This window comes from Spea bombifrons, chromosome 3 (assembly GCF_027358695.1).
Source record: "Spea bombifrons isolate aSpeBom1 chromosome 3, aSpeBom1.2.pri, whole genome shotgun sequence".
Lineage (NCBI taxonomy): Eukaryota > Metazoa > Chordata > Amphibia > Anura > Pelobatidae > Spea > Spea bombifrons.
The window spans coordinates 36,532,227-36,676,405 of NC_071089.1; the positions used below are offsets into that span (position 1 = coordinate 36,532,227).

The following is a 144,179-nucleotide window of genomic DNA, read 5'->3' on the forward strand; positions in this document are numbered from 1 at the left end:
CCTACCCAAAAAGACTGATTGCTGTAATAAAATCAAAAGGTGACTCAACAAAGTATTAGTTTAACCCCTTCAATCCCCTATAGACGTACCGGGACGTCCAAAAAACATCTATTAAGAAACCCCTATGGACGTCCCGGTACGTCCAGCCCTTCGTGCAGCGTCAAGGACACATCCCTGCCGCTTCACGGGAGATCAGGCTGTCGTTTGACAGCCTGGACTCCCCACTGACAGCTTTCTGCTGTCCGATCTCCTGTAACAGCTTCCGGCATGAAAGCCGGTAAGCTGTTACATTGCAAACTGCCCGATCGCGCAGTTTCAAACGCGCGATGGGGCATTCCCTTACAGGTTGCGTCACTGCTGACGTAACCCGTAAGGTCATCGAAGGACAGGATATCCCCTGCAGGGATATCCTGCCCTCCGATGAGGCACAGAGACGCTGCGATCTCTATGCAGGTCTGTGAGGACCTGCACAGAGATCACAGTGTGATCAGTGTAGGGGGATCGCAGGGAGGGGAGTGAGAAACCATGTCTCTCACTCCCCCTCCCGTCCTGAAACAGAAAAGCTGAAAAAAAAGTTAATTCATTTAAAAAATAATATTAAAAAAATCATTATAAAATAATAATATAAATAATACTAAAAAAAATTATAATGTGAGCTGTGATGTCATTGTGACATCACTGGCATGTTCAGGAGGTCTCTAGGAGGACCTCTAACCATTTGTGTGTAAAAGAAATATATAAAAAATACAAAAAAAATGTAAAAAAATTAAAAGAAAAAAAAAATATAAAAAAAGATAATAAAAAAAATTATTCAAAAACCTTACTTCTCATTGCCCTAGCATAACATCTAGCCAGTATAACCCTCCTGCCCCCGTTCACAACCCCCATACCCGTTAAGCCATAGGCATAAAAATTATACAAAATTGTACACCTTATAGTATGCTCCCTGGTGCTGGGAAAGTCTGGAAAATCTATATAAATTAGGTATTTCTGAAATCAGGACACCTGAATTGATAAACTTGGAGGGGATTTTCCATCACTTGACCTAATTTTGTGAGGATTCAGAGGGAAAATGTAAAAAAAAATAGGTTTTTTTTCTAATCTTCGCTAGTTTTTACTAAATTTCTCATTCAAAATTTTCAGCTAATCATCCAACTATGGTATCAAAAGAAAGCTCTATCTCTCCTTGAAAAAACAATATATAGTTTACATGGATACACTATTCACAGGAAAGGAGAATCTTGATCTTTAGGCGGAAGTGCCATGATTGTTCAAATCGATTTAATAAACCTCCGAGGAGATGCTACAGACAGCTCGTGCATTCATACCCCTTGACGTTCTAGATGTCCAAGTCTGCACCCCGAAGTTGAGGTGCATAGATCACCTCCTTACCTTACCCTAAGAGCCATCTTGGGGCACTCAGCAGTAGGACATTGTGAGGTGGAGCTGCAATGGAGGTCTGTGCTGTAACAAAAAAGACCTCCATTGATTTTTCAGCTTACTGGGCCACTCAGGGAAGGTCAGAGGATCTTCCCAACCGGCCCATGATCCTCTGCCTGAAAATCGTGGATTGAAAACTTTTCTCCTTTCCTATTTTATTTACACAGTGCTTATAAACATTAAATCGTTTACCATCGTTATGCATGTCCAATTTTATACTTTCATCATTTAATCATTTGAGGGTCCAATTATTCATCAGTCATGTAAAACCTAGGGACATACTTCACACATGTTCACTTGATGTAGCTCTATTATAGTGTGTTTGCTTTTTGCAATTCTACTACTTTCTTTACCCTGCTTTGAAACCAGATCTGTAAGCACCCTGTTGTGAGGGAGCATCTGTTAATTTAATGCGATTTGGATTGACCCTTCCTGCTTCTCTTACTTGGGCTTTAGTGGTTGCCAGGATACCTGTGCTGTGGAAAAGGCTTCCTGTCACAGCAGTACAGTTACAGAACAGGTAGGTGAAACAGCAAATAAAAAGGTGCTAGCCTTCTCCAGCGTCCCCGGTGCCTCTCTTTAAGTGGGGCAGTCCCTCATTTCCCTCTGATATGTTGACTAGTATTAAATCTTAATGCACAGAAAAGGAATATGATTTGATTAAACTAAGCATATTTAAAAACTACCATACCTATTGATAGCTCTTTCTGTAATTGAGGAAGAAAAGTGTATTTTAGCTACACATGTTTTATAAACAAATGTCTGCTCTTTCTGCACACATCATATCATAGGGCTTCAAAACACTTATATACTGATACATTAAAAAACAAGAGAGAGGCACACGTGACTTGATGCCCCAAGCAGGGATACCTACCAAGCAGGTGCCTCTTTTGCAATTGCAATCTTACACGACCCCACTGTAAATGCGAGGCTACTTGCACAGTGCAGGAGCAGCCAGAACGAAAGCTGTTGGTGAGGGGAGTGAGTGAGTGAGAGGGTAAGGGAGGGAGGGTGTATGTATGTAAGGGCATAGCAATACTGATGTTCAGCAGGTTTGGAGTCCAGCAACCAGGTCAGCAAGTTCTTCTGAAAGAATTAGCCACTCACCCAAGTGGTTGAGCCCCTGAGGTCTGGTCTTAGGTACGACAGCAGAGCTGAGTGGTTGGAACAGAAGGGTAGTAAGGGTAGTCAGGCATGCTGAGGTCTGTAGGTAGGAGAAGGCAGCAAAGTCAGACGGTCAAGGATCAATAACAGGTAAATAGATAACAACAGCAGGCTTTATTAAAGTGGCCCGCTTCCACCTCATATTCATCTTCACCATCTGCCAGGACTGTAAGGAACTGGAACTCCTACAAAACTAATCTCTGGTATGATAGTAGTTTCTTATTTAATATTGAGAAGATCAGGTATCATGAACAAGGCTTGCCATTTCTGGAACCAGGCTGATGAAATAAATCAGAAAATGTAATGAAATTGTTGCTACAGATTTTACCAAGCTTCCTCCACAATATCAGGATTTTGCAGATGTATGTGCCAAAGGCTTTATTCGTCCGTCTACTTCTCCAGCAGGCGCTCTTACATTCTTTGTAAAAAAAAAAAAGAAAGATGGCTGTTAATCGATTACAGTGAATTTGATAACATCACCGATAAAATTGGCTGACCCTTGCCTCTTATTCCTAAGTTTTTTTTAATGAAACTTGGTTCACTAAGGGGCCTAAAATCTGGTTTGCATTAGACCGGGTGATCTTTTAGAACCAGGTACGGACATTATGAATATCTAGTAGCTGGTTGGGCTTTGTAATGCTCCTGCAACCATTTCAGCATCTAATGTAGGATCAGTTTGTTGTGGCATATTTGGATGATATACTGATATTTCATGGGACTCCGTACCCATCAAATATAAATTAAACTGGAAAAAAGCTTTTCTGGCAGAAGCAAGGTGATGACTTGAGCAGGGATAGCAGTAGCCACTGCAACATCATGTCCTCTGTAGTTGATTAATTCACTACGCATGGTATGGATTTAAGCTACCTGATCTTTCAGCACTTGAAGGGTTTCTACCTGAGTCTCCACAGTTCTTGCATTAAATGCTGGGCTAATTCAGAATTTGTAGAACAAGGGGGCGCTGAGGCTTCTTGGCTTTACCTGCCGCCTGCCAGAAGGCACCAGCCCTCCCCTACTCCCAATTGTCTCTTTTTAGGAAGAACAGTCCCTCATTTTGGATCCAAATCCCTCTACCCCTCCTTCTTCCTTTAATAATGCTTAGAGGAAAAGAGGATTTTATTCTTACCATCTCTAAACAACAGCAAAGGAGGCAACAGCAGATAACTGTCTTTAGGAGACATTTGTAATATATATATATATATATATATATATATAGATATATATATATATATATATATAATATTTGTAATATATTGTCTGACATTTTTAAAGGGGAACTCCAACCATTTTTATTACCAGTATCACATTGAAATAAGTTTTGAAAAAATATGTTATTGTATTCTGTTTTAAAACCGTTCTAGTTTTAGATAATCAGTGTTTTAAGACAGATTATCAAATAACAGAATTTTGCATTACAAATAAAAATGCAATTACACTGTATACCCAAAAGATGACACTGTGAGTTAAAAAATACAAAACGTTATACAAACCTCCTGCCCCAGTGTATTCACACCTATTGTAAATGTCTGTATATGATTATTACATGACTACAGTTAGTGTATGAGTCCATTTATTGTACACACTATTCTATTATAATATAAACTATAACGCGCTAAGTACATCTGATCTGTATTGTCGTTATTCACACATTCAAAGTTACAGTTTCACAGCTAGCTCAGGTTCACTAATCAGCTTCTTTGTTTACATTGGTCTGGGGGCGGTTAGTTTACTTGAGTCACCATGGCAACACAAGACTTTTCTGGTTTGGGATTTCCAGTTTACTAGGACTAGAGAGCTCAGTCACTGTCTGGTAGAGGGTATGTTCACTTTTATATTTTCTATAAATACTTTGTTTCAACAGGACCCTCCTTACCTATTGTTTCTGAAAGTCAAGTTGGTATGTTAAATACTACTTGTAATGTCCTGTTTTTCCATTGTACAGAACTGTGGAATATGCTGGCGCTATGTAAAACATTTATTAATAATAATGTTATTGTTATGAATATATGTTTGATTACTTTGAGTACTTTGTTTTGTAGATATACCAAATGAAAATGAGGATGAACAGTCTTAATTTGCAAAACACTTCTCCACAATCTGTTGTTTCTGAGAAACAATTCACAGTATCAACTACTTCTGTGTCCCACGTGCAGCTTGCTTGCAGCCAGCAGTACTGTGCCTTCCCACTAAATGGAAATGACCTTTGCATCTGGAACACAAAAAATTCTGATGAACACGTAAGATATATGTTTACAAAAGTAATATTAGATGACTGAACTAAAAGAAACCATATAATTACGCTTATCACATGCAGTAGGTATAATCAGAGCTCAGAAAGATAATGTCTCCATACATACATATCACAATTGCAGATGTATCAATTCGGTGTGTTCAGAGCCGGCCTTAAGTGTTCTGGTGCCCTGTGCAGACTACACCTCTGGTGCCCCCCCTTCTCACTGCCCCCCTGCCCCTTCTCACTGCCCCCCTGCCCCTTCTGCCCCTTCTAACTGCCACTGACTATACCTATAAAAGCAGTACAGATGGTGAGGTGTGTTTCCTGTACATTCATCTTAGTACGAAAGGGGATGCATATGTGACTAGTTAGGCAATAGAGTCTTCAAGCACAATGCAATGGAAAATGAAGCTAGTCTGACCAAATATTGATGATGCCATACGATAAGGACCAGTTAGCATCTCCCATTGAGGTTCAATTTTTACTTGCTCACTTGTGCTGTTGCATCTCACACACAGCACATCAGACATTCTACAGATAATAACAGTGCAGACAAGAAATATGGGCAAATTGTTATTGAAACTCTACATGTATGCCTTAATGCCATCATCCTTGAAGCTGGAAGCTGGCCCACTTCCATATCTTTGTGTTGCACACTACAGACAGACCCAATTAACATGCCTCCACCCCTTAGTGAGAAGACCAGACAGAAGGGCTTTGGTGTTTGGGGAGAGCTTCTTCACATTGAGCATTCAGGAAGCCCCTGTCCCAGTCTTCTCTAGTCAAGAGGGTTGGTGATTCACGTTTGGGTCTTCTGCTGCCTGTACCCCACAGATGTATTCAAGGGGAGTAGATTAACTGAAAAATGTGGTAAACTTCATGGTGAATTGACAAAAATAATTAATGTATAATAAATGGTGAATAAAAATAAATGACCCAAGCTGGTAGTGAAACCTTTGAAAGAAATCCTTAACTATATTGATACAGATGAACAAAAATGTCCTCTTAAGCTTATACGAGTTTGCTCAAAAATAGAGAAAGATAATGAATAATGACTCTTAGTTCAGTCAGATTAATACCAATCAATTATTACTTAAATTAAAATGCAAAGTGTTGTGAGCTCAAAGTCCCTCTTTAAGTCATTGAGGCTCCTTCCATCGACAGCAAGACTGCCATGTTCTCACTGTAGTGCATTACTGGTTTATAGGGTAAAGGAACCATATGGCATCACCACAATTGGCACCACAAATGTTACAAAACTGTATTTTTGAATTGTGAGGATGTGTAGGACAGAATATCTTTTACATATTATTATTGAGAATTTTTTTTATTTTACATGTAGTTTCATGTAACTGACTGAGCCTGCTCGTTCTTCAAATGTGAACACATAGGGACATTGTTTACATATTAGTTATATTACAGTGTTTCTTATCTAAGTTGTTTTTATTGAGTTTCAGGACAAGTTCATCAAATAGTTTTCCAGAGTTCCACTAAAAGTGCTGAACTTCCTGCCATATCTTTTTGTCTCCCTAGACTTGCCTGACTACGATTCCACCGACATAGCGATAGACTTAAATGCGAGAAAAATACACTTTACCTCATGCATTTTCAGTCATGCGTATTTTAGCATAAACATTTACACCCATTGAAACGTGCATTTACTTTGGTATATTTTCTAATGACTTCCATGCAGCATTGTTATTTTGCTATTATTAACAACAAATATATATGTTTTTAACAGGCAATTGTGTTAAAAGGGCACCACCAACTAATCACTGCAGTTACACTTAGATATGGCACGGATTCATGCCTTGTTTGCTCTGCGTCACGTGACTATGTTATACTGTGGAACATAGATGAATGTAAGAAAAGCATACAAAGAGGTGAGTCATTTTGACAATTATGGTATATTTTTTAGTTGCGTATGTCTAGATGATCAGGATTTGACTCTGAAACCCTGTTCCTACTTCAAGACACCAATCTTTTGTGCATTATCCCACAAGACAGAGCATTGGGAGGCTGCAGGGATTTCAGTTTTGAAAATGAAGGCACACGCATGTCAAATTGACAAGACTACTCCTTTAATCATCACCTTCAATATAATTGCGTCATCGCACTTTTACTGTGCTATGAGAAATGGGAGGGTTGTATTCATCAGGCCACCCTAATAAAGAATGACACAAAAATTTATTTTATTTCCATTTGTTTCAGTTTACTTTTAATACACTGAACCACAATGATCCAGATGATCCTTGAGTGATAAAGAAACAAGAATTTTGCTTTTTGTCTTAAAAAGATTTTATATTTAAAATAAAACATTTTTTAAAGTGATCAGCAAAGTGATAAACGATGACCTGAGTATTTAAAGTGAGGATTTAATTTTGAAATCACATTTATTTCATTTTCTTTTAAGGTTTTATTTCTTTTGTGGAGGTTTTAAGGTTTTGGTGAGGTTTATGAATATAAACCCTATTCAGAGGAAATCAAGAAAACTTGTGTTTAAAGTGGAAGCGAACAAAACCCTGATTTAAGGGCAATTCCGATATTAGCATTCTAATAATCTGCAAAAAACACTCAAGGTTTTGTTGGTGATATAGTTAGTAGCTTGTCTAGTGTTACAGGCTGCTGTCTTTTCAGTCTTCATTGCCAGACCAAACCTTGCGCAGATCTGTCTGTTGTTCGAAATAAGGCCTTTTTAGCAATACGCGTCCTTCATACTTATGCGATGACCTTACACGTAATGTGTAATCGCTGGAATGTTCCAAGTTCCAGGATGCTTCCATTTCGCAAGTATAGCTTCCGAAGAGTGCCAGAGGATCATGAGTAGGTGAATATTCCTGTTACAGCTCCAAGTATGTTAAAAAAATTTTTTACTGGACTGCGACAGGTTGACCAATTTATCACCTTCAAAATATAATACACTTTGACATCCAGATAAGGTTTGTGTCTTTAAATCGGTCATCCAACAAATAAACAAAATAGAATAATTTGATCAACTAAAACAGCAACGTGCCAAACATTGGTATGAGTATTTTTCCTTATTATTCATAGTCTTTGGCGTTTTTACATGAGCAGCTCCAAAGTAAAGTAACTATAAATGCATTGAAACCTCTGCTTTGCACTTGGTTAGTCTTTTGACATCATGCACTTGCCCTCTCTGTATACGTTTATTTTCTCAAGTATGTCATAATACATGATAACATATATGAAAAAGAGGCATTGATAGAAAAAAAGAATGGCATTTATTAACACCTTTATTAACTCTTCTTATCATTCCGTTTCTAGCTCTTTAGCCCTTGTCTGTAGGCCACTGCTAGATGGCACTGTTGAACTGTTTAATGTAAACCAACAGCATGTTTATGATGCATCTGATTTTACAGGGAAATAGCGAATTCCTAATGATTACTTTAGTTTACATTTGGTTGTAAATGTTAAATCTGTAAATCGGAATTTATTTTGCTTTTGCTTGTTATAAGAAGCTTTATTTGTTTCTGTGGTATATCACCCACCAACGCTCTTCACTTGAGTCATGTGACTACAGTCCAAATTTAAGCCTGAAAAAATATAATTGGGGTATAACTGAATTTAGGACGCACCCCTACTCTTAAGAGGGAGCAAGAGAGGTAAGATCTATGTCAGCTTATGTCATTAAAAATGATACATATAACTTAGTTATTGTTTGCTTTACCTATCCATGTAAAAAGAATGTGTTTTAACATAAATTTAATTATTATTGAATTAAAGTGGCTTTTTACCAGCGTCTAAACCTTTTTTTTTTTCAATCAATATATTTAATAGGAGGGGTTCCTCGAGGCCTTGTCATCGGAACTGTTCTAGGCGAAGTGTCCTATTTGGGATTCCAACATGATAGGATGATGGTTGCGGCTTGCGCAGGAAACAAGATATTCATTCTTAATGCAGAGGTGAACTAATTTATATGCTGCTGGCTTTCTTTTGTTTTATTAAATGGTTTAAAGCTGTAAAACTTGGCTGAGAAATATTATCTACGTAGATGTGTGCTCTTAATTAATTCTCTGTTTATTGTAAAACTAGGGAAACATGTCGTACGACAATTGTACATCGCCAAAGCAGCAAAAAAATATGCATCACAGAAAGAGATTAGTTTTGTTACAGTGTAATAATCTTGGCAGATGTCACAATATTAAGTTTCCCAGAAAATATCATATAAAGGTAACCAATGACAGAGATATGAGTAAAATAAAGAACATTGAAAACAGGAAAAACACGTGGTGCCACTATCCAATACAATGATAAGCAATAATAAGTTAAGTACCATGTGTCCTGACAATCAAAGCCCATTAAATGCTTGGTGTATTTTTATTTAGGACTTTTGTCTCACTCCATGTGTAGAACGTGCAGCAAATGACTACTAACCATTCATAGAATCGCCAATAAAAAATAGAAATGGTATTGGCGCAATAAATGTGTGATTTTAGGAAGCACAAAAATTAGAAAACTGTTTTGTTGTCATTTTATCCTAAATTAATAATGCATTTTTTCCATATGTACTGTATGCTGTGATTTAAGGGGCAGTGTACCATACAGTGACATACAGTCCCACCAGCAACGTCTCATATTGAATTATGTGACTATATTATTATTATTTACCTGCAGAAAAAACACCTAACATAACTATATGTGCGTTATAAATGCTTAATTTAACAGCACGAAGAGATACTGGCAGAATTAACAGGGCACTTGGGCTCAGTGACGGCAGCAGAATTTTTGGAAGACAATCTCATTGTGTCCATCTCTGAAGACAGAACATTTAAGGTACCATTGGTATACTAGCACTTAGAATTGTGTAATTGTAGAAAAAGTCCAAATATATTTTGAAGGCAGTCGGGTTAGCGTTTTTTTTTATATCAGTCAAGGGAGGAATCTTAATCATATCCATCTGAAGTGTCAAAAGGTTTTACAGAGAGGGTGGTAGACAACTGCAACAGCCTCCCATCAGAAGTGGTAGAGGCGAATACAGTGAAGGAATTTAAATATACATGGGACAGGCATAAGGCTATCCTGAATCTAACACAAGGCTAAAGACTGATTAAGGTCTGAGTCTTTACTTCAACAAAAGTGGGCAGACTAGGTGGTTGCTTCAGTATGTCTACATTAAGTTTTTTCTGGAAAAAAATTCTAGAAGTAGGCAAAAGTCTGATATTTAGAGATTCAAAATATATTTAGTCTTCGGTTACTCTTTTGAAATGAAGGCTTTTAAGTAGTCATTTTAGATGTTAAGTCTGTTCTGTTCAACTACTTTATAATGTCATTATTTAATGTGCTGTAACCAATGTGATCACGGTTACCATCTTGGTTCAGATACAATACCATGATGTTTAGGTAATGCCAGTCAGTGGTCAGAGGAGGGAGGTAAGAAATACAGAATTACAATTTGGTAAACTTTTATCAATAAAGATAAAGTTGTTATAAAATCATTTTTCCAAAGAGGTGGAAGACAAGCTGCGCAATAAGTTATATTATCATACGATCCATCTTATTAAATTGAATGAAGGCTTAGTATGCTTAGTAGCCACGACAATAGTATGCAGAAATAAACTTTCTGTGTTTTATTACAGGTATGGGACTATCACAAGGAATCCTTGATGTATCAGTCATCAGTGCTATCAGGTGGTTCACATATTCGTTATCTCTATGAATATATTTGCCTATAAATGGAAGACTGGCTCCATTCATTGAGGATAAAATTGATGTTACATTGCTTTTTTTAACCTTCACTCATAGCTGATAATATTTTTTAAATCAGGGATGTCTCTAGGTTTTTAGGGGACCTATGCATATACCACATATGAAACAAATAACCCATGACATAAATATCATTTTTGTCACCAGGTCATGGTCATTGCTTTGCGATTCCTAAAATGCTTGTCATTTTTTTTCCCTCACAGCTTTTCCTCTTTTGAGTCTCTACATTGATGTAGAAAATAAACAGATGATTACTGGATGTGCAGATGGACAGGTGAGATTCCTAAAGCATGGCCCATGTCCTTGCCATAGACAATATTTAAATGTTTCAGGAGAGAATCTGTATTGAGCTAATTCCTAAGCAAAATGCCCTGTATTCACGAATTGTTGTTTAAACTATGGAATGTGATATATTACATGTCATTTGGGAGAAGTTTGATAGTTTTACATTTGATCGGTCTAGATATAAGCATTACTTTATTACTAAAGTACTTTATTAGAGCGATCATATTACTATTATCATGTATTGCTATATTGGATATATAGTCAATGGGAGCACTTTTCTGTCAATAATGGGCTGTTTCTAGCAGCCAATACTGGCAAAAATCTTGGACCAAAGGGGCAGAGGCAGTGTCTTCAGCTAGTTAGTAGGGAACAAATGCATATTAAAGTATTTATTAAGTACTTTAATATGCTTTCATCATTGGTGAGATTGGGACAGCAGACGCTTCCTTTTATTAAACTGAACTGTAAAAGGTATAATTAGACAAAGTGAAAAGTTCACTTTAATATAAATTTTGTGCAATAAAAAGAAAAATCTAGTGATGTCAAATATTATACTGATTCCAATGTGGCCATTTTTGTTTTGGTACAGCAAACAACAAAATTTGGAAACAGCTATCTGCGATCTTGACTATCCATTTTGTGATATGTTTGTGTAAGAATATATTTTTGCCCTCACTGTTTTGGACTTTTAAAAGAGCCAAAAGAATCTATTTCTTAAATATTCTCTTTTTTTTTTTTAGCTGCGGGTCTTTAGTTTGTTAAAGGAACACCAGTTTCGATGTGTTTGCCAAACCGATCTACAGAAGGAGAAAATCAGATTCTCCAGGAAGATTGGAGATGCTCACAGATATGAAAAATTAGGTGAGCAGCACACTCTGTAAGAGGAATGACATAGCACATATCTATTCTTATATGACTATTATTCACAAAGAAATAATAAATGCATAAAATACTCTCTTAAATTAACAATAAAATAATGATTTTAGCGTTAATAGTAAATGATCTTTCAAAAGTTTTAACAAGCTATTTAAAATGCATTGGGTTTTGGGACCACCCATTGTCCTTAAGGGGTTAATGTTAACTACAATGTTAGACGAGTAGTAACCCAGTGTGTGTGTTTTCCCAAAGATGCTTTAGGACCAAAAAGGCTATCCCCATGTAACTGGAGGCTTCACTTGGCTGAACAACATATAGTGGAAATTCTGGGGGGAAAGGCAAAACATTGTTTTCTTTGGTTTCACTAAACTGTATTTTTTGTCATATAGACAGAGCTTAAAAGACTCTTATACTGTTTTAATAACAACAGAAAAAAGAGGTTTCAAAAAAGCCATTTTTGGTAATATGCTGTTCATTTACACAGATGAATTGAAATATGAATCATCTAAGACTTCTGTCAGCGAAAGGAAAGCAGATGATACGATGGATTCAAGCCTTCCTGTGCTTTCCATGCAGAAATGGGAACCATCACCAGAAGAGAATGAAAAGTAAGGCTTTTCAAATACTGTTTATATATTTTCTTCATCCTTGTGTATGCATAGTACAAGCGTGCCAAATGTGTGTTAAAAGCGTGCAATTCCTAGTTACCAACTTTCAGAGCTCTTCTGACCGGTTACATCTGCACGTTATGACATGACATGGCTCTGTTCAGATTTTGTCAGTGACACAACATTGTTATATAATCCGCTTAACAAAAGGATATGTCCCACATACATCATGTGGGGTGTTGTTACTTACTCATGTGCCGTCCACGTGTCCCCTCGGCACCATTCTAATGGCACAGTATTGATTTAGACATTGATCATGGCTAGTTGGCAGATATTCCAGCAATCAGAACACAGACAGCCAGCAGTTGGGACACTTGAGACTCTTGTCAACTATCCAATTTTGGGATGCGACTTTACTTTGCATCTTATTATAAAACCATACAATCTGTATAGTTTAAAGGATATAGGTCTGGTTAATGAACTATTGATCTGGAAGGATAATATTGATTCTGTAGAGATTTATGAGTAAATAACTGCGATGGTGCTATTAGTGATAGACTACTTTGTTCTGCTCAGTAACAAAGACGTATACTTATAATAAAAGGAAGAAACTAATCAATATTCTACTGATTTGTCTGTTATCTATGTAACTCATTGTTGTACACCTGGAGGTCGTGATTCTACATTGAGCACTCCAAGGTTCCTGTATGATGCCAGATTGCATTAAAACCCCAGGCCCTGTTGCATTACTTGTCTGCAGTGTTATTTGTAATATTAAAAGTGTTTGTCAGCAGTTTCTTTATATTTTACACTAATATCTCTAGAGCTTTAGCTATAACCAATTCAATTTTTACGATATTGAGTATTTATATGTCTCTGTTTGCATCTAATTATTTTTTTCTGATTTAAAGCTCCTTGTCTGGGATATCGAGACGTTTGTGGATTGGAAGTTCTACTGGTTTGCTTTTAATAAATATTGCCAACCTCGAAATTGAAGCTGTTTTAAATTTTAAAGGTAAAACAAAGTTATCCCATTTTTAGTTTGGTTTTTATTTTTTAATCATGGAATCATCACATTCATCAGATATTTATTTTTCTTAGTAAAATTGAATCTGCCTGTGAAAAAAGAAACACTGATTGATTTCAAGTATATTTAGTGTGTCCTGTTTCAGTGACCCTAATTTTATTTTTTGCTTTAGCTATCTGCATTGCAGTTTACATTCAAACCTATAAACATCTCATTATGATGTGTGATTTTGTACAAAGTTTAAAAAGTGGTTAAGGCAATATTCCATTGGTTGCTATGGTGATGGGACAACTTTTTAATCTTTACATCAGAATCACTTTCTATACATAACCCCCATGATCTACTGTAGTGATAATCTCCTACCTATTGTCACAAAATCTGTGTTATGTCTTGTTGCTAGAACTGAATTGCTCCTTAGGCCCTTCAAAGCCTAAAATATACTGTTTTTGATTTATTCACCATCTGTAGACCTCATCATGGTGAGTATGCTCGGTAGAATGGAAATCGTTAGACTGCAATGATCTCACTTGAGTCATTACCTAAAATGCTTCTGATTTCTGGCATGTTGTATTTGCATATGGTGCTGTCACTCAGCTAGGTTGTCATATAACGTGTAAAAGCATATATCCTTTCCTCACAATCATACTTTCCCCCACCCCAATGCAAAATGTTAGGGCTCTGTGGCAAAAATGGCCATGTTTGGGTATATGGTTTGCTGGTACTACTAGGGAAGAAAAAGCTGTAGACCACATAGCCATTGTTTAGAAAATGAAAGAAAAAAACATATTTCCGGATTTGTTATATGCCTTTGATGTAATATAAGGAAGTTTTACTTCATTGAGACAGAAGATCTGGTAGAGGTTGATACTGAGGGAACTGAAACATACACAGTAGAGGAAAAAGGCTGCCCTGGATCTAAGATAAGACCAAAAGCCAAAGTAGGATTCATATTTTTACAGAAGGGGAAAATGGCAAGCAAGGACACGTTAATGCATATCAGAGCTGCATGGTCCCTTTTCGTGGTGTTTTTTTTGAATGTATTGGGGATACTGCAGAATCCCCCCATATGTATTTTCCCCTTCCCTGCCCCCCAGCTATTAAGTCTGCTTCAGCACAGATCCCTGTGTTCATGTGTGGAAAGCACTACATTTTGATCCATGAGAAGATGGAGTCTTTTATGGGGTCAACATAGAAAAAGATATAGTCACATAAGCTTTTAGGTTTAGTTCTGAGTTCTCTTCTTCTTTGTACAAAATATTGTAATCAAAGTTGATAAACTGTTTGTTTGGGGGCAGGGAGACCAATCTGTTAAATTATTGATTATTTTTGGTTTATTAGACGGGAAGAGGATCATAGAAAACCTTAGAAAAAGGGGCAAACACAGTCAGTAGGCCTCCAGTAGCATAGCAAAATTTAATTATATAGCTTTGTGCATTAGTCCAGTAAATGTAACACGGTCGCATACATATATAACTGCTTTATGTATACATTTTGTTTTTCTTTTTTAAAGACTATGAAGGCCTCAACATACAGTTGGCTGGATCATGTTCATTGTCAAGCAGTATGGGCTATAAGGTGAGTAACATACTGAATATGTTTAATTATTATCTGTATTATGTTTAATCAGCATAATTTATGTAATTATCATGTAATAAAGCACATACTGTTTCATAGCATAATGCAATAGATTACGTACCACGGTAAAAAATGTTTGTGGCCCTGTAACACTGGAGTGAGGCATGTCTGATACAGATTAATACTAATAACCCAATTAGAATTCACTCCCCAACTAGCTTTTCTGTAGTATGACATATACACAAATACAAAAACCTCAACTCCCCAAGTTAACCCTGTGTGGACCAATGATGTACTAGGTACAACACAAACATTTTAACTTTTTTTATATATATATATATATATATATATATATACATATTCTATTACTGTGTTTTTCTTTTTTTTTGCAGACTTTCTGTTTGCTTTCTTCAATGTTTGGAAATCAGATTTCACTTCTAGAGATTGACAACCATGGTTTGAGGAAATCCCAGCAGTGTGAATTATCGTTTAGTAGATCACACCATAATTTATCCATTGTGTCTAGGTAATAGAATATGTGCTTCATGTAATAAAGCTATTTTCATCCAGTCCTTTGTCAAGTATTGTATATGCTGTTGTTGTTGTTTATTATTATTATTTAGTTAGGATATTATGTTCTATACAATGAGGTTATGCATACATTTGATATAAGTAGAGACAAAAAGATACTGTGGAATGAAAACAAGCGACAACATAAATATCAATCTAATATGTGACTTATTTGCCCCAGTGCACTCCCTCCATACCCATTAATTTAAGGGTTGGCAAAAGATAGCTGTCAGGTCCAGATAAATGTACAATTGTTTTGTTATATCTATATGCTCCGATGTAATAATAGTAAGCTCCATCAATGGTGGACGTCTTCAGTTGGTGCATAGATTGACTCGTGTCAATAAATATCCTCCTATAGGGTCAACCCTCTGACATGGGATTATGTCTGGTAGATATCAGGGAGCATACAGCTTTAACAATGCTCAAACTTTATCCTGATTACCTACTGTAAGGTCACCCATTCCATGAGTCACTTAGGTCCTTTACTTAGTTAAGAATCTTGCCCATTTATTTTGTGTGTGTAAATTTTTTTGGTACATGTGCAACACAATTAAAAGTTTCATGACTATATGTAACAGTAGACCTTTTACCAAAAGCATCAGAAATATCATATTTTTTTTGTTTGTTTTCTCTTTAGTGGTCCTTTGCTCACATCCTCTCCCCTGTGCGCCAAAGACTGCAAAAAGCCAGCCAGTCAAAAGGCAAAAGGTTAGTACAAACTGAAAGAAATACTATAGTTTTGCTGATTTTATTCATTATGTCATTATAAATGTAGCGCTTCGTTATGCAGTGTATAGTTGTTTATACTAATATTTAAATAGAGGTATTCTTTAAAAAGAGTGAGGACATCAGTTGCTGTAGTGGAAGACATACACTATAATTCTCTCAATCCGTAGGCAACATAATCAAAAGAGGGGCTGCTTGTGCATTCCTGTAAAATGTTTAAAATTCATTAAAATTTGATTTACAGATGCTTGCAGTCAGTAATTTTAAGCTTGTGCTGGGCTCATTGTCACTGGCCAACAGTACTTTAACAGTTCATTAATATTCATACCCATTAATTATTATTATTGTATTATTAGTTATTGTTTTATATAGCAACTTTATATTATGCAGCTCTGCACAATAGGTAAAGGGATCAGGGAAGAGCAGTGAGGCCCTTTTCAAATAGGTCTAGCAATGGAACTGCAGCCTTGACAGAATCCCCTTTACAGCCCCCGGACAAGGAAGATTTTCAGGGCATCCCCATTATGCTATGTCCAGGTTTAAGTGCGAGTTAGTGCATTTATATGTATATGTGTTCTGACACCTTTTAACTTTTGAAATGAAATACTGAAATTGAACATTTTCCCTTGCCTTGTATTCTAAAACAATTTTCAGTCACATATCATTGTTCTAAAATCCCCCACACCAAGAATTAAAATATTTAATAAAAAAGGAGGAACTGGGATTGGAAGTCAGACCTGGAAACTGATATATATATATATATACTAAATGAGCTACAGCAATGTTTAAATTGTTTTCTTAGTGGGGGGTAAGCTGTATATGAATGAATAACATGTGATGGCTATAGGAAGTAGTATTTGTACTGAAACTAATGTAATGGAACATCCCGTAAGTGATTTTCAAGCAATGCTGAGAATCAAGGAAAGGGATCTATCAAACTCTTAGGATTACAGCCAAGCAGTCCTTACTGAGATATTGGAGTATATTCTCTAATATAATCAAGCAGTAGCAAGTGTGTTAGCCCAAATTAGTCAGTGTTTTTGTGGAACATTTTACTATCATTTAAGGCATGAACTAATAGTGGATTTATCCACTAACTAACAGAATGAAGATACTGCGGTAGGTATGATTTTTTTAGTCACAAACATTCTTCAGTGTTGATTTTGTATATAATGTACAATTAAAAGTGCACGTGATATGCTGGCTAAAAAAATCTACATTTTTGTGTATAACTAAAACAGTGGATTATATATTGCTCTGTTTCCCCATTAAGAAGACTACTAGACTAGCTGTATTTTAGGTACTCCATGGAAGCAAAAAAAGAGGGGATGAATAGTATGAAAATTCTCACATGGTCCATCAATTTTATTCAAATATCCACCCCCTCTGTTCTTATAAATTACAATCAGGCGTTTGCGAGGTTTGGGTTGTCACAATTTGTGGTGAATGTCATCCTGTTGGCGTCCTCCACTGGTGGCCTTAACTGAGCACTGCTGGTAGAACATTGATTTCCTTCTAACTGGCCCAAAATTAAGGGAACATGAGGGCTGTTCCTACAGGGAGTAAAAGAAGAGTAATGGAAAAAGAAGAGAGTAATAGAAAAGGATAGTGTCTATCACTGAATCCAGTAACTTTGAAAATGTCTGCCATGAACCATGTTTACACCTATCCCTGTTTATGACATTATGTTAATTCCCTCATCTCTCTTCCTTTATATTCATGGTGTATGTATTTGGGAACCCCAGACCTCTGAGGCCCAGAAAGCTTATGGAAATGTTTCTAGGTTGGCCCAATAAAAGCTGCCAACTTTCAGCTAATGACTCCATTTTCTTTTGAGCTAATGCGGCAGTATCCATTCTTCTTACTTATAACCATCCCTCAAAGTATTTACTTTTTTCTGTGAAATGCACAGAATAAATCATTAAACTGAAGTTTTAACATGCAGAAAAGATTTCACCAACATTTACCTGAAAGTAGTAAATTAAATGTAGTTAATGTTACGTGCTTGTATTATAATTTATACATCTGATATATCAGTCTTTAAATCACTCCTTGAACGTTTTACTTATTTTTGAAAGCTGTGATGATAAATGACTTTTAGAAAGTAATTACTTCACAGCGCGATTTTTTCCGCCTCATTCATCATTTGATTAAACAAATATGCAACTTTGCCCTGTGGAAGAGATTAAACTAGAAGCTATAAAATGTAAGGAGCAGGATACTTTGAGCAGCGTGTGTTGGACACCTAACGTTCCGAAGTGTTTGGCAGCATTTTGGCTTTAAAGATTTTCACAGTCATGCACTGTTTAATTCATCAGCGAAGTGAAGACGGCGGCTTCTGTTTTAGTTCTTGTATGTAAGGTACAGTACTATCAGTGTTATCTGTCTCTCTCTTCACACATGTTGATTTACAAGCATATCAAATCTTTTCGACTTGAACGTGAACATAGGTAATAAGATCAGTAATTTATTTTACATGCGTCCAGTTCGGTCATTGTCATCTGGACTAAAAGAAAGGAATGAATCTACTAAAACAGTCCTGCTAAAGCAGTAACCAAAGTTACTTTTACCATTATTATAATCTTCTTGTAACAGATAAGATACCATGAAATATCCAGGTTGTATGTCTTTCTATATTCAAACCTTCCCCAGCTTCTCCTTTAAGAAACCATATTTCCACCATAGAAACATAGAATTAGACAGCAAATAAGAACCACTTGGCCCACCAAGGCCATTTTCACTAATATATTAACCTCTCCACCACTTATGCTGGGAGGCTGTTCCATAGATCTTCAATCCTCTCAGTAAAGTTAAACTACCTTACATTACATCTAAGCCTCTAAACCTTTTTAGTTTTAGATTATGATCCTGTTCTAACATTTTTCCTCCTTTGAACCTGGCAGACCCTCCTACAGATCAGTAATACATATGGGGGTGTAGGGTGCCTTTGGAAACTCTGATCATGAGCCTTTTGACTTTTTTTTATTTGAAATTTACATGTCAAAAATAAACGTTTTAGAAAATAACTATGTATGAAGCTATACATTATCTTTAAAGTCTTAGAACATCTACCAGCTGTTCAAAATAATTTTCTTGCCCTAAGGGAGAGTAGGGAAGACACACACTTTCAATCAATATTTTATTAACAATACAATAAAGTGAAATAATGACTTGTTTATTTGACCAAAGATTGCCTTTCACTTCCTTTGGAAAATATTAAGGCTTGCACCACTGCATTACAGACCAAGATCCAGTCATATTACGATTAGGTAGTTAGTTATTAGTAACCTTCCACAGTACTAGAGATGTGTGTTTGATTGTGTGTATGTGACTGTGTTTGTCTGTTTGTCTGTATGTGAATTAGTGTGTATGTGATATATATATATATATATATATATATATATATATATTTAAATATAAAATGTACTGTATATGTGAATCAGTGTGTATATGAGATATATGTAATATAAAATGTATTTTATATGTATGTAATGTGTGTATATGTGAATCAGTGAGTATGTGAGAAATATATACATATTGTCACGTACAAGTAGTTTAGGAGACACCGTGGTCAGGTAGGACTCCAGGACAGAACAGGTCAAACAAGCCGAGGTCAGGTTTCCGGAGAGCAGGATAGTCAAATAACGTAGCCGAGGTCAGGATTCAGGAAAACAGGATAAACGTAAAACGTAGCCGAGGTCAGGAATCAGGAAATCAACGAAGTCAGACAAGCCGGGGTCATACACGAGAATACAGGATCAAACGCTATCTGGGTACTAGCACTAGGCATAGACAACCAACAGAAGGCAAAGTCAGACAGAACTGAGCAGGTTTAAATAGGAACCGCAGAGGAAGTTCAAATCTCCCGCCAAACCTATGACGTCACTTCCAATGTCCGGGAATCACCACCATCCTGGTTGTGGCGTAATCTCCCCTCATATATACCTGCAGTTTGGGAGTTCGCCACCAGAGGGCGCGCGAGCGCCGAAACCGGACGCCGTGTTCCAGGAGGTCTGCCCCTCCTGCGCGGCAGTCCAGCAGACGTCGATGGAAGCGGCACCGCGTTGGAGGGCGGCCTCCCTCTCCTGCAAGGAGGCTGCAGCGGTGATAGCCGTGCATTGGAGGGGGGTCTCCCTCTCCTCCGTGGCGGCTCCGGTGTCCGTGCGTTGGAGGGGGGTCTCCCTCTCCTGCGTGGCGGCTCCGGTGTCCGTGCGTTGGAGGGGGTCTCCCTCTCCTGCGTGGCGGCTCCGGGGGTTGTGCGTTGGAGAGGGGTCTCCCTCTCCTGCGTGGCGGCTCCGGTGGTCGTGCGTTGGAGGGGGGTCTCCCTCTCCTCCGTGGCGGCTCCGGTGGCCGTGCATTGGAGGGGGGTCTCCCTCTCCTCCGTGGCGGCAACGTGGGACCCAGGGGCAGGTAAGTAACACATATATAATATAAAATGTATTTTATTTGTATGTGACGGTGTGTATATGTGAATAAGTGTGTATGTGAGAAACAGATATATATATATAATAGAAAATGTATTTTATGTGTATGTGATACACATACATAAGTGTGTATAATATATATATATATATATATATATATATATATATATATATATATATAAATATAAGCCTGTATGTGTAATCTCATCCGCTTCAGAGTATGTCCTTGAATGGCAGAAATAAAATGTGGTCACCCAAGCCGTGGCACCATGTAAACCCTAATTTAGGAAGAAAAAAGCTTAAAAATATCATGGCTTCTTTTTGTAAAAATATGCGCTAGTCTATATTTCACTCCTTACATATGACTAAAAAAGGATGGAATTTGGAGACTTGTGCTCTAAAAATACAGTGTTAGTCTAAGGCATTAGGTAAAAACACATCAGTCAGGTTTCCACATAAAATGGAATGAGACCTACAAATGAGCATGTCTCTAGCTTACACCAGCAAACCACAAGAATTCAAACCAAGCCACCAGAACTGTTCCTTCATAAAATGAACAGCCATTGTGCCAGTGAAGTACACATGCATTAAAACACTTTCTAAATGATCGATGGTCACACTTAATTTAAATGAGACGCTAGATCAACTGTACTCAGAAATGGAAAATCAATCTGTTATCTTACCACAGAGCTATCCATGATTGCTTTTACGAACTTAGCTAGGAATTTGACCAAATAGCATTTAGGAAGCTGTTTCGCTGCAATAAGTTTTGTTATGAGTGTCTTTCCAGAATGCAGATTTCTCAACATCTCTACATCTGTAAAGTGTGTAAATTCAGATAATTAAGTACATTATAAATAACACTGTTTTAAAAAAAAAAAGTGACTGGAAAGATTAAGAATAGCGTTGTTAACAACGAAGGTATTACATTTTTGCTGTTCCTACCTTAATTTTCCATATGTTTTGAATGTTTTTCTTTAGCACTCAAGTTTTGAATATTACTATTTTAGTATATAACTCAGAACCATAATTAATAGATTTGATTCTACATCTTCTTATTACCATATATGGTTATACAATTTCATGAGGGCCCATAGTACCTTTAGGAGACTCTCAAGGCAACATTTATTTATTTATAGATGTCTTCAGAAAAATATTAGTTTGATCTTCCTTCACTGTGTCGTTGTCAACTTCTTGGTTTAGTAGTTGGGTGTTAACAGTTTTCACAGGGATATATGTAACTTACAGCAGTGCTTCTCCAACCTAGAGCGTTTGAAGACCACTTCTGTGGTGGTTTTCGAACCGCCCAAAAAGTGACCCACAATCATTCGCCCTACTCCCAGAGTGTTAAAGCATATAAAGCATGAACCCAAGGGTGCAAAAGGACCTTACAAGACAAATGCAACATTGAAAAAACTATATAATGTAGTAATTAAGACACTTGGTATCTGTCACGTAATAGTAAGATACACTCACAAGCAATTCACCAAGCCTTGAAAGTCAAGTGTGTGGATATTCTGTGGCAGCTCTCCCCCATACTCTTCTATTAGGAGGTTGTCATGACCTCTGATCTCCCCAACCAGAAGTGTCACCTGTGGTGTGTCCGTAATGTGGTTATAACCAGTAATATGATATAACTGTATAACCATATTACAGACATACTACTTTTTTTTTATTCCTGATGAAGCCGTAAATATAAGACCAGTAAAACAAGTGAAGATAGGACCTACAACTGAGATTGTATGAGACTCTTTTTGGGTTATCCAGGATGCTGAAAGATATTCATTTATGGTGGTCCAGGGAGACCCATTGTGTTATTTGAACATAAGTCTGTGCATCAGTAGCTGTAAGTGGCTTTGTTGTTTTAACTGTGCTACTCTGCCATTGGTGGTACTTCTTTATGCTTTTAGAATCAAATGGAAGTAAAGCTATTTTACAAATTAACTTGTTTTTATGACTGCACATAACTAGTTCAAGTGTTTTACACATTTTACACTTACCTCATTTTTTTTACTCTCCTTTTACCTCAATTTCTACTGTTTCTACTTTATTCAAGCATTGGAGAGTGAGTGCTCTTTTTAGACAGCAGCAGTGTTATTGTTTTATATGTGGTAATGATTATCATTGCTTTAGTCATCATTCTGTCTCTATGTATCGTTGTCCTATGAAGCATTATGCAACACTTGTCAGGATCGTTTCATACGTACACTACAAAAGTATTGTCTGGACGAATGGGTGAAAATTCCCACGGCAACACTCCAAAATCTTGTGGAAAGCCTTCCCAGAAGAGGGGAAACTGTTCTAACTACAGAGAGCTGACAGCTTCGTATTCATGTCTATGTATTTAGAATGTAATGTCATTAAAATCCTTATTGGTGTGATGGTCAGGAGTCCCAATACTTTTTTGTCCAGAGAGTGTATCTCTGCTGTATCTGTGGTCTCTGCCTAATAATAATGAAGTAGGTTAATTCTTATGCTCCTGTTTGGAGATGTATTGAATGATATACTCTCGTTGTATCACTTCCCAAGCTGGAAGAACAGAAACTACTGTGTTATTGAAGAAACAGACACAACTATATATCCAAATACCTCTTTTCTGAATACTTTTGCCACAGTGTAATATAAGAATGGAAATACAGCTGCCAGACATTAAAACAGGGAATTGGTTTAACCATAAATATAACTTTACAATGTAATGTTTTCCATTTGAGGTATTAACCCTTTCAGCGATGTTTCCTGAGAATTTCAAACCATAAACTGCAATTTAATTTCTAGGTTAAGTGATAGATAACACAAAGGGTAGCTTCATTAGAACATATTTGAGAACAGATATTTTTAGTGACCTACCACTAATTTTTTATTTGCTGTTATATGTATGAAGGAATATGCTATAATTACAGTAAACCTTTATCCAAAAAATACTCTGTTCTCGTGGATATTACACACAAAACACAAAAAGAAAACGGGTGAAATATATGTTTGGCACAGCTATCAGGACCCTTTTAGTCAATACTTGGTGGTACCTCACTTTGCCAAGATAACAGCTCCGAGTCTTCTAATGCCTGATGAGGTTGGAGAATACATGGCAGGGGTCCAGAATCTCTCCAGATCCTTTAAAATTTGAGGTTGACACTGGTTGACACTGGTGTTCACCCCACAGGTTTTTGGGATGTCCATGATAGGAGCTTGATTTTGTGGTCAGTAAACCCTTTCGATATGTGTTTTGGATCATTGTCTTGCTGGCAAATCCAACCGTGGCCAATTTTAAGCTTTTTGGCAAAGGCAGTCAGGTGTTCATTAATGTCTGTTGATGTTTAATAGGACACATGGCATCATGGACTCTAATAAAATGTCCAGGTCCTCTGGCAGAAAAACAGAGGTACTTTTCCATATGGCTACCTCTGTGTGTGCGCCAAACCCACCTGTGGTGTTTATTGCCATAAAGCTCTATTTTGGTTTCATCTGACATAGAACCCGATCCCATTTAAAGTTCCAGTAGTTTCTGAAGACAGTTGAGTTTGTTTTTGGATTAGAGTAGAGGCTTTTTTGTTGAAACCCTTCCAAACTACTTGTGGTGACGTAGGTAATGTGGTATTGTAGTTTTGGAGAATTTCTGACCACAAGATGCAACCTGTGCAATTCCCCAGTTGTGATCCTTGGAGATTTTTTGGCCACTTGAGCCATCCTTTTCACAGTGCGTTGAGACAATTTAGACAGATGTCCCCTTCCAGGTTGATTCATAATATTTCCAGTTGACTGGAACTTCTTAATTATTGCCCTAATGGTGGAAATGAGCATGACCATAATTTTGCTATTTTCTTATAGCCACTTCCCATTTTGTGAAGCTCAACAACCTTTTGCCTCAAACCACAGCTACATTCCTTGGTCGTACTCATTGTGATGAATAAAGAGAATTTGGTCTATGTGTTACCTAATATTTATACCCCTGTGAAATAGGAAATCATAGTAATAGTTGAACAATATCCTGTTCCTAGTCACCCAGGTGCACTAAAAATGTATAATGTCAATGGGAAAATGCTTCAAGTATGGTTTTCTCATATGAATTAACAGGGGTGCCAATAATTGTGCTACACATATAACCATTCTTTTTATTATTATTTATAAACCTGTGTTTGTGTTTGCAATTGTTTGATATCCATGAGAGAATATATTTTTTTTAAGAAAAGATCAAAGGGTTTAACAATAAAGACACAAAGGGTGCCAATATTAGTGGAGGGAACTGTATATCATATTTTTGATACTTAAAATAACTGGTATTTTTAACAGAGCCAGGGACTGCACTAGCTCAAAACAATGAGCAGCAATAAAAAATTCACAAGAAGAAAAATTCACAAGAAGAAAAGCATTCAACGCAAATATTTATTAAAATTAAATTAAAATGACATAAAAATCCACTGGCACACACTTATGTTGATTTGCACAAAATCATTATGCAACCACAAATGCCATTTTGTGTAATGATGATAAGCAGCTTAAAAACAAATGGAAATGTTGATGTATTGCAGTTTCCAGGACAAACTTATGTAGCTATTTAGAAACTGTCTTTATTTATCTTCACATCATATATCTGTATGGCCTACGTCCTGTAAAGGGACACACCAGCCATCATGCACTTTAATGCATATGATAGCTGCATGGTCCCTTTAAATTTTCATGGTGCCACCATTGCAAATTATCTGAGTTATTCTACAGAATCTTTCCATATGCATTTTTCTGTTTGCCTGCCCCCCCAGGACTGGAGGGAGACAAGATAAGAAGTTTTGTTTTGGAAAGATTGCATTTTAAGAATAGTTAGACATCCAGTTAGAAACAGAGGCAAGGCACTTAGGGACACTGAGTGAGTGTCAGCGACACACAAGAGGGTACTGAAAGCTAGACAAGTAAATTAGTTTGCCAAGGGAGATAGTGTAAAGTAAAAAGAAGTGGTCCTAGAACTGGGCCTTGAGGTCAACCAACTGAAAGGGGAAGGGTAGAAGAAAGAGTTAATAGAGACGGAGATGCTAAATGTGCAATTATAAAGGTAGTATGTGAACCAGGAAAGAAGAGACAATTGTGACTGCGAAGAGGAGGGAGGTCCACATTGTCATAGTAGTGCCCTTGGATCTAACAATCAGTAAATTATTGGTAACTTTAGCAAGAGCAATCTTTATAGAACATTAAAAGTCGTAAATCCAGATTAAGGCTTGGTTTCCATTTGGGTTTTTTTTGCTAAAAACGCCTATAAAAACGCCAATAGCGCCACCTGGCGTTTTTTTGTGAAAAACGGCTGCAGCCAGATGTTAGCTGTTCTTCAATAGGAAATCGCAAAATGCAATTTCCACTTGGCGTTTTTCTGTCTGGCGTTTTTTCAGTCCTCTTTGGCGTTTTTCTGCTTTTTTGGGCTCTGTGGCAGTTTTTCAAAACTGCAGCATGTTGACACTCTGGCGTTTTTTGCAAGAAATCTTGGCTTTTTTTCTCCAATAGAAGTCTATGGGAGAGAAAAAACGCCATGAAAAAGCCATGTGGGTTTATTGCCTTGGCGTTTTTTATGGCGTTTTTTCCACAGTTACAATGCAGAGGATGGACCCAGTATCTGTGTGTCCTACGAGAAATAGGCTGAAAACAAACAGTTTCACACAAAACAAAGTCCTGGACTGGTTCATATTGAATTTTACACCATTTGGAACAAACATGCCATTACAAACAAACATACGCGACCGGATTCTGCGTGCCAAAAGCAACAGCAAACAATTTGCACCATCATTTGGGGCCAATCTTCCCAGAGGAGCAGACATTCGAAATAAAGCATGCCTTACAAACCACAGAAAAGAGACAAAAGGGTCTACCAAGTAAATGACATCAGGAGAGGGCAGATACTTGCCATTTATCCTAATCCCTTTTAGCTGGGTGAAACTTCTAACTTGTAAAGGCTGGAAAAACTGCCTAAGGTCAAAAAAAGCAATTTCCACAGAAAGGCTAAAATGCCAGAAAAAACTGCAGAAAAAACGCCAAAACGCAGGTAAATGCAGTGGCAGTTTTCTTGGCAGTTTTCCTGGCGTTTTTCATCAAGAAAAAAACGCCGGACAAAAACCCAAGTGGAAACCTAGCCTAAAGAGGGTCAAATAGCAGTAGAATTTTGGAAGCCTCTTGGCTCCTGAGATTTTTCCAACATTGAAATATGTTGTAAGATGATCTCAAGTGTAACTTTGTCTTAAATGCCTTTTCCTTTTTCCTATAATATTATATATATATTTAATGCAGTATAGAATGATAACAGCATCATTATTTGTAAACCAGGCTCCAAGAACATGGTAAAGGACCAACCGCTTGTATTCCACAATAAGGTCAAGTCATCGGGGTATTCTACAGCACCGAGGTGAGCACATATGGACCACTGCTCATAATTTAGAAATATGTTATTTCAAAAACAATATTCTGTGTCAGAAAAAACACAGATCTTAATGATTTGTTCCACCAGTACTTTTGGGGCAGAACATGGCATCACATCCCTGTACCCTGCTCTATAAGTCATACGTTTTGGAGATACATGCCAAAAGAGGGACATATTTCCCATTCTTCTTCAAATAAAGGATTGGCTGTGTTACTCAAGGCCTTGTCAGCTTAGGCCCAAATATATAATAACACTTTAAATAGCTTTAAAATCACTTTATGGAGTCTTTTTTTTATTTATATCTGTTCTTACAAGATAAGTAATACGAACATTTATTTAATCTGGAGAAGGACCTACAAGGTCCCATAAGATAAGACGTCTACACGTTCCTCTATGTTGTCCGAATAAAAGGTTTGGACCTTTAGACAAAAGACTCCATCTCTTAACAATGAGGACTGTTTATGCTTTGGTTTATTGTGTGATTAGGGATGTAATATGACAGCACATAAAAGAGAAATATGTCTACTTTTAAACTTGTAGAATGAAAATGTTTTCTCCAAAAACTAACATCAAGAAAACAAGTGAACCTTCTAAGGTGAAGAAAAACTCCCTAAGGTGAGCATCACACTGTAATCATGTGTCAAACTGTACCAGGAATACTTTAAATAGGACATGCAAGACTAGTAGCTAGGCAAATGATCCATGATGAGACATGGAGCTATTACTGAAAACGTCAGACAGAGAACATAGACACATCATAGCCTGATAACTGAACATTAACAAATTAAAATAGGTTTTACAAGACAGGATAAAAACATAAAATGAAGCAAAAAATATTTTTTTTAATTGTTGTTTTCTATTTTTTTTAGTAATCTAGGAAAGGATTATCCTTTAAATGCACTTGCTCCCAGCATTCTTCACAAGCAGATTTCATTAGTTAACAAACCAACAGCTGTCTGCTGTATTCAGTACTCCGGTATGTATTTCATAAGGATGTATCATGTTCATTGTACCTTTTTATATTTTGTTCAACTATGTACGTACCCTAATAGGTTAAGTAAGGTTAGGTAGGTCATGCAGAGTGTGGCAGATGAACACAGAAGAAAATAAATTCTGATAGGCTTTTCTTTGTTTCCAGCAGACCTCTTAAATTAAAGTCATGGTCTTTGATCGGAAATTGCACAGAAATTAATCTTTGCCCTTGAGAGCAATAAATCTAAAAACCTAACATCCACATATATAAACACAACTAAGCTCAATCCCTTGAAATTCATGTTCTGGTCAGGAAGCCCATTGTTATGACACAGTGTGTCAGAACTTAATGTTTGGTCCCTTGTAGTTCCTGGAGACCTGTGTAATTCAGAAGCTGAACAGTAGCTGGTGCAGCTCAGTACGGCCCTGAGATACAGAGAGGTGAATGAGGAGGACTTTCTTGTGAAGATATGTGTCATAGTCGGCCCAGATTTCTGTAGCACTGATCCTGCCTTCTCTGATAGGGCCTTTAGATGACATCATATCCCCAATCTGTCCATTCTGATAATCCATTCAGTATAAGAGAGCAGTCCTACAGCAAACTGTGATTTTAGAAGTTCTCTCAGCAGGCCCACTAGCTAAGGTATCAACTATTGGATTAGAAAGACAAATTCCTGCCCTGGGGGGGACAGGAAGAGTGAGAAGTGTAAAATTTTTGTTTCAACTGACTTGAATATGTGCCTTCAAGGGTAATTACAGTTAGGGTATTCTAGTTTATTCATGTACCTCCTCCCCTAACATTCTATTTCTCCACTGCTCCAAACTGGGATTTTTTCCCCAAAATTTAGTGTACGTTTAGTGAAAGGGCATTTTAGACCTTGTTCAAAAAAAGCTATATTTTGACTTATTATGGTAAAAAAACAGATGGTAAAGTCAGCTCAATTTTTTCTCTTTAAGAATGCTCCTCTTAGAGCTAGTTCCATTAATGGGCAATGTAATATGTTCAGTCTTTTAGAAAAACATATTGCTATCATTTGAAGCATTCTATGATTGGTAAGGGTTTATCTGAGGTTAAAACTGCACTAGATGGTTGCATTGTGTTCTTTGTGGATATGCTCACATTCCATAGGAAGACATCCTGCTTGTCATTACATCTTACTCATATCCAGGTTACGAAAGTGTGCCCATTCATACTGTGCTGTATACATATATTAGTGTTTTATCCTCAGGTTCTCTTTGTGCTATAACTAGATCCATGAAATAAGGAAGTATTTAATTAAAGGCTTGAGATGTTTTACTAAATAAGTATTAGGCTGATGGATTTGTATGCTTTTCCCAGAGCTAATTTCATGAACGAGCAACTTAATCTGTTTAGTCTTTTTGAATAACATAGTGCTATCATTAGAAGCATTTCTTGATTGGTAAGAGATTATCTGAGGATAAAACGACACTAGATGGTTACATTGTGTTCTTGGTGGATATGCTCACATTCCATAGGAAGTCATTCTACAACAGTAGAATGTAGTATAGTATAATATAAAAGTATAATAGTATATATAGTATAACAGTATATAGTATATGATAGTATAATATGTATTAGTTTTACTAGATCCTTGAAATAAGATAAGTAAAGTACTCTTTGAATGAAATGCTTGAAATGTTTTACAGATCATGATGCTTATATACTTATTCTACTGGTAACAAAAAGTACTAGTAAATCACAAGCCGAAAAACAAAGGCTTTTGATCCACCATAGACGTACATACTTTTGTTAGTAACAGATTGTTACATTGGGTGCAGTTATTGGTTGGGCACAATTATTTATATCATATGTACTTGTTTATTTCTGTTTAAGGAGATGGACAGAAACTGGCATGTGGATTAGCTGACAAATCTTTAATGGTGTTCAGTTCCAGTCTAAATGGGGATCCGGTTGTTTTTACAGGTACTGTATGTTTCAGACTTATGAAGTCATGTATGAAGAAATATACTGATGTATATACATACTGTGTACAATAGTAAAGGACTATCTAAGTAGTAAAGGGTATCTAAGGACCCCAGTGAGTTCCTCCTATTATTTTACATTACATTTTATTTATAAAGTGCCAGTTGATTGTGTACCGCTAATACAATAGAGGAGACTGAAAATTCAAAACAACATTAAAATGAACTTAAGTTAAGACAAACTGGTACCTAAAGGGAAGAGGGCCCTACTCTTGCAAGCTAATGATCTATTAGGCTATTCACGGCACTACAAGAAAGGCTTGAGTATCCTTGCATAATACATATTTAATTTAGGAATATTTATTTTCTCACTGCTGAACTATGATTGTATTGTTCCATCATACACACATTGCAAGTCTGATCTGAGTTTTCTACCCAAACATAAAGGGTTAAACAGTCAGCATTGTCTAATGCCCATCACAGATAGACATTCTGGAAGTAAAAAGGTCACAGAGACTGTTTTTTTTAATCACAGTGCTAAAATGATGATTAAATGATTCAGTTATTGCAAAACATTTTATCACTTACATTCTTCACACATTGTGCCAAATAATTTGATTTCATTGCTATGGCACATCGACATAAACATTAAAATAATACAAGCCTAACAAACCAACAATTTACAGCTTTTTACAGAGAGATAATCTTTCAAGGTTCTGCTCTGAGGCAAGAACGGAAATATGAAAATGATTAAGCCCTTAATTAAAAAAGAGAACATTGGCGTTTAAATATTTTTAGTTTTGTTTTAGTTGATATTGTGATCTGATCACTGTATCAGAATTACTATATTATTAGTAACCTCTCTGGTTGCCTACACCTTTCAGCGAGAGTCTTGAGTATGTCAGTGATAAACTGTACCCTTTTAAATACAATAGTCAATTTGAGTTGCAAATCCTCCTGTGTTTCATCTTAGGGCTTTTTTGAGCCAACAGAAAGCCCTTGGTGAATAAACCTCAATGTCTTCTACGTGGACGTTAATATTGCAGATTAATATTTTATCTCTTTGTCATAGGTCATGATAGAGCAGTTAATGGATTGTCTTGGAGTCATGATAGGAACTTGCTGGTTTCTTCTTCTGAAGACAGAACAGTGAGGATCTGGAATGCTAGGAATGCTGACCCTGCATTAGTTTTGGTAAATAAATTGTATTTTACTGGCAACATTTTGCTTGATATCATATCTGTGTATTGCCTTTAGTTCTTGGTGGAGAAGCTGGCAGGGTTGCTTTCACGATATTGGTCCAATTCTCCGTAAAGAAAAATAAGCTGATTTATGGCTGGGATCTTTTTTTAATTCTTTAATCTTCTTCACATTCTCCTTGCAATAATTAAATGAACCTGATGTACCCAGTAATGCAGTCCTCGCCTGCTAATCAATGACACAATGTGTCAATGTTTCTTGTAAAAACGCTGGGCTTTGCTAGAGGAAAGGGTAGGTGGTCTTGAATAATTTAAAGAAACTAGAACAAGTAATATTTTAAATAAGTATAGCTGACTTGGTCTTTGACATCATACTCTTTTTGTTGCAGTAGGAAAAGTGGGCAGACTAGATATGCCCAGTGGTTCTTCTGTGCAGTCAAATTCTATGTTTCAAAGGCCAACAAAAAAGGGAATGGATATATAAATACGTATTGTATATGGGGAAGAGTTCCTTTAAGCTTTAACATTGTTCTCTTCTAATGTTATGGTGACTACCAACAATAAGGATGGAACAAAGTAAGGAAAATGATAAATAGTTTATTTAGATTTTTTTTCCTAAGGAGAGTTCAAATATTTATTAGTAATATGGGCAGTTCTGTAGTTAGTTACACAGATTGTGTATTAAATAAAGAAGGTAGAATGGAACCTTAAAATACTAATAGTAATTACAAGTTATATGAGAATGCACTATTGGTAGGTCCTGTTTTAAATATCTTGTTAACTAAATATTGAATAGATTTTATTCTTTAAAACAACTGCAAGCTGAAATACATCAGCAAGGGGCAAGAGGAGATATTTTAGATAAATACCGTATTTCCCCATGTATAAGACGCACCTTTTTTTCGAAAAATTTGGGGTGTAAAAACAGGGTGTCTCTTATACGGTGAATGTTTTTTTTCTCTCGCTTACCTCTGTGTTGCTCAACAGCGTCTCTTGTTCCGTCGAGGAGACACAGGAATCCAGTGGAGTCATGTGAATGTACATCACATCACATGACTCCGTTCCTGCTCCCCTGGGCAGAACAAGAGAAGTTCACTCAGAGTTTGAGCAACGCAGAGGGAAACAAAGTCTGTGAGCAGCACAGGAAGATCTGCAGTTCAGGTAAGGGTGGGGGAGGGTGTATGAATCTGCATGAATGGGGGAATGAATGAATATGTGTGTGATAGCATTGTTGTGTAAGGGCACAGTGTTGGCAAGTGTTGGCTGCTTATGCATGATAGGAATGTGATTGCTATATTAAATATACATGATTGCTAAGAGCAATAACACTCCTATCATGCCCAGACATACCCAGATTCCAGCACAGCTAACATCACACTCATCCTGGAACCTGGGCATGATAGAAGTGACATTTTTGGGCCCTCTTATACATGAGAGCGTCTTATACATGGGGAAATACGGTAGTTATAAAATGAAATATGGTTATTACAGACTAGTTTTGAAATCACGTGCCTACATTTGCAGACCAATGGGCGCCATCAGTATGATTCCAGTACATTTATTTTTCACCCAGTCTCAGTTTTTCCTGACGTTGGTTTATCTTTGGAATTTGCCTGATCACAAAACACTTGCAAATTTTAACATGCCCACACAATTATAACATTGATAGACAGAGTTAGGTTAGCGTTTGAATGCTAAAGCTTTGTTTAAACAATACTGATTTTCTGGATTAGTAAAATATGTATGTATCCAAGACTTTTGCCTTTCTACAGTGATTCTGCACCCAGGGTTTGACATCAGATACGAACAGTATATCATTACTGTAAAACACAATTGATGGCTACTGCTGCTTCGTTAACAGCGTTGATTTAGACATCATTGTATCTGTTAGATACATTGCCTAGTTTGCTCGATGCTTTATTGAATTTTGCACATTTTAGGTAGTGAGAAGCAGGATATGGAGCTTTTGGTCCGCCTGGACCTTTCTTCACTTGAACTAACAATTCCCTATGTAACGTATCCTGCTTTCTCTCTGTCTGATGTAGATGTCAGCCCGAGAGGAAGTACGGTAAGCTTTTTAGTTAGTTGGCATTGGCTAACTTTTGAAAAGGGGGTATCCCAGTGCCAGTAACAACACACCATTTTATCCCAATTAGAAGTGGCAGGTTACCAGGAAAAAACTATTAAAATTCAAATGGATTTAGCCAAGTAGTGCACACCAAATATATTTGCTTTGTAAAGCACTGCATATGAAATGTATTTGTGCATATATATTGGTTAATACTTTTAACCCCTTTGTGACCAGAGCTTTTTTGCCATTTTTACCTTATCTTTGTTCAACCATTAGTCCCCTTTTCTTTGTTTACTGTACTCACGCAAATTATGTTTTGTTTCTTCAAGGACAGATAAGGCTTTCTTTGCATACCACTTTCTTTTGTATAGTCTTTTATTTAGTATGAATTAAATGTAAAAAAAACCCCATATTTTTATAAACATCTTTATTCTTTTGACCAGAGATCCTTTTCAAGTCTATAGCCCCTTAAGCACTGGGTTAGATTTTTATTTTCTGTACACTTTGTGACAATGGTTTTAACATTTTTGCAGTGTTGCTGTAATTGTCTTCTCTCTCATTTGGTGCACCCACCAAATATATTGTTTTTTACTTCTAATTTACTAAAAAATAAATAAAATAAGATATGGTGGAAAATTGGAAGAAAAAACACTTTTTCTGACTTTATTTGAAAAATCTTTTACTCACAAAAAAACTGCTAACTAGATTCTAAAGTGGGCCCTGAGTTTTATTTGCAAGTTATAGGGCAATAAGTACAAGTAGCATATTGCTATTTCGAACCCATTTTTTTTTCCAACCCTTTTTTTCCTATTGCGCCCATGTCCTATTTGGGACATCTTTGAATCTGGTCAGTTCAATTTACCCCATCAAACCATACATTTTTGAAAACTAGACACCCTATGGGTATTTCAAATGCCAGTAGTTTAACTGAGCGGTATGCAAGTATTTTACAGTTGAGAAGTAATGCTTACTTTGCCCAGACTGGCAATCAGAAAAACTAGGAAAATGCTCAGTGGGCCAGTGCACCTTTTTAGCTGCTTGTTCACCGGATCCCATCCTTTAGTGAGCGTCCTCATCTGGATACACCCAGCTGCATCATTTTATTGGCCACAGGCCTTAAAGTACCAGGGCCAATTTTGATGTACAGTCCAGCTTGGATGCTTGACATTTTATTCCATGTCCGAGGTATGTTGAGGATGGTTTACAGAAGGGCAGGACTAGGGTTATAGTCTAATATGGGAAACATTCAGATGGCAGATAAGAACCATTTGGCCTATTCTGCCAATTTCTTCAGCTATAAAAATCCTAAACCTTATTCAGCACTTAGTCTTGTATTCAGGGTAGCCTTATACATATCCTGTGCATAGTCAAATTTGATCACTGTACCACATCTGATTGAAGGCTGTTCAACTTACCTACCATCCTCTTAGTCTGAGCCTCTGACACTCATATCAGAGATAACCTCATATCTTTACATTATTCTTCCTTAGAAAACATTCCTTCAGGTACTTTCTGATAAAAGTGAGAAAACCATTGGCTTTAAGGCAGTTGTTTGTAGGAGAGCATTGAAGATGCAAGAAAAATAGTTGGGAATTTTAAATTAAAAAAAGCATTCAAGATATTGACATCACTAAGCCAACTGTAAAATTCATAACAACAACAAAGAATCGTGCACAAAAAAATCCAAGTTACTTTTTTATGTGGCTGGAAATAAGCTCTTTCTTCAAAAAAAAAAAATTTCTGGTTCTTAACTATAAATTTGATTGTAAACTTGAAGTGGTCTGTTTCAATTGTGAGAGTTTTTTGTTTTATTAAGTTTTAACGGAAAAATGGTTGTTTATTTTTTAGACCAGAACGTTTTGGTTTGAATAACTTTCTTTTGCTCCTATTTCAGGGGAAGGAAATATTTTCTAAGCCTGTTCGCTTCCCCCAGTTTTACTACATGGATAAATTTATTTTGTTGTCGTCTGGAGCAGAGTTTCAACTTCTGAAGTATTCCCTGGATGACTGCAAGGATGAAATAAAACGGTATTTGACATTTCAAGTTTTATTGCATTTTTTTCATGTTTACAAATTATGAAAAAATAAATGCAATTCCATTGCAATTATGCAAATTTCCATGCAAAAGCAAACATGCACGCAGAATGCAAACAAAAAGACAAGAAGGAATAAAAGAAAGGAGGAGGAAACTCCATCCTAATCCTCTCTAACGGATGTATGAGGTTCCAGGGTTGCTGGGTAGACTTTCAATATAAATTAGTTGGCAGTAAGCATCCTGGCCATAACGCAGGTAAGGTATGTTGGTTAATGGTAGCAGTGGTTTAGACTGAATATTCTCAACATGTGGTACATGTACTTCATGGTCTAAATAAAAAAATGTGCCAAAGGGTAGTTTGATTGTGTTAATTGACATATAAGATTGTGCTGAAAAGTTTTCTATGCTTCATCTGTCTAAAAAAAAATAGAATTTTGCTTTTAACATTTGCCAGCCCTAGCATTTTTAATCAGCTGTGCTGTGTATATTAACAATCGCTAATATGTGCAAAGAAGGCTCGAAAACAATGGAGCTTTGTAACCTGATGAAGAGGAAAAGTAAGTTTGTGTATAGAAACACTTTCACATGGAGTGTTGTGGACAAAGAATAGTAAAAACCAACTGTCTTCACCAGATGTTGAAGAATTGTAAAGAGCATTGAGTAGAGTGGTGGGGAGAATGGGAATGGGGGACAGAAGAGGAGATGCTTTGTGTTGTAGAGATGGGTTTTTGTTTAGAAAAAATAACCCATGTGAACGCATGGGTAAAGAATATGTGTGTATGTGTAAAAAAGTCTCTTAACTCACAGTTTGTTAATTAACAGCAAACAAAAGAAAAAAAAACAATTCTCTTTACACATAGGCAGGTACCTAACTCACTTCCATACATGTTCTTAAGTGGCCTCCAGTTCCAACCTGGAAACTTCTCACACTGGCCTCCCCAGGATCAGTACTGCAGCACCTTTTAAACCCAAGTGGTTAGTTTCCCTGATACACATGTGCAGCCCTACCTGTGCACTGCAGACAGAATTGTAAATGCCTGACCCCCACTCTTGTTTGGAGACATTAAACCCTTGGTGCCTTGTTAGGGGGAAGGTTTTATACACCCCATCACAGTGACCAAAATAGTTTAAGCTCAGTTCTGGCTCACATTCCTCCATTTTAACTGTGCTGAGCCAAATGTTGAGTTCAAGCTCATAATGGTTATTTATATATATATATATATATATATATATATATATATATATACACACTGTATATACAGATATGCACTCACTGGCCACTTTATTAGGTACACCTTGCTAGTACCGGGTTGGACCCCCTTTTGCCTTCAGAACTGCCTTCATTCTTCATGGCATACTTTCTACAAGGTGCTGGAAACGTTCCTCAGAGATTTTGGTCCATATGGGCATGATGGCCTCACGCAGTTGCTGCAGATTTGTCGGCTGCACATCCATAATTTGAATCCCAAAGGTGCTCTATTGGATTGAGATCTTGGGACTGTGGAGGCCATTGAAGTACAGTGAACTCATTGTCATGTTCAAGAAACCAGTTTAAGATGTTGTGAGCTTTGTGACATGGTGTATTATTCTGCTGGAAGTAGCCATCAGAAGATGGCATTTTCATCAGCACAACTGCTGCTCATTGGATATTTTCTCTTTTTCTCACCATTCTCTGTAAACCCTAGAGATAGTTGTGCGTGGAAATCCCAGTAGATCAGCAGTTTCTGAAATACCAACAAGCATGCCACGTTCAAAATCACTTAAATCCCCTTTCTTCCCCATTCTGATGCTCGGTTTGAACTTCGGCAAATTGTCTTGACTACGTCTACATGCCTAAATACTGCCATGTGATTGGCTGATTAGCTATTTGTGTTAACAAGCAATAGAACAGTTGTACCTAATAAAATGGCCAGTGAGTGTAGATATAGATATTGTGTACAGAGAAAATCCATCATTCAATAATACCTGGCTGCTGGCCGATTTTAGAGAGAGGACACACACCAAAGGATGTGTCAAGATTAAGATACTCTTCCTGTACAATACTAAAATCCAATTTATTGACTGTAATGTTACGTTGTGTCATGTTCATGAAGTTTATTTCAGTCTTGCAGAAATCCCATGTGTCTTTCTCCTGTACTATATCATTGTGGATATATGTGGAAGACTGAATGCACACACACATATACCAGGAAACATCACAAGCTATATGCATATAAAACAATAAAATAATTCTTGGACATGCCGCTTTGGTATTCATTCCAACTAAAAATAAGAATGTTTTCAAAAGACCTGAATTCTACAGTACATGAGCCATAAGATATGTGTACTTTAATGGATCTTTTGTCATATTTGTCACAAAGTTATGCCAAGTACTCGTATATCAAATTTATTCTACCTGACTGAGCATGACAGTCTTCCATTAATAAATTAAATTGCTCTAGAGACAGGATCATTGTAAATGATGGTGATGGGGTGTAGCGGATAGAATAATATCAGATTACCAGTATGGCAAATTGAACTAGAGGATAATGCGAAAAACCACTTATCCACAATCTAAAACTGTTTCAGAATAGCTTTACATTTTCCTTTTACCCCAGTGAAAATAAACTTTTATTTCTTTGCCTTTTCTAAAATATTTTTATACATAAGGACTTTCTAAATGAGCAGACCCTAAACTGATTTGGATATTTTCTAGAATAGCCAAAATAGACTAAATGCAAGCATTCTTTGATTCAATTATATTAAATTTCTCTTTAGGAAAAGCATGGGCTGTCTTGGCTTATTATTATTATTTATTGTTTTATATGGTGCCATCATATTCCGCAACACTGTACAATCTTAAAATGTATACCAGGTTAATATTGGTTTGGATTTTTGAAATGTTTCAATGGAACTGCAAGCCCTACCTTATTTGAATGCAGTAGGGTCAGGGTGGGTCTTAGACAGAAGAAACCTCAGACAAGAATACTCTTTGACACCTCTGTTGTTATTTTTAGATAGCATTAGGTATTGACACAATTATTATCTGTTTGCACAAAACATTCCAATCATTTAGAAAGAAGGGAAGTTGGGACAAAAAGGGGCACAGTGGTTTTTGTTCCAATATGGTGAGCTTCCCCTAGTAAACCGTCCACATCGGACATCAGATTTGGATCCCAGCTGCTAAGACCGGCCTTGAATAGGGTTGTGCCTGGAGGGTATTTAGCATAAGTGACAACACTTAAAGTGTGTTTTCAAAATGAAAATATGGCTAAAAATAGGCCCCACATTCTTTCTTGTGAAGTTTACCCACAAATAAACCAACCAGAAAAAATAAATTTGCAAATACTGTTATTTTTGAAATTCCCGTAAAACATTTTTTTTCTAGTAGGAATTTTAATATTAGACTTTCAAAGCCATTTTTTCCATGCATACTTACGGAAATACGTGGTTTAATGGCGTTTTATGGTACAAATAATCACTTGTGGCTTATGTTATCTGTTACATGTAGAAATAAGAAACTTATGGCGAAATATGTATATCATCAACTGTGGTCAAACTTAGCGTAAATGCACTTATGCCAGTATGATCGATTATTTCAGTATTTTTAGGACTTAATTGTTGAACAAATGTTTTGTCTTTCTTGAATGTTTTCCTAGGACGTTTTGATGATATTTTATTTCCAGTGAACCCACTAAATGGCACATTTTGATTCATGTGGTATATTTTGTTGTTAAGCAATGCCTGGATACATTTCAAATATATCCATGTGTGATATCTCAGTTGCTAAGATTGCTAAATTTTGTGTGCAGTTTTGCTGTTGTGTAACAATAATGGCTTTATTTTAAATTTAGCACAAAATGGCGGACACAAGACTATTTTCTTGAGATGTGGCTTCTATATCAGACAAGAAGGACATAAGAAAAATAATACACTGCTCAAAATAATAAAGGGAACACTTAAACAACACAATGTAACTCGAAGTCAATCACACATCTGTGAAATCACACTGTCCACTCAGGAAGCAACACTGATGGACAATCAATTTCACAGGCTGTTGTGCAAATGGAACAGACAAAAGGTGGAAATTATAGGCAATTAGCAAGACACCCCCAATAAAGGAGTGGTTCTGCAGGTGGTGACCACAGACCACTTCTCAGTTCCTATGCTTCCTGGCTGATGTTTTGGTCACTTTTGAATGCTGGCGGTGCTTTCACTCTAGTGGTAGCATGAGACGGAGTCTACAACCCACACAAGTGGCTCAGGTAATGCAGCTCATCCAGGATGGCACATCAATGCGAGCTGTGGCAAGAAGGTTTGCTGTGTCTGTCAGTGTAGTGTCCAGAGCATGGAGGCGCTACCAGGAAACAGGCCAGTACATCAGGAGACGTGGGGGAGGCCGTAGGAGGGCAACAACCCATCAGCAGGACCGCTACCTCCGCCTTTGTGCAAGGAGGAGCCGAAGGAGCACTGCCAGAGCCCTGCAAAATGACCTCCAGCAGGCCACAAATGTGCATGTGTTCACTCAAACGGTCAGAAACAGACTCCATGAGGGTGGTATGAGGGCCCGACGTCCACAGGTGGGGGTTGTGCTTACAGCCCAACACCGTGCAGGGCGTTTGCCATTTGCCAGAGAACACCAGGATTGGCATATTCGCCACTGGCGCCCTGTGCTCTTCACAGATGAAAGCAGGTTCACACTGAGCACATGTGACAGACGTGACAGAGTCTGGAGACGCCGTGGAGAACGTTCTGCTGCCTCCAACATCCTCCAGCATGACCGGTTTGGCAGTGGGTCAGTAATGGTGTGGGGTGGCATTTCTTTGGGGGGCCGCACAGCCCTCCATGTGCTTGCCAGAGGTAGCCTGGCTGCCATTAGGTACCGAGATGAGATCCTCAGACCCCTTGTGAGACCATATGCTGGTGTGGTTGGCCCTGGGTTCCTCCTAATGCATGACAATGCTAGACCTCATGTGGCTGGAGTGTGTCAGCAGTTCCTGCAAGAGGAAGGCATTGATGCTATGGACTGGCCCGCCCGTTCCCCAGACCTGAATCCGATTGAGCACATCTGGGACATCATGTTTCGCTCCATCCACCAACGCCACGTTGCACCACAGACTGTCCAGGAGTTGGTGGACGCTTTAGTCCAGGTCTGGGAGGACATCCCTCAGGAGACCATCCGCAACCTCATCAGGAGCATGCCCAGGCGTTGTAGGGAGGTCATACGGGCACGTGGAGGCCACACACACTACTGAGCCTCATTGTGACTTGTTTTAAGGACATTACATCAAAGTTGGATCAGCCTGTAGTGTGGTTTTCCATTTTGATTTTGAGTGTGACTCCATATACAGACCTCCATGGGTTGATAAATTTGATTTCCATTAAGAATTTTTGTGTGATTTTGTTGTTAGCACATTCAACTATGTAAAGACGGAAGTGTGTCATACGATTAGTTCATTCATTCATTCAGATCTAGGATATGTAATCTTAGCGTTCCCTTTATTGTTTTGAGCAGTGTATATATTAACCATGTTAGACATCTAAACTTAGCAATCAAATTTAGTTAAGAACAAATTCTTATTGGCTAACTAAATTGCATTGGATTGCAAGCTTTCAATGCCATTTAGGATTGAAAAGAGGAAGCGACCTATGCAATCTCTAGAAACTGCTATGTAATGTGGTCAATTACCCAATAAAGGTATAATCTTTAACAAATTTGCTTATTTAGATTATCCCAGAATTTATACATTTTAGAACCATATTATTTTATGTTCCATGATAGTTTGGAATATTTTCTAAGAAATTAACTACAAAAATATGGAAATATATTTTTTCTACAAGTGAGAAGCAGTGATATAGGAGTTGGTGACTTCCTTATGTACTTAAAATGTGCACTTATGTTTCTATTTCATTATGAATAGTTCTCATCAATCCAAAACAGGGTGTGTTGACAAAGTCTTAGGTGATCCCCATTGTGATAAGTGGATGATGTGAGGTCCGTGAGATCTGTAGGTTTTTGGATTACATTTTTTTTGCCTTGTGAGCATTTGAAAAGGACACGGTTTGTACCTTGTAGTCTATCAAAAACCAGGGAGAACCCTAGTAGAACTAAATTTGATAAACACACCTAGGTGAGGGATAGGTGAGAATGATGTTGTCTTTATCGTGGATGATATTCAAATCCTTCACCAGCACTTTTTCTCTATCACACCCACCAATAGCAGTGATTATTCATTCGACAAAAATGTTTAGGATACATATAATGGCAGTGGAAATATTATAGAATGCATCGATCACATTTTTAGACTAGAAACTGCAGTTTCAATGTCAAAAAATTTAGACACAAAGGACATGCATTAAAGTTGCCAATTCTGATTATTTTTGGGTATAGTCTTGCTGAGAAAAGCATTTCTGATCTCTTGAAATTACACAAATATTGTGTTTCGTTTATTCAGTCCTTGGATTTGAGTCACAAAATATTTAGATAAGATTTAAGACTTAAGAAAGTGAAATAAGAAACGATAAGTGACAGCTGTTTTATAAGCTAAACTTTGGATGATAATTATATCAGCCCATACAGTTAAACTCATATCATAATACATTTTTGTAAGATGTGGCCATGCATATGTTTGACTCTGTTAAGATTGAATGTGATACTGAGTTCTGGACCCTCAAGTGCTATTAATAGACATGGTAAACCCGGTACTTATGGATTCATCCACAGTAGGGTAGTTATACTGGAGCATAAGTATAATGAAATTCTTACCAGTTACTTACTCCGGACAGCTGTCACAGCCGCCACTGCGAGTGATTTTGCCACTGGCAAAATGGCAGCGCATCCTGTAAAAAAAATAACAGAGTTGTAAAAGTTCGCCAGAGGGTCTCCAGACCCTCTACAGAACTCTGGCTCCACTTGCAGGTTGAATACAGGTACTATATGGAGCTCAGCTTTCTAATCACAATGTGATTAGAAAAATATTTTAAAAAATAATAAAACAAAAAATATGGAAAAAAGATTAAAAAACAAACAAACATCTAGTTCCAGGAAAACATAAAAAAAATAGTCCAAAAAGAATAAAATTAATAAAATACAAAAATAAAGTTTATTATTATGAGCAAGTGCTAAACCTGCGCTGTATCTTCCCAAAGATCTTGACATGGAAAGAGTTAAAGTAAAAGCATTTTTTTTAAATACCCAGGGGGTGTCAAATTTAAAAAAAATGAATGGTAAATTGGAGTGGCCGGGCTCAAGATAGGGCATAGGCACAGACTGACCAAAATGGGGACAAAAAAAGCACACTTCCCGAATGTGGCCTTTTAACCGCCATGCATGTGGTATCACTGTACTCGAGAGATGTTGCTGAACAAACATTGGGGTGTTGTTTGATAGTGATGTACACCTGGAGCTATAAATTTATACCCGAACTACAATTTGTGTGAAAAAAATACAAAAAAAATTACTACCACAAACTTTGGCAAAGGCTGGTGGTAGAATCTCATGCATGGAAAGGGTTAAAATACTACCATTTGAAATACCTTGGGGTGTCTAGTTTTCTAAAATATATACGGTTTGATGGGGTAAATTGAATTAGCCGGCTTCAAAGATGGCCTTATTAGGACATGGGGCAGTAGGACCAGATATAAAAGTTCCAAAAAATAGGCACTTACTAAATGTGGCGTTTTACCTCCAAAACAACAAGACAAACCCATGCATGAGGGGTATCACTGTACTTGGGAGATGTTGCTGAACACATATTGGGGTGTTGTTTGATAGTGATGTATACCAGGAGCTGTAAATCCATACCTGAAGTGCAATTTTAGTGATGAAAAAACATACAAAAAAAACCTACCCCAAAGGGTAGTAGTAGAATTAGTGCATGGAAAGGGTTAAAATACCAGCATTTGAAATACTTAGAGGTGTCTAGTTTTTAAAAATATATATGGTTTGATGGGGTAAATTGCATTGGTTGGCTTCAAAGATACCCGAAATAGCACATGGGGGAAGAATTACCAGATTTGGAAAAAATGGTTTTGATATAGCAAAATGCTACTTGTACTTATTGCCCAATAACTTGCAGAAAAAAAGCAAAAAAATAAAAACATTGGGTATTTCTAAACTCAGGACAAATAGTAGAATCTATTTAGCAGGAAATTAGATAATATGATCGAAACAATGGTATCTGAAGAAAACAATATATTACGTGTGTGGGTACCCTAAATGAGTGAGTAGAAAATTACATCTAAACACGAGCACTGCAAAAGTGTTAAAACAGCCTTGGTCCCAAAGGGTACAAAAGGTAAAAAACAGCCTGGTCCTTAAGGCAGGGCTTGACCAATTTGTTTTAAATCTAGGAGCCAGCTAAAAATGTTAGGAGCCAGGACTTTTTTTGCCCCAGCACTCACACTTTGCCCTGCACCCACAGTCTCACACTTTACTCCAGCCCTCACTTTGTCCCAGCACTTTGTCCCTGCACTCACACTTTGCCCCAGCACTCACACTTTGCCCTGCACCCACAGTCTCACACTTTAACCCAGCCCTCACTTTGCCCCTGCACTCACACTTTTCCCCTGCACTCACACTTTGCCCTGCACTCACACCTTGCCCCAGCACTCACACTTTGCCCCAGCACTCAGCAATCACAGTCCTGCCCAGACATACCCAGGTTCCAGCATGTACTGGCTGACTTGGCATGATAAGAGTACATGCTGAAACCTGGCTTGCTGCCCCCCCTGTGTATTGATGCTGCACATCACTTAGAGCCCCTGTGCCATGCTCCTCCCCCCACTCACACAACCATGCTATCACACACTCATTCATATACTCATTCATACACCCTCCTTCACCCCCTTACCTGCACTGCAGATCTCTCACACACAGACTTCCATAGGGGCCCTGCTGATTCTCTCTCTGTTAGTGATGTCCGGATCATGAACGAATCGTTCATTTGATCCGGTTCTTTTTAGTGATCCGGATGAATCGGTTCAGTAGACTGAACGATTCATTTGTAGCGGTTCAGTCTGTGAATCATGCAGCTGTAACCTGATCCTAGAGCTGTGAGTTATCTGCAGAGCACTCAGACACAGACTCTGGGGTCAGGTTACAGCTCATTAATTCACACAGGAACGATGACTCATAGAGTCAGAGAGTCGTTCAAAGAGTCGAATGATCCAAAGAGTCGAATGATCCGAAGAGTCGAATGATCCGAAGAGTCGAATGATTCAAATGATTCGAATCTTACAGGGATCCGGATCTTACAAGGATCCGAATCTTATAGAGATTCGAATCATTCAGAGAATATTACTGATACCATACTTTTATAAATAAATACATTAATAATGTTCACACTGCCCGCAGGATTTAGATTCCCCTGAGTTTGCCCCCCTTTACCTATAACTGCACCTACAGTTAACTTTATTAAATCAATTAAATTAACCCTCAGTCATCAGCATAAAATTAACCCTTATACCCCATCAACCATAACTGCCCCTGAAATTAACCGCAAAGATCCCATTAACCATAACGGCCCCTGAAATTAACCCTAAAGACCCCATTAACCATAACGGCCCCTGAAATTAACCCTAAATACTCCATTAACCATAACTGCCCCTAAATTAATTGCATGTACTCCAGATAAATTACCCAATAAATTGGTATGGTCGATGGGGTCTTTAGTGTTAATTTGGGGGCAGTTATGCTAAATGGGGTCTTTAGTGTTAATTTAGGGGCATTTATGCTTAATGAGGTGTTTAGGGTTAATTTGGGGGCAGTTATGCTTAATGGGGCGTTTAGGGTTAATTTGGGGGCAGTTATGCTTAACGGGGTGTTTAGGGTTAATTTAGGGGCAGTTATGCTTAATGGGGTGTTTAGGGTTAATTTGGGGCAGTTATGGTTAATGGGGTGTTAAGGGTTAATTTTAGGGGCAGTCATGGTTGATGGGGTGTTAAGGGTTAATTTTAGGGGCAGTCATGGTTGATGGGGTGTTTAGGGTTAATTTAATGGTGAGGGTTAATTTAATTAATTTAATAAAGTTAGCTTAAGGTGCAGTTGCAGGTAAAGGGGAATGTAAATCCTGGGGGCAGTGATTATTAATGTATTATTTATAACAGTATGGTGATATTCTCTGAATGATTAGAATGCCAATGAAGGCAGAGAGTCGTTCAAAGATCCGGATCTTACAATGATCCGGATCTTACAGTGATCCGGATCATACAGTGATCCGGATCACTGTAAGATTCGGATCCCTGTAAGATCCGAATCTTTGAACGAGTCTCTGCCTTCATTGACATCACTGGAGGCAGGGGGGAGGATTCATAATGAAAGGGGCGGGGCCAATCGTTAGTGTGCCTGCACAGAGTTACTGGAAAACAGTAACTCCTGTGAGTCACACTGAGTGATCCGAAGATTCGGATCATGAATCGGATCATCTCAGTGAACAAATCGAAATGATCCTATTCACTTTAATGATCCGAACTTCCCATCACTACTCTCTGTCTCTCTGCACAAACTTCTCTTGTCCCGCCCACTGGGAGGAGGAATGGAGCAGTCATGCGACATGAGATTAATTCATGTGACTCCTCTGGTTTCCTGCTTCCTGTGGCCAGCACAAGAGACACTGCTTGCACAGTAAGACACACAGTTAAGCAGTGCGGCCCCTGCGGGGATTATTTTTGGCCGTTTTTTTTTATTTTGGCATTTTGCCGAAGATGTGTTTCGGCCACCGGTTTGGCTCACAAACACCTGGGATTTGTCGAGCCCTGCCTTAAGGGGTTAAAATAGCTTTACCTTATTTGGCCAATCTAATATATATGTCACCCTGGGAATCATCAGTCACACTGGTTGGGGCTTAAAGTGAGGTCCAATCAAAGTGAACATGCTGCATTCTAATTTGGTCCCTACCCCATCGAGCATTTCAGTTCCCACAAGGAAGGAAGATAGAGAGCAGTGGCTTCTCCAGCTTTCATATTTAGGGGGGGCACATGAGGGGCCAGGGACCAAAGTAGGGGAGGCAATTATAAAACAGTACATATACACTATATATATATATATATATATGCATTAGACGTGCATTTTTAACTACATAATATGTACTTATCTCTTTGAAGTAAAGACCGTGATTGAAATATGATTTCAAAATAACAGCTGAACTGGCAGTTATTTTTCATTCTTTAATATTAGCCCCTGCTGCCAATATATATATATATATATATATATATATATATAAATATTAGACCCTGCTGCCGATTATATAGAAATATTACACCCTGCTTCCGATATATATATATTAATATTAGCCCCTGCTGCGGATATATATTAATAATAGCCCCTGCGGTGGATATATACTTATATTTTCCCTGCTGCCGATATATATTAATATTTGACCCTGCTGCCAATATATATTTATATTAGCCCCTACTGCCGATATATATTAATATTAGCCCCTGCAGCCAATATATATAAATATTAGCCCCTGCAGTCAATATTTATTGATAATATCCCCTGCAGCCAATATACCGTATTGGCCCGAATATAGGCCGCACTTTTTGCCCGGCGCTCGGAACTGCATGTCCCATGTCCCGCACACCCCCACTTTAAAGACTTAAAGTGGGGGTGTGCGGGACATGGGACATGCAGTTCCGAGCGCCGGACAGGCAGCGGGGTTAGGATACAGATCCCCCGCAGTGGTGCAGGGGACCTGCATCCTACTCTCTGATACACTCAGACAGCCTCCCCTGCCGGCACTTTCCACGGGGGGGGGTTTGTCGGCACGGGAGGTTGTCTAAGCGCATCGTGCATATGGGTAAACAGCCTCCGCTGCCGGCACGTCTGCCCGATGTGCTTTAACAATCTCCCTTGCCGGGAATTCCCACGGGGGGAGTCCCGGCAAGGGAGATTGTTAAAGCACATCGTGCAGATGTCCCGGCAGCGGAGGTTGTTTACCTGCATCGCCGCAGCCGTCCGCACGATCCGTTTTACCTCTGCCCCAAGACTTACCAGAGGAGACTCCCGGGTGTCTTGCGGGGCCGGGGGAGGGGAATCTACGCAATACGCGTATACAACTTCCGGTGCTGGCACATCCGCTGAGTGGGGGGGAGAGTGGCAGCATATCTCGGGGGGGGGCCAGTGGCAGCATATCTCGGGGGGGGAGTGGCAGCCTATCTCGGGGGGGGGAGACAGAGTGGCAGCATGTTGTTTTGGTGCTTTTTTAAAGAAAAAAACTTTTTCTTTAAAAAAGCACCAAACTTTTAGGGTGCGGCCTATATACAGGGGCGGCCTATATCCGAGCCAATACTGTATATTAATATTAGTCCCTTCTGCCTATATATATATATAAATATTAGACCCTGCTGCCTATATGAATATAAATACTAGACCCTGCTGCCAATAAATATTAATATTAGCCCCTGCTGCCAATATATGTTAATATTAGCCCCTGCTGCCAATATATATATATATATAAATATTAGCCCCTGCTGCCGATATATATTAATATTAGCCCCTGCTGCCAATATATGTTAATATTAGCCCCTGCTGCCAATATATATATATATATAAATATTAGCCCCTGCTGCCGATATATATTAATATTAGACCCTGCTGCCAATATATAAATACATTTTAGACCCTGCTGCCAATATATAAATAAATATTAGCCCCTGATACCAAAACATATATAAATATTTGCCCCTGCTGCCAATATATATATATAAATATTTGCCCCTGCTGCCAATATATATATAAATATTAGACCCTGTTGCCAATATATTTTATAGTGAAAAAATTGGACCCTACTCAAGCATTTCCTTGGGCCGCGCTCAATGCTCCCTTGCATGCAATCACTTCCACCGCTAGCACACCATATACAAATATATATTTGCTACACTAACTGCAGAACAGGGGAAGACAGTGAGAGTCAGTCCTTCTGGCTGTACCATGACAATCATCCCCAGAGTCCCTGTAATCATCCCCAGAGTCCCTTTGTCCCCTCATTCACTAAACCATACCGCTCTTTTACTTACACCCTGTAGTTCAGGTATAGATCAAATAAACAACACATGGCAACAGCACATGCAAATGAATAAGACAAAAAAACTTGTATTTGTAGGTATACATAAATAATGTGTGGAAACATAGCATTGCAGGTATAAAACAACAGAAAACACAAACCCAGCATTGCAGGTATAGATCAACTGGAAATTACATGTAAACTCAGCACTGAAGGTATAGATCAAATAAACAACACATGGAAACAGCACTCCAGGTATTGATCAACTGAATAATGTATGGAAACATAGCAGATACGGATCAACAGAATAACACAAAACCCAGTTTTGCAGGTGTATATAAATTGGAATTCACATATAAACTCTGCATTAAAGGTATAGATAAAACCTTTAATGCAGAGTTTTAATCTACCCTATCTACCCCCCCCCCTCCCTCCCTATCTACCCCCCCCCTCCCTCCCTATCTACCCCCCCCCTCCCTCCCTATCTACCCCCCCTCCCTCCCTATCTACAGAGAGATAAAAAAGAGTTGGAGAGACATAAGAAAGAGAAAGAGCAGAAGAAGGATGAATAGAGAGAGATCCAAAAATAGGCGAGAAAAGAAAAAAGTGAACATCATATTAATAACAGGCTTATATGCTAGTATAATATATTCACAGGTAATAGACATAGGGCTTGTAGAAAGAGAACATTGTTCTTTTTGACTGGTTTCCCTGAATTTACCAGAATACTTTACACTTGTTCTTATCATTAGTTGTTTCAAGGTTTCTTTTGGATATTTTGATTAATAAGAAGGAATGCTGTGCTCTTGTTTTGCAAACAAATTGTGAATGACTAGGTTTCATTATCCAAAATAAATTAAAACCCCATTATACTTTGTACTTTATCTCACCAATTTCACATGTTTCTCTTCTTCGTAGAACAATGTTTTTGTACTAGCTGTTCCACATAATTAAAACAAATGCTGAATTGTACATTCTGAATTACAGAGATAAAATATCTTTCATGACCCTTTTTCCTTGGATGTTTCAGGACAAAATTTGATTTTTTTTGGTGAAAACATTTATCCTGTACTTAGTCTCTTTATGTATTGAAATGTTTCTATTACATATCCTTTCTCACCTCTTTCATCCAAGATATAGACATCAGACATATTTTTTTTCCCCTGAAAAACATTTACTATTGACTATGGATGTTTTCCAAGTGTGAAGTAGAAATAAAATCTCACCTTATAACACCAAGTTATAAATATTTTAATTAACTTAGTTACATGCAGATGCTTATATCCTTTGTTTTGTAATTTGTTTTCCTTTTAGTTATATGAAAAAAAATGTATGTGAAACAATTCAGAAGTTTCAAATGGCGACAGCAATGGAGATCACTGGACTTTCTTCTGTAAACGACTTTTATTCCTGTATCCTTTTTGTTGTGTTACTTCTTTTTATTGTGTATGACTCCTATTATCAGCTAATTCAAAGGGTTGTTGATAAGAAAAAAAAGATATATTGAATTAACTACTTCAAAAACTTTGTAGCTGAAAATAAGATTTTGGAATTTTTTTGCAGAGAAATTAAGATGCCAAAATAAGGTTTATCTTAGTCATATGATTTCTTTTTAAAATAGATATTAAGAATAAAATCATGGTGTGTTCTTTAGTTATTTAACTGTCATTGCTGTTAAAAGAAAGTATAAACATGTAATAATAACAGTGAATAAGGATAGACTAGAAGAAATTAAAGAGAACAACACAATGAAAAATAATGGTGAATCAAAAACATTCAACAAAAGACAACATAGGAAAGGTCTAAGTGGGTGACAACATTTTAGCTGTTTAGTTCAACAGCAGTAAAACATACAAGCAAGTGACCAGAGTAACACGTACAGTAGGTCTAGAGTTTTATCGGTCTATATTATAGTTTGAGAGCAGTACTCAACATAACAGAGTAAGCATAACTTGGAACTTCTTCACTCTGGCTACCCGGAGCTTTCCCTTGTGGGGAGCGGCCAGGACTGCCCACTGACGTCAGCTGTGGGAGCGCCCGCTGAAATATCCCCATTTAAAGGGCAAATGGGCGGGGACCCAGAGAACCGGTGCTTTACCCGGAGATCTCTGGATCAAACCTGGAGAGTTCCCAGGTATGCAGAGTAAAATGAAGTCTTCAATTTTACATGATGCTTGGAACGCCAAGTGATTATTGTTATGACTATTATGATTATTTTGCTTTCATTGAAACCCTCCATGAAAAAGTTGGAATTTTTAAGCTATTTTTGTCCTGAACACAAATCTTTCAGATATTGTACTGTCAGCTGGAAGTGACCGTACATTAGAAATTTTTGACCTAAATGTGGGTTCCAGTGTGGCAGTGATTCCAGATGTCCATTCAAGAGCAGTCCACCAAATATGCCAAAACAAGGTAACGCATTCCTTAAATGTTTTTTTTTTTTTTGCCAAATCAGAAATAAATATTTTGGACTATAGTGCTCCTTCAGCATTATGGTTTTTCCTAATTGTGTTTGATTTCTTCTACATTATATTGATGCTAAGCACACAGTATGTGTGTGCCTTGAGTAGTGGTTCAATTAAATCAATGACACCAAATACGTCACAATCTACCCTTTTTGAGGATATATGTAAACCAAATGCCACACATAATGCAAATTACCACAGATATTTCAGAAGATATATAGTCTCTACCTTCTTCTGGATCATTAACATCAGGATTGTCTATGACCACTAACTCTCTGACATTTTAACTGTGGTTCCTTAATGTTCTGTAAGTATGTTTTCTCCTTCTGGGCATTTTTTTAATGATGACATCTAACCTCAACCATCAAATTATAAACTACTATTTCCTAAATGAATGGCTATTAGAAGAAAGTCTTCAGTGAGCAGTTTTCTGTTAAGTTTTCCCTTAACAATTGCTTATCTGCAACTGATAACTCTCACATGGAACACAAATGCATGCTTTTTAACAACCTTATGTCTTGTAATATAATATTCACTCCACGTTTTTTTTTATATCTGCATTCTCAAAATAAGCATGCCTGCAGTCCTGGGTACTGTATATATACTATAGATGCCTACAGATCCCATAACACTATTTAAATAGAGGAGCATACCATTTAACAGTCCCGGTTTTCACGGCACTGCCCCTGGTTACTGCATGGGTTGTTTGAGGGGGTGAAAAATCCATGGATTGCCTGTGTTGTCCTATGTTGCCTCCTTGTGATGCTAGCATTGCCTCTTGCCAATACAGGTATCCCAATTTAGACACTTGAAATGTTGGAGGTATGGAGGAGAGTAAACATTAACAAGATTAAAAAGGGCAATATACAAAATGTAGCATTACAGTAATGCATGTTAAAACATACTGCACATTGCCTTGGAAACTTTCAGAGTAGAATAAATAGAATGACAACCTTGTCTATGGACCGCATGGATTAAACATACACTCACTGGCCACTTTATTAGGTAGACCTGATCAATTGCTTGTTAACACAAATAGCTAATCAGCCAATCACATGGCAGCAACTCAATGCATTTAGGCATGTAGATGTAGTCAAGACAACTTGCTGAAGTTCAAACCCAGCATCAGAATGGGGAAGAAAGAGGATTTAAGTGACTTTGAACGTGGCATGGTTGTTGCTGCCAGACGGGCTGGTCTGAGTATTTAAAAAACCGCTGAGCTACTGGAATTTCATGCACAACCATCTCTAAGGTTTACAGAGAATGGTCCGAAAAAAGAGAAAATATCCAGTAAGCGGCAGTTGTGTGGACGAAAATGCCTTGTTGATATCAGAGGTCAGAGGAAAATGGGCAGACTGGTTCGAGATGACAGAAAGGCAACAGTAACTCAAATAACCAATCCTTACAACCAAGGTATGCAGAATACCATCTCTGAACGCACAACACATGGAACCTTGAAGCAGATGGGCTACAGCAGCAAAAGACCACACCGGGTGCCACTCCTGTCAACTAAGAACAGGAAACTGAGGCTACAATTCGCACCTGGTCACCAAAATTGGACAATGGAAGACTGGAAGAACGTTGCCTTGTCTGATGCGTCTCGATTCCAGCTGCGACATTCAGATGGCAGGGTCAGACTTTGGCGTAAAAAACATAAAAGCATGGATCCATTCCGACTTATATCAATGGTTCAGGCTGGTGGTGTAATGGTGTGGGGAACATTTTGTTGGTACGCTTTAGGCCCCTTAGTACCAATTGAAGGTTGTTTAAATGTGACAGCCTACCTGAGTATTGTTGATGACCATGTCCATCAAGTGGCAGTTTGTGTATATTGTGTTGCAATGCCCATTCTCCTCTTCAGAAGTTGAATACCCCTCAAGTATCCGTCAGTAGGAGACACAGTCCCTCTTTCCTTTCCTTACACCCGTCTTTTGTAGAAGCTTATTGATTAATTGTTTACTTAATTACATAAATAGCTGTGAATATCTCACAAAAAAGTCCCACCCCTGGCCACCACCTAACTGCACCACATAAATTAAAAATGCCCCTCTGGTCATGTTGGGAGGGTTACAGTTGAGAAATTATCATCTAATTAACTTTCTATACCAAATCTCTCATTTGTTTAACCATACAAGTTATATATTGTTTTTAAGTTGTTCTTTTGGCACCATACATATGTATGTAAGCCATAATTTATTATGACAACATTGGGAAAAATACAATCACAGTGTCACCTATAAAAATGACATAGCTAGTGCAAATGGAAAAAAAATCAGATATTTGTCTTGATTTTGGAACCACCACAGATGCCTGGTATTTTCATCTATTTTAGTTACTAGGCTTAATATGAAAACTGTGCATCACTGTTTCCAAATTAGATTTTTACATTTTGTTTTAATTGTGATATCCTAGTTGTTGGGCTCCCGAAAGCAGCTAGAAAACCAAAAGGTAAGGTCCAGACCGTGATCCCCTCAACTAATGATGGTAGCTTATGTAGGAGCAATCACAGGCTCGTGGGGGCTTCTGCCTGCCTGTTGCTGGTCTGTCCATACTTTAGACACAGTACCAGTGACCCCTGCTTCCGAACGCCACAGGCGCTTTGAAGCCTCCAACATTATTTCTGAGAAGGAACCAGAGGTACAGATGGCTGTAGACATATTAAGGCAGTTCATCCATTACAGGACAGCAAGAGAGTCAGCTGTCTAGATTACTTTTTGCACTACAATGGAGCAGCTTATGGATTCCTGTTTCTCTTGGAGAAGGCTACATTGCATTACAGGGATGTCAGGGACCTGAGACAGCTCCTTTGATTTAGGGTCTGTCCTGGGCAATTGATACACATGTGTATTATATACTAGCTCAGTCTACTTGGCAAATATACCAATTTCTTATCATACAACCATGGAATGCACTAAAATGATTGACTGACTAATGAAAAACTTCATTATATAAGCAGGATGGCATTATAATTCAATTTATCTTTCCTGATATAAGAAATGTATTGGTATAATTAAAAATAAAACCCACTTTTGTTCAGCTGTACACTGCATCACTGTATATACTACTTAATGCTCAAAGGAAAAAAAATCCTCCCTTTACGTATTGTACATTTTTATAGCCGACAACATCCTTCCTATGTCTTTGATATGTTAAAACGGCTTATAAAATGTGGTGGATTTAAAGAGTATTATGTACATAAAGTAATGTTATTCTGACGTCTGTTTTGAATTCAACGTCTTATTAGATTGGGATCCTTTCAGCAGTTCTAAGAATATGGAATCATATACTTCGGTACGTTGTGATCTGGTAAAATACTTAGTGGTGTTGAGATGTTAAAGTATCACTTACAACACGTGTATAAGCATTCAGCTACTGGTGTTCTGTTCTTCTGCTCAGTCAGCTGATTGATTTTGGGCAAGTAAACAGGGGATGCTGTCAAAGCTACAGACCCAGAAGATCACTTGGGACTAAAATTGAAGCACATAATTAAATGTGGTTTTGACAAGAAAGTCAAGCTTGTTTTTCTTTCATCAAAAAAATATTAATGGAACATATAAATCATTTAGCAAAAGTTAACATTCAGTAGACAAGGAACAAGGGCATTCTCTGTATCCCACAGAGTTATGCGTAAGATAGCAGCCCTGATATTAAGGAAACCCACTAGAACCTTTTTACTATCTTTTTACTTTTTACTACCCCCCAGAATTATCTCAAGACATATTTTGTGGGACACACTCAGACTGAGTTGAACATCTTCATCTTTAGCTATTCTCAGACCAACTTGGCTTTTAATAATTGTTATGCGTAAAGAATGAGGTAAATACATTCTTGGCATCATTAAGGGTCTAAATATTTACCTGCCAGTATTTATCTGCAGTATAACTTCATAGTAAATGTAGTATGCATTATTATTGTTCATTTATTGGTTATTACATATAAAAGTTTTGTGTGCTATAAGGCAAAATCAGGCTGCTGACTGTGGGCGGGGATCACATACATCTAGCAATTATTATTAGTATTTTATTTTATTTATTTTATGCAGCACTTCTTACAATACATATATTCAAGGCATGTGACAAGACTTGTATTAACAAAGATAAACCGATACATTAGGTAGACAGGGCCCTGCTTGCAAGCTTACAGTCTAGAATGGTGTCCCTCTTTAAGTCCTGAATTCCGGTGTCCATCTTTTGTCTTTTGATGTCCCTCTGTTTTTGGAGCTCAAACTGTTTGGTGGGTATGAGTGTATCATAGTGTTCTATAGGTATATAATTTCCTATAGTGTAATGTAAATCAGCCAACATTGTGTTTATAAAGTAAATTGTGCAAATACTATGTATTCATATTTATAAAAATAGTTAAACGGCTATTGGTAAGTCACACACTTTCTCCCCACACCCACTAAAACAAAGATGGCCCTCTTTGATCATTTGAAATGACAAATTTAACAATACTTTTTCCATTTATTAAAACAGGGCTCTGCATTCAGCACTCAACAACCTGAAGCCTACAATCTTTTTGTCACAACTGCTGTTGGGGATGGTCTGAAGTTGTGGGACATAAGAAACTTACGGTATGAAAAAATTTTTCTTATACATACATAACTTTTTATTTATTTTTATTAAAAAATAGACAGACAAAAGATGCATATGTATAACACTTGTATAACTAAGCATTAGAAACATTCTTCCTAGTATGGTTGAATGCCAAACCATTCCCAGAAATCAACACAAAAGCAAACAATGATAGTTTGTTGCCACATAAGCTGCAAAAAAAACTTCTTTAATGTTCCTGCATATGATATGATTTGATCAAACCTTGGCAAATGAATAAAATGACAGATCTGCTAAGGCTTTCTTACTCAGCATACCAGAGAGTGTAGTAAATGTCTTGTCTTAGTGAAAAAAAACCTGTAACAGCTGTCTATTTATAATACGACATCAATGACTGATGCCTTATAATATTACCATTTATGTATTGTGGTGAGTGATATTGAGACATGGTCATCCTTGTATATTTGTTTGATAGGTTCTGGTTTGTTTATTTTTCACATTTGGTAAAATCGTATACTGTGAGCAAGAGTCACTTTCATTTGAATCTAATCATTATGTATGCAGTGTGGCTTGTCTTTGTCTTGATGGTGTAGTTTCCAGTGGTTATGTGGTTTCAGCAATGGGACCATGATCTGAAATATGCATATACTTCGAAACATATATGTACAATACTTTAGGTAGAGTTGTATTCTGACCTAGGCTGACTAGAGAGATAGGGCCTTTGGGGTACAGACTCTTTGCCACAAACCAGGGGTAGATTGCTCAGTTTTGAAATGGGCTAGTTACAAGAGAGATATTTAAGATCCTCAACTGGTCCATTTGCACTATAGAGGACCAAGTCTAGCCAGGCTTCCTTAGTAGAAGGAGCACTGGGATACTGTGTCATATCCTGGGGCTCAACGTCAAGGACAGGGATCACGGAGTGGAGGCCACTGAAAGCCACTGTCACACCTACCATTGACACCGCAGAAGTCAATGAATGGAAAAGGAATATTAATTGTCAGGCAGTGATGCAGGGATGCCCCCCTGCTTAAAATGAGGGGGCAGATCGCCCTCTTGGGTGATCAGGGCTCCTGGTGTGCTGCTGCTGCTCAGTAGACTGGTTGCAGGGGAGATCACTTAATAATTTTATTTTAAAGTTCCTACAGAAACACAGCCTAGAGATGTTTAACAGAACATGGCCAGTAGTCACGACACGGGTGTAACTAGAAACCACAGGGTCCTGGTGCGAAAATTGCCCAGGGGCATCCCAACTTCAACAACTGGTCTGTGCCATGATTGCTCCTTGCCTCCCTTCCAACATACGCTCTGGCACACATATGTAAACACACACTCATATTTACGTACGCATTCATTCTAACACACACTCCATCTCACCTCACTTACACATTCATGCTCACACACAAATACCTACACATCCATGCTCACAGACACACAATTACACATCCATGCTCATACACAATTAGACACCCATTCTGACACACACAATTACACATACATGATCTCACACACAATTACACATCTATTCATATATACAAACACATATACCTACATCCAGAGCGCAGGACGTCTAGAGCTTTCTGCATCCGTCACACCAGTACGGCCATTTTCAAACTTTTTAATCCATTCATAGACGACTCTACGAGAGAACTTTATCCCCATACTGAGCACACATGCAAAGATGAATTTGTGCTCCCGGCACACCTTCTGCCCACAAAAAGCGCATAATAGAACCCTGTTCCTCTTTGGTGCAATTTATAGGTTTTGTAGCCATCCTCACCCCAGTTATACTAAACTGCAAGGGCAGCCGGCTTGACACTCAGAACTAGTCACATGACACGCTAGGACACGACCAATTACTACTCCTCCTGGCTTTACCTTTTCCAACGAAAATATAAAAGTGCAGAAACTTTTTGAATGTCATATATTCTTGTATATGCAACTATCTTGTCTACTATAATCACACCCACAATGTGGTATTAGAAGAGTCTTTAGAGAAACATAAAATCATTTTTGATCTCAATCATCATCTTTGATCTCAATAGGGACACTTTCCTTCCACTGATTGCTTTAGCTGTCAATCAGTGACTGAAACATACTGCAATTGATTTAATTTAAAATACTATACTGCCACTGATTGACAGCTTAAGCAGCCAATCGGTGGCAACATATTTCAGATAATGGAGAAAGAAGATATTGCTGCTTGACTAAAACTTCTGTTTGAGATAATTGTTTTAATTATTTATTTTTTGTTTGGGAAGAATACATATTAAGGGTATAGGTAGCAATTTCTGGTTAATTCACTCCTAACTTAGATAGATGACTGCATTGTTAAATGTTTTATACACATGTATTTTGTATATTACACCTAAGGTATGTAATATATTAAAGCAAAGATATATTAAAGATTATGACCCATAGATATTATTCCTATATTTTTATATCATATTATACTGAGAAATAACAAAGCTATTGTTATTGGTGTATTAACCAAACTTAAAAAATAACCTTAATTGAACAATAATAGCAGCTACAGTTTAGCATACTTTTTAATATATTAAATATTTAGTCTTTTGGTATGCTTCAGGGACATGCTAATCCTTTCTTCCTTTACTCCAATAAGAGAGCTTCAACAAAAAGAATAATAACAAACCGAAAAAGTTATTCTAATTCTGTAAGATTAATAAATGTATTACAGAAATATCCTATGTCACCTGTTTTGATCTGTAATGTAAACCACATGATATACATATCTGTTTCCAGTATCAAAAGATTGCCTCCATTCTTATGGCCCAATTTAAATCACAAACTGTTTTCATACCATAGCTTGGAATACTAATGGAAATAGTTCATATTTCTAACATATGTTATTGTCACTTTACATATAGTGAAATGTATAAGATCACAAATACAGGACAAGTCCTTTAAAACCCCTTAAAATATATATTCTTATTTGCCTGCAATTCATCATTCAGGCATTCAGTCTTTTATTATAAAAAAATAAACACAGTGAAAGATAATACCCTCAGTTGTAATTATTGACCATACGTATCGGGTTACAGTGCTATTAAATATGTGGTTTAGTTAAAAAAAAAATAAAAAGACTGCATTAAATTATTATCCATTAAGTTTCTTTAGAAAACTTTTGCAAATGGTTTCTCCTGTAAAATGTGAATGCATCTGCAATGGCTCATGGAAATCTCAGAGTTCAGAGGAGGGCTACAGCATGCAACAACATCTATATGACCAAAAGTATGTGGACAGCTGGCCATCACATCTACATGCACAAGATTTTGGAGTGTTTTTGTGGGAATCTGTGCCCATTCAGCCAGCATTTGAGAGGTCAGGGACTGATGTTGGACAAGAAGGCCAGACTTGCAATCAGTGTTCAAGTTCATCCCAAAGGTTTCAATGGGGTTAATGTCAGGGCTCTTTGTCAGCCAGTCAACTACCTCCACACCAGACTTATCAAACTGATTTTTTTTAATCAATTCTCCGTTTATTGATACAGCGAATAAAAAGTACACAATATCAAGAGTACATACAATGCATATACAAATGGTACAATGTATCAAGATGTCATAGTACAAGCATTACATGTTGCAAATGGAAGAGCAGCAGCAACGTAGACCGCCAACGGCGGGGTCATGGAAAACAGTTGACATCGAACAGCTCATGAGTCGAGGATATGATTAGCGTATCACGGAGATAAAGAAGAAAAACAACTTATCAAACTGATGTCACAAAGTTGTAAGCATACAACTAAGGGCCCAAAGCCTGAAAAACAGCCCCAGACAGTTATCATTCCTTCACCAAACTTTACAGTAGCCACTGGCATTGGTCATAGTGATCTTTGGCTTGTGTACAGCTGTTCAGCCATGGGAACCCATTTCTTGAAGCTCGTGGCAGAAAGTGCTTGTGCTTATGTTGCTTTCAGAGACAATTCATAGGTGATTTTTATGCACGTCATCGCTCAGCAATGCGTGCAGTGAGTGTGTGTCGTCTATCGCTGAGCTGTTGTTTCTCCTAAATGCTTTCACGTAACAATAATAGCACTTAAAGTGGACTAGGGCAGATCTACCAAGACAGAAAGTTAATGAACTGATGTGACAAAGGTGGCATCTTACTGCTTACTTCTACTGCTAAAGTTTGTCTATGGAGATGGCATGCCTATGCGACCACTTCTGCATACGCTTGCAAGCTTACCTCTGTAAGTGTGCGAGCAACCTCTCTTGTATCGCCCTGGGGAAGCTGGGATGCAGCGGAGCAAGTCCATCTGGGTGCCAGGGCTGGCCTTTGGAGTGTGTGACCTGTTATCTATATCCGCAGTTTAGGGTGTCCATGCATTTGGATTTATAGCTTCAATGCTGAGTTTACGTATGATTTTCAGTTGATCTATACCTGCAAGACTGGGTTTGTGTGTTATTCAGCTGCTCTATACCTGCAATGCTATGTTTCATCTGTTATTTATTAATAACTGCAAATACAGGAATTGGATGTCTTTTTCAGTTGATATATAGGGGACAGTGTAGGGCATTAAACAACCATTGTTATATCAGGGTAAATAAAATAATATTATTTATATTTTTATATTAAAATAATATTAAAAATAATAAAACGTTTTTAATTTAAAAATGTTTAAGTACTTTGCTGGCTGTATTAAATAGTATACAATCAACTAAAAAAACCCTGGCATTGTTCTGTTACATATTGTAATAGTTTTAGAAGTACAACATCTGCTTTTGGAGGTGCATCAAACAAATTTTTCGATGATTTAGACAAGCTCAGACAGAGAATGTTGATGGATTATGATTGATCACTGTTGGCATCTATGTGACACAGTAACATGCTAGCCTCCTATTTCTGCAGAGCATTGAGAACTTGAGGATCAAGAGTGAGGGAACTCTTAGATCAAATATAAAGGAATACTGCTGTAAAAACATGTCTTAGAAAAATTCCCATCTATGTTTTATTCTTCAAAAATATACTCATGCCAACTGGTGGCATAGTAGGCTTTTTTAAATTTAGATTTGTTATGTTATAATCCACTGTTTATACGGTGGAACTAATATTTTGTATACATTGGTAGAATATTTTTAAACCACATTTTATACATCCATTGCTGTCTGGCTAATAACTATAAATATATCATGCAATGTACTTTCATATATTTTGATTACTTTATATTGATGACATGACTTGGCCGTTGTTCATTTCTTCTGTAATCGGGATCCACATCTGACAGTATTTGTATTCTTATGTATACAAATGTATGGATTATTACTAGAATATGTATTTTATTTGCCTATATGGAAAATCATTAAAGGCAAGATAGATGGATATCTTTGCTGGGTTGCTAGGGTGATCTCTGATTTTATGTTTGTTTTGTTTTTTCTGGACCCCTCTATGTAAAACAAAGACTGTTTTCACTGATCTCATGTGCTAGATAGCCAAGATATCTCTTGATGGCACTGCATCAATTGTTTTGAAAGAAAATATTTTATACATGCCTCAATGGCTGCATCCCATTTTAGCACCTATAAATGTCATCATAAATTAGTGTTTTCTTTCTCATTTTGTAGATGTTGGATTGTTTGTCTCTGATAAGGTTCTGAATTAAAAAAAATCCTTCCATTGTAAGAACAATAATTTATGATGTTACATTTTTGTCGTAAATTGGAAATGGGGCAGTTGCTAAAATAAAGAAAGTGGTAAAGACATAAGATAGGCGGATCTACATATCTTGTTTCTTTTTTCCTCAAACCATAGTGTTTTTTCCAATCCAGAAGGATTAGAAACTTTTTATTGGGCCTACAAACAAAAATACAACAGGAGACAGTCAGAGACACAGTAGAGATAGGTTGTGATTTTGCCACAGTTACTTTTGTGACTATATCCTTTTTACACTCGTAATCTGTTTGCACTAAACCTAGATCCAATATACCTGTGACTGTCTAGTGGGTGCATATTTACAGTGGATTATCAATTGATATTAACCTCCAACCACCTGTTCTATTTTACCTTCAATACATTTTGTATATATTTGACTCTACCATTCCAGAAGAATTGACCTCTGAGCTCCCAAAGACATTTGTGTCTCTACAATTGTTCTATTATGGCCCAATATGTTCTATCCAAAACCAGCGTAATGGTTTAGACAATAGAAAATAGCATACAACCTTTTTATTGCACCATACTTTTCAAGAATTTCCAGATCGTATCAAAATAATATGAGATAATATACTATAACAATTGTAAAAAAAAATGTTAACTGTTCTATTAACTTGCAACCTGCTTTCTTTCTTTTGCAACAGGTGTGTTCGCCGTTTTGAAGGTCATATAAACAGATGTCAGCCATGTGGAGTTGCCATAAGTCCCTGTGGGAGATTCATTGCATCTGGATCTGAAGATAGATGTGTACGTTTATTGTATGGCAAAATAACTATGCCATTTGCCACTGTTTTTCTTGTTAAATATTTTACTGGATGGTAAATATGTGGAATAGCCTCCCATCAGTAGGGTTACAGTTTAACACAGTAAAGAAATGTAAACGTGCACAGGATAGATATACGACTATTAGACAACGGACAAATTAAGGTTTAAGTCTTTAAAGCTAGATAAAAGGGCAGACTAGATGGTTATTAGCTGCTGTCAAATTATGTGTTTCTATGATATAGTGAATAAACCCACGAGAGGATTCATTTTAGAAGTCGGATGCATCTTATAACTTGTAGGATTTAAATTGGCTATGAGGGTTGCATTTTGAGACCCCTCTGAGACTGCAAATTAGACAGTTTATACATTTTTGTCTAATAATTATAACCACATAGATCTTCTAATCCCAACTTGGGGCTTCGGAATTGATGCTTATTGTGTTGTACAAACATTTTGAAAACCACTAACTCATGATATGATCTTTTGAACAGTCTGGGCAGAGGAAATAAAAAGGGAGTAAATTAATATCCATGCTTTAGTATTAAACATTTCTATTACAGTATATGCTATAGTATATGCACTGTATATGCAGTGATTCCAGTAACCTACACATTTGTAGGCCTCAGATATGTATAATACATATCTTTTGATACACTAGACTGGTATATCTCCAAACCTGCCCTTTAAGCCATCCGGTGAGGGAGTATGTATTTAGCTTTGTTTACTTCTCACCTAGTCCCATCCACTTTACTTCCATCATAGCCTTACTTGTCTCCCATTCCTATATAGACACAGAGGGGAGAAATGCAGCATAGCCAGCAAGCAGGCCTGGGCTGGTCATCTGGCACAAAGGGCAGATGCCTGGTTGGCTGCTGCCTGTCAGCACCACACATTCACCCAGTCTACTGCTTCTGTGCTTCAACCGGCCGCATGCCACATGAGCAGAAAGACACTTGAAGAGTGTGTATATAATGTACTTACGTGTTTAAAAAAAAATAGGTTGTGTTTCTAGCACCAAAAAATAATACAGTAATAATATGCACCCACTTAAACATGTATTGCCCAATTAAGTGTATGAGGCTGTCTTTTTTGACATGTAAATGTTTGTCTTTAACCATGGAGTCCTTCCTTTCTGACATGGCAGGTTTTAATAGATATTCTGAAATGTTTGCCCTGTGTTACATAGGTTTTTCTATACAATACAATTTTCTTTGCATACGTTTGAATGTTGCTGTGTATTTCTCTCCATAGCTTTAAATACCAGTATATATATCTATATTTTGTCTTCTAGGCATATATTTATGAAATGCGTTCCAGTACATATTTGCAAAAACTCCAAGGGCACAGAGATTCCGTCATCAACGTAGCCTTTAATCCATCATCTGCCCAGGTATGCAATTCTTGTAACTGTAAACACATGGCTATAATGTAAACGTGACCTACACAGAGACTGAGGTGGATGTTTTTATGTTTCACAATGTTATCAAATTTAAAAATTTGAACTTCAGACACATATTATAAATACAGGTATACCAATGATGTGTTTTTCTGTCAAGTAATAATGCAAATCAATTGTAGAACATTTTGAAACCTTATGTATTTGGTTTCTCATTGAGTCACATGGATTGTGCACGTTTCCTCTAGACTTGGGAGCCAGCCAACTCTTTGTGTTCGTCTTAGTGGGGGGGGGGAGGGGAATCTTCATATTCCACTAATAATCGCCCGTTCCTGTGTTCGGTTCGGGCGAATATTCGTGTACATTCTTCGTTTTTTGTAGAAGGGGTTAATGTGGTTATCTCATATTATTTTGATACGATCTGAAAATTGTTGAAAAGGATGGTGCAATAAAAAGGTTGTATGCTATTTTCTATTGTCTAAACCATTACGCTGGTTATGGATAGAACATATTGGGCCATAATAGAACAATTGTTGAGACACAAATGCCTTTGGGAGCTCAGAGGTCAATTCTTCTGGAATGGTACACAAAATGTATTGAAGGTAAAATAGAACGAGTGGTTGGAAGTTAATATCAATTGATAATCCACTGTAAATGTGGACCCACTAGACAGTCACAGGATTTGACTATAAAGTACTTGCCACACTTGCCACACTGACTTTGCTGATTAGGAGGAAACTGTCAGTCAGTGCAGTCTTCCCTCCTTCTGACCCTGGTGTGACTCCAGGTGAAACGTCCTCACGCCACAAGTGCAGAGGAGGAGCCCAATACTGTGCTAATCGCATAGCAAATTAATGTGCCTGGTATGTGTGAGTGGTAATCAGGGCTGGCTTAAGGTGTTCTGGCACCCTGTGCAGACCACCTGCGTCGTTTCCCCGTCATCACCCCCAGAGTCCCTTTGTCGCCTCCTTTATTGTGCCATACCTCTCTTTTCCTCTCTCCTGTAGTTCAGGTATAGATCAAATAAAGAACACATGGAAAAACATCATTGAAGGCATAGATCAATCCTATTAGCATGCATCATATAGAGCATACAAAATTTGGGATGTGTTGAGTTTTAATCTGAATCTAAATATGTGGGTTCCAGAAAAGTATACACTGTGTTGTCAAGGGTTAACTGTGTCCGCAGTGGGAAATCACCAGCAGGAAACTTCTGAGAGGAATGGATAGAGCTGAACTCTAATGCTCCAGAGTAGTTTTTTTTTATAATCCCATTTAAGACCAATTGACATACTTTAATTACATTACAAGATAATGTGCATGTGGTTTTGAAGTATGGACTAATGGCTCCGATTATCATTCCTCATAAACTTTTCCTGTGTAGCTAAGGCTGTTCTGGGATTTATACAACATTTCTCTTTTAATAAACTGCAGTTGTGCCAGTTTAAAAATAGAAGCAAAATCACAATGCCAGGCAGCTATGAAAAAGCATGTGTGTAGCAGTCAAATACATTTTTTAAACCTTATTCAGTTCCAGCATTTGCTCATACTGTAGAAAAATGCTGAGATGTTTACGGGTCCTGTTATGGGCACTTTCTCAGCTACAATGTCAACAAAGAGTTTGCCTGCAGTCCCTAAGACTAGAAGATTCTTTCAACAATGTGATGTTTGGAGTCCTAAGGTGCTGACAGACTGTCAAAGTTGATGACTCTAAAACTCTGCTGATATTTACACTTTTAAAACTAAATCCAACATTGGAAATATAATTTTGAGTACTGTTCATTTCCCAAGCACTTCCTAGAAATAATTGTCTAAACAAGAAAGATTTTGTCTCATTCATAATTTCGTTCTGGGAATGCTTAATTGTCGTGTGACACAAAAGCAATCACTGCTAGGTTGATGCCAACTAAAAAAGCTTCTTGAAAGTTTGTGTTGTTTTTCTTATATGATTAAGCCTTCAGAGTGAAAGATAATACGACAAATCTTTTTTATGCTTATCATACTAGAACTACCTAAACTTGTGCTTTTTGATATTTAATAAGTATACTTGATTTGTATATATTGGGTATTAAAATAAGGCACTGAAAATGTCTACACAATTAGAACCTGAGGCTTGTTTCCTCCTAATATAACTGCTTTCCAGGATGTGCAATCACATATTCTGAGATACAGATATTTAGTTACAAAGCAGCACATATTCACTTAAAGATGGAGCCCACACATAGCCTACAGAGAGAGAGGCAGAATCTTATGTTACACTATATATCTCAAAATTTTAAGTGGCCAAAGATGGACATCTTTGCTTTAGTTGGTGTGATTAAAGGTGTGCTTGTTCAGAGACTTTTTATGTGTCTTTGTGACCTAGTTATTTATGTTGCTGAGTTAGGCATTTAGGATGAGAATTTATTTTACTTACAATGTTTCATTTATGAATACAATGTTTCTATACACATTATTGTAACATTAATACCCACCAAACATTTTCAGATAATAGAAATGGGGGGCATCAGTGGAAAGAAGAGGGCCAAAAGAGAGTCTGTCCCACCTTAAGAGGGACACTTGGGAGGTATATAAGGAGAAAGAGCTTATAACTGATGTATTTCCTTATTTTGTATTTTCCTTGAAAGCTTTTCCCTCCTTCTCACCCCTTTCATACAGGGTGATTTGTACCCTTTTTTGTTATTAAAAACAAACAAACAACAATTTCAGGAGAGTGGTGGCAACATTCAGCATCAGGGGGCAATCCCATTCAGGAGCCCAAACAGGAACATACTGGGGATTAAAATAAATCATATGTATATAGGAGGTGCAATAAGGCATATGCTCAATGTTGCTGATGGTCTGTCTGTGCATCTAACCCAGTAATAGAGAAACCTAAAGCACATTTGGAAGACTCCATGCCCAATACATTGTTTCCAGCCCTGTTCAAAATACATTAACATTTAAGAGAATAAAGAATGGATTCAGTCAATTCATAAAATCTTCCTAAAGCCCTTGTAACACCATGATGTCTGTATGTGGAATTGCAAGTAAAACACATACAAACACCCCTCTCTACACCCCTTTTGGCAGTCCCGCCCTAAACTTTTTTAATTCAATTGCGAACAAATTCTAAATATGCCCCTTACTCACCACTTACATTTATTTGCCAGAGAACTGTCATTCTAATTCCAGCAGTAATTAATTTTGACTTACTCACCAGCAATGATGACAATACCAAAATAGGTGCATTCAATATGTGTTAAGCTCCCCGATGTCATGGCTCGCGTAAGCAGGTCGGTTAGCAGCCCAATTGCAGGGGATATCTCAGGCTCCATCTGTACTACGCCGTGCATAGCCACAGACAGGTAAATAAAGACAAAAGACTAGAGACATACACAAGGTTGGTTATAAGGAAGATCTATATTGATGAGTGTTGGCTGCTCAGGTAATATAAACAGGACTGGTTTAAATAGCAGAACAAGACACAGGCGGAAATAAAGTCTGTAAGTAATATACAGATAAGAAAGTCCCTGGACAGGAACACAGCTGGAAGCCCTCTGGCAGGGCACACAGCAGGAACAGGCACCTCAGACTTGGATAGGGGACAAGCTCCTTGGACTCGGATAGGGTACAGGCACCTGGGACTCGGATCTGTAGCTGGACTGGAGACCCTTAGGCTGGGCACATTGCAGGAAGCCCTCAGTACGGGCACACAGATTTTTTTCCTGTATACTTTTTGAAACAATACTTCATTTATACAACCCATCAGTTATACTGAGCTCACAGCTTCCACTCAGAGTAGAACATTAGGCATGAGTCTATTGGTTTGTGGTCACAGACATAACCATTAATACGATTTAAGTTTGATGTGTCTGTCTTACGCTTTTATGCCTTACAATTTTCTTTTTACACCTTGTATATAAATATATAGATTCAGGTATGGATTTGACTTATAGAACCACATGTTACTTGAATGAGCTGGCAGAAAACTATAGTTCGTACAAAATCTGCAGTTTCTATGTGCAAAAAAAGAGTCATATTAGAAACTGCTGTTCACAGAAAATTAGGATTGAAAACACATTTTCAAGATGTTCACAATGGAACGCATTTTTCCTTCCACTTGAAAGAATGTTTAGAACAAATGAACATTTGATTAAATTATGCAGTCGAAATGATTTTCATTACCAAACAGCAAGACAATCCTTAACCACACAGAGGTAAAGTTCCAGTATTCAGTGTTTTTCTAATTTGGGTTCTGGCACTCTCACACAGCCATAACTTGCAATGCTGATTTAGCAGACTGTCTGCAACCATCTGACTTTGGAGAGGTCCCATGTGGACATTCAGAGCCGAGCAGATGGATGAAAAGCAACATTTCATACTGTACAATTGTAAATTTGGGTACATGCTTTTGGGGGTCATCTGATTATTAGATATATGTTTAAGTGACAGATTACACAACAAAACCTATTTTATGAAAGGTTTTACCTGGTGTCTCTGGCTGAAGCCCTGTTTCCTGGGTCAGCTTCTTCTTTCCCTGGGTGAGAGAATGGTGTTTTGCCATGCCCATTTACCACCTACTTCTTGCCCACTAAGGGCTGTCTGGGGCTAGGCCCACCCCTACATGCTCTAGCCCTGAGCAAATTAACACATTTTAATATTTCACTGTGAATACGATAGAATGTGAGCATATGTTTTAGTTTTTTGATCAACAAAGAAAAAAAAATGTATGCTAATGATACTTGTGAAACACTAAAATGTGAGTTATTTCCGCAATTGGCTTCCTTGAATCCCCAAACTGTTTGAATTTGAATGGCCTCACATTCATTTCATTACCTCCTCTCGGATGGATAATAGTATTTTATGTGCACCTGGGAAACAAATGTTTTTGGTTTTTTTACCATTGCTGCATTCAATTAACCTAACATCAGGCAGATTTATAAACTTTACTGTGAATGGTAATGATGAAACTTGTCAACCAAGAGTTACATATACCACCTGCTAAACACAAACATCTAAGATGCAGTTGTTCACTACGTATGAATAATATCCCTCATGGACTCTTTATGGTTTATTTATTACACTCAACCATATTATATCACTACATAATAAAGCATGTGGTACTGCAGGCACAGTGGATGGGATGATAATTCTTACATATCAACAGTCTCTTTGTAAACAACATTTGGGGTTTAAACTATTTTACTTGAGGGTACCAAGCAACCCTGAATGAGAGTATGAAGAATTTTAAACTGCCTTTTCAACTGTAGCTCTAGAAAAACTGACATACAGTTGTCCATGACTAAATACGGGTGTCAGTAGATATTACAAAAGTTCTTAAAGGTAAGGTATGTCTTTTTGCAGATGATACAATGTTTTGCAATTTCTTCTGGAACAAGAAAAATTACCAATGATTTAGGTATTTTTGATCATTCCTCTTCTCGAGAATGTGGCAGATGCAGTTTCATGTTGATCAATGTAAAATAGCACACTTGGGGTGTAAAAATGCCAAGGTAGAATATCGCATTGGGGCAATGTTCTGTCAGTGGGAACAGAAAGGAGTCACTTGGGAGTAATGATTTGTGCTTAGAGGTGAGCAGATAATACAATAAAGTGTCGGAAAAAAACAAGCATGGTACTGGGTTATATAGCTAGGGATATTAGTAGCAGGAAGAGGGAGGTGCTTCTGCCAAGTGACAGATTTCTGGTCAGACCTCACCTAGAGTATCGTGTACAGTCCGGAAGACCACATCTCCAGAAGGATATTGACATTTTGGAAAAAGGTCAGAGGAGGGCTACAAAAACGATGAATTGTTTGCAGAATAGCATGTGTCAGGAAACGCTCCAGGATCTAAATATGTATAGCTTGGAGAAGAGAAGGGAAGAGATTTGCCACAACATTTAAATACATAAAATGTTTTAACAAAGAACAAGATGGAAGTTTATTTCAAAAGAAGAAAATGCTAGAGCAAAAGGGCCAGAGGTTTAGATGCAATGTAAGGAAATGGGTAGTAGATCAATGAAACAGCTTACCAATATAAGTTATAGAAGCTAATACAGGGAATGTAAACATGCAGGGGATAGGCATAAAGCGATCCTGAATCAAAGACAAGAGTCTTAGTGGAAGGAAGATAATTATATTTAGAGATGAGAGTAGGGTACATTTGGATTTGCCTTCACATGAAGGTACTAGAGCCTAATTTTACTTATAAATTGTAAAGCATAACAAATAATGCTGATGTGGGCTTTGCATAACTTTCCAGAAACATAAAATAAGTAAACATTTATCCATAGTTTAGATGAACAGTTGGTCCATACTTGTCATCAGAAATTGTTTCAGGAAAATAAAAGTAACCTTCTATATTTGTTTTCATTTCTATGTTTTATTGTAGTTATTTTCATGGTTAGAGAAAGGTATGGCATATTATCACAGGACACATTCGCAGCCTTTGAAAATCCTGGCAGGGTGGATTGGGATTTTACTGATTATGAAAACAAAGTGTTAACAGTTATTTAAAACTCTTTACTATGGCATTAAAAAAATATTTATCCAATTGATTGGTGTCTTCCATGAGTGGTCCTTAGCTGCATACTTAATTTTTGGCTGGAATATCTTTGCACAAGCAAAGCATTTCTTTCTATTGATATGGAAAAGTCTGGTTTAAATTTTGTCAGTACAGAACTTTGGCTTTGATTTTACTTAAATCAATCTTAGCTTTACCTCAATATTGGCTTTGCGTATTTTCCGGGATCACACATGGTAAAGAAATTTACTTTGCCAGCATCAAAAGTATTTAATCATGTTTCATTAAATTAAAATTAAGCAACAGTGTATTTACTTTATTCTGTGTTTATTGGCTGTATCATTTACAAATAAAACACAACCTTGTTATTTTGCTAAAATAAGTAGAATTAGAAGGCAGGCTTTTGAGAATTCCTTCCTAGCATGGGTTGCATAGAATAGAGGAATCCACAATGCTAAACCTGCTGGTTTCCTATTCAGTTATCAGCCTCTAAAAGTTGTAATCTCTTAATTTTTATTTACATAAGACAAAGCAAAAACTAGTGAAAAGGTGACAGTTCGGAAATTGCCTATATCTCATTTTAAGATGTATTTAAATGGACAAGGGGACCCCTTTATATACCGTATTTGCTTGATTATAAGACAAGGTTTTTTTCCAGAGCAAATCCTCTGAAAAATACCCCGGAGTCGTCTCATAATCAGACCTCAACTAGGTCTGACTATGAGACTAAGATCCAGATCCCCCGCAGCGATGCAGGGGACCTGGATCCTCATCCCCCCCACTTACGGGTACTTCTGAGTCCCCGGTGCTTAGTCCGGACAGCGTGTAGAGCTCTACGCGATTTGCGTACACAACTTCCGCTGCAGCCAGGAGGAGGTGCGTTTAGCAGCGGGGGTTGTCTGTGTCCATCGCGCAGACCTTCCCTGGCTGTCAGAGATCAGAGTTCCCTGTGATCTCGGCTGCAGCGGAAGTTGTGTACGCGAATCGCGTAGAGCTCTACACGCTGCCCGGACTACACACCAGGAACTCAGAAGCTCCGGTAAGTTTGGAGGAGGGAGGGGGAGGGAGTGTTAAATGGGGGGCATAAGGCATTTCTGGAGGCAGAGTGCTCTGTGAAATGCCTTTTAACCCCCTTAATGCCACTCTGCCTCCAGAAGTGCCTTTTAACCCTCTATACGCCACTCTGCCTCCTGAAATGCCTTATACCTCCCTATATGCCACTCTGCCCCATAATATGCCCTTTAACCCCTAAATGCCAGAGTGGCATATAGGGGTATAAGGCAATTCTGGAGGCAGAGTGGCACATAGGGGGTCAAAAGGCATATCATGGGGCACAGTGGCATTTAGAGGGTTAAAAGGCATATCATGGGGCACAGCGGCATATAGGGGGTATAAGACATTTCTGGGGCAGAGTGGGAAATAAAAACAAAATATTTTTCTCAATCATAGCTTTTATTTAAAAAAAATTGTTCACATAGTTTACATGAATTAACATTTACTGGTAAAACTTTTTTCCTATTGTGTCGTCTTATATATTCAGATTTTAGGAGGTCGTCTTGTAATCGAGCAAATACGGTATTTTACTTGCAATTCCACTCATAGCCACCAGATTAAGAAGGACCTTAGCCGACGTACACTATGCCTAGATCCTTTCTTTGCTTATTTTATTGGTTTGCAATGTTTTGCCTGGGGTGAATCAACATCAGCTAGGTCTAGATAGGATGCATAAAGAGTCCCCTCTGACTTACAGAGAAAGCATCATAGATATATTCTCAATACGTGTATGTCAAAATAATTTATTTAACCACATGGTTTGACATGTCGTTTGACATAATGTCTTAAATTCCAGAAGTTTATATTTGCTTGCCCTCTCTTATGTAAGTGATGCCCCTGTAAGACAATGTGTAATAAGTGTTTCCTTGAAAATCTCTCTTATTCCAGCAAGTAGTTCACCTGCGACATACTAATATGAAAACCCCTTGTTTGAAGGCATAGCATCAAATCAGTGCAGAACATGAAGCAACTGGTATGAGATTGTATGCTCTTAAAATTGTGATGCTGAAATAATTCCCTTGAGACTTATCGTGGAGCCTAGCAAGGGCATTGTCTTCTCAGCAGACTGTATAGACAGCCAGCGTACTGTACTTAAAATGCAGAAGAAATTAAATATTTGCCGCTAGATTTATCACTTTGCCATCCTCTGGAAAAAAAAATCTGTAAATGACCATGTTTTCCACCTTTCGGTCCTCAGAGGATTAAGAGCTCAGTCTTTCCTACAAAACCTTAGATTTATTTTAGATTGGCAGACTTTTTCAATTTTTACACATTTCTACAGGGTTAGAATTTATTTAATATGGTTAAGGCAAAGCACATCTGTATTTGTTCAAAATGTCTTTATATTACCATCAAAACCTTTAGTATTTTTTTTTCAGTTTAACCCGTCACTTCTAAAATTGGACTCATTCTCCCTCTACATTTTGTAGGGTTTTGTTTTAAATATTGATGCCTCTATGTCTATGGTATATATTACTGTCTTTTTCCATTTACATAGCACAATAATTTTTATTAGTAATGACTAGAATAGTCACTTTGTTTTTTTAAATAATGTGTAATTCCTCTTTGTTTGTATAGTAGAGTATTGGTCCCATTTTGCCCCAGTAAAAGATTTCCGGAGACCTTTCATTTTAAATGCAATAAAAGAGCCCTTCACCAGCACCCCAGCGTATACCAAAGATCTGCTTCCCTAGTAAACCCCTTATGACATTGTATATTATAGAAAAGGACCCCTTTTATATGCTGCATTGAAGACAGTGTAGGTGAAGGGCTGAAGGGCTCTTTTATTTAAGGCCAATGTAAAAAAAAGTTGGAGAGCCAACCTCAGAGGTGTCTTCTTCAGTTGAGGACAGTTGTCCTAGGACTCAACATCATTTTTTGGCCCAATGACGAGCAATGCAAGAACAAACAGATGATACTAGGAGCAGGCAATCGGATAGTCGGGGTCACGAGCAAAGGTCGGGGCAGGCGGCAAACAACGGGTAGTCAGGTACAAGCTGAGTTCAGGTAAGGGCAGGCGGCAAACAACGGGTAGTCAGGTTCAAGCAGAGTTCAGGCAACAAAACGGCAAATAAGGTTCAGGAACGCTAGTGAAGGCAATAAAGGCACTATCACAGGTAAGGGATACTTGCAGACTGAGGGTTTAAATATCCCTCTTGCTCCTCCTAAATTAGGGGGAGGAGAAAAAAAGATAAATACCCCTTTAAGACGTGGCATGAATATTTATGAGATAGCCATTCGCGCGTCCCGTCTAGATCCCTTGATCCTCGCGGGGGCGCGCATCTAGAGGCAGGACTGAGCTCACCGCGTCTCCCGCGAACGGAACCAGCAGGGGGCTGAACGTGCGGGCTGCGTCTAGGCTCCCCTGCTCGAGGCAGCACGGGAACCGCCGGCAAGGTAACAAATATTCAGAATGGAGCAAAGTCCAGAAAGAGCATCAGTCTGTAGTAAGGTAGTCATTTTCCACTATAGTCTGTAGTATCCAAAATCACGCCTTTCTGCTTGGTTCTTTACCCTTTTTGATTAAAGTATTTGTAATCTTATAAAAACTTACTTGAGTAGCAGAATCCATTTTCCTTTATTAATGATAGCCTGTGGACCGTTTTCAGTGAGATATATGTTTTAACCTTGTGCCTAAGATTATCTTAAAATGTTTCCATTTGCAATAGAATTTTTTTTTATGGTACTCTTTTGTAGATGTTCAGAAACCTCTCTTTACTAGTACAGATGAAACCTGAACCATCCTTCGATAATTTTATCAAGTAAAGAATGTTCTATATTAACAACACTATCAATAAAACATCAAAATGTATTTTTAGGAAGCATTATAATACCGTAAACTTGCTATGTAAAGAACTGATTTTTCTTTTTTTACATAGAAATGGGTTGCATCACAAGTGACTTACTGCTTGCATCAACATATAGCAAGTGGTAGCAGATACGTATTATTATTTCTACATATTATTACTTTGTTTCTATAGTGCCATCATATTCGACAGTGTTATACAATACGCAAACAGTACATATATATATTATATCACAACATGATTTACACACAATTATTTTTTTTATTAAAAAAAGCCACCTGTGCCTGTTTATATTTGTATAAAGGGTAAGTTTATATCACCTTTTTATGTAGGTATTGTCTGTTTAACCATATCCTCTTTGTTTCTGTAAGATTTTATGTCTTAATTAATTTTTGAGCCTTCTATGAGACCAATAAAGTGAACAATGGAAACAAATATTAAGAAATTCAGATTTTTTTTTTTTAATATTCACATCAAAGTCTTGGCTACATACTTATACCTCTTCAGTAAGTGACTCGTTTAGACAAAATACAATTGTGCACTTTTTTTCTTATGAATATCTTTAACAAAACCACAAGGATGGAAAATATTTGAAGTGCAAGAGAGTGGTCTTCTAATAGAACCTGAGTAATGGAAAAAAGTTAAGGGAGAACTTAGGGGACTCTTTGCAGTTAAACAGGTTTCCAAGGTTTTCCATGAATAGCCTTTGGGGAGCATTTCTAGTCCAACTATACAAATAATATAGTGTTAGCGGTATAATATAAAAACAAGGCTTCACTAGTTAAAACATTAGTGGCCATGTTCAACTCATGTAGTTTTGTGAATGTAGTTGGCAGTAGACACTTTTACCCCAGTTGAACTGATGTCCCTTGGTGATAAAAAAAAAGTCCCATGAAAGTATTTGAGATAAGACTTTAGACTCAAATGAACCATTGAAAGAGTACCACTTAACTGTCTGAAAAGTAAAACAAAGAGAAAATACAGTGAGGCTTATCAAAACAGTTTTTTGTTTTAACTGGCACTGTGAAAAGCTCATACATCACCAGCTTCAGAATAATGTCAACCACAATATCTAAGAACACAATTTTATGCAGTACAGAAGTATTTTTAAGTTGACAATGAATTAAATGTGTTTCTTTTGTCTTTAAATAACACCTGCAGAGAGAGACATTAAAGTTGTATATGCTTAAGTTTAAGTCTTTGAAGTATAGACTACTTAACTGTGTGCAAGTATAGCAGTGCTGTTAGTAGACCTTTACCCTTCGAGTGCCAGCTTTGTGTGTGGTACGTTGTCAGCAGAATTTTGTAAGGGTACCAACCATGTACCGCCTATCTGCATACCTAGGAACGCTTTGGATCTGAGTCTCTGGGTAAAGTGCTGCTTCTCCTGGCCAATTTTTTTATAGTGTACTGTCACTTTTATGGGCTGTTTATGCAGTCTATATGTACAGTACATCCAACCGAATCTATTTGATCAATTTAGCTTAAGGGGGGTGGAACCTGTTTAGAAAAGTATTTAGTTTCCATTATTTTTACTCCTTTGTCTAGAATTAATGGATAAAAATTCCTTTGGACCTTTATCTATATTCTGTTTGTCCTAAACCAATCATCAATAGCTTGACTAGTCCTTAACATAAGCTGTTTAAAAGATTTTCTCATAACTAAAGCAAAACTGCAAAAATCTTCCTGAGACTCCCCCCCCCCCGAATTAGCCCTATTACTTCTCTATGTATTTTTGTTTGTAAGAATAAAATAATTTCTTATTGCTGTCAAGCATTTGGTGACAATGCTACCTTGTCCATCTTCCAGGAATACCTTAATATACTTGAAGTTGTCATTGAATGCAAGATACTTTGCAATCTGGATCATACGCATACTCCTGTTTTGTTGGTGGCTGGTGTTTCTTCATTGCCAAAAGCACAAAAGATATATGCTACAATACTAATTATTTTATGTCTTTTTGTCTTTTTTTCTTTGTGGTATCTGATTTTATGGCAATTTTCAATGCAATTTAAGTAATAGTTGTCAGTCCATCCCTTCCCACAACACAACCTTAAAAGATAAATACTGTATTTATGTGTATATACATACATACATACATACATATATCTTGGCTATGTGTTTAGCCATTTGAAACATTTACATCAATATATTCTTAGAAGACTATATACATATGTATATAATATTTGGAAATGTTAAACATGCCTATGTGTGAAGTGTTATGGATGTTCCATGAAAGTGTGATGCAAATCCATAGAAACATTGATGGTTCATTCTTGTTGTTGTTAGATTTGTCACGCACAGCAGACAAAGTGAAACTGTGTATCTCTATATAAGCGTAACAAACAGTTGTATAATACGGAGGGGGAATGGGGAAGCACCTTAAATGCACTACAGCTCCAACGAGGCCTGGTCTCTCCACATTCTCAGTGCCACAGATGGAATAGTTTTATGAGCACCCTTTCAGTCTTATTTGCTGCTTACAACCACAGCTTTCATAAAAAATATCTTTCATAACCGTATTATTTTGTGCTCATACACACATACGCACTGGCTGTTCACGGAGGCATCTTAAATAGAATAGAACAACGTTTCTCCTAGGCACGCGTTTCCTAACGTTATTTTACTTAAGAAAATTGTCCTATACACAATCCTTCTTTCCTTTTGAATGCCTTTCGGTGCAATTTGTACCAATCTTTTTATTATGTCATATACAGTTTTATTTCTTATTTCTTTTTTCCAAAAAGGTGCAGAGCATATGTATAATCTGTGCAAGCAGTAAAGTGCAAGTCAAACTGGGCCCAGGCTAAACCCTGAGCTTGGTAAAGCAAGCAACACTGTACAGCGAGCAATATTGGCATAAAGACCAAAACACTAAAACTGTGATCAAACTGACTCGGCTCTAGCTCAACTTCCTCTTGCACCTATAGTTAAGTTTGCGGGAATGTCTTGACTAGATAGAAACAATTAAAGATTTCACAGATCTTAAGATGACCTTAATTCAAATACTGTACAACATTTTTGTGCACAAATAATAAGATGTTCGTCTGTCCATCCGTCCATCCATTCATGCACCTATCCGACCTGAGGACCTGAGGACCAAATAGCCAGTATAAAAGAACACAATGGAAAAACTCAATTGGGTAATTAACAAATAGTGTCGATATTCAATTAACATTAAATATTATATTATTTAAAGACATGAGGAGACGTGTTAAGCTCCACATATAATTATACTCTTTTCTATAGACAGGATTTATTATCCTATCAGTCTATACTATTAGTGTTTTAGATTCTAACACTCACGATTTTCAATCCAGAATTTGACACTTCAAGGTAAATGTCTATTACAGCTGGTTAAATAAGGTCATATTCCTAGGAGACTTTGGCTACATAGACAGGAAGTTGCGGATTAAGCTGTATTCAGCTACTGCCAAGAAACACCAAAGATACTCGGTTTATCTGGAAAATAGATTTTACAGTGGTCGGGCTGTTATTTTCAGCTGCATTCACGTAATGTTGACTTTACTTGCAGGCTGTTCTTTTCCTAACCAAAGACAAAGTTTTGGATGCTTTCCTAAACCTTTTTAATAGTGAAGTGCTTCACACTGCATTATTCTGTAAAGTAGAACCTCTGAAAATGATGTTCCTATCCAGGCCTGAATTCTTGAAAAGCGCTACTTCAATTTTTACAATTTTACTGAATGTTCCTAAAAAGAGGTTTATTTGTTAGTTAAATTACATTCTATGTTCTCACTCTACATAACCAGTTCTTTAGGGAGACTAAAACAGCATGTGTTTAGGATATTTCCTGAACTAGTTCTTATAAAGAGTAAAACAACATATGTTTAGCATATTTCTGATTGAATGGCTCATTTATTTTCATTCATAAAGACCAGATTTTAGATGTAGCTTATTTCATGTAATATAAACTATTTTACATAGCTGGGTATGAGTTGACCTATAAATAAATGTACAATGGCTTCCGTAGACTTAATGCAGTTTGCATATAAAGGATGAAACTGGTGCAAAGTCTAAAGTGATCCTATTACCATAGTAACCAATAGAATGGTCCTGTGCTTAGAATGTTCCATTGGTTCCTGTGATAGTAAGAGCACTTTTTAAACTTTGGATAACAATCACTTTTTTTTATAAAACCCAAATTTTTTACTTGTTTATAATCCCCTTTGTAAAAGTTGTTGCATATAATAGCATTTATCTTCTTGTTTTGTCCTGTTATCTTCTAATAGTGGTTAGAGGGACATCATTTGCAGACATGCAATATATATATATATATATATATATATATATATATATATATATATATATATATATATATATATATATATATATATATATATATATACAGTATCTCACAAAAGTGAGTACACCCCTCACATTTTTGCAAATACTTTATTATATCTTTTCATGTGACAACACTGAAGAAATGACACTCTGCTACAATGTAAAGTAGTGAGTGTACAGCCTGTATAAGGCTAGGTTTCCACTTGGGTTTTTTTTTTTGCAAAAACACCCATAATAACGCCAATTCTGCCACACAGCGTTTTATTAGTGAAAAAACACTGCGGCCAGATGTTAGCTGTTCAAGAATAAGAAATCGCACAATGCCATATCCACTTGGCATTTTTCTGTTTGGCGTTTTTTCAGTCCTCTTTGGCGTTTTACTGCTTTTTTGGGCTCTGTGGCAGTTTTTCATAATCGCAGCATGTTGACACTCTGGCGTTTTTTGCAAGGAAATCTTGGTGTTTTTCTCCAATAGAAGTCCATGGGAGAGAAAAACGCCATGAAAAAGCCATGTGGGTTTTGCCTTGGCGTTTTTTATGGCGTTTTTTTCCACAGTTACAATGCAGAGGATTGACCCAGTATCTGTGTGTCCTACGATAAATAGGCTGGAAACAAACAGTTTCACACAAAACAAAGTTCATATTGAATTTTACACCATTTGGAACAAACATGCCATTACTAACAAACATACCCGACGCATCAACTGGATCCTGCGTGCCAAAAGCAACAGCAAACAATTTGCACCATCATTTGGGGCCAATCTTCCTAGAGGAGCAGACATTCGGTATAAAGCATGCCTTACAAACCACAGAAAAGAGAAAAAAGGGTCCGCCGAGGCGTGTTTAGGTAGAACTCTACCAAGGAAATGACATCAGGAGAGACGTCAGCAGATACTTGCCATTTATCCTAATCCCTTTTAGCTGGGTGAAAATTCTAACTTGTAAAGGCTGGCAAAACTGCCTATGGTCAAAAAAGCAATATCCACAGAAAGGCTAAAACGCCCGAAAAAAACCCAAAATGCAGGAAAATGCAGTGGCAGTTTTTCTGGCGTTTTTCCTCAAGAAAATAACACAGGAAAAATACCCAAGTGGAAACCTAGCCTAACAGTGTAAATTTGCTGTCCCCTCAGAATAACTCAACACGACAATGTCTAAGCCTTAGCATCAAAAGTGAGTACACCGCTAAGTGGAAATGTCCAAATTGGGCATCAATATTTTGTGTGGCCACCATTATTTTCCAGGACTGCCTTAATCCTTTTGGGCATGGAGTTCACCATAGCTTCACAGTTTGCCACTGGAGTCCTCTTCCACTCCTCTATGACGAAATCACGGAGCTGGTGGATGTTAGAGACCTTGCGCTCCCCCACCTTCCATTTGAGGATGCCCCACAGATGCTCAATAGGGTTTAGGTCTGGAGACATGCTTGGCCAGTCCATCACCTTTACCCTCCGCTTCTTTAGCAAGGCAGTGGTCGTCTTGGAGTTGTGTTTGGGGTCATTACCCTGTGGCCCAGTCTCGGAAGGGAGAGGATCATGCTCTGCTTCGGTATGTCACAGTACATCTTGGCATTCATGGTTCCCTCAATGAACTGTAGCTCCCCAGTGCCGGCAGCAATCATGCAGGCCCAGACCATGACACTCCCACCACAATGCTTGATTGTAGGCAAGACGCACTTTTTTTGTACTCCTCACTAGGTTGCCGCCACACACACTTGACACCATCTGAACCAAAGAAGTTTATCTTGGTCTCATCGGACCACAGGACATGGTTCCAGTAATCCATCTCCTTAGTCTGCTTGTCTACAGCAAACTGTTTGCCGGCTTTCTTGTGCATCATCTTTAGAAGAAGTTTTTCATGCAGACCAATTTGATGCAGTGTGCGGCGTATGGTGTGAGCACTGGCAGGCTTACCCGCCACCCCTTCAACCTCTGCAGCAATGCTGGCAGCACTCATATGTCTATTTCACAGGCTGTACACTCACTACTTTACATTGTAGCAGAGTGTCATTTTTTCAGTGTTGTCACATGAAAAGATATAATAAAATATTAGCAAAAATGTGAGGGATATACTCACTTTTGTGAGATACTGTATACTAACATGCAGACACACATGCACACACACTAAAATACCCAAGCAAACAGACACATACATACCCAGACACACATACATAATGTTGCTGAACATAAATTGAGTTTTTTTCTAATAAATCATTCATGCTCTAAATGATGGACTCTACATATAAAGATGAATTCTGAACAAAGCCCTATCTGTCCACAAAACATTATTATGTGTACATAATTAGAGAAATCATGATTGACAAACATATGGTAAAAATGTTGCAAAATCTCTGTTCACTGGGGGGGCGGGCATGGGTAGAAAAACCTGTCCTGAAAGTATTAAATGAATAGTCTTGTCAGGAACATTTTTGTATGGCGGTTCGTTTAAAAAAAAGTATCTTCTTTCATATCATCTGAATACCAGTTAACTCCCTTGACAATAATCTTTTTCCCGCTCATACAAAACAGAATGACATGTGAAACAAAAGAAACTGTTATGTAAAACACATTAGGTTTTTCTCATAATGTATTTCCTAGAATACCCTAATTAAAAGCTTCCGTTTATTTATAATCCACGTACAGAGACTAGTCTTGCATATTGAACAAAATGTTTAACTGCTATGTTTAAAAGTCTTTTACAGTATTCCAAGTAAAGCATTAGTAATGAGTTCATCAAAAACTGTGAGAAAAACACTGTATGTTGTCAGTGTATGTATTAAGATATTGAATTACTGAAGCCGTAGGCTTTTAATTTTGTTATCGTTCTGGCAGCAATTCACATTACATCATTTCCTGGGACTATCTTTATCTCTTCTTTAGTAGAGGTGACAACATGGTTACAGATGAATAAAACTTGCCAGACTTTACTTTCCACCATCATTGTCAAGCAGGAATTACTTTATTTACAGCTGAGTACACAGATTTATATTTATCTGTATTTATTTACAAAGATCTTAACTTGCACTTACATTCATGGCTAGACGGTAATACTGCCTCTGTAGTCTGACAAGATTTCTCATCTCTTTACTATTTGGAATCAGAACCCTGCTTCCATTTGCTAATTGTCTCCAACATTTTCTTTGCCAGATCCCTGCGTTAGGCCATTCCTTTGTTTCTGGGAAACTTGAAATGGTTATGACAAAGTGTAGCTTAAAACAGTTACAGTTTAAAATGTTCCATCATTGGAAGGGTGACTGTTGAATGCTCTAGTTTGACACATTGGAGCTTACATATAATAAATGACTCTGTAAAGGTCACCTGTGAATTTTCTTAACAAAAAAAAAAGTATAGTTCAGAGCAAATGACAGAAAAAGAAATTCCCAGTACACGCCAAGTCAAAGAAAACTAATTATTTTTCCCTCAAAGGCCAGACCCCTCACATTAATACATTTACTTAATTGAATGGCATACATGTAGATTTTACACCAAGCCCATGTAGGTGACAGCACACAACATAATGCTTAGTAGGCACACATAAGATGGATTTTATGTATCATAGTCATTACAAAGAAGGTAGGTATAAAAAAAACTTAATATTAAGATAGATCAGTTTGCCAGCATGCAGGGAAAATGATCTGAACCATTAGGAACTTTTTTCCTTTGTAAGAGAAACTGCCAATCCATCAGTAGTATTCTCTTCTCTGTCATTTCGGTCTATTCATTAAGAGGTTAAGTGCTCAATTGAGTTAAGGGTTTGCTCAACTGACCCAGCTCCAGCCACAAGCCCTCACATGCTAACTTCCACAAAACAACTCTCTATAAACTCGTATGTCCTTGCATATAACTCATGAAGTTAACCACACTATATTAACCAAGGAGAAGCAAGATTTCCCCATTCTTCACGTGCCCTGTGCACTGTGATGGGTAATTAAACCTTCGGTGTATATGTTCATTTAGCAGGGGATGGCCCCCAGCTATGCATTTTCTTCCCCATCTTGTTCTCAGTAGGATAGAGGGGTTATTTTTCAGAGTATCTTTGACTCTAAATGAATGCGAGGGTATTAAGTATATATTAAATCCCATCTCCTATGGTGTGCCAGCCATCGTTGTAGTGCCTCACCCCTAAGTTCCCTTAGTTGGAGTTAAGGTCTATCCAGGCACCCTCTGGGTCCTATGAGTTTGGCACCTAAAACGTTTCACCAGTAAAGGAAAAAAGGCCCATCAAGGAATGATCTATGAAGCAAATGCTCCTCAATATTCGGCCCACTGAATGGGGCCATGCAAAAAACGATTTTTAACCCCCCCAACAAAGGAAAATAATCCATCTTTGCCTGATGCATCTCCATCTGTATTGCATCTCCATTCACTTCATAGGTACCCATTCAAGCATATATTCAAGTCAAGGGGATGTTATATTTTTTTAAATGCTTTTTTATATTTATCCTACAGATTACATTAAAGGATGGGAACTTTTATTATCAAACCAGTATTAGGTCACATTCAAATATCTACAACCATAAACTTGGTTCTGTAGGTTCCCCCTTCCCCCAAAAACAAATACTTATATCTAAAAAACTCCATGGCATGTTTGTTCCTTTTGTGTTCACAGATCTTCTTTCTGTGACTGTTACATTCCAGAAAATGTTGCATAATATTTCATATTATAACAGTTTGTCCATCTTTACCCATGTTTGTAACACCAACTAAATCACCCCTATGGAAGCAGGCAAAAATGCTAGTGTGAAAGTCTGAGTAAGAAAAGATGTTCTGTCATTAAGTGTGACCAATTGATGAAGAAGAGAAATGGGACCAAGGAACAAATAAGGTTTGAGATTCTTATAGCAGGGTAAAAATGGGAAGACCAGATACGTCAAATAGTTCTTATCTGTCATCAAATTCTATGTTTCTATGTTTAAATGAGGCTAGCAGTCCTTATATGAAAAGTTATATATTGGTAATCATTTTAAAATAAAAATGCAGAACACAAGTACAATAGGCACATATGTTTGTGCAGTTGAGCTGTAATCTCTGCTGCAGTGATCCTACTTGACCTCAGCTTGGTTAAAATCACTCCTACACATTGACTCCCGAACATAAACAGTATAGATGAATCAGGAACTCTCTTTACTGTGACTTATTAGACAAAGAATTTGGGAAGCATTTTCAACATTCTGCCTCCTTTTTATACAAACAAAAATAAAACATGGATATGACAGTGAATCTGGATGCGAAATTCAATGTAGCATCCAGAGATATGCCTTATTTCTTCATTTTAGCAATTAAAATATAAATTCCCAGAAACTGTCCAGCTAAGTTATGTTTATCCAAGATGAGTTGGTCAAGGTCCAACAAATGATAATGCTGATCATTTGTTTTTACTTTATTGACTTCTTCAATTTAACTTTCTCCAAGATCCTTTTAACTAGGGCTGAAACAACTAATCGATAAAATTGATAATAATCGATTATGAAAATCGTTGGCAACGAATTTCATCATCGATTAATCGAATCGATTTTTATCGATTATAAAAAGAGTTTTTTTTCAGAGCAAATGCTCTGAAAAACTCCTCTCCTTATATAATCCGATCTCAAACAGAGATCGGATTATAACACCGGAATCCAGATCCCCCGCAACGCTGCTGCACTGTCGGCCGGTCTCTCACTTCCGTCTCTCTCCCCCCTCCCATACACCCCTCTGACTCCTCCCCCTCCCATACGTCACTCTACCTCTCTCCCGGCTCCGTTACTGACAAGGACTTTCACTGCAGCTTCATAGAAGCCACAGTGTAAGTAAAGTGCAGTAATGGAGTCTGTCTGTGCGATGCAGACACTCACAGGCTGACAGAGAATAATCCTCTCTGTCAGCTGGTGGGGGTCTGCATCGCACAGACAGCCTCCGTTACTGTCAGTAACGGAGCCGGGTAGAGAGGCAGAGCGGTGTATGGGAGGGGGGAGGAGTCAGAAGGGTGTATGGGAGCCACCCTCCCATACACCACTGTGGCTCCTCCCCCTCCCATACGCCACTCTGCCTCTCTACCCGGCTCCGTTACTGACGGTAACGGAGGCTGTCTGTGCGATGCAGACCCCCACCAGCTGACAGAGAGGATGATTCTCTGTCAGCCTGTGAGTGTCTGCATCGCACAGACACCCTCCGTTACTGCATTTCACTTACACTGTGGCTTCTATGAAGCTGCAGTGGAAGTCCTTGTCTAGTGAAGATCCGTTGCTGACAGGAGGCAGAGTGGAGTATGGGAGGGGGGAGGAGGCAGAGTGGAGTATGGGAGGGGGAGGAGGCAGAGTGGAGTATGGGAGGGGGAGGAGCCAGAGTGGAGTATGGGAGGGGGAGGGGCCAGAGTGGTGTATGGGAGGGGGAGGAGGCAGAGTGGAGTATGAGAGGAGGCAGAGTGAAGTATGGGAGGGGGGAGGAGGCAAAGTGGTGTATGGGAGGGGGAGGAGGCAAAGTGATGTATGGGAGGGGAGGAGCCAAAGTGATGTATGGGAGGGGGAGAAGGCAGAGTGGAGTATGGGAGGGGGAGGAGGCAGAGTGGAGTATGGGAGGGGGAGGAGCCAGAGTGGTGTATGGGAGGGGAAGGAGCCAGAGTGGTGTATGGGAGGGGGAGGAGGCAGAGTGGAGTATGGGAGGGGGAGGAGCCAGAGTGGTGTATGGGAGGGGGAGGAGGCAGAGTGGAGTATGGGGGGAGGAGCCAGAGTGGTGTATGGGAGGGGGAGGAGCCAAAGTTGTGTATGGGTGAGTTATAGTGGTGTATGGGGGGTATTATGAATTTCAGGGCATATAGGGGGTATAAGGCATATCGATATTAGGCATATCAGGGGGTCATAAAACATCTGGGGGTAAAAGGTATATCAGGGGGCTCAGTTGCATATCACTGGCATATAAGGAGTATAAGGCATATATGGGGGCAGAGTGGCAAGCTGGGGGTCTGATGTGCATAACCGGGGGCAGTTTGGTAAATAAAAAAAATTTAAACAAGGCTTTTTTTCTTATAGTTTTTATTAAATATGAAAAATAGTTAACATATTAATTAATATTTACTAATAACTTTGTATTAAAACCTAGTTTGAGAAACAGCGTGTTTGGGTTCTTGTAGCTTTTATTATTATGTCAGTAAAATAAGAAGGTGAATAGAGAGAGGCCATTGCAATAAAGAGATGAAAGTGTAAATTGTACGTTTTTTATTACATTATTTTAAATTTAAAAAAATTGCATTTTTTATCCGATTAATCGATTAATCGAAAAAATAATCGGCCAACTAATCGATTATTAAAATAATCGTTAGTTGCAGCCCTTCTTTTAACTATATGTTATGTCTAATTAAGAAAGTAATTTGAATATAAATTATGAACCGTGATGTGGGTAATACATTTCTAAGGTCCATGTGCTGTGGGTTTCCATTGTGATCATTTAATAATGTTAAGTCTTTGGATTTATGGAGCAGCTGATTTTGATGTCAAGATAAGATTTAGGGAGCAAGCATGCCGTCAGGCTCCATTCAGGCTGCGGAGCTGCTTCTCTCTAGTGTCCCCGGTCTCGCTAGAGTTCACCCTTTGCTGTAATCCATTCCTGGATTTCCTTATGCTCTGTCCTGTACTTCTGATTCTTTGATTCCAGTTCTGCTCTTAGCTTCTGCTCCTGTTTCCTTTATAAGGTGTGCCCTACCCATTTGTTATGTTTGTCTCGGTCTGCAGTCTAAAGATATTTCCTTCTCTGTTCTGTGTATAGATTTAATGTTTAGTTTCAGCTTATTAGTGATTCAGTAGGCAGGGTTTAGCGCTAGGACCCACCGTATATTGGAGTACTTTGGCGTAGTGGTGGGCTAAGCATTCAATGGCCATACGATGTGACTAAATCTCCAAATGTTATCATATTGTCCTAGGCTAGTCCTGTATTTTTGTGTGTCAGTCTTTTATGTGCCTTTGCCCTCTTTTTCCTGAACCATCTGAGGATTTCGGTTCCTCTCGCCCCTCCCCATGTCCCAGTTAAGATATCCTATCCTTGCTTAAAGGATAAGCGTCCGAGGATCTCGGCTCCTCACTCCATCCCCCGTGTTCCTTGTTCCCTGCCCTTTGTTGTGTCCTGTATGATGTATGTCTTGTCTGGCTATGTTTCTTGCGTGGTCTCTCTGCTCCTTGCTTTGTCCCCCTTGCATGCTATGTTTCTGCTGTTACTCTGCTTAGCTTCCCTACTCCCAACCTGTAGCATCCTGCACATTATTCTAGTGCTATGTCTCATGCCAGCTCCAGGGTGCCTGCAGGATATCACCAAGTTTTGCTTTGTTCTGGACAACATCAGCTGCTATGTCAGGGCCCTAGTATGTGGCTGCACAACCCTAGATGCCCACCTGGAAGAGTGCAGTTGCCAGGCCCTGTCCAACTCCGCTACTGGGTCATCTGTATGGAACCAGTCCCTGACACATGCCTACCTCAAAACAACTAATCCACACCCTTGTTATCTCCCGTCTAGACTACTGCAACAACCTTCTTACCGGCCTCCCTCTGTCCCGCCTATACCCCCCTCCAGTCTGTCCTCAATGCCAGACTAATCTATCTCACCCGACGCTCTGCATCTGCCGCACCTCTCTGCGAATCACTCCACTGGCTCCCCATCCATAGCAGAATTAGATTCAAATTACTCACTCTATCCTAAAAAGCTCTCACTAACGCCACTCCCTCTACCTATCCTCCCTCATCAGCAAATATACTTAAGCCCGCCCTCTAAAATCCAACAATGACCTGCTCCTTGCATCTTCACTTATCACCTCCTCCCATGCCGGCCTACAGGACTTCTCTCGCACAGAACCAACCCTCAGGAAGTCTCTTCTCCGTGCTGTCTGGCTCTCACCAACTCTACCCTCCTTCAAACGCTCCCTAAAAACGTTTCTCTTCAGGGAAGCCTACCACTGACATACACATCAAAACCTCTCTCTCACCCACTTACAACCCTTATCTCGCCCTACATTAACATCATTCACTACCATGCAGTCCTCACCTCCTGTTTCTCACCCCTTATCCACCTAGATTGTAAGTTCCTGCAGGGCCCTTCATTCCTCTTGTATCTGTATGTGAATTGCTGTATTGTACTTGTCGTTATCTGTAACATTTTCATCTTTGTACAGCACTGCAGAATCTGTTTGCACTTTATAAAGTATAATAATACTAATACCTTGTATGACAGAAGAAGGAGCTCACAGGGTGGACAATCTAGTAAAAAGTTTGAAAAGTCCTCTTATCACCACAGCAACTAATGATCTGGTCCTGGAAAATGGAACATTGGCTGCTCTGGCGATAGCATCACTTTAGCTGATTGGAAGGGGAACCAGTAGACTGTAAATACAAATAGTATGTATGTGAGTAAGAAATCCTCACCTATTATGTTCTATAGGTTCTATAATGGCATTGCAGAAGTGAAGCAAGATTCTCCCCAGAATGTTTTAAGAACACATCAGACCAGCTTTACTCTTATTACACGGATAGGAGGTTTTTAGGAGAAAAAGAAGAAATAAAACTTTTTTTTTTTTTTTTTCATATCAAAATTTTATTAATTTTCCATACATAAAAAAGACAATTTTTACAATAAACAATAATACATAAAGTTGACAGACAATGACAAATAAACCTGTGGTTCGGGATGCAACAATATTATAGGGAAGCAATATATCTCCTACTACACAGGAGCTGTAGGCATTTCTCCCATTGTTTAATCTTACTTATACTATATCCGACTGATTTTGTTATGCCCAATTCCATTTTACAATGGTATAATGATCGTAATCTTATCTCTGACCACTGGGGGACCTTATTACTTTTCCAGTATTTGGCTATCAGTATCTTAGTAGACAAAAGTATATGAATTATTAAATATTTATCTACCTTTGGACCTGATGGACAATCCAGATGTAAAAGAGCAAAATCTGGGGTAAAGGGCAGCTTAAATCCAATCAATCTCTCGATATGGTCAAAGACCTTTCTCCAAAGATCTTTTATTTGAGGGCATAACCACCAGGTATGTATATAGTCCCCATTTTCAGATCCACATCTCCAACATATTGCTTATGTTTTTCCATACATTTTTGCTAATTTAGAAGGGACATAGTACCATCTGTAACCCAGCTTATAGAAATTTTCCCTAGTATTCAGACAACGTATAGCTTTATTAACCCACCGTATCGAATCTAACCAAGATTCCCAGGGTATTGTCCTCCTTAAATCCCTTTCCCATGATTTAATTGCCGGAATCTGCGTATAATTTTGATGGGATCTAATGAGGGTTAGGCATCTACAAATCATACCCTTAGTATTCCTCATACTATACATTCTTTTAAGTTGTTTCAGATCTTCTCCATTATACAGTAGTTTACATTTTGAAATAAAGCCCTTAATTCTTAAATATGAGAATATCTCTTTGGAGGGTATAGAAAACTCCTCCTGAATCTGGGGAAAAGATTTAAGTTCATTGTCTAGGTATAGATCTTGAACAATATAAATACCTACTTGTTTCCATGGGTTTAGATTTAGATTGTCTATATTCCCTGAGATTACATCTAAGGGGAGAAAATTCCCTAACGTATTATGTAAGCCTAGTTTTTTTTTGGTCCGATCCCATACTTCTAGTGTGCTTTCTAGGACTAGAGATCTTTCTCTCCATATTTTTTCCCTACTTCCAAATCTTATGATCCATGGTAAAGATGCAATATCTCCACAACCAATCATTTTTCCTTCAAGTTGATACCATATCTCGTCTCTAGCTTCCTTTATCTGGGAGGCCATTACATGGGCTAACATACATGCATCATGATATTCCACAATATTTGGTATTCCAAGACCTCCTTCTCTGGTTTTCTTAGAGAGGAGTTTTAGACTTATTCTAGGTTTTTTTATTTAACCAAATGAACTTATTAAAAGCTGTCTGGATCATACGTAGCCAAGATTTGGGGACTTGTAGAGGTAGCATCTGAAATAAATATATCCATTTGGGAAGGATATATGATTTGATAGTATTTATTCTACCGGTCCATTAAATTTCTTTCCTTTTCCAGTCTTTTAAAGATTTATTTGTAGATCTTAATAATGGTAGAAAATTAGTCTCTACTGTCCTTGTAGGGTCCTTAGTAATCTTAATCCCTAGGTATTCTATATAATCTTTGGCCCAGGTGAAATCAAAATTGGATTTTATAAATCTTAATTCTTCCTGTCTTAAATTATTTGCCATAAGAACAGTTTTATTGATATTCACTTTATAGTTAGAATATTTAGAGTAAATTTCAATTACTCGCATTAATTCAGGTAAGGATGTTCTAGGTTGTTCTAGAAAAAGAAGGATATCGTCTGCATATAAGCTAATCTTACTTACTAGCGTATTACTTCTAAAGCCATATATGTCCTGGTTGCCTCGAATATCAGAGGCAAGGGGTTCAATTGTTAATATATATAAGAGAGGTGATAATGGGCACCCCTGCCTCGTGCCATTAGTAATTGGGAACCATTGAGATTCTATCCCCGGGCCAACTGTTCTTGCAGACGGACACGTATAAAGGGCCATAATAGCCTCAAAAATATTTCCTTTTAAGCCATAGGCTTCTAGAGTATGTTCCAGGAAGTCCCAACTGACCCTGTCAAAGGCCTTCGCAGCATCCAATGACAGGGTCAAAGTTGGGACCCTCGAACGCGAGGAAACATCCAGTATATCAATAACTTTCCTAATGTTGTTCTTCGACGTCCTACCCGGAATGAAGCCAGTCTGGTCTTGGAGAATTAGATTATGTATCACAGCTTTTAGCCTCTTCGCTAGTATTGCCGCATAGATTTTAACATCCCCATTTAAAAGCGAGATCGGGCGGTAATTGGAAAGGGTCTCTGGGTCTTTATTAGGCTTTAATATCGGAACTATATTAGCCCTTAGCATTTCAGGGGGGAAAGAACGGGTTTTAATTACTTCATTGAAAGTCTTGGTGAGTTTATCCACTAATAGATCTTTAAAAATTTTATAGAATTTATTACTATAACCATCTGGCCCTGGCGCCTTATTATTTTGCATTTCATTAATAACCTTTTTAACTTCTTCTATTTCTATAGGTTGGTTTATAGACATCAGTTGATCTTCTGATAATTTCGGAGTGGCTCTTTTTGAGAAATATTCATATGCATGTTCTTGCTTTTTAATCTTTAAGTTATATAGAAGTTTATAGGAGTGATTAAAGGCTGCTCCGATTTTCTCTGGCGTAAGGCACAGTTCTCCGTTTGATCTTATTTTATGGATTCTTCTTGATTGTCTCTTAGCCTTGAGTTTATTGGATAGCAATAAGTCAGCTCGATTGCCCTTATAATACCAATTAATTTTTAGGTAATGCAAGTTTTTATTCTTTTCCTCAATTAATGCTTCATTTATTTTATTTTGTATTTCATTTAATACTCTTGTCTTGGATTCTGAAGGGGAGAATTTTTTTTCCTCTGTGATTCTATAAAAATTTAAATATAACTTAGCCAAGGAGGCCCCCCTGGATTTTTTCATTATAGTACCCAATTTAATAAAGTGGCCTCTGATTACGCATTTGTAGGCACTCCAAACTATTGGCGAAGGGACTTCTTTATTCTCATTTTCCAAAAAATATTTTTTTTGTGATGTCTATTATATAATCTCTATTCTCCCTTTTAGATAAGATATTTTCATTTAAGCGCCAATTGGATCTTATTTTAGGATTTTCAGGTAAGATGACCATTATTAATGCGTTATGATCTGACCAGGTGATATCCTGTATTAAAATCTTTTTTACCCTTCTTGCTATCTCATCATCGCCTAGGAATAAATCAATTCTTGAATACGAAAGATGTGTTTTAGAAAAGCACGTAAAGTCCCTTTCTTCTGGATGGTAAATCCGCCATAAATCCAATAGACCATAGTTCCTTATGGTTTTTTTTTAAATTGGAGTGCCTTTGTTTTTATATTTTTATCTATAATCTGAACTTTATTTGTTTTCTTATCCAGCGCTGGCTCTATAATTCGGTTAAAGTCTCCCGCAAATAATAGTTTTCCTTGTTTAATTCTTATAATCTTTTCAAATAAGCTTCTAAAGAAACTATTAGAAGAGCCATTAGGGGCATAGATATTAATCAAAGTATAGATCTCACCTTGCATTTCCATTATTACTATTATGACCCTTGCCTCTTGATCAATTTCTTGATAGATAATTTTAGCGTCTAATTCATTACTAATAAGGATTGCCACTCCTCTTTTTCTATAACTTTCTAGTGACGAGCAAATCGTATGGGTATATCTTTCAGGAATGAATCTCATATTATCCGATTTTTTCCAGTGGGTCTCTTGTAGAAAAACGATCTGGGCTTTTAAAGAAGAAATAAAACTTGAATTGGCAAACATCCCTAATACTCATTGGAGTAAGAAACATTCAATAAGGGCAAATAGGAAAAAGATAAAATTGTGTTACAATTCTTCTGGTTTCCACTGGTACATTACAATTAACACATGGCAAAAAAGCCTTGAATTTTCCAAATGTTTAAATTCTATCTAGGATTCTATCCTGACTGCAGGATAGCTAAAGTTTAACCCTTTGTTCGCTATGTATTTAATCCATGTTCTGTATTTATGTTCAGCTGTGTTTGGTTATGATGTATCTGTCTCCCCCACCTGAAGCCTATGCCATTACCACACCTTACCTAACCAACAGGCTTTATTACCCTGCCTCCCTCACCTGAAGCCTATGTCATTCACACCTGACATAATGGCCAGGTCTATATCTGGACACTCCCCTGTTTGTTAGGTGCCTTTGCATTGAAGTTATAGGACCATTTTGCTCTGGCCCCGTACCTGATCCTGACTTGTTCCTGGCTTCCTGTGTACCTGATCCTGTATTGCTCCTACCTTCAGCCCTACCAGTGGGCTTCTTACCTTGTGCCCTTCCAAGTGGGCTTCCTACCTTGTGCCTTTCCAAGTAGGGTTCCTACCTTGTGCCCTTCCAAGTGGGCTTCCTACCTTGTGCCCTTCCAAGTGGGCTTCCTGCCTTCAGCCCTTCCAAGTGAGCTTCATGCCTTCAGCCCTTCCAAGTGGGCTTCATGCCTTCAGCCCTTCCAAGTAGGCTTCCTGCCTTCAGCCCTGCCACGTGGGCTTCCTGCCTTCAGCCCTGCGAAGTGGGCTTCCTGCCTTCAGCCCTGCCAATTGGGCTTCCTGCCTTGTGTCCTGCTAAGTGGGCTTCCTGCCATATGTGCATTTTCTTGCTAAGAGACTGTTTAACCTGTATTTGCTTGTCCTGCCATAATATACAATACATAGCAATACCTGGAATTCTGCCTGTGGTGTATTCCTTTTTGCCTGTCTGTCTTAGCCTTCGGTTACTATGCATTGTCGTGTGCAGACAGAACCCCAGGTATCCCCTGCAATGAGGCTCCTACCCAACCTGATTACCCAGGCCCTGACATAACTAGTGTCTTATTTCTGTTGGAATTAGGAGATAGTTTCTTGTATCAGATTAAGCCCTCCTTTCTTTTTCTTTTTATGCATACCATGCATTTGTTGCATATCCTCACACACAGAAACTCTAAACAGAGATTTTTGTTGCACTGTAAATACTATAAATACACTATAATAATAATATAATAATATAATAACCACCTTCTTCTTGAGTCACTTGCTTCTACAGGCATTCGAGATACAGCTCTCTCCTGGATCTCCTCGTATCTGTCTAACCGTTCCTTCTCTGTCAGCTTCTCTGGCAAGACATCATCACCCCTTCCACTTTTGGTTGGCGTCCCACAAGGCTCTGTCCTTGGCCCTCTGCTGTTCTCTCTTTATACTTCATCTCTTGGCAAACTAATCAAGTCATTTGTCCTCCAGTATCATCTATATGCAGATGATACCCAAATCTACCTGTCTTTTCCTGATCTTTCTCCATCTAGCATGTCCCTTATTACCAATTGCTTGTCTGCTATTTCTTCATGGATGTCACAACGCTACCTGAAACTTAATCTTTCTAAAACAGAACTCATTATCTTCCCTCCTTTCATCTCCACTCCACTACCCGAATTCTCTATCATCATTAACACAACAACTATCTTTCCTACTAGCCAGGCCCTATGCCTTGGGTTCATCCTTGACTCTAACCTCTCCTTCGTCCCTCACATTCAGTCCCTCGCCAGATCCTGCCACCTCAACCTAAAAAACATCTTTCGCATCTGCCCATTCCTCACCCAAGAATCCACAAAAACTGATTCATTCACTTATCATTTCCCGTCTTGACGACTGCAACACACTTCTTGTTGACATTCCTCTGTCGCGACTCGCTCATCTACAGTCTGTCCTAAATGCTGCTGCTAGGCTTATCTTCCTTGCACGCCGCTTCTCTTCTGCTTCCCCACTCTGTGAAACTCTCCACTAGCTCCCTATTACCTTTATAGTTAAATTTTAAATCCAGGTACTAACATACAGGGCCCTCCATAACACTGCTCCTCCATACATTTCTGCCCTCATAAACAAATACTCTCCTACTCGATCCTTACGTTCTTCCCATGCGCTAAGGCTCTCCTCCTCACTTATCACCTCTTCCTTTTCCCGTCTACAAGATTTCACTCGGGCTGACCCATATCTCTGGAATCTACTTCCAAGGAACCTTCAGCATTCACCCTCCCTCCCAACATTCAAGAAACATCTCAAAACTCACTTCTTCAGAGAAGCATACCATCTTAGCTGCTAGAACCTCCTTGTCATTGATACAACCACCACACTACCTCTCACCTTTTCTCTGTGCATTATGTTTGTCACCCCATTCCCTTAAGATTGTAAGCTTGGGAGCAGGGCTCTCTCCACCTAATGTATCGGTTTGTCTTAGTCTGTCAATTCTCGTCTTGTCATACCCCTTGAATATATGTATTGTATTAAGCGCTGCGTAAATTGTTAGCGCTACATAAATAAAAGATAATAATATAATAGATATATCTATATTACATGGTAAGTCTTTTTATTGATCCAATTTAAATTGTTTACTGATGTTCTCCTGTATTTATCATGAAAACAATTAACATTGTATTGTACATCACAGAACTCTTGTATCCCCCAGACTGCCAACCAACAATCTGCCCACGTAAAACTCTCATCCTGTTAATTTTTTGGCTTGCAGAGTGTGGGTTTTGTAGAGAAATTATCTACTGTGGGTTTGAACAGCCAGTGGACCAGTGTTTGGGGTCCCGAGCAAGTAGATTTTTGCTGGCTATGTATTACTCTCATAAAAACTCAAAAATGACTTATAAGCTCACCCTTGGAAAAGCTGAAGTTTATAAACATGGTGACATTTTAGCTCAGTTAAGTTGCAAGAAAACAATTTAATTACTAGTGTATTTTCGTTGCGTCTCAGAGTTTGTTTCCTCGGTATGCCAGGACCACCGGAATTGTGAAAACTCTTGAGTTTTTTGGCTCAAATAGGTTTTGTAATGCTTTTCCATTTTTTGTATTGGATTTTTTTCTTTTATCTATTATATATATTTGTACCTCCCAGTAATTTATTTTTCATGTTAACAGATAATTTTTCTTGATACATTGTGTATCTCTGGAATGTACCACTGGATAAAATTACATATCACATGAGTGAATATTGGAAATAAACTATTTCCAGTACGAATATTCTTCCTAACATCGTAAATAAATAAATGTTATTTATATTTTTATTTCATATTGTTTAGATTTTATCCCAAGTCCTGGTGTTCACAGCAGTAATGAACCAGTGGATTTATTCAAGCCCTTATTATATCACATTTAAACATTCCTAACTATGCATAATAATAGAGTGACTTAAATGAGCCAGGCTTTTCATTTACCCAGTCGTTTATCTGCATTACGTGCTGATGAACATGTGAAATACATATGCAACATATGTAACCTCTAAAAAAAAAAACACCAGAAAAAATGAGCGATACAAAGCAAAGACACTAGCCAATAAATTCAGTTTAGCTGAAAGTGATATGGCAAGAATACCAGATTCAATGTCATCTTTTTTCAATAGAAAACATTCCACATTTACATCTTACTCCTATGTACCCTTAAGGGTCTTTATATTATTGGTGTATAATGCCTAAACAATTTCTTAGTTACATCTGGAAACGTTTTTGTAGTCATTTTACAACACCAATAATAAACCAAATTACATTGTGTACCAATGCAAAGCCCATGGCATACACAGTGAGTTACTTGCCTGTCCTTAAACTAGGTCATTTTCTAAGAACTATTCTGAAATGTTTTTTTTGTCTTATTGTAATGTATCTCATCATGCTGGTACTAGTAAATTGTAGCTTGGGGGAAAAATGGGCAAAGTGTCTATAACTTGAGCCTGTGACAATTCTTGTTTAAGCCATTGAAGCCCGCAGGTCATTTACTGGAATGTCTAACACACTCCAGTAGGATGAAAAAAGTAAAGAAAAAAACAATAGTTATGCAGCACCTAGACATGCCTCATTCATAAAGATTGTTTACTTTTTGTTTAAGGGTTTTGAGGTTCCCCTTAAGTATGCTATCCATCAAGGACAGTGAATCAAGAATGTTTGTTTCTACCTTCTCGTTATTTCAGTGCCTGCTGATCACTGTGAACACGCTACATCTGATAAACTACAGGGGATCATTAAGATTTCCCCAGTAAATAGGCCATCTCAATGACACATGTTCTGCCCCTCACAGAGGAGAGAAGCAAAGATTAACATTGACAAAGCTAGACTCATCCACTGAAATACCAGAAGTCTTAGGACGCATGCAGACCCAGCTACCAAAGGGTCTACATATTTTAGCTGACTTGTCTCCAGCTAAATCTTCTCCTTTTATGATTTTGCTTTGGGCTCAAGCCCATACTGGTTTGCCCTTCAACATTTAGCATACTAGCACGAGGTAATGATCAACAGATATTACCCAGGGATGTACAGTTATGGACAACAAACTTGCATTTTATTGATTATATTACAGTTCCTTCGGTCTCTGAAATCCGCATCCCTTCTGCCAGTGACTCCTGTCTTGGCCTGGTCCTTTGTGGTTGTGGTTATACTTTTACGACTTAATCTGATACTGTATAGAAAGGAAGTGTAAGCAAGATACAAGCCAAGCAAAATGAAGATTATTTTGCAGGAAAATTCACAATACTTTCCGATGCAGCTTAGTACAAATAGCCAATGTACTTGACTTTCTGATGAAGTATTTAGCTTTTACTGGACAGGAATGTTGTTAGCATTGCTTTTAATTTAAGTGTATATTTATTTGTTAGTCATAATTAGTGAATTATAGCTGGGTTGGTTGTAAAGTTTCACGGTAAATATCATTATTGGCATGATAATGTACTATATATATATATAGTATACAAACGCACATGTACAGATAAGTGCAGAGCCTATTTATGTTTATTCTGCAATCATTCAATCATGGAATCATTCAACTTAATTCATATGCAATATGTTGTAGGAGCCCAACTCAAGATGGTTAAGTTGTGGCCATAGAAAGTTGTCCTGATCACTCATTTTGGGGGCTTTTAAGGATTAGGTAAATTTAGGTGCAGCTCTCCATCACAAGAATTACTTTAGCCTTCTGCCCATACAGAACAACTAATTTATTCTTGCTTGTAGGTTGCCTATAATGCATAGCGAAAACAAGGTGTTGGAATGCACAGTTTGCCATCAAACCTCCCATTAAGCGCATACACTCTTCTAACTGACAACCAATATTAAGTGACATGGTATATTAAGAACTGGATAATCATCATTACGGCTGCAAGGGAAAACAGGACGGTCTGTAATGTTGTAAAATACCTTATTACATTTTCAAAACATTGGTGTTAACCTATGTCCAGTATGTATGAAACATTTTATTTACAATAACAATCAGAGATAAAAAAATAGTTGACTGCTCAGTCCCAGGATGATATAAGATGTTTGTATGGCAACTCAGCAACTGCATATTTTAAGCAGCTTAAGCAGCGGTTTGGGCTTTATTCTCTCCGTAGTTATGGGCAGCAATGATAAATAACTTGGTTTCTTTAAAGTGTGATCTCTTTCTACAACTTCACTAGAGGAACAGTTAATCCTAGAAATTTTAGCCCCTGGATACTGAAAATCTTTTTCTAATTTCTTGTTGACTTTTTGCACATGCACAGGCTACCATTGCATATCCCTGAATTAGTGCTGTAACACTACATAAAATAATTTTATACCAGTGTCTGTGTTTTCATATAGTAAATAGAAGTAGGTATAGAAGTATAACAAGAAGGGGGCTGTATCAAGAAGCCATTGCCTGCAACTGATTAGGAGATCAACTCTTTTATAACTGTCATGAACGGGGTCCATACAGACGACTGTAATGACCCACAGCGCCCAATGATGGAATTTCAGGAGTCACTGTGCAAGAGTGGAGTTGGACAGGGCCTGGTGCAGGGCGACTGCACTCACCAGGGTGTTGAGCACATAAGGTTGTGCGGCCACATAACAGGGCCCTGACATAGCAGTGGATGTTGTCCAGAACAAAACAAAGTGATATCCTGCAGGCACCCTGGAACAGGCATGATACATAGCTCTACAGACGAATGTGCAGGATGCTGCAGGCTGGGAGTAGGGAAGCTAGCAGAGTACAGGAGAAACATAGCAAGCAAGGGGGACAGAGCAAGGAACAGGGAGACCAAGCTAGAAACATAGCCGTAGAAGACATACATGGTACAGGACAGAACAAAGGACAGGGAACAAGGCAATGAACACAAGGGATGGAGTGAGGAGCCAAGATCCTCAGATGCTTCTACTTTAAGCAAGGATAGGATATCTTAACTGGGACATGGGGAGAGGAGAGAGGAACCGAGATCCTCATATGATTCAGGGAAAAGAGGGCAAAGGTGCATAAAAGACTGACACAGATAAATACAGGACTAGCCTAGGACTATATGATAATAATTGGAGATTAAGTCACATTTTATGGCCATAGTATGCTTAGCCCACCACTACGCCAATGTACTCCAATATTCAGTGGGTCCTAGTGCTAAACCCTGCCTACTGAGTTACTAATAAACTGAAACTAAGCTGTAATTCTAAACACAAAACAGAGAAGGACATACCTTTAGACTGCAGACTGAGACAAACATAACAAACGGGTGGGGCACACCTTATAAATGAAACAGGAGCTAAAGCTAAGAGCAGGACTGGAATCAAAGAATCAAAAGTATAGGACAGAACATAAGGAAATCCAGGAATGGATTACAGCAAAAGGGGAACTGTAGTGAGATAGGGGAACTGTAGTGAGACTGGATGGGGCAAGACAATAACCTTATGTGATATCTGGACCAACCTTGCCTCTAGAGTTCAGCCACTCTCGGTGAGTCAAATTAAAGATGACAGGTTAGGTGTCTCAGTGCACAAACTGTAGTTGGTGTATGTATGGCTTTGAATTCTTGTCCCTAGGCTCTGGAAATCAGAGCATATTACTAGGCACCCTGGTCAATGTGTATAAGTTATGAGGAAGAATTAGTGTCCTCTCCCCACCCAGGTCTTGCCCCAATGCCAGCCCCTTTCAATTCTTTTAATGTGCAGCCACATCCCTACATGTATCAAGCATCACCTGATTAACCTTGAAAACCCTATTCCTGTCCAGGTTTAACCAAAGTCAAAATAAAATAACACAGTAAACACAGGAACATTGACTTATAATAAAACTCAAAAGCAACATTTTATGAATAATTTCATAAAATATAATTTACTTGTCTAAAAAAAACCTCTTATTTTATTACACAGTGACTATGTTAACAATATGATGTTAGAATACAAAGTTGGCCTTTTGTCAGACAGTGTTATTTGATCTAGATCGCCTCATTCACTTTAGAGATTTTAATGGATGATTAGTACCAAGGAACAGAACTTCTCCTGGGTCTTTATGCGAGTCAATGTTTGCTGTTACATCACAAGTAGGGAGCTGAATTTGTTTCTGCAAAAAAGATAATTAAAATAAAGTATTGGAGATTCTTTACATAAGTAAAAATGTTTGCCATTTAGCAGTATTCTTTGTTGGACCATATTACTAGTGCTTCATTTATGCAATATGGCATTAAGTACTTATTGCAATGCCTCCTACAACGTTCTTTGTCAGCTTGTTAGACTATTAGTGCTTAATGGATAGATGAATGATCAATTCTCTTCTGAAGATGCAAATCACAATGCAGATCCTAAATATATATTTTAATTATTCTGTTAAAAACAATACAAAGGTTTGCACATTCTTCAGTATAAACAGACATCTATGTCAAGTATGTCAGAATATGTAAAAGGGATAAATGAGCTTTAAAATCATATGCAATAAATCAAAGCCAGACAGTTGAATACCTGTGGGTCAGAGCTATTTTTTTACCTACCAAGACATGGAAATGTAATTTAACAAGCATACAGAACTGAATAACATGAGGATTAGACTATATCCTGAATTCCTGTTCTTCCGGTAAAAAAACATATAATAAATAATCCTTAGTGGCATTAAAGGCTCTATATTTCATCTAACAAGAGATAGCATCACAGACCATTGAAATCTTCCATTAATATACATCTTTTAGTGCAGCAATGATTGCTTTTCACTTTGTGGACACAATGATTTGAAATGGGTGATTTTACTGTGAAAAATAACTTGTAAATTAATAAACAAGGCACTCAGGAAAATGAAGCTAGGGGGCCTTAATGGTATGGTAATTAATTTTAAAGAACACAGTATATGTAAATTATTTTGTTAAAATGCATGACAGTAATTGAACATTTAGATGTGGCATTTGTAGAAGTCTCAATTCTCTAGTTGTAGCAATTGTGTAATGGCACATAATACCTGTTACTTTCCCAGACATGCCTTCCATGGAGCTCCCTCTGTTGCTCCTTATAGATGTTAGGAAAGGAGACTGACCCTGACAAGGGGTGAGAGACTAGCTTTGTATAGAGGCAGGGTTAGCCCCAGGGGGTTTGGAACCTGGTTAAAGAGCAAGCCTGACACAATACTGCATGTATATTGAAAACACTAACCCAGAGACACAGGGATGCAGTGTATCTCTCAGATACTCCGGGTGGAACCCAGTAAGTTTCCAAGCTCTGCTCCTCATTGACCATTGGGCCAACACCATAAAGCCCCGGCTCTTACCGAAACTGTTCCAGACAAAAGAAGTGTGAATGAAATTGTGACACCGAATGATGTCTTTCGGAAACTATGTGGGTGACACCACACTTTAACTTAAGTGTGTTATGGTGGATGCACCTCTAACCCTTGACTTTGGCTAAACTTAGAGCTAGGTACTGAGCTGTGCGGCACAACTCAAGATAAAGCATTTTTTTCCTAAGTAGCATTTCAGACTGCAGTGTCATATGGAGTAACAGCATAGAAAGAATATGAACCTAATGATGCCTGGGCATAATCTCAATTACATAGTATACTGCAAAAAGAAAGGGGGAGACGCACTTGTGTAAATGTTATTGCAAGTAACTGGAATTACTGTCCAGCACCTTACACGTTTGAACTGGGGTTCTTTTACTCAACAAAAAAGAATAGGCATACTTAAGAAGAATACCGTATGTGACAGTTCGTTGTTAATGCCTAGATCTTATAGGCTTTGGGGAAGCTTTTAAAAAAATATTCTTACATGGGAAATCCTTCTCAAGCCAGTCACCTGTACTGCAGATACAGAATGGGACTGTTTATAAAAAATGATTGCGGTGCAAAGTTTGAAAAATGGTCTTATCACCAACGCAACCATTAGAATGGTCCTGCTGGTTGGACTAATCGTGGGTTATATAATCATAAGAACATTGGACCATAATCACTTTTTTAAATATCGCCCACAATTCAACATTTTAAATTTGTGCATAAACAGCAAACACGCAGAGGAGATCCATTGCTAATATTTTTAACAACTTTACTAATGCTCAATTGATGTTAAAATGATAAAATATTTTATTAACTTTACTTACATATATACTTTTCTTTTAACTGCATTTTTCGCATAAGAGTCATACCTCTAATATTAACTTTTCTCTTTAAGCATAGGAACACAAAATAGTGTTTTCCTGGAATGTTCAGATTTTGTGTTGGTCACAGTTTAATCCTTTATAAGTAAAATACAATGTTTATTTTAATTATTTAAAGATCTTAAATAAGAATATCCATTGTATTATGTGTTAAAGCTTTAGCCAATGGCCTACAGTCTGTAATTACTTGAGGTTATGAAATTCAAAAGAATTACAAAACAAAATGTCATTCATTAAAATAAACTATTCCAGTGCTTAATACCGCAACATTGCCAAAATGCTGTTGGTGCTTTTTGGTTCTGTAGGAGAACACAGTAACAAAGCACTTACTATAGGCAGTAGTTCATTCCAACTCAAAAACATATCATATAGTATCCAGGTCAAAAACCTTAAAATGTAAAAACGTACTTTAAAAGCATCTGATTGTCACGACCCAGGTAAGCAGGTCGGGTAGGAGCCCAGTAGCAGGGGATACAAGGGGTTCCGTTTGTACCCCACAATGCATGACGGTAAGTGGGATGGTACGGACAGGCGCAATGAAACACAGCACAAACAGAATACTTGGAAAGGTACTGTATTGATGAAGGTGATAGGACCAGCAAGTAAAGGCAGTAAGTCTCTAGGCAGGATGCCCACTGGCAGGGCTGACGAAGCTGATGTTGCTTCCAGAGCATGTTTGGAATTCTGTATTAAGTAACTCCCTCTGTAAGTGTGCGTGGGCTACCACTTCTTGGTTTACGGTGGACAAGGGAGAGCTGGCACCATATGTCAGTGCCACATCTACAGTCACTGTGCTCATCAGTACAACCTATTCTAGTCAGTGTTTGTCTATGGAGATGGCTGCGAATCTACTTTTATACGCCTGTTAGCAATGGGTGTGGCTAAAACACGTAAACTCAACAGCTAGGAGGCGTGTCCACATACCTTTTGTCATATAGTGTACTTGCTTCAGCAGTGTTTAGGATATACTGAATAATAGCTGTGGCGTTTATTATGCTATGGACCCTTTTTGCGCCTAACATTCCTTTTGTATACTGTTTCCTGCACCAGCTAATAAACATATTACTATTTTTGTAAAATATACATAATGAAATGGCATTCAGGTATAAAATTCAGATGCATGCAGGAAACTGGTACTATATTCTAAGAGATCAGTTATAAACGGGAAAATGTGCCTTCTGTGTCAACGTGTTGCTCAAGTCAGAAGACCAGCAGATTACCTTAACCATAACTTACTGATTATACGTTAAAAAAAAAAAACCAAGAAATATGAAAAATCAGACATACTTTTGACATTTGTAGAGCACAGCAATGACGCATGTTTTGTAGTCCAATCGAAGATGCTGATCAATCAATGGCTTGTACATCATACACTTAAGTATGAATAATGTGTTCCTTGTTTCCGAAACTGCAGTCTATCCTACGTATTTATCAGAGAACCTACCTCACATAGAGCAAGAGAGCATAACTGGACAGCCTTTTTGCGTTCATCATGTGCCTTATGTTTCTTGATGTCTGGAACTGTAGAAAATATTTGCTGTTGATTTATTTCTGGCTTTGCACCCATCTCTACACGTGTACGTGGCAAAGTTCTCTTGGACTGAACATTCTGTGGTCTTTTTCAAGGAATGTAGATGATTGGTTTCAATAGCTGAACTTGGTTTGTGAGCCCAATATTTGTTCTTTCCTATTATGTTAAATGATTAGAAACGTGCACAATGTCCTCTTTTGAAAGTTGAAAGCCTCTGGAAAAGTTGGGCTACAAAGAAATATATTCTAGTTCCCTCTGCTGTAAATCAGGTATTGCACATCTTGGCCATAAGCAGCTAACACTTTTTTAAATATTATTAAAATATTTCAGGCATCCCCTGTAATGTTTATCAAATAGATTTATACATGAAATTGTGTAAACAATAAAAATGGGATAAAAGCATAACGCAATCTCAATTCTACCTACGCTAAAGAATATCTATATCTGTGGTGAGAATCCCTAGACGATCAATAGAAAAGGCAAGTCAGAACTTAAAGTGCCTTTGGTGCACTAGTGGCCAGAATGTTCCAATGAGCTTACAAATCTCCAAGTTTGGATGATTTTGAAGACATTCTTTGTTATAATAAAGCATCATCAGCATAGCTAAGTGTGGTTGTCTTCATTAAAGAAACACTTGTATAGCGACTTCATTTCAACATCTTAAAAGACTTGGCATAGAATTTTTCCAGTCATATAAATGTGTTCACTATCATAGTTATGCCCTGGATGGAATTTTCTGTACCATTCAATTCTAGAATCAATATAATATCACTTGCACGGCCTACAAAGCTGGATGTCTAGTTAGTTCTTGGCTTGTTTTTATAGTTACCCCAGCTGGGAGAGCTGCACTGATCTATCTTTGGAATCTCATTTACTTTTCATTTCATAATAATTTATGTTGGCAAAGCCATTGTATGGTAGGAGAACTCAAGAGAAAGTGACAGGTTGAGCAAGTTCTCTTAACCCTGTGACTACCCTCTCAATTGGGGGTAAACAGTTGTTTTTGCCTTTTAAAATCTGTTTTTCATTTAATAGTATGGAAGTTTGTATTTTCCCTTCCTCATATGCTGTTGCTGATTCAACTGTTTTATTTGGTCCAATTCTAGCAGAAGGTACCTCCAGTGTGCTTAGACTTTAATAGGTGAAGTCAACCAGTGAATCAACTGCTGGAATTGTGTCATCCACCTCCTCCATTAACTGTGCTTTTGCATGTTGCAACAAAAATATGTTTTATGCAATACATACTGTATATATACATATATGTAAATGTATACTTGCTGCTCCTGGAGAAAGAAAAATAGTATTTTTTTAAAAAATAATGAACAAATTAAAAAAACAGAAATAGAACAGGATTCTCCAAGAATCCCCAATAACCAAAGGTGGGGTGACGGCTGCTCCCTTCTTCTCCTACCCATCATACTGTGGGAGAGTAATAAACTCTAAAAGCTGTAGTTACGGCTACTGTGGGAGATAATTCCATCCTACGTAGACAATGGCCAAAGATCCGTAGGTCACACACCAATTGTGCTACTCTCCACAAAGAAAATAGTTTACTCCCGCAAAATTCTAATGACTCATTCTTCCCTTTGCTATATGTGTTTGTACATGTGTGTGTATGAATATATAAGTGACCTAATCGTAGGACACGTTTATTAAATAAGACTAAAAAATTGAGATTATTGAATTATTAATAATGCTTATTATTATTGTTTTATAAAGCACAATCATGTTCCACAGCAGTGTACAATTATATGATCAAGAAGACTTAACATTTTTAACAAAAGGTTTATATTAGTAAAGAGCAATGGATTTTTGGAGTTTGGTATTTGATTTTATAGCTAGCGTTGACTGTGTATCTATCAAGGGACTTCAAGTGAAGTCATATTACTCGAAGAAAGGAATACTTTAGTTTCAGGAATCTACAGGTTATGCTTAGGTTCAACGTGAATAAATTACTGTAAGCTTGAGAAAATCATTACAAACACTTTTGTTCTAATCCTGTTTTCTGTAGGTCTTTTCTGCTAAATGCTCAGAGGGGAATATTTTACTTGTATTACTATAAAATACAGAACATTTGGAGTAACAGTATTCTGCTACTGATTGTAGAAGATCATTAATATGGATCTCTGTTCACAGTGGCGCAAATATTTAATTAAAATTATATGTAAGCTGAAGGGGAAACCAGAAATCATTGTAACATGGCCTGACATTTCATGGATTTGGAGACACACTCACTAGTTAACCACTTAAGGCCCAGGGCTTGTTTATGTTCTAAACCGCCATTTTCTTCTTTCTTGTTTAGCAAACCTACACAAATTATATATATATATATATATATATATATATATATATATATATTAGTGGCAGTAGCACTCCATTAGTTCTAGGGTTCTCTTGTCTCAACGGGAGTCTGGAAGGCAACATTGGAAGCCAACTCAAGGCAGCTAGCACAAGTGAGCATCAAGTGCAGCATATACCAAGGTGGTCCACTGTCCCCACTACTGTTCTGCATAGGCTTGAACCCCCTTAGTCAGCTAATCACAAGGACTGGTTCAAGTCCTGGTTTAAGAGTGGTACTACCATCAGCCACCTCTTCTACATGCATGAAATCAAGCTGTATGCCAAGAGCGAACGAGACGTCTCACTGATCCACCTGACATGGATTTATAGACATTGGGATTTCATTCGGACTTTCATGCTGCCGGATTGTAGTACAGAGAGGGAAGGTACATTAGACCAATATGGTGGAACTACCAATAGGCCACATAGCAGACCAGCTACAAGTACCTTGATATCCAACAGTCACATGGGAACCATGATGAGAAGGCAAGGAAGAACAAGATCTGTGCCATCAACATATTCGCACTGCCAGTCATCAGATACCTCGTGAGCTGGCCAATGGAGGGCACCGAGGCTGCCGATGTGAAGACCCGGAATCTACTTACAATGTATGGAGGTTTCCACCTCAAATCCAATGCACAGAGACTGTACACCAGCCGTAAAGAAGGCTGAATGGGTCTGTAAGTGTCAAAGCCACTGTCCTGAATGAAACCAAGAGCATATGGGAGTATATCAGTAAAGTGGCACTCAACGTTGAGCTGCTGAGAAAATGCCAGTACCAGACATGCAAGTAAGATCAAGTGGAGGAAGTACCATGGCAAGCCAAGACCCTGCATGGGATGTGCCATTGGCAAGTATCAGAGGTGGCTACAGTATATACTGGGAAAAGTAGGGCTTTTTAAACCATATTCATATATATATATATATATATATATATATAAAATCAGACAATATTTTTATGACTTTTTTAAGGAATAAAAAAAACACCTTTATTCACACTTTACAGGTATATAAATTATCCACAACTACTATAAATGAGAAAAAATATATTCTTTAACTTGCTCGGGTTTGAAAAACATGCTATATTCTAAGTCCCACCACACTTACTGCCCAATATAATATCTAAGGAAAAATGTATTTCATCTAAGTAAGGATAGCTAAATTGTTTTCTTAAGGGTTGAAAAATAAAATGTCACATTAAATATATGTTTGGCTTTCATAGTCTTTTGCATTGTCCTCCAATGCTTCATACTTGGAACCAAAAAAAAAGACAACTATTTCCTCCTATAGTATAGGTGAATTGGTAGTTTAGTATTCTTTACATAGTGGGCAACCCTTTTGATAAGAGTTTTTACTGGATTAAAACTTTCTAATTCCACTGATGATTCTCGGCAGTTTTAATGTTCATATTGCATACCCAGCTGATTTTGCAGCGATATGAAAAGTTGCTTGAGAACTTGGACCATCTGAATGCAAGTGGTAGAATTCAAAAGAATGAGTAATACTATTATATTTCCTGATCATGTGGTTAAATGGTTTTAGTTATAGAACATGGTTGTGTATAAACTGGCTCTATTCACATGTGTCTTGGGGGTTTCAAATGACGTTTTTCAAGGACAGTATTCACCATTTTCAGGCAATACGATAACAACCATGTGATGCAACATGGGTGGCTTGGTTTCTCTATCCCCGGCAAAACTGGTACATTTTTACATAAATACAGACAAATTTGTTCAATTTCGTTTTAAAATCATTGCACAGCTATAATATCTATGGCCACATGAGAAGAAAATGTGTCTATATATCCTAGGATCCTAGGATCCTAGGAACCTCAGACAAGACCTGGTTTGGGAAAATGTGCCAGGAATAAGCATGAAACACATACGTGCCATTCCTGCAGCTCGCTTGTCAACCAATGATTTGCCGTTTACCTAGATGTGGCATTTTTGAGTGGAAAGACTGATTAGTTGGTATGATGTATTTTTTTTGTTCTTTTTTGGTTTTGTAAAATATATTCTCATAACTTTGGATGGAGGCTCAGAATATGAAGTAGTTTGAAAACTTGTGCATTGGACATAGAGAAATATAGAATGTATTTCATTTACATTGTAACACAGAATTTCTTACAACATAGAATTTGTTTTTACCTTTTGTGAGCCATATCTCTGTGCAGCTGTCTTGCACGAAATAGAAAGCGAAGTTAACTTTTTGGGAGACTTTTTACTTATTGTGTATGTGTTGAAGCAATATCAGCAGTTTTTGGTTCTAAACATATGAAATCTTCTCCCCGGTGCAAAATGCTATGTACGAGTTCTCGGGGTCCCTGTTTTACATACAAGTTCAGTTTGTAAACCCAGTCAATGAATGAATGAGTAAGTAAGTGAACGTATAAGTGTTTAGGGGCAGAAATGAGACAGACAGCCTATTAAGGGTGCATAGGTGGCACAGAAAGGCTGTTAAGGGGGCATAGGTGGCACAGACAGGCTGTTTTAGGGACAGAAGTGGCACAGGCAGGCTGCTTAAAGGTCAGAGGTGGCACAGGCAGGCTGCCTAAGGGGCAGAGGTGGCACAGGCAGGCAGCTTCAGGGGCAGAAATGGCACAGGCAGGCAGCTTCAGGGACAGAGATGGCACAGGCAGGCTCTTTCAGGGGCAGTGGTGGCACAGACAGGCTGCCTCAGGGGCAGAGGCCTATCACATCAGTGTCTGCATTAGAATATAGTGATGGGGGTTATGCTGCACTACTGTCAATGTCTGGCTTAATGTATAGTGATAGGTATTATTTTTTTTTTCTTCAGATTTCTAGTTTTTTTTTCAGTTGGCATAGAGTTTGTGAAATAAATATTCTTGCCAACATTAATTTTTTTTATGGATGTCTTTATATTTTAGTGTGTGGGGGTGCCACATACAGCATCCGCCCCGGGTCTCGAATACTTTAGGTATGCCCCTGCAAATAGTGTATAACAATTTGAATTTACAGAAACAAGGTAAAAGAGGGCCCTGCTTAAACAAGCTTACCGTCTGGAAATTATGATAATACTGTATAATATTGCAAAAATATGTAAAATAATACAGCTAATAGAAATTAATTGTATTTGAAAATTTAAACAAAAGAACAATTTCTTACTCTTCAGTTTGTTTTCTTAAATATATTTAACCTTGCGCAAGGGTTAGCAGGCCATCTCTGTTTAGTCTGAACCAATAATAATAAAAAAAAACCTATACATCTTAATACATGATCTTGTTAAAACAGACATATGTATACAAGCTGTTGGATGGTCTGTGAAATATATACTGGCAGTTCTAGGTGACACTAGTGCTTAAGAATAAAGAAACACTGTATTAGTGTGTGGGCACTGGCTCATATGAACAAAGTGATACCTAGAGTTATGTCTCACTGCTACAGAAGAATATTATTCTTAGGTGACCGCATATAACCCACACATTCCTTCACAAGTACCGGACATGATTTCATCACACAGAGATTTTACATATTAAAGCTTGTATCCCATTAGGGTTTTATACATGAATATAGTTTATATATACTGTAGTTCGGGGTAGCCGTATTAGTCCAGTGTATACGAATGCAAAAAACAGAAAGTCTGTTTTTCTGTTTTTTGCATTAGTTTATATATATATATATATATATATATATATATATATATATATATAGACAAAGGCTTTTCTATGGCAAGGAGTTATTTTTCATGTTCCCCAACAGAGAAACATATATCTTGCTAAGAAGTTTTTGTTATGCAAAAATAGTTATCTAACAATGTTAGCTTTTAAGTGTTTAGAGTGCAAGCAAAGTAAGGTAAAACACATAGACGGATGTTACAAATTGGCTAATGTGATAATGTTGCAATTTTGACCATTTGTCCAGGCTTGTAATGTAGGCATCTTCAGGGCCCACAAGGCCTGGCACTAATGATATCTGCTGGTCTGCAAGTGGGTTTTGATGTAAAGGAATAACTTTTATTACTAACACCACATTTTAATCAGAAAAACAATAATATTTTATGAAAAAAGTGAAGGAGATCTAGTCTCAGGAATTTGTCCATGCAAAATGTGCATAATGTTCTGATTACTAAATGATTATCCCTGGGTTATTCCTGGGCTCTCTTGGACAGTAATTGCCCATGGTGTTTTGGTACAAATGCACCAAATGAGTTTATGTGGAGTAAGGTTACCATGCAAGTGCTGGACAGCTATGGACTTAATTAGCCTTATCAGGTCCATATGCTTTACTTAGTCCTACTGTACACATCAGAATTTAGACACGACGTGTTACATATATATATATATATACACATATATAAATATATATATATATATATATATATATATATATATATGTATGTGTATATATATATATATATGTATATATATATATATGTATATATGTATATATATGTATATATGTATATATATATATATATATATATATATATATATATATATGTGTATATATATATATATATATATATATATACTGTCTGGGCCATGTCCCCAAATACACAAAATGTAGACTTTTATTATGTTTAATAAACATACCAGAAAGAAATAAACTATTGATGTGCAGCTATGCATTAGTAGGTAGTAATATAACTACATAGAGATAAAATCATTAAATAATTAGAATAACTAGAAGAATTGATGCTGTTTTGAAGGCAAAGGGTAATCACACCAAATATTGATTTGATTCAGATTTTTCTTCTGTTCTGTCACTTTTGGGTTTTGTTAAGTGATAAAAATAAGCTACGGTATTAACATGTCTATTTTTTAAAGCATTCTTACTTTACAGCATTTTTTTTCACACTTGCGTAAAATGTTCGCACATTACTATTTATATATAGGTTAAATCAGATGGAGAGTTAATTTTGAGATTTAGAAGACCGAGAAAATAGGTCACATGATATCCAAACTCTTTTGCCAGATGTTAGATTTTTCGAATTTGGATATAGAGTTAATAAACCCCAAGTGTCAGTTTATCAGACATGATTCCAAATTCATTAGCAGCAGATGTCATTATTGCCATAATGAAAGTATCCTTGTGTGCACCAAGAAGCCTTTGGGATCCCCGTAGGACCTGGGGGTTACATTTTACCCCTGGATAAGAGACAAGAGCTAGTGGTATATACAGGCTTCCTGACTTAGGCCAATATGCTATTGCTGGGTCTGTCAAGGAAGGTAGTTATTTAGTGGCTATAGTTCAGTGCATGGGGTTCCAAATAAATGGGATGACAGATGAAGAAGAGTTTTCAAGTGGGAAGGCAGAAATGTCAGAGCAATACCCATTAGTTTAATGCGAAGAATATATTTCTGGGAGAAAAACAAAATATAAATGTCAATGTGGAAGATCCATTCAATAGCATTTCAGGGTAGCACTACTGAAGATGCTTTTATTGCTACAGTTTGGTGAAGTTGAATCTCAGAAATGTGTTATTCCATCAGAAAGTTCCAAATCAGAGTTAATCAGGATCTTTAAAAATATACATTATTAAAGCATTTTACAATGAACTTAAAGATAAATACAACTGATCTTTATAACACAAATGACGCACCATACCTTTTGTATATTATTTTAACACTACAATAAGTATGAAATTGATAGTTTTACAGTTGTATATATTTTAGCAGTCACAGCTCTTGTATAACTCAGTAATCCAATTCATGTATGTTTTTTTCTGGAGTTACATTAAACATGAACTATTTCAACACATAGTCATTTGATAACTTCAGATTAAACCTAAACAAGATGTTGCATGTATAGAAATCTCATACTTTACTTCTGTCTCAAGAGGAAGGGTGCCTATCTTTACGTATCTTTTTCAGTAGCAAAATGAACATATCGGGAACATATGGCTTTGATAACACATTCCATGGATGGAAACTGACAGATTAAGCAACACAGCATAACATTTGACCCCTAAAAATTGTACAGGCAACTTATTGCAGATTCCTCTGATATTTGTCAGTTCCTATTATATCGCTTAATGGTGGTATTTAAATCTAATGATTTACTGTGCAAACAGAAAGAATCTGTTTCTTTATTACATTTAATAAATATTTAATTACCAAAATGCCAAAGGGGAGTCTATTTTTATTCCAATATGTGAAATATTAAATATACCTATGATTGTAGTTCACCATCATAACTGGACATTGCTTTCTTTGCTTTTGAGTTATTTTTAAATGTTTGTATGCATTCTCTATTTTAACTATACCATTCACCTCTCATCCTCTCCTTGCCCCACCATGTCCAAATTAATTTATGGTCATGTTAGGCTTTCCTGACAATGGTATACAGACCCTTACCTTTGCTGTTCAAAGGTGGGGAAGTAGGCCTAATGAAACATTTTGATGTAGAGATTGAAACATCAGTTAAGTCTCATAGGTGTTCCCAAAACTTATAAAACATGATGCAATCGCCTCCAGTTAGCTCCAACTCTAACTCTGCTGGACACTGCATGCAGGGATCTTCCTACTGATTTCAATGAGAATACTTTCCTGCCACTGATTGGCTGTTTAAGCTGCCAATTAGTGACAGGAACATACTCCCATTAACTTCATTGGAAGTAATTTACTGCCAGTGATTGACAACTTCTGTGTCAGGTAAATGTTTGTTTGTTTGCTTGTTTTTTTCATTGTGGAAGAATGAACCTCTTCAGTGCCAGAAAGAGGATGCTGTGTGATGCATTTAACCTTCTCCCATAAAATACAACATACATTATTTACATTATTTTATTATATTATGATTTTGAACATGAAACCTCTATCCTAACCAAAAATAAAATGTTTCCCGGTTACTAGTGGTAAAAGGAGGAAGTGTCTGCTTACGGTTGATAAATGTAAAATTGGTTGCTTCCAAAATAAATGATATGTTTATTTTTTCTACTTTGAAGTACAAATAGATATGGTGATAATGCCATGTCATGTCCCCTAATTTCTTTGTTGTGCGTGCAATTAAAAAAAATTATTAATTAAGTGAACCTTCCGCTCATATGTTATAACTGCTATCACATTGAAAGATTGTGGTGTTATTTTCTTTTTTAAAATAATACTCCACCTAACATAATGGTTGTAGACAGTTGCATATCATTTGTGTATGTTCAAACTGTCTTCATTCTAAGCCAATTTTACTAGAGAAAGACAGTGCATCCTTATCATACTACCTCACACTTGTAAAATAAGAGAAATAATTGTCTTAAGTCAAAAACAAACAATGCCTTTAAAGCTCACTTAACGTAATATTAGTAATGAACAAAATTGATGAGCAATTATTTTGCTAATATGTTTTGAAAAAAGGTACATTTGATTTATGTTTTCTTATAACAAATATATGTCATTTGCTGTCTGTGTTTTCCTGGTTTCACAGAGGATCATTTTAGTTTTCATATGAATCATTTAAGTGGTATATAGGAAACAGGTAAACCACCTGACCACACACACAACTAACTCAACTCAAGAGCAAATTATTTACTCACAAAAAAGCTCAGGTGCCGACTTGTTCAGTTAAGTCCCGATCAAGTTGCTGTGGGGGTTTATTGTGGTGAATGTTACTATTATTTTTATTATTGTTATTATTATTAATAACAATATTTATTATTATATTAATTACAATTATTATCATGTGAATCTTTCCGCCAATCAAGTCACAGGCTGAGTCAGTGACAGAGATAAACAATGGGAATTTAATAAAGGTATGTCCGAGATATAATTCCTATAGGACAGTAGATCTGGAGGTTTAGTGGTCAGATATTGGCATTAACAGTTCAGTTTATTCACTTGAACTGACTGTAAATTGTTGATTTAGTATTGTCCAAGCATATTCTTCTCACAGAAATAAAAAGATGTACTGTCCTCTGAATAGAACAAATGGGAAACACTACATCAGAGTATTATAGCTAGGAATGGTAATAATGCACAAATAATGGTGCAATGTTTCAGAAACTTATAACAGAAACCAACAAATAAAACTTACATTCAATCAGAGGAAAATACCGTATTACACGGTTATTATGGAATGTCGTATTTCATGCATTAAGATGCATTCATTTTCGTAAACTGGTTTCTGGAAGCTACCGACAGTTTTTATGTTTCATAATATTTTATATTTCATAATAAAGTCAAAGCTGTTGTCTGTTTACATTTAAATGTTATAATCCCCCTCCATATATTATAGATATTAGGAATAGTATATTTAAGTTCCAATTTGAACATGGTATGCACTATGCAACTTTCAGCCACAAGGGGGCAACCAGTGTAAAACCCATCAGTAAAAGCTGAAGAGACTCCATTTATCAACATTATGATAAGTATTTCATTGTTTTATATATATTAGCACTTTGCATTGGAAATAATATCTGAATTTCAAACCAACTTGGATATAATTATCAACAAATCAGTAGGAAAACAATGCTTTTACCCAATGGATTTAATGTCTGCCTTCAGTCAGAGACTGAGTGTGATATAATCTGATGTGTTAGAAGACTGAGTAATTTCATTGATTTAATCATACATGATACAGGGCCAACTGAGCTCTTCCTGCAGCGGAAGCTCACTGGGGTTGTGCATTCATATTGTATTGTGAAGTCAAGGAGTTGAAATCACAACTCAAAAAAGAAAGCCCGAATATAAGACAACCTTTAGGAAAAAGGTTTTACTAGTAAATATTAATTCAGATGTAAACTATTTTTTTTGATATTTAATAAAAACTATGATTGGGAAAAATGCATTTTTTGGTTTTATTTCCTTTTATTTGCCAACCTGCCCCCCAGTTATGCACATCTTCCCCACGGCTTGCTACTCTGCCCACAGATATGCCTTATACCCCCTATATGCCACTCTGCCCATATGCCTTATACCCCCTATATGCCACTCTGCCTCCCTGAAATGCCACCTTGCCCCCCAAATATTCCTTATACTCCCCTATATACCACTCTGCCCCCGGATATGCCTTATACCCCTATATACTATTCTGCCCCCTTTATATGCCTTATACCCCTATATGCCACTCTGCCCCAGATTTGCCTTATACCCCCATTTGCCAATCTGCCCCCTTGATATGCTTCATACCCCCCTATATGCCCCCCGACTTACTGATGCATCTGTGCTCAAGACTCCCTGCTGTCACGTGGGGGCAGCCAGTTATTGAAACCAACATCTTGTCTACATTTCAGTGCAGTGTAATTATCTGTGAAGCATAAGGTCTCTTGAGCACAGACATATTTAATAGCCACCTGTGGTTCATTTGTGGGCTATATGGCACAGTGTCATATCCTAGTACTTACTGTTACTTGCATGCATAAATATGAGGGAGTAGTGAGAACCGTCTTTATCAGAGGAGGCACAGACACAGTCTCGATCATGCAAGATGGGACTGTTTGGAGGAATGTCTATAGCTGGCCCTCAGTTGCGTCCAGACAGGCCAGTGGCCAGTACAGTGCATTGCCCCCCCTGGTTACAGACTAAGGACAGAATTTAGGAGCTCCTGTCACATTGGTTATAGCACTGATCTCACCAATGAAGAGATGTTTCTTGCTGAAGCACTTTACAGAGACATAGGGCACCTTTTGCTAGGACTAATAATTTAGTTAAAAAAGTTAGAATGATACTGACGAGATCATGTCCCCTTCTGTATGCCAAGGAATTTGGGACAATACTATGCTTCCAACTTTGTGCGAACAGTTTGGGGAAGGCCCTTTTCCTTTTCAGCATGACTATGCCCCAGTGCACAAAGCAAGGTCCAAAAAGACATGGTTGGAATTAGTTTGGGCTTAGACTGGCCTCAACCCAATCAAACACCTTTTGCGTGAACTGGAACAAAGATTGAGAGCCAGGCCTTCTCGTCCAACATCACTGCCTGAGCTCACAAATACTCTACTGGGTGAATGAAGAAACACTTCAAAATCTTGTGGAAAGCCCTCTCAGAGAAGTGGAAGCTGTTATAGCTGCAAAGGGGGGGCAACTACATATTAATGTCTATGTATTTGGAATGAAATGTTGCTTCTGCCTAATTATTATTTAAGTGTCCTTATATTTATTATGTAATTATATTATCCTGACATTCCTTCTCCCACATGGTTAGCATATGTTTTATTGCTGTCTCCAGATTTAATGGAAAACAATTAAAGTAGTTCCCATTAACATAACTTTTATCTCACAATAAAAGCATGAAAGAAATACCATTGTTTTCAAATAAAAATAACCATTCTATTCTTTAATTTTTTTTCTTTCCCTTTAGTTAACCACAGCTACGTTGGATGGAAAACTACAGATATTTGCGTGTTGACTACTTTCTTCAGCACTGCCACTTTTCCAGCTATGAATGTTACAGAATCAGAAGACGCATTTTAGAAAGTTTTTGTAACGGATATCCTTAAAAACTTTTTAGACTGCATGTGAAATGCCTGTCCTGGTGAGCTTTTAGGACATCGCTTAGTATATTTCTATGTGATACATGTAATATTTAATAAGATGTTACTAAACCTGAGTGACTGTGTTTTGGAATGAGCTAGGCCAAAGCCTCATGCCTGACTAAACTTGGTTTGTTAGGAGTGCAAACGGGCTGAAACTCCCCACATCCAGATGATCCTGTACTATGGTCTTTGTTTCTGGAGGCCGACGGTGTCTGAGGTTGATGTTTGGCTTGCCATTGGCCTACTCATCTCTAATTCAAATTCAAATTTAAGATTTTGATCCACCAGGGCCGAGTTTGATATTCCTATAATGTTTGATATTATAGTTTTAAGTAACTATTTATAAACTAGCTTTGTTTGTAAGTTTGCATGTTTATAACACCAGTAGGATGTTACAATTTACCATATTATGTATGTGAATTACAAAAGTGTACTCAACAAATTTCTGTAAATACAGATCTGTATGTACATAATGTGCTTTGCTGTTTAAAACTATTTTGAATTAAGTAATTATAAAATTAGCTCTTTAGTTACACTTAAGTTTGTTAATACAGCATTACATATATTTAATATCTATGACAGCAGTATACATTTTTGTGTTTTTTTTTTCATAAAAGTTCAAAGCATTAAACAATAAAGACAGATTTTCACAGCAGTCTTTGCTCATATTTACCATGGGTGCCAATATTAGTGGTAAGCCCTGTATATATATATATATATATATATATATATATATATATATATATTTGTTAAAAATAATGTCATGTAAAATATGATGTGCAAATATGTTAGCCATAAAGTACCGATAACTTATTATCCACATTAACAGAGGGCATCCACAAATTGTTTTAGAAAGTGTTAAAAAAGATAACATATGCTACTGCTGTACGATACACAGCTCAATATGTTGTGTTTGTTCTAAGGCCGCTTTCTGTCAGTGGAGATAATAGTATTTCCAAAAGCTAATCTTTACTAGGCATTTCGGAAGTGATAAACCACATTATTACCCAGTGAAACATCTCTCCATTGTGCTTCTTTTAAAAATAAACTTAACATTCAGAGCATCTTCTTTAAAGAGCTATTGGAATTTTAGAATAACTCAGAAGCCACCACTGTTTTTAATCACTGTTTTAGTTTTACAGTCAGTACCATTGTATATCTTATGAAACGCAAACTGCTTTCTGATGCCTTGAGAAAGTAGCTTGTGACTTCAAAAAGTCAGGCTAAAACTTCAAAGACAAAAGCTATTTGTCAACTTGAGGAATGCTTCAAATTGTCTTTTGATTTACCCTCCATATCTAATTCCTTTCCCAAGAATTTTGATCAAATCAAATAATCCACAAAATCTATCAGATATTTACATTGGTGACCACAACCCGGTAAATACATTGAGTCTAAAAACTGGCAGGAAATCTGACCATCAATGAGACACTATTCACTTTAATACATATGATAACCGAGTGTTCCATTTAAATGATTGTTTTCCTCTCCTGGCAAATGTATGGAGGATTCTCCAGAATTCTCCTGATGCATTTGCCTTTTTTTCCTCATCACCTCTATCATCTAGGATTGCAGAAGATATTTTTGGTGGAACACTTCCCCTGCTTTTGTGTACTATACTCACTTCCAGACACCTCGAACACTGGCTTACCCAAGAGTCCTAGAGCCTCTAATGAGACCGCCAGCATGCTTGCGCAAACAAAGTACTTCAAATTTTGTTTTACATACAGGTTAAAGAGAGGACATTAAAGTTCTTACAAAGTACTTTAATGATGATTTTTCATTGTTGGGAGACTAGTTAATGTTTACAGATTACAATAACCAAAAAACAACAGTTTAAGACACACTACAATAAAGCATTAATCATTTTTTCTGTAAGTCAGATTTTATTATAGTTTTACAAAGATGTACACGTAGGACATAACATGCAAGTCCACAGCAGAGAGACAGTGTGCATAAGCAGAAGAAGCCCCCACCACCATTAACAACACAACTTCACATCTATTCCCAGGGCTAGCCTAATCAGTATGTCATATCCTTCGAGCGAAGAGGAAGATAGTAGATGTCCTCAAAATAAAGATAATGGGAGAGAAAAAGTAAGAAGACATAGATAATAAAACAAAAAGTAAAAAAAAAAAAACAATAAATAAATGGGAGGGGGAGAGGAAGGGGGTGTAATACGGAGACCCACACCCAGCATACACAGTTTTGCAGACAGGGGCCCACGTAACTTTTAAACTCAGGACAAGTTAGCTAGACTGCATTTTCTAGCTCTTAATATGCAGTTATTGTTTCAAAGAAGACCAATTTTCTGCTTTAGTAGAGGTAGAATTACCATGTGGTCATGGTGTGATGCTGCAGCTTCACGTGACCTCTTCTGACAACAGAAAATTAGATATTTTAGTCTCGAACATTTTCAGGATCTACTCAAATGCAAATGTGTATATCTTGCGGCTTTGCATTATAAAGATGTACATGAGAAAATGTTGTTTGGTTCTGTTAATGGTAACACATTTACTATGCAATATAATGTATACTTTCGGTACAACAATCTTTCATTTTCCAATCCTACATTGTAGTTGGTATGCTTAAAAAAACATATCAAATGGTCTTTACAAATTAAAAAGCAATCTATGATGTTTGTATTCAAGACCCACTTTATGTGAATGCCATGGAAGCGGCCATCTTAACTTTCTATGCTTAGAGTCTCCCCACATAATTTTAAGCATCCCATTTGGTGAAAGCTGCGGTAAAATTATTCAATATGTTTAAACAAAATACCTCCAAAGCAATTACACTAATATTTTAAAGGCTTTGAAGGTGCCGGTTCTCTAACCAATAACCATTTACTATGGGCCTAAATGACAAACTGATCTTTGCTGTGCAAATGTACATTGGCATTCAGTACACATTATATGTAAAGATGTCTCCCAATGCTGTTTAATATTGTAATAATTGCAGTCGTTGACAACTAAAACACTGGTCCAATCTGTTTTCCTAAAACCATCGCTTTTTCACATCTTTTTTATTATTCCATTAGCTTAGTAAGCATGAGGCATATTTGTTGTATTCACTGAACTCTCCATTGCATGTAGAGAAGCTAGAACAATTCAGATGCTCACAACTGTAATGTTTTGATACCAAATGGTTTGTATTTTAAAAAGGGACATATTTCCATTCAGCGTTACTTACATAATAATTAAAATTGACATTATGGTTTTCACAGTACAGTGTTTCCTTCAGGGTTGTACGGTGGAAATGCTTCTTGATTGCCAACCTGGAAATTGTAACCATTTATTTGGATAGCTTTCATTTAATGCCTTCAGGGTGTACAATATACAGCTGATTGTTCTATGCTGAAATATGCCATGTGTTCTGCATGGGATTGAAGCCAGTTACATATTCCTAAATGTTAATTCTCCGAGAGGCATTTTTAATTATTGGATTAAATTAATTAGAGTCACTGTTTTTTCCAGTCTGTAACCTCAGTAGATCCAATATTTTTAATTCTATTTCCGTTTAACGTGGCTGTTCCACTTAGACAAAACATTAGCATGCCAATCAATTCTTGTTAATAATCCTTAGCCAATCTGTCATTTATCATAGAAAAGTATGAAATGCTTTTGAATTTCTATGGCTGCTTGTGTGTCAATTGATAGTATCCTGGTAAAAAAATATAGAGGGAAGGCTAATTGGGGACAGATGGAGGGTGGTTGCCAAATTTGGATAAACTTCGGTTAAGTTATTTGGTAGATATAAGCCATGCGGGGAGAATGACATACTTTAATGCAAACGTGTGGCCAATGGCTGGATATGTACGGCCCCACACTATGTTTTTCTGCTCATGTATCTGGAGAGGCAGGCCGGGTGAGTGTATGGAGCAATCTGCCAGCAGCCTGGTGTGCTAGGTGGCGAATCCGGAACGGTACACATTGGTACCTTCATAAAGTCCACTGAGTGACCCAGTTGTTCCAATGGGCTAGTGAAGGGTGTAATGGGAAACATCTTTAGCTGTTTGGCTTTAGATAGCTTATGTATACTGTTATACATTAAATATCTTATCTGAGACATTTTGATGACTCATTTAGGGTGCAGTCTACATATTGTTTTTTTCATAACTATAAGTAGGATAACAATAGTGTTGATAAAGAATGACATATTTATACAAATTTTGTATCATTCTTCGCTGGAAAAATTCACATATTTTTCTGATGGAATTTGTTAACATTCCATCTCATCAAAACGGTAAGATTTTATTTGTCATTTAAGTTATCTTTTCCTCAAACTGACTTATTTTATTTCCTGTTTAATTAACAACTTATCATTTCTTTATGCTCTTACCCTGCCACCAGATTTAACAATATTTATCTTGTAACACTGGAATAATAAGAGTGCAGAAATTCCTGACTGAAATATCAAGGCCAGGTCACTCCAAGGGGATTCTTTCTGAGCATGCTGTATAATTATTTTGAAAATGTTCTGGAAAATACAGCACTGCCAAATGGATACAGAATCAGAGTGTATAAAAGGTGACCACTTCAGGAGAGGTTGTATCTCTATAGCAACAAAAAAAACGATAGTTGCACCAGCCGACACCAGTATCACACAAGGAAGTCCATGCATGTATAAAAAAATATAAATTTATTAAGGGTCCGTGGACAATAAAATCAAAAGGAACAACAGTACGTGAACACGAACAAAAAAAGGCTAAACCGCTTGACGCGTTTCGCACACACTGTATCTCTATAGCAGCCAATAAAATGTTGGTAATGATTGAATCATTATACCGTATTTGCCCGATTATAAGACGAGGTTTTTTCCAGAGCAAATGCTCTGAAAAATACCCCTCGTCTTATAATCGGGGTCGTCTTATAATCAGACCTCAAATAGGTCTGACTATGAGACTAAGATCCAGATCCCCCGCAGCGATGCAGGGGACCTGGATCTTCCGCCTGTGTTATGCCCCCCCAACTTACCGGTGCTTCTAAGTCCCGGGTGCTTAGTCCGGGCAGTGTGTAGAGCTCTACGCAAATCGCGTAGAGCTCTACACGCTGCCCGGACTAAGCACCGGGGACTCAGATGCAGGGGACCTGGATCCTCCTGTGTTATTCCCCCCCCAACTTACCGGTGCTTCTGAGTCCCCGGTGCTAAGTCCGGGCAGCGCGTAGAGCTCTACACGATTCACGTAGACAACTTCCGCTCAAGCGGGTAGAGCTCTACATGCTGCCCGGACTAAGCACCAGGGACTCAGAAGCACCGGTAAGTTTGGAGGAGGGAGAGGGAGGGAGTGTTAATCCCCCTTAATGCCACTCTGCCTCCAGAAATGCCTTTTAACCCTCTATGCGCCACTCTGCCTCCTGAAATGCCTTATACCTCCCTATATGCCACTCTGCCCCATAATATGCCTTTTAACCCCCTAAATGCCAGAGTGGCATATAGGGGTATAAGGCAATTCTGGAGGCAGAGTGGCACATAGGGGGGTCAAAAGGCATATCATAGGGCACATTGGCATATAGAGGATTAAAAGGCGTATCATGGGGCACACAGGCATTTAGAGGGTATAAGGCATTTCTGGGGCAGAGTGGCAAGCCTGGGGGCAGATGTGCATAACTGGGGGGGCAGGTTGAAAAAAAGGAAATAAAAACAAAAACAACATATTTTTCTCAATCATAGCTTTTATTAACAAACAATTGTTCACATAGTTTACATGAATTAACATTTACTGGTAAAACTTTTTTCCTTTATGGTCATCTTATATTCAGGCTTTTTCTTTTTTTCATTAATTAATATTCAGATTTTGGGGGGTCGTCTTATAATCAGGGTCGTCTTATAATCGAGCAAATATGGTATTTGTTTCTACCAGAATCACTTTTGTATACATATGCCAGATTATTATTATTATTATAATCTTTTTATTTATATAGCGCCAACAATTTAGGTAGAGCTTCTTACATCTAAAAAGGTATGACAAAACCAGGACTGACAGACTACTACAAACCGACAAACTTATATTAAGTAAAGGAGACCTTCCACGGAAGCTTACAATCTAGGAGTTGTTTTTATTTTTATTACTACTACTGTTTACTCATTATTTTTATTACTAGTTTTAATACTGTAGGTAAATGTAACCAATAACACCAGAATTTATACAACTTTATCGACTAATATTGACATATGTAGTCATACTATTAATGCCTCTTGTCTCTACATTTTGAACATTTATTGAAATATTATTCTTTTAACTATTGTTGGACCACTCTTGAATGCTCTTCAAATCAATTCCTGAGCTGAATGGCTCTTCTGGGTGGTAAATAGCTGGGGGGGGGGCAGAGAAGGAGGCAAATGCATATGGGGGGGGGATTTACAGTCCTGAATAAATATATATATATATATATATATATATATATATATATAGGTTTTCCTATAAAGTTTATGGTTATAGCAAAACTGCATAAATTGGCACGGTCCCTCATGGGGAAAAATGTGCCCCATGAGGTGGCGACTCTAGAAACAATATATAGGGGGGGCACACAAGATACCACAGTCAAGGTTGCCCTGCCTGCCGACATTACGCCGGCCCCACTCATTGCGACTTTATTCCAAATTCGGCAGGGGGGCAAGAGGGGGGTCAAGGATTAACCTAGGCCCCTTGCCCCCCTGTAGTGACGCCACTGGCCCCAAGCACTCAGTTATCATATACATTAGGGCACATAAACTGGCTGTATTGTCTTTTAAACTCAATTACAAATAGGATGTTGTCTTCAGTCTAAGGTCATAACTTTTGCTGGCCAAGGTCACAACTTTTTTCTATTCTTCTTGTCATTTAAATCTGAACTGTAAATTGTACCTATATGAAAGCCTGCTTTATAAAAAAAAATGTTAGTTTCAAAAGTTTATATCAATAGAATTGATGACTTGTGTACTTAAGCTGCTGTTAATGTTCGGAAAAAATGTTTCTTTACATACTATACTTTCTTCTGTGTCTTCCAGTAACCTTGCGCTTGCAGATTCCTTGTGAGTGGGAGTTAGGATATTGTGGAAGGCTGTATGTTACAAACAATGAGATTTAATAGAAGACAAAATAAAGTATTATATATACTTGGGTATGTGCGTGTGTGTTAGACTTGGAATGTTATACATGAAACAAAATGTGTTTATTTTCTAATAAAATAAAATTATTTTCACTATTACACCATTAAACAAAACTATAAAAACATAGCTTTATTTATTGTTATTATCCTTCATCCATATGCAACTGTAGTGCCCAGCGCTGTTTATAGTACATACATTGAAAGGGTTTGACAAAGCTAGAACTAATCTGATGCATTACTGACAAACCAATACATTAGGAAAAGAGGGCCCTGCTCGCAAGCTTACAATCAGGGCCGGCCTTTGGGGTGTGCGACCTGTGCGACCACACAGGGCGCCACACTCCAGGGGGCGCCGCCGCGGAGTCCTCCTCCTCCGCCGACTATTCCGGCGCTCAACATGAAATGCCGGCAGGACTCCTCAAGGTAAATTAGGATAAGGAGAAGTAGGGAGAGGGGGGGGATAGTTTGAAGGAAGGGGCAGAGGGGGTAGTTTGAAGGGCCACAGGGGGGGTAGTTTGAAGGGGCAGAGGGGGGTAGTTTGAAGGGGCAGAGGGGGGCTAGTGAGGGGGGGGCGCCAGAGGAGTAGTTCGCACAGGGCGCCGGAACACCTAAGGCCGGCTCTGCTTACAATCTAAATATTATCATGTTAAATTAAAAAAACAATTGATTGTTTGTTGCACGTTTATTTCATATGTAGTTAGTGACAGTTTCTTTCACGCATCTTAAGTATACCACAGAGCCAACCTGTGAAGTGTACAGTACAAATTATTGTAAAACTGAAAATATACTCATTTAAATTCTGTCTTTGTGAACATCAGTAATCTAAACAAGTCTGTCAAATGCTGGCCATAGATAAAAGTCTAGAAAAAATACATCTGCCTTTGTATTTAATGAAGTATTTAGACTGTCATGTCAGCAACATTTATACTGTGCATTCGCATGTTGTCGAACACATTTTATAAACAAAATGTCTTGTCTGGCATTTTCTGTATTATTTGGCTAGGGAATACATAGGAGTGATGTCTTGTATTAACACTATGGTTACTTACTTCTATTACTTCAAAGACGTCAACCCGCTGCCCCGGCAACACAGCAGGAAGCACCGGTAAGTGTGTGTATGATGGGGGGGGGGTCGGGTGAGACAGGAGGATCCAGGTCCCCTGCAGCGGTGCGGGGGATCTGGATCTTAGTCTCCTAATCAGACCTCTATTTGAGGTCTGATTAGAAGACGACCCCGATTAGAAGACGAGGGGTATTTTTCAGAGCATTTGCTCTGAAAAAAACCTCGTCTTATAATCGAGCAAATACGGTATTTATGTTTAGGTGAACAACAGTAAGGGTAGGTATACAGCACTACTGGCCACCAGACCACCAGGTATTTGTCCAGTGAGCCAGATGCCAGTCTGGGCCTCTTGTTTAGATAATTTTATTATTCTGGAGCTACTTCACTGTTTTTTTTTTGTTTTTGTTTTTTTACTTTTTAGGGGAGACGAGTGAGACCTTGTAAAAATGAAAATATTCCAAGATTTTTGACAATACCCAGTGTGGTAGGATCTTACTGTCAAATTAACCTAGATAATAATGCGGCACTGTTATGGTTAATCAGCCTAGAATCCCTGAAGTACCAGGGTTCATCAGAATTCTAAGCTTGATTTTATCAGATCAGAGATAAATAAAAAATGAACATTTCTGATAATCATAAACAATATGGGAAAAGCAGCCCAATCAATGTGGACATTATTATTGCTAGAAATACAATATAGCACTTTATAGCATGCATTTTTATCATGGATGTAAAAAAAAAGTCAGCATTTTTAATTTTTTGCCAGTGTTTATAATCCAACAAGCAGTTAAACAGGTCCAGTGTTGGAGATGGTTGACAAGGGTGCCCTAGGCTGCCCTAATTGAAACATTTTGGGGTGCTACTTAAATATTTTGTTCATTTTACTATATACTCCACGTATATCCACCAAGGTGTCCACAGCATTTACATGATTGGATCCTTTCCTTTTCCCCCCATACTTTCTTTTTCCATTTTGGACCTAAGGTGAAATGGAGATATTTATTGAACCGCCTTACCTAACTGCAGATTTGTCTGTGGCACTCACAGACTTCCGCACGGGCCAGCAGCTCACCTCTGCATTGCTCGCACATTGTGCAAACCAATTCTCTTTTACCACCCAGAGGAAGCAGGAATGCAGCTGGGTTGTAACATAACACGACTCCACTGGTTTCCTGCATCCACTAGGCAGTACGCAGTTGCGACTCATACGACTGCAGTTGCCGCAGGCTCAAGGATCACTGGGCCTGGGGCAGCTGCCCCTTTTGTCCTGTGTTAAAGATGGCCCTAGAGAAAGTGGAGACAGTGAATAGGGATGAGAGGAATATTTGAGGACTAAATCTTCAATTCTTATTTTATTACCCAAATATCCTCATACACGGGGTGGAGGAGAGTGGCATTATCACCTCATTATTTAATAGGGGATCATGTGGACCCCTGTTAAATGTAAAAAATAAATACATGTCCCAAGATTTCTGCTCAGTAATTAAACCACTATATATGCTTTTCAACTCTGCAGGGTTTTCACTATTTTGCCCCCTTGCCCTATTACCCACTCTGTTCTAGTAAAGTATTTGACTAGGCCCATAGGAAAGATTATGGTAATGGTCACTAATTTCACTATATGGCTATATAGTTATCACTTTTCCTTGTGCACTGACAAAGGAGAGAGTGGCAGGAGTATCAGCACCCCCTACTACTATGTCATCCCTACTATGTTCATCCCTGGGTACTGACATTTAAGAGAAAACTATTACATGAGAAAGACTGTCATCCATGGGAAAGCTGCAAGGTGAAAAAAACACTGCTGACCAATACAAACAGAAAGGCTTGTCTCACATTTGGAGTGGCTTAGTCAAAGTCCTGACTTGATGCAATTGAGTGGCTGCACTTATGATTAAGCACCTCTCGGCAGGAAAAGCATGAGACAGTTGGCATATATGAGCCACCATAACGCATGCCCTTGTGAGAATAATCATTACTCCATCTACACTTCCTCACTTGGAAAACGTATCGACAGCTTTGGCTTCAAATACCACCTCTATGCAGACGACACACAAATCTATCTCTCTACCCCCAATCTCTCTGCATCTGTCCTCTTTCAGATCAGCAGCTGCCTATCTGGCATCTCTTCCTGGATGGCCTCTCACCATCTGATGGTAAATATGTCTAAGACTGAGCTCCTTCTAATCCCTCCTTCTAACTCTATTCCCCTCTCTGACCTTGTTGACGGTACCACTATCGCTCCTTCACCATACGTCTGCTGCCTCGGAGTGACCCTAGACTCAAACCTATCTTTTATTCATCACATCTAATCACTCTCTAAATGTTGCCACAACCAACTACTGACTGCCAACACCGCAAAACAACAAGTCCACTCCCTTGTAATCTCCCGTCTAGACTACTGCAGCAACCTACTTACCGGCCTCCCTCTCTTAAGACTATCCCCACTCCAGTCTGTCCTCAATGCCTCTGCCAGACTAATCTACCTCACCAGATGCTGTGCATCTGCCGTACCTCTCTGCGAGTCCCTCCACTGGCTCCCCATCCATAGCAGAATTCAATTCAAAATACTCTCTATCCTACAAAGGTCTCAATAACGCCACTCCCCTCTACCTATCCTCCCTCATCAGCAAATCTACTCCAGCCCACTCTAAGATCCTACAATGACCTGCTCCTTGCATCTTCACTCATCCCCTCTTTCCATGCCCGCCCACAGGACTTCTCTCGCGCAGCACCAACCCTCTGGAACTCTCTTCCCCGTGCTGTCCGACATTCACCAACTCTATCCTCCTTCAAACGCTCCCTAAAAACCTCTCTTCAGGGAGGCCTACCACTGACATAAACATCAAAACTTCTCTCTCACCCACATACAACCCTTATCTCGCCCTACATTAACCTCATTCACTACCACTACCATTTTACAATGAGAAAGATTATTCAAAAAGGGGAAAATATTCAAGTTGCCAATCTTCCCAGGAGTGGATATTCCAGCAAATTCACCCCAATGCTCATCTCAGACTCTACATGCCTCAGTTAGCATGGTAAATGTTAAAGAAAAAGACTGAACAAGTATGGTTTGTTTGGAATGGTTGCCAAGAAAAAAACATTCTATCTAAAAAAAAGAACATGACAGCAAAGCTTAGATTTGCCAAGTTGCATCTGAACAAACCAGAAGACTTCTGGAACAATGTCCTTTGGACAAACGAGACCAAAGTGGAGATTTTTGGCCATAATGCACAGTGCCAAGTAGTGTGAAAACCAAACACAGCATTTCAGCATAAACACCTCATACCAACTGTCAGTAGGGGTGATAATTTGGGCTTGTTTTGCAGCCAGAGAACCTTGTAGTCGTTGAGTTGACCATGAGCATACCAGCAAATATACAACAGAATGGCTGAAAAAGAAAAGAATCAAGGTGGAATTTCAGTGGCTAAGTGAAGGTCCTTACCACAACCTGATTGAAAAGCTGCAGATTTGTGGCTGGGACCCGAAATGAACTGAAGCAATGTTTACAAGAGGGGCCATAATTGTTCCACAATGATGTGAGAGACTGATAAGGTCATACAGAAAACAATTACTTCAAGTTATTGCTGCTAAAGTTGGTTCTGCAAGCGATCGAATCATAAGGTATATTTAGTTTTTCACACGTGACTTCTCCATTTTGGCTTTATTTTTGTAATGAATGCATTATGAACATACCAGGAGTTAATCACAAAGAATGTGATCATTTCACACTGAAACAATGCCTTCTTTTTAATTATATAACTGAAGACATCATGGGAATGTCTTCTTTTTCACACTGTAACCTTTTGATACATCATATGAAATGATTTCTAGTATACTGCAGATCATTTTGACAATTAAATAGAAAGGCTTTGCAGTGAAGCTTATTACTGCAGTTACAAGTCATAAATTGATGTATGCATAGACTAGTTAGCTTGAAGATGTCTGGGGTCAGTTGTCTTGACAAATGGTTCCCCTGGAGTTAGACTCTTTTTGCTGAGATTGCATTCCTGCTAATATTTGCATTGCAAAAGAAAATGTTGAAATATAAACCACATTGAATTACTATTGTTTTAAAACAGTTATGTAAGTCAATATGCAGTAACTGCATTTTGTAGTTAAAGATGAAAATGTAGTTAAATGTAAAATAATGACCTTGCAGACAGAATCACATTTTCCAATAATCCCCTCCAAAAATTCAAAGTAATATCAATGATTAACAATGGGGTTTATTCACTAAACTGTAAATTGAGGTAAGTTAAAACAACATTCATTATGCATGCATTATGAAGATACCCGGGAAACTAAATTCTGTGTAAAAATTATTTACCCACATTCATATGGTGAACTAATAATCTGTCAATCTCAATTGCTGAAAGGCATCTTGTAATTTACATTTGTAACAAGTACAATAATACTAAATAAAACGAATACTGACCAATATTGTGTCCCATTAACAACCAAAAGAACCTGGCATCTTGTGTCTGTCCACTCAAAATCCATGACATTTCCACTTTTTAGCGTTGTGTACAGTGTTCGGTTCAGACAAGTAACGCCTGCTGCGATAACTAACTTGTCTGGCTGTCAGAACGGTCTCTGCACATTCAGAATTGTAGGCAGCTATGCAGTACATTTATAAGGTTCTGTGAAAATAAAAATAAACATGTTGATAGTGTTAGAAGCATGGCATCCTCTGAGGTAAATCTGCAACACATTCATGTTAAAAATAGTCAAAACATCTGTGTCTACAAATAATTTTGAAAAGATGTTGATAATAAGCACCATTGTGAAAATTGGCATTATGATAGGGTGCTTTTTATATCGCACTATATCACATTCATATGCAAGAAACAAATTAATTGTTGTCCCAGCTGTGAGATCCACAAACTATGGTCCAATACAAGTCAAAACAAGCACCCTCCCAAAGAAAGAAAGTAGGATTGCATAGCTCCTCAGTGTCCCTCTTTGAGACCCTAATCCCTCTGCGCTCTTTCCTACGTTTATGTGCCTCTTTTCTTGGAGTTTAGGATTTTGCTGAATATACCGTATTTGCTCGATTATAAGACGACCCTGATTATAAGACGACCCCCCAAAATCTGAATATCAATTTAATTAAAAAAATCCTGAATATAAGACGACCCTAAAGGAAAAAAGTTTTACCAGTAAATGTTAATTCATGTAAACTATTTTTTTTAATAAAAGCTATGATTGAGAAAAATATTTTTTTTGTTTTTATTTCCTTGTATTTTCCAACCTGCCCCCAGTTACGCACATCTGCCCCCAGGCTTGCCACACCAATATGGCACTGTGGCCCATGATATGCCTTTTAACCCTCTATATGCCACTGTGCCCCATGGTATGCCTTTTGACCCCCTATGTGCCACTCTGCCTCCAGAAATGCCTTATACCCCTATATCCCATTCTGGCATTTAGGGGGTTAAAATGCATATTATGGGGCAGAGTGGCATATAGGGAGGTATAAGGCATTCCAGGAGGCAGAGTGGCATTAAGGGAGTTAAAAGGCATTATATAGAGCACTCTGCCTCCAGAAATGCCTTATACCCCTATATGCCACTCTGGCATTTAGGGGGTTAAAAGGCATATTATGGGGCAGAGTGGCATATAGGGAGGTATAAGGCATTTCAGGAGGCAGAGTGCTCTATTAAATGCCCCCTTAACGCCACTCTGCCTCCTGAAATGCCTTATACCTCCCTATATGCCACTCTGCCCCATAATATGCCTTTTAACCCCCTAAGTGCCAGAGTGGCATATAGGGGTGTAAGGCATTCCAGAAATGCCCTACACACACACACACACACACACTTACCGGTGCTTCCAATTTCCTGCTGTATTGCCGGGGCAGCGGGTTGACGTCTCATTCCGCGGCAGCCGGAAGGAGGTGGAGTTGGCAGCGGGGGTTTGTATGCGTCCGTCGCAAATACCTTCCCCGGCTGTCAGCGATCAGGAACTCTGGAACTCTGATCTCTGACAGTCGGGGAAGGTATTTGCGACGGACGCATACAAACCCCCGCTGCCAACTTCACCTCCGGAAGCACCGGTAAGTGCGTGCGTGCGTGCGTGCGGGGGGGGGGGGGCGACGATAGGAGGATCCAGGTCCCCTGCAGCGGTGCGGGGGATCTGGATCTTAGTCTCCTAATCAGACCTCTATTTGAGGTCTGATTAGAAGACGACCCCGATTATAAGACGAGGGGTATTTTTCAGAGCATTTGCTCTGAAAAAAACCTCGTCTTATAATCGAGCAAATACGGTAAGTATATAAGTATATGAGTATTGCAGTGTTCTACAACCCTAAACATAATAATAATGCGTATCAGAGCTGGATTGCGGAAGAAAATAGGTAATGGAACTTTAAAGACCAATGGTTGTACATATAGCAGCTACAAACAGCTACGCACTATGCTTATATACTTTCATAGCACAGAAGCAGATGAGATTACACACACAGGTATATATCTATACACTGATTCATATATGCACACTGTCACATACACATAAAATACATTTTATATATTCTATATGTATACATATACACTGATTCACATATACTATTATATATTAACACACAGAGTCAAACACACATACCTGGTGCTGGCTGCAGCTTACTCTGAGTTGGTGTGAAGGAGGGACTCAGCCTATCAGGAGAGGTTTCTGAACTCTCAGGCAATCAGGCGAGTTGAGAAATCACTCCTCATTGGCTGAGACCTCCTTCACTCAGACTCCTCATTGAGGATTGAGGCTGCCCGGACCCGGGACTTAAAGTCTCATGGCAGGACTGTGGTCACCCTTATCCACACATTACAGAACCAGATCTGATGCTCACGCAGCAGCACACAGCATTTGCCCCATACGGTAAATGGCTTGCTTTAACTTGATGTGTATAGAAACAGCAGAAAATGTGTAAATAAAGTAGATTATTGAATTTCTGATAGACTATTCAATTACAGCTAGCCATAAGTCTTGGTAAAGGCTTGCTGGATAATGACACCTCTAATAACACACCCTAAAACTAAAGTGGCCTTACCCATTAGAAATGTTAAGTATAGATTTGAAGTATTAAGAAAGCAGGCATTCCTGTATATTGATTTTTCTGAATCACATTTGGGAACTCTCCTGGTTTCACCCGAGGCCTTCAGGTAAATCACTGCTTTCCTTGAGTCGCTGGGCCACTCTGCTCTTTCTCCGGGGTAGTATGACGATGATGATAACATTAATTTGTGGTATAATAAAATGACAATGTAAAAACAAAATGGTATGATTTTGCAACTGTTAAATGCATTGCCTGCCGAAAATTTTACTCAAATATAGTGAGAGCTATATAGGTTCTGTTCCATTCTTTATTTATCAATACCCCAACTGCTTTGATCTACTAACTTTTCATGCTGTACCATAGTTCTCTGACTTGAAGTGCCACAGAAATGTAGCTCTTGCCTGTCAGTCTTTTTAATATTAATGTGTGGGGCTTTTATAGCGATAATATTTATTACATAGTTTTGCTGAAGCATATAATGGCATTAACAATGTCTAGAATTGACCTTTCTTAACCTCCCTCTTCTTCAGAAGGCAATAAAGATAAAGTAGGAGTTTCAATTTTAAATGTAAGGTTAAAGAATGCATTGAGTTATCAGTGGGACAGCAGTTTCCTGAATATGGAGACATTATTAAATAGTCTGAAGAATGTAGAAGAAAAAGAGCTTTCTAATTTATGGACATTTTATGAACATTACTGAATAAATTCTCTGTCATGAAGATTTAACCGCCTTCTTAAAGTGAACCTGTAACCCAAGCTGTGATGAGGTCATTTTAGCTATGCTTAAAAAAATTAGTTCTGCTAAAAAAAGAATCGGTAGAACAACAGGGCCTTAGCATTTGCTTTTCCTTGGAATTTTGCCCCCCCCCAGCTAATTTTGTGATCTACTCCGCAGGCGCTGAGTCAATGAAACAACACTTTGTAACTAAAAATGTGAGGGTGAGTAAGTATGGCGTAAAATTAGTTGTGAGTACTATAGGAAATAGGAGGTTTGCTTAACAAGACACTCACTATTACTTGTGTGTGTCATAAAGTTATCAACTATTAACTAAAAGTTCAGCTGTGTGACATAACTGTGAAAAAACAAATGCAAAGTGCTGGCCACGCTAGTAAATCTCTGATAAACTAAATAACAGAATATGCATAAAATGAATACGACAATAATGATTTTTTTTGCATTTGGCCAATTTGTAGTTATTTGTGACTAAAGGACATTCTTTCTGTTTTGAATTAAGATTGTCCTACTAATTGCAGTATATATTTTTAAAGGTTCACCTCAGTCTTTGCGTGCACTTTAATGCCTGTGAGTGTAGTCTTTTAATATTTTTTTTTCCTGTGGAGATACCTGGAGGGATTAATCGGAATCCCCTTTATCTATTTGCTTAGTTTCCCCAGTCCCCAGCTATGTGTTTTGCTTAGTGTGACAGTGTGAACCCCAGGGTGATGATTAGCATGGCATCTGAGTACAGCTGCTATGCAGATTATACATATGGGTCCCTGGGGTGGAGCAATTGGAGAGCAGGGTGGGCCAATGCTCCGTTTCCCCATGCTGTGGAAATTCCATGCCGGGTCTTCCAGGAGGCAAGAAGTCTGCAGGATCCGGTCCGGGATTTCTATGAGGCCGGCATCAGGCACAGGTGCTGGACATTAAAAACCCCTGGAGCCTGATACTCAGGGAGACTGTTGGGGGAAGAGGCAGTTCCCTGTGCTCCCAGGGCATGGAGAGGCCCTGAAGAAGACAATCCCTGAGCCAAGTGAGGCAATACCTGCCTGGACATTTTGTGTGTTGTCTGGGGGAGGTTTTCCAAAGCCTGGCGTAGCTGGGTCTGGCTGGGAGGTTGAGGTAGTGGGTGATTAGGCTGGTCAGTCTAGACCAGCATAGTTAAGTTAGAGAGGGCTCCAATTGGGAGCTAGGTTTTATTTTTATGATTTGGTTTTTGGGGTTTCAGCAATTAAGAATAAAGTGCTGTTTTGTTCAAAGCTGCTGTTCCTGACTCTGATTGCCCTAGAGGACTGTGCTTAGGACCCCTAAAAGTGACATGTATGGCCCTCATGCTATAGGGTTTGTCACATTAGTAATGCGCATGTGTGCTGAGAAGCCCCCCCAGAAAGCACTTCAATTTCATTGGCATGTGGATGAGGTGCTACGCTGCAGATTTTATGTTTTAAAGTCTTGAACGTATATTAAAGTACCAACTAAGAGCATGGGCGTAGGAACCCCTAAAAATCTGGGGGGGGGATAGCATTTTTACTGGTAGGGTATACCTGACCATTTCACCAACAGGGACTTTTATGACATTGCATTATAAATACATAGAGATTAATATGTAGTTGGTCCCCCTTTGGCGCTATAACGGCTTCCACTCTTCTGGGAACGATTTCCACAAGATTTTGGAGAGTTTCTGTGGGGAATTTTTGCAACCATGCCTTTATGGACCTTGTTTTGTACACTGGGGCACAGACCTTCCCCAAAACTGTTCCCACAAAGTTAGAAGCATAGTGTTGTCCAAAATGTCTTGGTATATCACCTTCAGCTCATAAAACGCTCTACTTGATGAATGGGAGAAAATTCCCACAGAAACAGAAAAATCTTACAACCACAGATGGACCGCACTGGACACGGCCACAGAGACTACTATGATGTATTGAAGGAACCATCTAAGACTCCTAACACGTCATGCACACAGGAACATATCCATACACTTAAACACTTGAATAACATACACACACATGCACACACTAACATACACACACACACACAATAATACACCCAAAAAGATTCCCACCCTAATATACCTAGACACATGCACACCATAACACACCTGAAAACAGACTAACATACCCACAAAAACAGATGTGCGCAATAACATACCCACAAACATACGCTATCACACCCAGACACGCATTCAAACACATCCTTCACTTACTCTGCCTAGCCGTAGATTTAACACGTGGCGCTTTGTATTAGTGATGCCCTAGACCAAGTAGCACCCCGCAATATTCTCTTGTGTCCAAATGCTACATACAGTGACACACACACTCATTTTAACTAGAAATAGGCCTGGATTTAACCCTAGGCGCCCCTGAGTTAAACATGTGTTACAGGGAATCATTCTCTTCCCTTTAAGTACGACATGCCTGCTCATACACACACATATGCACTGCTCTTACGCATGCCTGCCCACAAAAACGCATATATACGCTGCAGTTGCCTGCACATACACACTTGCCAGTACTCACACATATGCACTACCCTTATACACGCCTGCCCAAGCATACATAAACTGCTCACACACATGCCTCCCCATAAATATACACTGCCCTTGAACATACTTACACAGACGTATACACTATAAGACAAATACACTCCTAATATACACACATATACACTGCCCATACACACATACACATATACACTGCCCATACAGACGTACCCATACACACTGCCCATACAGACGTACACATATACACTGCCCATACAGACGTACACATATACACTGCCCATACAGACGTACACATATACACTGCCCATACACACATACACATATACACTGCCCATACACACGTACACATATACACTGCCCATACACACGAACACATATACACTGCCTATACAGACGTACACATATACACTGCCCATACACACGTACACATATACACTGCCCATACACACGTACACATATACACTTCCCATACACACGTATGCACATACACTGCCCATACACACGTATGCACATACACTGCCCTTATATGCGCGTGCCCATACACACACATATACACACCTGCCCTATACACACATATGCCTGCCCAAGTGCCCATACACATTCATAGACATTGCCCGTATACATGCCTCACCATATATATATGCACACACACATATCTACCACCAGACCCCCCCTCGTTTTGCACTTACCTCACACAGCCCTGGGGGGGATTTCTCTATTATCGGTCCCCCCCGCATGATTTCCTGGGGGGGATCTGTCCCCCCCGGTTCCTACGCCCCTGACTAAGAGTTGAGGGTGCTTGTGGTAGTATACTGCCCCTTTAGTGACAAAGTAAAGCTCTAGCCAAGCCCTAAAAATAGAGGTTTGGATAATGTAGCAAATTCTAAAATCTACTGTGAAAAAAAAGTGTTCAAGCAGATCTCACTGGTACTCTGAAAATAAAGACTTTTATCTACTTTACTATCTCAAATTCTAATCTACTAAATCGAAATAAAATTTATAACTTTTTGTCTTCTATGTTACATATTCAACGGTGTTAATAAAGTAATCTCCGCAGTACATGTTTACAGAATTTTCACATATGGACACAGGCCCATTAATCAAACAGAAAACAAAACACTTGAAACTAGAAATCCGATAAACAATATGGGCTCATCTTATTGGAAATAATGGTGCGCAATATGGAGCCAAGCTGGCTAAAAACACTTCCTTCCCTTCAATGTTTGGGTCCTCCCATGTCTTGAACAATGCTAGAAAGGACATTTGGTGTTCAGTGGGTAGCTGTCTCACGCATCTTTGCTAGAAATACTGTTTTGTATGACACATTCACAAATAGGCCTACTGGTGACTTCCTGGTATTCTGTTTAAAAGCTTATGAAAAAATTGTTACAATAAATTAAATTACAGACTAAAAATTAAGACAATTAAAATGTAATCATACAAGATCCATTCACTTTTAACAATAAATAAGGTACGTTTCACAGTAGGAATGTCAGATATAGATTCCAAAGTGATTATTCTTTTGGCATAAGTTTGTTTTGTTTTTGCCAGAGTTAAATAAGTAATGAAACTTTTGTCCTCTGTTTGACTGCTAAGCAGATGACCGTGGCATAATATCTTCCCAAAAGGTCTGTAACAATGGCAACTGTGCAATGGCAACTGGAAGCTGAAGCTTTCAGCAGATGATTGCTTTGATGCTAAAAAGTAAATTTAAGGATGTCAAAGCTTAAAGTTGGGATCAGACCAAATCATTGAAAATGTGTTCACAGTTGGCAGATCCCTTAACATGCATTGTGATTTTGTCTGGTTTACTCAAATATTGTAATGCTGAAAAAACATTGAATTATTATGAATCAAGTATCCAGCTAGATCATGTCCTAATTATCACAAAAAAGTTGTGTTTACAGGGTGTAGCCAAATGCTATAAACACATCATTTCAGAGTACAAATACCACCCAAAGATTACATTCTAAGATCACCTTTAGGGAGTGTGGACATTTATCTTTTATGTTATTTTAGACTATTTACAGGGATTGGAGAATTACATTCAATGGTCTCTGCTTGTTTTAATTAGGCTAAAAGGATAAAAGCATGTGGTAAAACAAGTATTCCAGATTGTGTTGATTAAAGTGAAGTCACTATTGTTTGAAGTTCTACAGGTTTGCATAACATTGGGGTTTATTCAGTAAAGGGGAACTTTGAACGTGTTTGCACGAGTGTTGTGCTTTAATTTCTATCACTTCACTATTCATTATAAGGGGTCAACACTGGCATGTTTCTCTGACTCAATAGTTTCCTACCATCTCTGCTAACCACTTCTGTGTCCCTGTCTCCTTTTTTGCAGCTCTATTCCTTTTTTTGCCTCTTCTTGTTCTTTTTTCTGTCTTCTTCGTCTATTTCTCCCTGGTGTCAGCTCTGTTAACCTGGGCTTCTGCAAAGGGGCAGAGCCTCTGCGCACACTAGTATGCCAAAACTAGAACTGACAGCCAAGGACAAAACAGTTACATTAGGTAAAGAGGATCTATGTTTTGCCAATAATGTTATAATAATGAATGTGTAGTCATTCATTTCAAATTCACAATAGAAATCTCCTCATAGTTAGTAAGCAAGATTACTTTCAGTTACCATATTGGCCTTAAAGGACCAATGTTATGAGGATTCGCCTGCAAGAAAGACCCAGTTAGTACACAACAGCGCATGGTTCAGTCAGTTCAGTGTGAGAATTATTGAACTTCATTTTCACTGATTTAACTGTATTAAGCATGGCTAGCTCAACCCTTGGTATACTTGACTCATCAATAAACTGTGTAGTGAGTTTTTTTTTAGGAAATTAGAAGACACACTATAATTTAGATTGAGATTTTTAAAGATTGAATATCTTCCGAATTACCCAGTGCCTATACCATACATCAGCATCCAGGGGCATCACTAGAAACCGTAAGGCCTGGGTGTGAAAATCACCAAGTAACATGTCCCACAGTGCTACCTTTAACCCAAATAGCTTGTGAGTACCTCTTTGCCCCCAAACGGCTTGTGAGTGCCACCTTTACCCAAAGCATCTTATCTGTGCCCCATACAGCCTTGTGAGTGCCCCAAAACATCTTGTATGTGCCTCTTGCCCCTCTCCAACATACACTATGGCACACATATGTAAACACACTTACACAAATGTATGCATGCTAACACACACTTACTCATACTCACTAACACACATGTAGACACTCATTCTAACACACACACACTCCCTCCTCTCACACTACTCCTTCTAACACACCACTTACACATAAATGCTCGCACACACATGTTTACACATACACATCGATGGTCACACACACTAATACATTCACATATGGTTACATACACTTATACATAGGTATGCATGATCACATACACTTATACATAGACATCCATGCTCTCATAGGCTTATACATAGACATGCATGAGTGGTAGTGAAATAATTATCAGCAAGCAGAATAGTATGCAAAATTGTTAGTAAATAGATAACCTTACATTTAGGTCTTAAGTCTTCCCCACTCATCCGGTATACATAAGGTTACTCCTGATTAAGAAAAAACAAAAAAGCAGACAGAGTAACAGTAAAGAAGAACAAAATAAAAGTTAAATGTAAATTGGGACCCTTCCACGCTACACGTTTTGCTCGCTACTAATCTTCAACCAGACGTGTCAAAGGGTTCTGATAATCTTCTTAAAATTATTATTATTCATTGTTTTATATAGTGCCATCAATTTCCGTAGCGCTGTACAATGGGTAGACAGGACATAACAAGTAGTATATAACATAACAATTTGACTTACAGAAACAAAAGGTGAGGAGGGCCCTGCTCAAGTGAATTTATAATCTAGAGAGAGGTGGGGTGTATTACACAATAGGTAAAAGTGCCATTGGTAGGGATGGAGCAGCCACACTAAGTATAAGTAATGCAGGAGAGGGACTAGAAAAGGTAAGCTAAAGGAATATGGGAGGGTGTTAACGTGCATTGTTGGAAGCATCCTTTAAGAAGTGGGTCTTGAGGGATTTTTTAAAGGACCGAAGGCAGGGGGAAAGACGGATAGGCCGGAGGAGGGCATTTCATAGAATAGGGGCAGTCCTTGAGAAATCTTGTAAGAGTGCATGAGAGCTAGAAATCAAAGGAGAGGATAGAAGGAGATCATTGGATGAGCGGAGGGGCCGGTTAGGAGTGGATTTAGAGATGAGTGAGGAGATGTAAGCAGGGGAACCGCTATGAAGGGCTTTGAAAGTAAGAGTCAGGATTTTGAAGTGAATCATGAAGCGCACAGGCAACCAGTGAAGAGACCGACAGAGGGGAGAGGTGTTCGTAAAGCAGCATTCATGGTGGATTGTAGAGGGGTAAGAGGGGGACCAGCTAAGACAGAGTTACAATAATCAAGGCAGGAGATAATAAGGGCATGAACAAGAGCCTTAGTGGCATCCTGTGTTAGGATTTTAGGGACTGACTAAATGTGCGGGTAAACAAGAGGTCAGAGTCAAGGGTGACACCAAGTCAGCGAGCATGAGGAGACTTGGAGATGATAGCACCATTAACATTAAGGGGAACTGATTGAGTTTCAGGAAACATGCACACATCCAGTTAGTGACAGATGCGAGGCAGTTAGTGACAAGATCTAAGACAGAGGGAGAGAGATCAGGAGAGGATAGATAGGCCTGGGTGTCATCAGCATACAGGTGGTACTGAAAGTCAAAGGATGTGATTAGTTTGCCACGTAAGGCAGTGTAAAGAGCTGAGCCTTGGATGACCACGATTGAGAGGGGGAGGAGAAGTGTTACTGGAGACAGAGACACTGAAGGTACGATCAGAGTGGTAAAAAGTGAACCAGGAGAGAACAGTGTCACGGAGACCAAGACCAAGACAAACAGAGTTTGGAGGAGAAGAGGGTGGTCCACAGTGTCTAAACTAGCAGAAAGGTCCAGTAGGATTAGCATGGAGTAGTGATCCTTGGATTTAGCAGTGAGTAGTCATTTGTAACTTCTACCTTGCATTTCTCGCGAGAGCGCCACATTCAACACGCTCTGTACTGTGCCCATGCCCCCAATAATGGACAGGTTCTCAATGTCTCTCAACATCTTCTTACAGTTTAAATTTTCCTCTCCAACATTCTGCGTCATCAAGGATATAATTAATAAAACAGCACATATTCATTAATAAAGCAAGACTTTTTTTCAGATATATTAGTCAATATAAAATAAAGTATAAAATTCATACAGACACAAATTATATAGCTGAGGATGCCTGGGATCAAGCTTTTCTATATTTTTATATAAATGTATTCAATATTTAATGTGTATATTATGTTTTTTACATTTTTAAATGTTATTAATAAAAATCTGAAAATGTTATTCTTTATGTATTAAAAGTACAATAAAATACAAAAAATATCTAAATACAAAATTACAGACTTTTTGCCATAATAGAACAAAGGGTCCAAATATTCCCTATTACATAGATTTTTATTTGCTTCTATTTACACTACTTATGCCACATTTACAGATAAAACGATTGAGTGTTCAATCGACCTAAAAAGACACAAGGTCTTTTTTAAATGTTAAATTCCATTTAAGTACCTAGCCATAAATCAGAAAAATAATAGTTAGAGATCTAAGATAAGCTGTACTTACATTGAAGAACTTTAAAAATGTCACAATATCATTGTAGTATGATAAGGGAAACAGATAGCCTATAAAGCGAATTGGTAGATATATGCATATATATATTATATTTATGACACTAAATAAAAAATAATTCTTGCATGCCACTGTTTACAAGGTAGTTTTTGACCTGGATATCAGTATCATGAACAGTATACAAATGAAACCACATTTTCCATCTTATTAATGGACTACATTTATTACTTTAAGGAACATTTTTATCTGATAAGTTCCTAGACATTACAGCAGCACCATTCTTGATTGTACAATTGGCCTTTGATATTAACATCTAATCAGGGAGGGCTTGCATCTTCTAGCCTGGGGGGCAAGTAGAGCCAAGCGGCCCCATCAGCCCGTTGTCCCTCCAACATATGCACTGGCACACATATGTACACACACTTCCACACTCAGCTAATACATATACACATCCTTACACATACTTTCACTAATGGACATTTACTTATACTTGCTAACACACACATACTCCTTCTCATAACACATACACGTATACATACATTCTCATATATATATATAAATACATACATTCACACATACTCCCTCCCATACCCACACACTCACTTCCTCCCTTTCGAACCCACTTACCTCTGGCTGTTCACACACCATGCGAGCAGTCTCGCTTTCACTTTAGGGTTATATAACCTTGTGTTATGTGACCCTGCTGCGTTCCTGACTCCGTGCCTACCCCTGCTTCTTATAAGCCAATTGTCAGCCAATGATATATATGTAGAAAAACAGAACTGTAAAAAACTGAGTATATCTATATTCTTACTATATAACAACTTGTCTTTTCATAGCTTTATTATACATTATTGAAGGGATCAAATGAAACAAAGGAGAACAGAACGGACCTCTGTCTTGGCTCTTCATACTATGTTTCACTATTAAAATCGAGCATTCGATGGTCAACACCACCTCATTCATGCACTACTTTTTTCCAAAATAAATCAAATGTTTCAAAATTGTATGTTTTATTAACATTTGCATAGCACAAATAAAACAGCACAGTTCACTAAAACACTTTCCACATTATTACAGTTATTTGCAGGGTTGGTCTTAGATTACTCTCTTGCGTGAGCAGCCCCACGTTTTAATTTTTCTGATAATAATCTTTTGAATTAAATAATACTTAGCATTTGGTACATTTTACATCAGACACGTCTTTAGTTACACAAAGCGTTTGGTCTATTTTCTCAAACTTAGCTTTTAGTCCTATTAGCATCCTTTTAAAAAATATATTGTTACTTCCAAATTCAAAACGAACAATGGAATATTAAAAAAATCAAAAAGATACCCACATCACGCAAAATAAACACCTTTCTATTTTTTTTGGGGGGGGGGATAGTGATTAACACACGCGCATGAGAAAAAGAGAGATCAGCTTACTTCTCTCTGGTACATGGTTCAGGGAAAGTTCCCCTGTTGTGTTATATGACCGTCAAGCACCCACAGCTAGCTAGAATGGTCAATACTAAGACTTGGTGACCTTCTTAATAAATTAACAAAAATGTATTACTAAAGAAGCCAAGACCATTTGATTTGGGAAATGCACTGATTGGCTCTTGATGGATTAACAAATCATCTGGAAGTCATCTAGAGATTTGTAGCTATAACACACCTAGCAGTATGTTCCTCCAAGTATCAAAAAAACTTTGGATTGCGGGAAAATCAGATTTTATCTTGTCATATTGAAGCCAGTTTCTTTGACCTTATTCATGAGCTACTTTGTAGAGATCACATTATGTTGTGTTTTGAACCTCTTTGAAGCCTGGATTGGTCTTCAGCTTTCACTTCTGCTTCATTCTGCATAATGTTATTGGGTTATATTTTATTTTGTCCCTCCACGTACACTGGTTTTATAATGGATCTATTTTTTAGCTTGTCACTTGGTATACCATGGATCAAACTGTTCTTATCTGTAGTCAAATTATGTGTTTCGGTCATAGTCTAAAACTAGTGGGTCGTAGGTTTTGATGTAATATAAGGATGTTTTTCTTAACTGAGAGTGCAATTAGGGTACTAGTGGATGTAGTAGGGGTTAATACAGGGAGTGAATTTAATTATGTATGGAATAGGGATAAGAGTGCATACAGTAGTAAAAAAATGACTGTGTAGAAGGGCAAAATGGTTCTTACCTTCCACCAGCTTCTAGGTTTTATGTATCCTGATATCTACCAAAACAATAATTTTTTTTTATATATGTCATAGGCTACGATATGTCAAGTTTTAAGATCAAGAGAAGTGAAAAATTAACCAATTGAATTGTTTTTTTCAGAAAGATGATTTAAAAAAACCCATTTACTGACGCCACTGGTGTAAGTACAAGGGTCCATGCCTCTAGGGGGCCCGGTGTGACCCCTGCAACATCTTGTTACTGTCTCCTCATACCGGTCCATAATTGTTTAGAAAGGGCCCTTCCGACCTGGAGTGCACCAATCCAGGTCGGAAGAGTCCTTTCTAAACTATTTTGAACCGGCATGGGGGGACAGGAACATATCTGGGTCACAATACATACCGTGAACCGTAGTGGAATTGATGCTGCTCGCACACTGTGTGTGAGCAACCAGAGAGAAAGCTGCAGGAGAGGTGAGAGCAGGGACGGCCCTATAATGGGGCAGACTGGGTCAATTTCCGGCGCTCAGCATTACAAGCCGGCACCGTGGCAGAGCAGGGAGACTCGCCGCAGGACTGTTTAAAGGTAAGTACCGGGGGGGGTTATGGCGTCGGCGAAGTTTAACCCCCCCCCGGCGTCGGCGGGGGGGGCGGCGTTTTAAACTTCGCCCCAGGCGGCGTTAAGTCTTCGGCCGGCCCTGACCGGAGGTATTTGCTGTTCAAGTTCAGTCCATGAAAAGGTTGCCAGTCCACTGCCATTCTATAGTTAACTGCCAAATTCTACTCATATACATAAGGCAGATTCAGTCCTACCAGTGCTGATGCCTGTTGCAATTTAAATTACAATTAAAGGGAAATGGGTTGCCCCAACCTAAGTAAGCCTGTGAATAGATGGCCAAGGATTCTGTCTTAATTTACAACAAATCATGGAAGGAATGTAAAATAGACACACATAGACACGGGCACAGACTGTTTTAACAGTGTAAATTTGCTGTCTCCTCAAATATAACTCAACGCGCAGCCATAGAGGTGTCTAGGGTACTATTTACAATAAGGTTTGGGGAGGCTGCACGCGATATGATTGAATAAAATTGAGCCAGAAATGCATTGGGTGCATAGACCAGAGTGAACCATTCACCTTCAATACTTAGTGACAGCACAACATATCACCCCTCTGGGTCACAGATGATTGCCTCCACAGACTGAGTCAGACCAGACCCTAACAAAATCTAAACTCTCCTTTTTCTGGTAAAGTACATAGCTGAGTAGCATTATTTTACCCAGTGAGCTTTTAAGAAATTAGCATTTGGATCTGTCCAGTGCATCTCCTGGAGAAACACAATGTCTTGGCGTAATTTTTTTAGCACCTTTTTTTGTTTAACTGCAGAGTTTAAACCCTCCACATTCCAAAACATAATTCAAAGGGTATGTTTTATATGGGATGTGTGCACTACAGGTGACACTGTAGCATTATGGTAAGGCATCTATCCAATCCCAGTCCCTGGAGTCAACCCCCCAGTCTTTTTTTCCCATAGTAGCATCTCAAGGCGGTCCCAGCATACAAGATATAAAAACATGATGCACCTGTTTGACCAAGCCATTGTGCGTTGTGTTTGATTTCCCTCCTACCTTTTTTAAACTTTCCCGCGTCCTCAATGTCGGTGCCCTTATAACTGCACCAAAAACAATAACCAAACTAAAAACAGAAACAATATGCCAGCAAATATTGACAATGAATATGAATTAGCTTCATTCTCATATCATTACCAGTGGCTATGATCATTCTTCCCGAGGCTTAGGAGAGACAGGAAGGACAAGAGGAGAGAGGAAGAGGAAGGAGAAGTGAGGGGAGGAGTAGTAGGTAGTCATGGGAAGTTCGGATCATTAAAGTGAATCGGATCATTCCGATTCGTTCACTGAAATGATCCGATTCATGATCCGAATCTTCGGATCACTCAGTGTGCCTGCACGGAGTTACTGTTTTCCAGTAACTCCGTGCAGGCACACTAACGATTGGCCCCGCCCCTTTCATTATGAATCCTCCCCCCTGCCTCCAGTGATGTCAATGAAGGCAGAGAGTCGTTCAAAGATTCGGATCTTACAGGGATCCGAATCTTACAGTGATCCGGATCACTGTAAGATCCGGATCACTGTAAGATCCGGATCTTTGAACGACTCTCTGCCTTCATTGGCATTCTAATCATTCAGAGAATATCACCATACTGTTATAAATAATACATTAATAATCACTGCCCCCAGGATTTACATTCCCCTTTACCTGCAACTGCACCTTAAGCTAACTTTATTAAATTAATTAAATTAACCCTCACCATTAAATTAACCCTAAACACCCCATCAACCATGACTGCCCCTAAAATTAACCCTTAACACCCCATCAACCATGACTGCCCCTAAAATTAACCCTAAACACCCCATTAAGCATAACTGCCCCCAAATTAACCCTAAACACCCCATTAAGCATAACTGCCCCCAAATTAACCCTAAACACCCCATTAAGCATAACTGCCCCCAAATTAACCCTAAACACCTCATTAAGCATAAATGCCCCTAAATTAACACTAAAGACCCCATTAAGCATAAATGCCCCTAAATTAACACTGAAGACCCCATTAAGCATAACTGCCCCCAAATTAACCCTAAACACCTCATTAAGCATAACTGCCCCTAAATTAACACTAAAGACCCCATTACGCATAACTGCCCCTAAATTATCCCTAAACACCCCATTAAGCATAACTGCCCCTAAATTAACACTAAAGACCCCATCAACCATACCAATTTATTAGGTAATTTATCTGGAGTACATGCAATTAATTTAGGGGCAGTTATGGTTAATG

The 144,179-nt window shown here is 38.1% G+C and overlaps 1 protein-coding gene across 1 annotated transcript; it reads left to right on the forward strand.

Moving 5' to 3' along the window:
* Positions 1-4,656: 4,656 nt before the first annotated feature.
* On the forward strand, positions 4,657-115,331 carry WDR27 (WD repeat domain 27). The gene is made up of 24 exons (XM_053460261.1): positions 4,657-4,841; positions 6,579-6,720; positions 8,636-8,760; positions 9,524-9,631; positions 10,435-10,486; positions 10,765-10,835; positions 11,587-11,707; positions 12,207-12,330; positions 13,242-13,345; positions 14,868-14,932; positions 15,325-15,458; positions 16,143-16,206; positions 26,922-27,031; positions 27,587-27,661; positions 27,916-28,022; positions 29,874-29,963; positions 31,035-31,156; positions 35,127-35,260; positions 49,565-49,662; positions 50,541-50,662; positions 55,191-55,288; positions 61,583-61,685; positions 62,995-63,093; positions 114,902-115,331. Exons 1-24 carry the CDS (start codon positions 4,659-4,661, stop codon positions 114,947-114,949), a joined length of 2,499 nt encoding a protein of 832 aa, XP_053316236.1. The 5' UTR covers positions 4,657-4,658; the 3' UTR covers positions 114,950-115,331.
* Positions 115,332-144,179: the final 28,848 nt, after the last annotated feature.

Bases quoted from the DNA above. Each gene is read 5' to 3' on its own strand.
- WDR27 (XM_053460261.1), top strand. From the start codon at position 4,659: ATGAGGATGAACAGTCTTAATTTGCAAAACACTTCTCCACAATCTGTT. The intron at 12,331-13,241 runs GTAAGGCTTTTC...TCTGATTTAAAG, and splicing joins TCACCAGAAGAGAATGAAAA to CTCCTTGTCTGGGATATCGA. The intron at 50,663-55,190 runs GTAACGCATTCC...TTATTAAAACAG, and splicing joins ACCAAATATGCCAAAACAAG to GGCTCTGCATTCAGCACTCA.